Here is a 121896-nt window from a genome sequence, read left to right as displayed (position 1 = left end):
ATGTATTTTCAATAAAATGAGTTAAAAAAAAAAAAAAAAAGTAATATGTACAGAGATATTCACGCCTAGCACTGCCCAATGAAGCTTGTACAAGAGCACAGTGTGGCTATGTACTAAGGAGCCAAATGGCAGCCAATCAATGCCATACATGCACACGGCACGGAGGTTCAAAAGGGCTGGCAGTAATCATGCCTTTTGGCTTGTTTAATAATCAGCAGTTTACTTAACTAAAGTTGACTGTGAAAAAGTAATTGCCCTCCTAGTTACTCATAGGGCCAGTTGATATTGGATATATCTTTTCCTTCATTAAATTGAATATTTTGAAAGTTGTATTTTGTGCTTACTCAGGTTGTCTTTTGTTTGAAGTATAATGCATATACAATTAAAAAAAAAATCAAAATTACTTTTTCGCAGCACTGCCATTTGTACTAGAAGTTGCTGTGACAGCAAGTTAAAAGGTAAATCAATCAGGTGAGTACAGAGGACTGTGCGTCCATACAAACTGCCGTACAGTGGATTAGAAGGTTTTTCTATTCCACTGTTAAATGGCCATGGCCAAGTTTGCCGTGCCGCCAACCCTGCCCCCTGCTATAGATCATGCTGCCCACAGGTAGGTCTGCATATCCAATGTAACAGCCCTGCTTTAAAAGTAAATTGAGGAGATCAAGAAGATGTTTGAGAACATCAGAAAAATACCAAAAACTTAACATGGGAAAAAGTTTATTAACACATTCATTGGCAACCAGAAAACACATACATAAAGCGTACTTTATGGCATCCTCCGGTACCTAACAGGCATTAAAGTGCAAAAACGCAAATTAAAATTCCGTACATTAAAAAAAACAAAAAACATAACAAAACCCCCGCAGAGACAAATAAATATCATACAAAATCAAAATGTTTTTGCAAAAAACAAGTTTCAGTTTATGTATACATACAAGAAATCAATAAATAAGACAGACAGGTAAAGGCAATCTGAATTCTCATGCTGCGTTTATCAGGGAAATTGCTACTGCTTCCATCCAAGGGGTTTCCCCACTAAGTTACCAACATTCAAGTCATATTGAGAAGACATGTCATTAAAGTATGATCATTGAGGGTCCGACAACTAATACTCCTACTGATCGCTATAACAAAGGGGCTGCGGGGGCCCATTATAGCTTATGCCTCGTTCTTGTGTCTCCAGAGAACAGCCAAGAAATTGCCAACGGGAGCTGAAGGGGTATGGCACTCGAATGGCATATCCTATCAATATGCATGTAAGTGATGGGAAAACCCCTTTACGATGGATTCAAGCAACGTTGGCCATAAATACGAGAACTGGCTCCCAATCGGACTAGTGTTCCAATAAACGCTGGTTGTTAAAGGGGCATACACGGCAAGATATATGAAGCAAACCGCAATTTTTCAAGTGCATTTCTGAAAAAGTATTTTCCCTTCCAATTTTTAATCACAAATGAGTGATACAAAGGTAAAGCACTTCCCTTATCTGTTAGAATCAAGAGAACTCATTGCCTGGAACAAGTCATTTTTTAGTAACCTGGACATAGCAATTGTTAATTGTCAGATCGTTGACATTTATAGTGACGTCTATGGCGACCTTAAGATGATCTCATCAGAAAGTGGACGGTTTTAACTGGTGCCAGTGTATCTTTACCTGGAACACGAACAGCACTTTATCCTCCCTTTTAAAACCTACAGTTCCATAGGTTCTAAAGTAATGCACATTTCAGGCAACAAAGGTTGTACCTACATGATATGTACTACGGGTGCCACAAGATGGCTGCACATTCTTGCCACTGAAGGCCATCTGGTGTCTAGCAGACATGAGTCAGGTAGCCGGTTGACATATCAAGGCTTGTACATGAGAACGGAAGGTGTTGCCCCCTTAGGATCATTAATGGCAATGCTTTGGATTCACTAGAAAGAGAAGCTGGAAACCAAGCATCCTGTAGCCTTCATAAATAAACCCCTCCGGGCGTCTGTGTGAACTGTAGGCCAGACAGGAATAGATTTGGTTGTAGTTCCACATTTAATATGGAAACAGCGGAATGTGAAGAGATTTGTTTTCTTTTCCTTCTGGATTGTTATATAGTAATAATACCACTAGTTGTAGAAACAAATACTTGTAGTTGCTACATTGAGCAGGAGAATGAAATGGCACTAGGACCTTCGTAGAGAATAATACCTCTGACATGTGCATTGAAATAGGCGGAGAGGCTGTGTTTTTTTTGTTTGTTTTTTTAAATAGGTAGAGAAAAAGACAAAACACTAACAAGGAAAGAGGTGCACAGACAGCGCGAGCCAGAAATTGGACCCTCTCATCTTCAGATCTGACCATTTATCTTTAGCAGCACCCAGAAGAGCCTCTCCCTTCAGCCTGGTTTTGTCGTGCTCCCCCTAGTGGCTCAGATAATGATTGCTGGGGTCCTACCTTGATTCCATTAGCCTTTGGAGAAAAAAATAAAAAATAAAAATAAGTACACCAGGAACTAATATGTGACAATGACAATATTTTAACTCCTGGCGGCTTCATTTACCTCATTATTTACATCAAAGAGTCCAAGTTGAATTTTCTTGTATATTTCTTTGGCAGTACCAATAAAGGCCTTGTAAAGAGAAACCGCTATTTAGAATAGAAATAGGGAATTGAATCTCAATTAGCCAATTTGTCTTATTTGTACCTCTTCCACATTGGCTGCAGTTTTGGCAGAAGTTTCCATAAATATCAGTCCATGTTCACGGGCAAATGCTTCTCCTTCCTCCCTCGAAACATCTCTACGACCCTCCAGATCACTAAGGAAATGCAAGGATGGATATGTGATACACACGGTACTGAGGATTGGGTGAGTGAATCTTACGATCCCATACAACCAAATGCTTTAACAATATCATTTAAAGGGAACATGTTATTCTAGGATGACCCCACTAAATGGTTTACTAAAATGCTGAGCGGGGGCCACAAATTAGCATGAAACATTCTAATGGATGTGATCATGCCTTCCTCTGGGGTACTTCATGCATCAATTACATTTTAAAGGGGACCTCCAGCGGAAAGATAACTTATATTACCCCTCACCTGATTGTCTATCCAGCTCTGGACATCTTTTCTGTAAATATACTCCCTTCCCTGCAGTCCAGCTTTCTGTCCGCTTCTAAACAGACTCCATCTTGCATTTTAGATTTCACCATGCTTTCCCTTCCTCTGTGTTATGCTATTAATCCCATGATGCCTCAGTACCGCATCACACGGGCAGCTAGAGCCAGTACCATCTCTGCCTGCTAGGAGGACATTGTGATTATCCTTCCCTCAGAGAGTATAAGTATACAGCCAGTGAGGCTGAACTGTGATCTTCTACATTAGAACCGGTCTGTCTAATCGGCAGTAAACGTCAGAAGTTTGTGCCCCATCCCCCCCCCCCCCCCTTTTATATGAAGAGCCTGGGTGGTCAAGTCTATGCATTTTCATCACCGGAAGTTCTGGTGCATGTATAAGGGACAGTCTTATTTCTATTGACTCAGGAAGAAAAAGCTGGTCACCAAAGCCAAATTCAGACTGTCGCAATGCAACGGCCCATGTGATATTCAGTGATCGAAGCAGGAAAAAAAACAGACACACATGGAATTCCACATGGGACACTTTAGCTTTGGTTATAGTCTTTTTAAGTGTCCCATTGTATTTATGGAGCATGATATTGACAGGAATTACAGTAGTCTACGGTGGAAAAAACCACCATACACACAAATCCAATCATTTAAACACTGGGTTGCTTAAAAATATAATTATATATATATATATATATATATATATATATATATATATGAGAAAAAGAATAAGAATAAAGCAGCACAGTGACAGCAGTGGGTGCAGGCCTCCTAGGTTGAGGCTAGGAACCCTTGTTAATGAAATCCCAAAAAAATGAAGAAGCAGCACTCCAAGGAAATTGGTGAAAAAAAGTGGTGTTATATATATATATAACGACCCAGTTAACTTTTTTTTTTGTGGTCAGTTGGAATTTTTGGTTGCAGGGGAGTAGAGAGCAGTTGCACTGATCCGCTTTCAGAGTTCCAGACAGATGTTTCTTATGGTTTATTATTCTATACAGAGCGGATGAAAAAAAGCACCAATACAAGGTCACCTACGCACAGAATATTCTCTTGGGATTTGACAATGTCCCACACATTGCTTATGCATAAAAAGAGTGTCCTCCAAGGTCTGCCATAGCATATTTCATCCTGCCCTAAATTCCTATGAACAAAATTACTGCTTTAGGGTTCCCGTACACGTAGCAGTAGTGCACCACTCAACCGATTCCGGTCAGTGTTATACAGTACCGCTATGCCTACAGGCAGCCTTATCCTTCCAAGGAGCACAAACATGGTGATTTAAAATAAAACTTGAAAAAAATAAATATATATATATATATATATATATATATATATATATAGCACCTTTTGTTTCCAATCAGTATGATGACCATATTGCTGCTGGAGTGCTGTCGAGCATCTTCTAACCATGAGGTGAGGTGGCTAAATGTCTCCCGTCTGAAAGTTAAAAAAAAAAATTGCTGAGAATATCAAAGTCTAAGATCCTTAAAGAGGCAATACATAACTTAAAGAGGCTCTGTCACCAGATTCTCAAATCCCTATCTCCTATTGCATGTGATCGGCGCTGCAATGTAGATAACAGCAAAGTTTTTTTTTGTTGTTTTTTTTAAATGATCATTTTTGCCCAAGTTATGAGCAATTTTATATTTATGTAAATGAGCTTTTCAATGGACAACTGGGCGTGTTTTCTAGTTTTACCAACTGGGCGTTGTGAATAGAAGTGTATGACGCTGACAAATCAGCATCATACACTTCTCATCGTTCCCACCCAGCTTCTTTCACTGCAGACACACAGCGTGACGTCACCCACAGGTCCTTCAACCTGGTAGTCGGACAAAGAAGATACATCAGCTCCAGGCGTCCAAAAGGTTAATATGCTCATCTCTAGGGAGTTTACTATGCTTACCTGCACATGGTGATGCTGCTGCAAATTCAACTGTACTCTCTGACGCCTGGAGCTGATGTGTCTTCTTTCTTCCGACGCCAAGGTTGAAGGACCTGTGGGTGATGTCACGCTGTGTGTCTGCAGTGAAAGAGGCTAGTCGGGAACGATGAGGTCACCCACAGGTCCTTCAACCTTGACGTCGGAAGAGAGAAGACACATCAGCTCCAGGCGTACAGTTGAATTTGCAGCAGCATCACCATGTGCAGGTAAGCATAGTAAACTCCCTAGAGACGAGCATATTAACCTTTTGGACGCCTGGAGCCGATGTATCTTCTTTGTCCGACGACAAGGTTGAAGGACCTGTGGGTGACGTCACGCTGTGTGTCTGCAGTGAAAGAAGCTGGGTGGGAACGATGAGAAGTGTATCATGCTGATTTGTCAGCGTCATACACTTCTATTCACAACACCCAGTTGGTAAAAACACAATACACGCCCAGTTGTCCATTGAAAAGCTCATTTGCATAAATATAAAATTGCTAATAACTTGGGCAAAAATTATCGTTTTAAAAAAAAAACAAAAAAAAAACAACTTTGCTGTTATCTACATTGCAGCACCGATCACATTCAATAGGAGATAGGGGTTTGATAATCTGGTGACAGAGCCTCTTTAAATAGTTTGGCCTCCAAAATAAGAATCTTGGGAATCCATCCAAGTGCCATTCCATCTTTTGGATATTAAGATGGTATCACTGATCCTTGGGAGCATGATGGTGCCCAGTACATGGTAATGCCTACTTCAAACATGCCTTTAAAGGCTATGTTCACACGGAGTATTTTGGGGGAGGAATATCTGCCTCAAAGCTCCAAACGGAATTTTGAGGCAGATATTCCTCCCCCAAAATACTCCGTGTGAATAGCAATTATCGCGCCGTTTTTCGCCCGCGGCCATTGAGCGCCGCGGGCATAAAACACGCTTTCTCCTGCCTCCCATTGAAGTCAATGGGAGGTCGGACGCGGAAGCGCCCGAAGATAGGGCATGTCGCTTCTTTTTCCCGCGAGGCAGTTTTACTGCTCGCGGGAAAAAGACGCCGACGCCTCCCATTGAAATCAATGGGAGGCGTTCTCGGGCCGTTTCTGCCGAGTTTTGCGACGCGGTTTCCGCGTCAAAAAACTCGGCAAAAGACCCCGTGTGAACATAGCCAAAAAGGAGATTTTACAAGTCATTGATAAACAGGAAGCAAATTTTCAAGAATATAATTAGTCTAATTAAGGGTTTATTAACACGCGGCAGATTTGAAGAAATCTGGAAGGGACTTGCCAAAATCCATGCACATGCTGCAGAAACAACCCCATTTAGATGTATGAAGAGGTTTTCATTCACTGCTCAGGGAATATAGCACTCACCTAGTGATATCATATACAAGCAGTGCTCCTGCAGCACCTCTGTAATAAGACCGTGTTATAGATCGGAAACTTTCCTGCCCAGCCTAAGATCAAAAGCAAGCATAGAAAATCGTGAAGCAACTACAACATCAATAACAGCTACACAAGCCTACTTCATGGGTCTGACAGTTGACAGTTATCTGGAGACTAGTTGTTTGAGTTGAAATATAAAGGCTGTTACACTTGGACAAAATGGTAAAATCCAGTTATTCAGAAATGTAAAGTCTTCAGGATCTTATCAGAAAAATAAGAAATTTATACAGCAGGAGAAGGAAGCTCTGCGAGGGTATACTCTGGCCATAGTACAGCCTTTTATTTCCCCCCAGTCATTTCAGGTTAGGGTTGTTAAAACAGGTCCCGTAAAACCAAGCACGAAAAGAAAACCAATTCACTTTCCGTGGCATTGGTGGACCATCATTAACCGAGGATAAAAAAAACAAAAACACACACCAAATCCGTTTTTTCTTCTCTGTATGGTTCATATACTCTGTCCACACCGCATGCACGACTGATAAAACACATCTTGATCTTACCGTGTCCCATATTTGCAGTTTGATGGGTTTTCCATCAATATTGATCATTCGAGCCCCAAACTCAACTCCTAGTAAGAATAAAAGCAAAAAAAAATAAAAAAAATGCATTATGATCGGAACATATAAGTGGTTGTGACTAAAATGAGGTCTGGCAAATCTAACATCAGAGACAATGCATGCATTATTAATATTGTGGGGGTCCAAGCAGACAGACCGCAAAAGACCAGACTTTTATGGCTGATCTAAATGATATGCCATAAACATCCATCATAGCTAAAACCTTTTATCCCCTTAGCGACCACCCTTTTTTACACCCTAATGACCAAGCAATCTTTAGTTTTTCAATCGTCTCATCCAAAGAGCTGCAACTTTTTTTTTTTTTTCCAGTCAACCGAGGACTTATTTTTTGCGGGATTAGCTGTATTTTTCAATGGCCCCATTTTGGGGTACATATTTTTATAATTTTTTTTTTGGGGGGGGGGGGGGGGGAATAACAGAAAAAACAAGCAACTCTGCCACTGTTCTGTGCGTTTTAAACTTACGTCATTCACCGTGCGGTGTAAATAACATATCTATGTGTCGCTAAGGTTGCGGCTATACTAAATATGTATATATTTTTTTTTTTATGTTTTACTATGAACAATTATAAAAACATTTTTTAACTACAATTGTTTATGAATCGCTGCTTTCCAAGAGCCATAACTTTTTTTATATTTCCATCGCTGAAACCATACGAGTTCTTTGCGGGATGAGATGCAGTTTTCGTTGGTACATGGGACTTCTGGATTAACTTTTATTACTTTTTGGGGAGGGCAATGGAAAAAATAGAAAATAGTTTTTGTGTGTTTTTTTTACGCCGTTCACCTTGCGATTTAAACTACAAAGTTACTTTATTTTTCGGGTCATTACGAACACTGCGATTCCATATACCGTATTTTCCGGACTATAAGGCGCACCGGATTATAAGGCGCACTTTCTATGAGCGCCTTGTAAGCAATCATGTTTCATATATAAGGCGCACTGGATTATAAGGCGCAGCACATTACCGTTAAATAAACCATTGCTCAGACTGCAAGTCAAAATTTATTACACTTTTTAACAATAACTTGCAACTGGTTCAGCTGTAATTGCAAATCAAAACGTTAAGGGTATGTGCACACACACTAATTACGTCCGTAATTGACGGACGTATTTCGGCCGCAAGTCCCGGACCGAACAGTGCAAGGAGCCGGGCTCCTAGCATCATACTTATGTACGACGCTAGGAGTCCCTGCCTCGCTGCAGGACAACTGTCCCGTACTGTAAACATGATTATACTACGGGACAGTTGTCCTGCAGCAAGGCAGGGACTCCTAGCGTCGTACATAAGTATGATGCTAGGAGCCCGGCTCCTTGCACTGTGTTCGGTCCGGGACTTGCGGCCGAAATACGTCCGTCAATTACGGACGTAATTAGTGTGTGTGCACATACCCTTACCGTACTTTTTCAGTTCATTCCTCCACCAGAAATCCATCAAATCCGTCATCTTCAGTGTCGGAGTTGAACAGTTGGGCGATTTCGGCATCAAGCATGGGGTCCTCCTCTTCATTATCCGAGTCGGTTTCGTTGCTGCTGCTAGGCTCTTCAGTGGTGATTCCAGCCTTCCTGAAAGCTCGGATGACACTGGAGACTGATACATTCTTCCAGGCATCCACGATCCACTGGCACATAGTGGCATAACTCGCACGGCGTTGCCTCCCTGTTTTGGTGAATGTGTGGTCACCTTCTGTCATCCAATGCTCCCATGCAGCTCGCAATTTAACTTTAAATGACCTGTTGATGCTGATATCTAGCGGCTGGAGCTCTTTGGTTAATCCACCAGGGATGACAGCAAGCTCCGAATTAGTTTTCTTCACTTGGGCTTTGACAGTATCGGTCAAGTGGGCGCGCATCGAGTCACAGACCAATAGGGATGGGGATTTGTGAAAAAAGCCACCCGGTCTCTTGACGTAGACCTCCCTCAGCCACTCACTCATCTTCTCCTCATCCATCCAGCCCTTTGGGTTAGCCTTAATGATGACACCAGCAGGAAAATTTTCTTTAGGCAAAGTCTTCCTCTTGAAAATTACCATGGGTGGTAGTTTCTGGCCATTAGCCTGACAAGCGAGAACTACAGTGAAAGATGACTTCTCATTTCCTGTGGTACGTATAGATATCGTACTGGTCCCTGTTTTCTCAACAGTACGGTTTACGGGGATATCGAAAGTGAGGGGAACCTCATCCATGTTAATAATGTGTTCTGGCTGGATATTCTTTTCATTTATCTTGGTTATGCAGTAGGTGCGGAAAATGGCCAGCTTCTCTTCATAATCCTTTGGTAATTGCTGGCACACAGTAGTTCTGGTGCGAATGGAGAGATGACGCCTTTGCATGAAACGAAAGCACCATGAAGGACCTCCTCGAAAGTCCTTGATCTCCATGTCACGTGCTAAAGCAGTGGCTTTGAGTCTAATAGAGACAGTGGAGACGCTTCTACATGCGTTTCTCTGTTCCATAACCCACTGTTCTATTTTGTCCTCCAACTGTGGCCACCTTGCTTTGTTTCCTCGGAAACTCAGTTTGGTCTTCTTTACTTGGCGGAGGTCATCTTCTTGTTTTCTCCACTTACGCACCATGGATTCATTAATGTTGAATTCTCTTGCAGCTGCCCTATTTCCATGCTCTACTGCATAACTTATAGCTTTAAGCTTGAAACCTGCATCATAAGCATGTCTCTTAACAGGAGGCATTTTTTGGGGTAGTGGGTATAGTTAACGCTAAAGCAAAGATATATTGCAAGGATCCTACAGAGCTGTAAGTATCACTCAGTGTGGCTCCTGATTACGGTGGCCGTAATGCTCAATCCATTTATGGATACTGTAAAAACCCAAGTGAAGAATAAATTCATAGGCGCACGGGGGGGAGGAGCATGGTGTGTGCTGTGGTATGCCGCCGCCGACCCCTGCCGCCCACGATAGAGGTAAAGGATCCTGTATGAACCCCTCTCTTTACTGTCGGGTTCATATATAAGGCGCACCGGATTATAAGGCGCACTTTCTATTTCTGAGAAATTCTCAACATTTTATGTGCGCCTTATAGTCCGGAAAATACGGTATGTGTTTTTATTTATTTCTTTTACTAAATAAAACCAATTTTTATGGGAATTATATTTTTTACTGTTCACCTTTATAAATTTTTATTTCACATTACCTAATTTTTTTTTTTTAGTCCCACTAGGGGACTTCACTATGTGATCTTTTGATTGCTGATGTAATGCTTTGATAAACTTAGTATACCAAAGAATTATTGCCCGTCAGTGTAAAGGATACTCTGGTACAGCCTAATATGCATATAGCCAGGGCACTCTAGGGGGCCTTTGTTATGCCACCAGCTGCCAAGGCAACCCATCAGAGGCCTGTGATCGCATTCACAGACCGCCAATGGGTTATAGAGCCCTCATCCTCTGTAAACCACTTAGATGCCATGGTCGCTACTGACCGTGGTATCTAAGGGGTTAATCAGTCGCGATCGAAATAAACCGAGAACCCGCTCCAACCTGCACGAGACACCCATGCAGGACTCAGACTAGACGGCCTAGCTTAAGACTCGTTAATGACTGCTGTGAAAAGGCATATTGGTGGTTACTAACGGTTAGACACCTTTTTACAAAATCGGCCCTGGAATGCATATGTGTGACTTTATGCTTCCAATAAAGGAAGACTAAACCCACTGGAGTCAGAACTAATGTCAAATCATTATGTACATGTGTAGAAATTATATATATATATATATATTATATGACATACTCACACTATATGGACAAAGTATTGGCAGACACCTCTTAACCCCTTAAAGACCAATCCAGATTTCTCGAATCAGGTATGTCTGACTATATCGGGCTCATCCATACATAACGGAATTGCTGCGTATTTTCCGTCCGGAATTGGGGACGGAAAATACGCAGCAGAATATAGTAGCAGCAAAGTGGGTGATATTTAACAAATTGGGTAAAAATTCAGAGCAGAAATTGACCTGCGGTATTTTTCGGACCGCAACATGTTAATTCCCGCGTTTTTCAGAGGAGATGTCACCATCTCCCAGCACGGAGAAAAACGCAGCAAAATACGCACCATTTTCTGTAGTTAAAACCGCAGGAAATAGTGCGTTTTTGCTGCAGTGGAAAGTCTATTTTCAACGGAATTGCTGCAGAAATTTTCTGCTGCAATTCTGTTACGTGTGGACAAGCCCAAATAGTTTTGCATAGCCAAGTAAATCAGACATTGTTTTTTAGTCACATTGTACTTTATTTAGGTGGTAAAAGTTGACGGATACGATTTGCGTAAATTAAAAAAATACAAACAATAGATAAGATTTTGTAAAAAGGTTTCCCTATTTTGAACTGAAATATGTCACATATGTACATACATAACGTACACGTTTTTTTTTCAAATTAAATATATAACTCCATCTCTTCTCTATTTTGGCAGCACTTGTGGAAAAAATAAACACATTTTTGAGCAATTTAGGAGGCTTACAGATTTAGGCCTTATTCACATGAACGTGTAACACCTCCGTGATTTTCACGCGCGTCGCACGGACCTGTGTTAGTGAATTGGGCCGTTCAGACTGTCAGTGATTTTCACGGAGCGTATGTGTGCTGCGTAAAACAACGACATGTCCTATACTTGTGCGTTGTTTGAGCATCACGCACCCATTGAAGTAAATGGGTGCGTGTGCCACACGTGATTCGCGCTACAGTAGTAAAATAAATGAGTGAAACAAGAAAAGCACCTCCTGCTTTTATGTTTGTAAACATGAAAAGGAGTGTCATCACGCTGCCATATGCGCGGAAATCACGCAGGCACGCACCAAATACTGATGCCACACGTAACTTTTGCTCGCGCAAAACGCAGCGTCTTTTTGCGTGCGCAAAACGGACACGTTCGTGTGAATAAGGCCTTAATAATAATTTTATACATTTTGAAGTACATTTTGTTTTCCTGCACCGTGCCAAGTTTTCAGAGGCTCATAGGTGTCAGAATGATGGAAACCCCCACAAATGACCCCATTTAGAAAACGACACCCCTTAAGTTATTTATTAAGGAGAGTTGTAAATATTTTGTCCCCAGATTTTTTTGTAAGAATTCATGCAAAGCAGGTGAAAAGAAATTAAATGTTATTTTTTTTTTTTTTTTTTCTAAATGTGTCATTTTAGAGACAGTTTTTTTTGTAAAGCGCACATGAAAATGAAGAAACACACCCCAAAATCTATCACCCTGTTTCTCCTGTGTTCAAAAATATTCCCATTGTGGCTCCAATCTGCTTACTTGACACACATCTGGGCCTAAAATGAAGGGAGAACTCTGGCTTTTAGTATACAATTGAATGGATTCAAGGCCCTAATCCCAGGTTTGTAGGTGCATTATGCTTCCAGAGCGATAAAAACCCCCAAGAAATGACCCCTTTTTTAAAAATACACCCCTTAAGCTATTCATATAGGGGTGTAGGGAGCATGCTGAACACATGAAAAAAAATTATACTTGTAAACCTGCCATGGTGTTACAAAAATGTTGCATTCTTATCTTGGGGTGGGGGCCGTACAGAAGAAAAGTGACGCTATGTTCTCATAAGGGAGGCATGTGCTTAAAAATGCATTTGACTGTCTATATGACTGTCTTGCTAACAAAGAAGTTGTCCCACATTTGTATCATTCTGATGCCATTGTAAACCCGAATGTAATAAAGCCCGTAGTGTATGGATAAGGAACAGCTCGATTATTAATAATCCTCCAAATGAAAAAAAAAAAAGAAGACTATGATGATGCCCATATCAGTATACAGAAATATGAATAAAAATAACAGTTGTGTGGCGGGACAGTCATAGGAACAGTCAAAAGAAACAAAAATTATCAATATGAAAGGGGGTAGAATTTTTTTTCACTTTCTGAAAAAAATACCCTCTACCGACACTCCCAAAATAATTCCTCCCCACTTGGAAAGCCCACAAACTAAAATGAAAATCTAAATTTAAGTTAGACTTCCTAAAAAGACCCCTCTCCCCCATTTTGGCATTCCCTAAATAAAATAAATAATTGCAAACTGTGTGGTACGTTTCAAAACAGGGGTAGTTGCAGAGGTCTGATTGAGATGGGCACAGGGGGCAGTAAAATCGAATATCCCTCCATGCTTACTATAAAGCTGGCACCTTTTTTAGGGGATATCTTTGGGTCTCGGAAGGGATGGGGATAAAAAAAAAAAAAAAAAAGTGTCGCTCTGCAAGCCTTAGCACATCCTCAGACTCGTAGGGTTGTGCAGGGGAGGTGAAGTCAAATAGGAGACGCTCAATAACCTCCTCCTGGAACTGGAGGAAGGTGAGCGTTCCTTTAGATTATTTATTTTTTTTTTATAAAAGAACAAACCCATTATAGGTAGAAACCTGAATTAGGTAGATTGCCACCTTTTTGTACCAGGCCCTGGTCTTCCGCTTCACCAAATAAGGGTGAAGCAGCTGGTCCGAGAGTTCTACACCCCTGTGATGGATGGTTTATTTTCTTCTATTCTCTGTAGCAAATTAGATTATGAATTTTCAAGCGGAACGCCAGATTATGCAGAGATGTAATATCTATTCCAGATGCAGACCTTTTCAAGAAAAAAAAAAATAAATAAAATCACATTTTCACACACACACACACACACACATTATATATATATATATATACACACACACACACACACACACACACACACACACACACACACACACACACACACACCCCCTCCCCCCTTGTGTCTTAGAGAATCTGTTGCTTCAAGATAAGGATACTAATGCTGATTTTGGGTGTTTCTTAGTTAGCTATGTGTGTCCTTGGTCCTCATGTGAAGCTTGTTGCAAAATGCGTGGTGACTGAAGCTAAAACAGCTCTTTCATATTGAAAGCGGGGGAGTGAGATAAGAGTGCATTCTGGTCTGGACTTTTAGTGGGAGAGAACAAGCTCATAAAGCTAGTATTGTATTCTTTCCAGAGAATATGCAGGTGTTAAAGGGGTTATCCGGGCACCAAAAAATTATTAATGTAATTTTATGTAAAAATGAGTCACTTACTAATGTAGTTTAAAGGTTTATTCCCATCTTGCCACATTTTTTTTTTTGGCCAGCTCACATGTATGATAGAAAATAAGCCTATTGAACTTATCCATTCAGATTTCCTAACTGGATTTGATCCCCAATCTTCCTCTTTCCCTGCTGCTCGTTCCTCTGCTTGTGAAGATTTGTGGGGTACGTTGTGAGACACGTGCTGCAGAAGCGATCTCATACACAAAGTGCTTATTCTAAAACTAAACACGGTTATCTCTATATGTACATGTAGAGATAACAGTGTTTTGAAGAGAACAAAAAACCAGCCCTGATAAGGGCTCTACTGCTGCGTGAGGAGTTTAGAAAACTTTGAGGGCTCCAGGGCTACTGCGCATGCACGGGAGCCGTCCTATTCACTTTCATTAGAGCAGGAGTGAGATGGCCGGACTGAGAGCTACTGTGCGTGCTCAATGTGCACACCAGAGGACCCGGCCAGTGTATTCGGGAAATTCACAGTAGAAACTGTGCAAGCGCGGCCACCGTTGCAGGACCCTAGCAGTGGCCGTAACCCTTGGATACCATTTCCAAACAAACCAAAAAGACATGGGGTGGACCGGATGGATTATCTTCTGAATGCCACAAAATTTTGAAAAGTAGGTATTTACAAATATTCATATATTTATATATGCAACAACTTAAGCGATGATCATTGAGATGGGACTACCCCTTTAATTTAAAATTCTGTACTAAAATCGTGCAGTTCAAACCCGGTGAATTGTTCCCAGAAGTCCTGTAGCTTTTGGAATATTGATGACACATGCTTCCTGTGCTGTTCGTGTGGGCATGTCACATTACCTATCTCTGGAGTTCCCGAACAGAGCATCAGCTAGCCCTTTGTTCGGGAGTCAAGCACTGCTCCCGATGTCACTGTCCATATATGGACAGTGACGATGGCAGAAGTGCTGGAGTCCCCCGGGCAGAGCATCAGCTGATGCTCTGCTCGGGAACTCCAGCGATAGGGAACCCTTGAAGTCACTGACCAAATATTGACAGTGACGTCAGGAGCAGTGCTGGAGTCCCGAACAAAGTGCTAGCTAATGCTCTGCCCGGGGATTCCAGCACTGCTGCCAACGTCACTGTCCATATACATCTGTGTCTCTTACTTCTCTCCGATAAAACTATACAACCTAGGACTTAGAACTGGTTAAATTCCCGGAGTGAGAGTCAGTTAAAACACTGGTCTAAAATTTCAGTCTAATATATTTTGAGCAATGATTTCTTCAACACCCCCCATAAATATATTGCAATCTGTCACAGACAGGCTTACGCTTTACAGCGGTGGCCCCCCTTTCTCTAACCGCCACCGCAGTGTCCGTATGCAGAGTGGACAACATTATAGACGTCCTTGTCATTCCACTTCACTGCATGTAACTGCTCACTTGCCTAGGCGAATGACGCCCCCACCGTTTCATCACGTTTGGACGCTAACTGTTTTGGGAATCCCACCCTGTTTTTACGGACTGTCCCGCAGGCCCCTGTATTTGCAGCATGGAGGGATTTAAGGGGGACACCAATATAAAAATTATCCGTGTAGACGTGGTACACTTGGTGCAGGAATGGCACCATTAGGTCCCACACAATTTTGCCTGGTGTGACAATTGTCTCTGGGCAGCCTGGGGGATTAATTTGGCGGTCTTTACCTTCATAAACATTTTTTTTTTTAAAAACACAGGTGTACCCTGTTGTGCTCTCGCACCCCTTATATAGTTTAACACCATATTTGATGCGTTTGGAGGGAATGAACTGCCTGAATAAAAGACGGCTCTATAGCTCATCAGGGATTAATCCACTGGCCACTGATCTAGGGTATATGAATATAAAAAAAGTTAAATTAAAAATTCTTGTATGAGGAAAATTAAAGGTCTCAATTTACTAAGGCGATCTTCGCCTGTGTCATTTCTTTGGGGGACTTGAGTTATCCGTAAAATGCATGAAGCGCATTATGGATTCATATCGGTTTCGGGACATAACTGCTGCAAATACAGAGGTAGAATGGACAGCTCTTGATGCCCAGTAGGAGCGGATAGTTGGTTTTTTGACCAACCCCATATTAAGAGTCAGGACTAAAAAAGTTTTTAGCTCAGGGACACTAGTAGGGGTCCATGATGAGTAGAGGAATGTGTGTTTCTGTGCAATCAATTGCCTTCCATAAGTATTTGTTGGACAATCAACTCCAGGACTTGGTCACTGACAAATATGTGGAAGTCCTAAGGGAAACAATTAGCAACATCCACTTTTAAATTCCTGGGGTTGCTGACTGTTAGGCCTCATGCATACTTCCATCACAGTTTTAATCGGCCGTTTTTGACGGATGTGTGTCCGTTTTTGTTTCCATGTGAACTCCGTTTCCGTGTTTCCGTTTTACACGGACGTTGTGCTTCCGTTTAAAAAACGGAAGGTAAACTTCATTTGAACTTGTCACATGTCCCAGGACACACCCATAGAAAGTTTACAAGAAGTTTTTGGTGCTGTTTTCTGCAGCTTTCAGAGCGTAGAGAACAGTTTGAGATGACTCTGCTTGGCTTGCTTTGGTGTTTTTGGATTTTTGGAGGGAAAGGTTTGCATTTACTTTTTGTGATGCTGGGCACTAGTTCCCTGCTGCCATCTGTGCGTCAAAAGCTCCTTGGCAAGTTCCTCCCACGCAGCGTCCTTTTTATAGCGGTCGTGGTAGCATTCTGCCCGCGCATCCCACAGTTCTGGGTGATCATGCTTCAATGCTACGAATCTCTCCACATCCATCTTCAGGAATGAATGTGTACTGTAGTCTGAACTTTGGCTCACCCAGCCATTGCTATGGCAACGGATCCGTCAAAAACAGACGGCACACGGAAACCTTCCGTGTGCCATCCGTTTTTTTGACTGACCCATTGACTTCTAGGGGCCACCCGGTCACTGAATCACTGGCCAAAGTAGGACATGCTCTACTTTGACAGAACGGAACAACGGATCCGTTTAAATAACTGAAGTGTACATGGGCCCATTGAAATGAATGGGTCAGGGTGCTATCAGTGACAAAAACGGATAGCACCCTGAAGGAAAAGACTGAAGTGGGCATGAAGCCTTACAGTACTTGTGGGGGAAATAAAATTGCGGGATCCCACTTCGGAATTCTGTGCGGAAATTCCGCAACATTTACAGTAGCAGCAAAGTGGATGAGATTTTTAAAATCTCACGCCCGCGCTGCGAAAAACCCCCCCCAAAAAAACGCAGCGAAAAAGTTAATAAATTGACCTGCGTTGTGGTGTTTAAATCCGCAGCATGTCAATTTATGCTGCGTTTTCGTTGCCTTTCTGTTGTGGGATTTCCCCATTGAATTCAATGGGGTTGCAAAACCCGCAACAGAAAGCCAACTTTTGCGGCAGAATCACAGCAATTCCCCTGCAAAGATCACAACTCAGAACTAAAAAAAAATAAAACAAAATACATACTTACCCAGAACTCCCTGCTTCTTCCTCCAGTCCGGGCTCCTGGGATGACGTTTCATCCCATGTGACCGCTGCAGCGTTCACACATGGGCTTTAGCGTCATCAAGGGAGGCCGGATAGGACAGCCTCGGTGGGACGCGTCACCATGTCAACGTTTTTTTTTTCTATGCTGCTTGTCGCAGAGGAAATTCCGGACGAAAAACTGGTTTTTCGGACGGAACGTGCTGCGGGTTCCAGATCGGACATGCTGCGTGGTTTTTACGCAGCATATAGGCAAGGATTTGGATGTAGTGTCGCTCTCTCTCACAGATCATCTACAGTGAGGGGGAAAGGAGGACACAGCCCATGTCTTGGCTGTGTTTTCTAAACGTACTGACATAGATCACTGTGATACACCGGTCATCAGGGACCACGGAGATTGGTCCCTGACTTACTATTTGCCATATGCTGCCACAAGCAGAATTTGCAATGAATAGCAAATGCATGCGCCATTTTGCTTCATCATGGAAGAGGTGTGACTGTCTATTATGGGGTTCTGGCCAAAATTTTCACAATTTCTTTCGCCTCTCAGAATATATTCTGTGAGAGGAGAGAGAATTTATAAACCGCCGAGTGTTTTAGAGGTGATCACCATTATTCAGTGAATAACGGCGATCACGTGACTGGGGACCGGACAAAACAGTCCTCAGTCAGTAGTCGAGTTAAAGTGCCTCCCAGGGGCTGTATCTTATGCCAAAGTGTCAATGTCAACTGTATGGGCTATCATTAAGGGTTTAATCATTGAATTCAGGTGTTTCACTCAGTCGTATTGCCACAGCCATATAAAATCATCACCTAGCCATGCAGTCTGCCTTTACAAACATTTGTGAAAGAATGGGTCGTTATAAAGAGCTGACTGATGTCTAGCATGGTACTGTAATAGAATGCCACCATTGTAACAGGTAAGCTCGTGAAATTTCCACCCTCCTATATATTTCACGAGCAACAAATGGTCTTATTGCAAATTGGAAGCGTTTAAAAACCACAGCAACTCCGCCATGAAGTGGCAGACCACGTAAAGCTATATAGAGGGGTCACCGAGTGCTGAGGCTCATAGTGCATAAAAGTCGGCAACACTCCGCTTACTCAATAACTGCAGTTCTAAACCTCCTGTGACATTAACATCCACACAAAAACTGTGCCCCTAGAGCTTCATGGCATGGGTTTCCATGGCCGAGCAGCTGCATGCCAGCCTTACATCACAAAGCTCAGTGCCAAGCATTGAATGGAGTGATGTAAAGGACCTCCACTGGACTCTGGAGCAGTGTATACGTGTTCTGTGTAGTGACAAATCACACTTCTCTATCTGGCAGTCTGATGGACCAGTCTGGTTTCCGCAAATGCCAGGAGAACGTTACTGGTCTGACTGCATTGTTTGGTGGAGTAGGGATAATGCTATGGGGTTGTTTTTCAGGGGTTGGTCTAGGCCCCTTAGTTCCAGTAATGAGTAATGTTAATCCTTCAGCATACAAAGACATTTTGGACTATTGTATTCTTCCAACTTTGTGAGAACAGTTTGAGGTTCAGCCCTTTTCTGTTCTAGCATGACTCTGCCCCAGTACACAAAGAAAGGTCCACAAAGATATGGTTGGGCGAGTTTAGTATGGAAGAACTTGACTGTCCCGCACAGAGCCCTGACATCAACCCCATCGAACAGCTTTGGAATAAGTAGAATGGAGATTGTGAGCCAGGCCCTCTCGTCCAACATCAATGTCTGCCCTTACACAAATGTTCTTCTGGATGAACGGGCAAAGAATCCCACAGACCCACTGTAAAATCTTATAGAAAGCCTTCCCAGAAGAGTGGAAGAGGTCTTAGCTGCAAAGGAACGGACGAGGGGGGGGGGGGGGGGGGGGGACCGACGGACGACGACAACTACGTATTAATGCCTGTAAATTTAGAATGAGATGTCATGGAAGCTCTTGTAGTTGTAATGTGAACAACATTGATTATCTTGTTACGATGGCACCCATCAAGGGGTGGGATATATAAGGCAGCAAGTGAAGAGTCGGTTCTTGAAGTTGATGTGTTAGAAGTACGAAAAATGGGAAAGCATAAAGGATCCGAGCAACTTTGACAAGGGCAAAAATTGTGATGGCTAGAAAACTGGGTCAGAGAATCTCCCAAACAGCAGGTCTTGTGGGGTGTTGCCAGTATGCAGTGGTCAGTACCTTCCAAAAGTGGTCCAAGGAAAGGAAACCGGTGAGCAGGAAAACCTTTGGGCCCTGCGTTCATGTGGAGGTTACATTGACACGTACCACCTACCTAAACATTATTGCAGAACAAGTAAACCCCTTCATGTCAACAGTATTCTGGAATGGCAGTGATTTCTTTCAGCAGGATGATAATGTGTCCTGCCACACTCCAGAAGTTGTTCAGGAATGGTTTGAGGAACATGACAAAGAGTTCAAGGTGTTGACTTGGCCTCCAAATTTCCCAGATCTCAATCCATTCAAGCATCTGATCTGACCGATGCATGGAGGCCCCAGTTTGAAACAGACAGGAGTTAAAGTATCTTCTGCATTCATCTTGGTGGCAGATACCACAGCAGTCCATGCCTCGACGGGTCAGAGCTGTTTTAGCGACATGAGGGGGACCTACACAATATTAGGCAGATGTTTTTAATGTTATGGCTGATCGGTGTATAATTATATAGATTTAATATTTTACCTATAGTCAAATCATGAACAGGCTGAAATCTCTTATCTGTGAACTGCAGAAGTAGACAGGATTTTCCAACACCTGTAAAAAAAGAAAAAAGAAAAATGTTTCAATCATCAGCCATTGTTAATACATTAGATAGTTGACAAGCTAGTACATAGTGGACATCAGGTAAGGAGCACATGGCACTGTAGGTAAAATAATAGGACTTTCTGGGCTTTATTATGGGGCCGGCAGTGTGGCGAACACTTTTAGAAACACACATTTGAAAATATAAGGACGACAAAAACGTTGCTTTTGGGTCATAATGTGCAGTCCTGTCCTATATTCCCAATAACTCACCATATTTCCATCATATAGCATGTTATTATATGGATGTGGAGAGAAGACATGTAAAACTATCTAGCACACACCCCTCCTGGAAGAATGTTGAGGAGGATGGAGGTTGTGGAATGTGAAACATGAGCGGGGCTGGATGGTGGTATCAGGTGGCAGGAATCCAGGGAAGATAAGGAAGCAGTAATGTTTATACAAGCTATATCATCCGGCTAGGGCAATGCCACTGGAATACGGTTATACATAGAGCTCGCCATCTGAAATGGTGCAGGATCAGCCCAAAACACCACTGCCTACAATGACTGGAGGAATTCATTTCTAATATTTAGTCATTTCTCAAATGCACAAAAGGAAATACAATACAGGCTGCCAACCAACCTGAGGTTAAGGTGCCCTATGCCAGAGAAACTTTTACCACCGAAAGGGAGTCACTCCATGGAATTTTAATAATTCAGGTAAGCCTCAGAATGAGCTATTATAACAATGTGGGGGGGGGGGGGGGGCGGGGGGCAATGCCATCCTAATAGCAGCAAGCAGAATAAGTAATCATTGTCTGCATAAAATTAGCACACACAAGGTTAAACGTAAAACTAATGCACGGACTTGTTTTCCTAACAACCACATCACAGCATTTGTTTTCTAACTTACACCCCTATCCATTTTAGAAAAATGTAAATATAGCGCCCCAACAGTCTATTCTGATAAACTGAATTAAAGAAATAAATAAAATAGCTCCTCTAGACCTACTCTTAACCCCTTAGTGACCACCAATACGCCTTTTCACGTCGGTCACTAAGGGGCCTTAGGCTAGGCTGACGCCTTTTAACGTTCGCCTAGTCTAAGTCCTGCACGGGTCTCCCGTGCAGGCTGGAGTCGGCGCTCTGCTGTCTGATGACAGCGGAGCTCCTGCTCCAACGCCCGCGATCGAAGTTTACTTCGTTCACTGCCGTTTAACCCGTTAAATGCCGCCGTCAATAGCGACCGCAGCATTTAACTTTGTTTACAAAGGGAGTGAGCTCCCTCTGTCACCCATCGGCGGCCCGCGAATGCAATCGCGGGTCTCCGATGGGGTGTCATGGCAGCCGGGGGCTTGATAAAAGCCCCCAGGTCTGCCCTGGACATATGCCTGTTAGGACGCGCCGGAGGCACGTCCTAACAGATTGCCTGTCAGATTTACACTGACAGGCAATAATGCTCTGGTATACGAAGTACACCAAACCATTAAATCATCGATCTGAAGATCGCACTGTAAAGTCCCCTAGTGGGACTAATAAAATAAGTAATCAATGTGAAATAAAGATTAATAATAAAAGTTACAGTAAAAAAAAGAAATAAAACCATTTTTTTCCATAAAAAGTGGTTTTATTTAGTAAAAGTGTAAAAAATAAATAAAAGTACACATATATGGTATCGCCGCGACCGTAATGACTCCATTAATAAAGTTAATATGTCATTTAAACCGCAAGGTGAACACCGTAAAAAAAAACGCAAAAAACAATGGCGAAATAGCTATTTTTTTCCATTGCCCCCCAAAAAAGTCATAATAAAAATGAATCCATAAGTCCCATGCACCCCAAAACAGTACCAATCAAAACTGCGTCTCGTCCCGCAGAAAACAAGCCCAAAAAATCACTACATTGATGGAAAAATAAAAAAGTTACGGCTCTTGGAAAGCGACGATGCAAAAACAAATAATTTTAGTTCAAAAGTGTTTTTATTGTGCAAAAGTCGTAAAACTTAAAAAACCTCTACATATGTGGTATCGCCGTAATCGTACCGACCCATAGAATAAAGGTAACATGTTATTTACGCCGCACAGTGAACGGCGTCAATTTGAAAACGCATAGAACAATGGCGGAATTTCAGGTTTTTTTTATAATCCCCCCCAAAAAAGTTAATAAAAAAATTATATGTACCCAAAAATGGTGCTATTAAAAAGTACAACTAATCCCGCAAAAAACAAGTCCTCATACAGCTATGTAGACGAAAAAATAAAAACGTTATAGCTCTTTGAATGCGACTATAGAAAAACGAATCAAATAGCTTGTTCATTAGGGCCTAAAATGGGCTGGTCACTAAGGGGTTAAAACCCCATGGTTCTGTTCACATTACGTCAGAGCACTACGTAATGGCGCATGTGCTGGGAAAGCTCCCGCTGTATACGCCAAACGTATTCATAGGCCCCCATTCATCCGGCGTATGCCAAAAGTTTGCCCTATTGGCACAATGCTGGGCGGATATGCGTCAGCATACTTTTTTTTTGCAGTATGGAAAAGCGTAGTAGGCTAAGCTATTCCATACAACAGTAAACCGTAAAGAAAAACATACTGCAGGTATATGGTTGTTTTTTTTTTTTACAATAGGGTCCTTTTAATGGTAGGACAAAATTTGAAATATAGAAATAAAGAAATTATGACTATTAATATAGAGCATGGAATCTAGAAGCTTTAAAGGCTATGTACACCTTTGAAAGTGATTTTTTTTATTTTTTAAATAAAAATGTCAGTCAGTGGGTTTGGTGCAACTTTCAAATTAGTTAAAAATTATTTTGAGATACAGCTGCTCTGTATTCTGTATACAGAGCAGCTGTATCTTTCACGAAGACCTGAATCCGTCAGTTCTGCAGGACTGATGGGTTCAGTGTCAGCAGAGCCTTGATCCACCTGTGATCTATCACATCCAAGTTATGATGTCAGAGACTTGCAGAACCTGCTGACACCGAACCCGTCAGTCCCACGGACCTGACTAGTATAGGATTCAGCGACAGATACAGCAGCTCAGTATACAGGATACAAAGCAGCTGTATCTCTAAAAGATAAAATAATTTTTAATAAAACGGATTATAAGGTTACACTAGACACATTGACTGGCATTTATTATTATTATTTTTAAATAATCACTTTCAAAGCTTTACATAGCCTTTAATGATAGATTATTGATTTTCAGGTGTCATATGTTATCAAGTATCTTGAAGCAAATAAGTGGAAAACTTTAATCGGGTCATGCCGACCTGTTAGCTTATCAAAGCTCAATATACTTATCTGGGGTAAAGCTGACAGTATGTCCTGAGGCATTATTTTAAATAATAATAATAAAACACCCACATATAGTTGGTTGACTATTGCGTACCCTATAAAATCTGTCTCTAATGATGAAGACCCTTCTGAATTGAATTGTTCAGAGCTCTGCAGCTCCAAATAAATCTTCCCTAGTAAGAAGATGCTCTTGTCGGTGTCAGTCCTTGTGGAAATTGAGAAGTCATTGGGGAAAACAGCTTTTTCCATAGGCCTATCGAGTGGGATGTCTCACAGCTTTCCCTCAGAGGTGTACGTCGGGAAATCCTCTCCATGTAGGGCTCTGACATAATTAGAGTAGAGCCTAACCTACACATTATATAGAACAATATAAAACCTAAAACAAAGACAAATCTACTTTAGGATGCTATTTAAAGGGTTATTCTCATCTTTATAAACCTATTTATTTTGCTCAACCATATAAAGATATACATTTTTGTAATTACCTTTATTTTTCTAAATTATGTAATGAACAAGACTGAGAGGAAATCCCAGGAAAATTACATCTCTGTTTATTCCTCGTCTAGGGATCCGGCCACCACTGCTTTCCTCTAGCGGTGGCCGCGCTTACGCAATGATATCCTCTCCGTCCTTAGGAGAGGATGTCAGAGTTCTCGTGAACGCGCATGCGCCTTAGATGCCGGCCCGGCCACCTCTCAGGTGGACGCATCAGCGGTCGGTTCCAGGTCCTGCCTACAAGCTAGGTGTTCACACAGGGGGGAGTTGCCGCGAGGAGGGGGGTGTAGCTTATCGCAGTAGTTGCTGTTGGTGTCGAGGGGGGGGTTTGCAGGGAGGAGGGGCAGGGGTGCCGTGAAATACAAAGTGGCACTATAAAACTATATAAAAGGGGATGGAGGGGGGAAATCGCCTCAACCACGCTTCATGCCTGATTGAGACGATTGTTCTCCCGATGCTGCTAGAACTAGATCATCTAGCAACGTCAGGAACGCGCACTAGCAGAGCGGCTTGATTGACATCGAGCCGCTCACGTCGCCTTTTAGAAAAGATAACCAGCACTAGCTGCGTTATCTAGTTGAAAAAAAAGGTAGTTAGGGAAGGAATTTAAAAACACTAGATTTAGAATTTTATTTAAGCTGGGTTCACATAGTTTTTTGCAGGTAGAAAATCTGGCTCAAAATTCTATTTGGAATTTTGAGGCAGATTTTGCTCTGCCTGCACGTCGATTATCGTCCACCATTGAGCGCTGCAGGCAAAAACCGTCGCAAAATACGCTTTCTATGCATCACATAGATGTCAATGGGATGTCAGAAGCGTAAACGCCCGAAGATAGAAGGGACATGCACTTTTTCCCACGAGCCGGTTTTTCCACTCGCGGGAAAAAACCACCTCCCATTGAAATCAATGGGAGGCATATTCGGCAGTTTTTTGGCGCATTTTCCGACGTGTTTTCCGCGTCCAAAAAAACTCAGTGTGAACTGGCCCTTAGGATGCATTTAAAAAAAAAAATAAATATGACTCGATTTGTGTATGAACTGTCCCTTAAAAGGGGTTATTACCAAGTTAAGAGGGAAAAGTAGGACTTCATTTTTTGTGAACTATGAATGAATTCCTAAGAAAGGAAATAAAAAATAATGCCGATACAGATGAACAACACAAAAAACGGTCTGTCTTATGCCTCCATTTTATAGTCCGTTAATTGTGTGTCTATACAAGGGATTAATAATGTAGGTCTGTAAAAACGTCAACTCCAACTTTTTTTTTTGCGGATGGAAAATCCGCAGCGGAATACAGTAGCAGCAAAGTGGATGAGATTTGAGCAAATTACATCCATACGCTGCAGGAATTGACCAGCGGTGAGGCATGTCAATTCCTGTCACAGATTGATTGCAGACGTTCCCTATGGAGTTCAATTGAGAAGTCAAAATGCAACAAAACTCAATTGTGGATTTTGCTGCAGATTACCTGCAGATCCTGAGAAAAATTTGCAGATGCAGACAAAAAAAAGAAATAAATCTGTATAAGACACTTCCTAATCTTCTGCTTCTCCCATGGTAATGCCAGCCTAGTCCCCCACTGACTTCCGTATCCTGGTCCCCAGCGATGACCTTTCATGTCACAGGCTGGAGGCCAGGATACAGGGACTGGCAGGAGACAAGGCTGGCATTACCATGGGAGCAGTAGAAAATTCGGATCAGCTGTATCGTTCGCTAAATCATGTACCAGTCAGGTCAGCGGGACTGACTGGTTTAGTGTCAGCGGGTCCTGCAGGTCTCAGATTACAAGTGGATCCTACGTGTCAATCACATCTAAGTTATGAACGTCAGAGACACGCAGGACCTGCTGACACTAAACCGGTCAGTCCCACTGACCTGACTGGTACAGGATTCAGCAAACGATACAGCTGATCTGTATAAAGAATACAAAAGCAGCTGTATCTCAAAAAGTAAAAAAAATAAATAACATTTAAAAACTCATTTAAAAGTTGCAAACAGACTTTATTTTAGAAAAAAAAAAAAAAAAAGAAGGAAAAAAACCATTTCAGAATGTTTACATCGCCTTTAGGCTATGTTCACACGGAATATTTTGCAGTAGGAATATCTGCCTCAAAATTCCGTTTGGAAGTTTGAGGCAGATTTTCCTCTCCCTGCACGCTGATTTTCGCGGAGTTTTTCGCAGTGTTTTTCGCCCACAGCCATTGAGCGCCGCGGGCATAAAACACCGTGAAATACGCTTTCTCTGCCTCCCATTGAAGTCAATGGGAGGTCAGAGGCGGAAACGCCCGAAGATAGGGCATGTCTCTTTTTCCCGCGAGGCAGTTTTACTGCTCGCGGGAAAAAGACGCCGACGCCTGACATTGAAATCAATGGGAGGCATTTTCGGGCCGTTTTTGACGAATTTTGTGACCCGGTTTCCGCTTTAAAAAACTTGTCAAAATACTCCATGTGAACATAGCCTTTAAAGGGAACAGGTCACCAGCATTTCACCTATTAAACCAGCAATACCTGGTGGTAGCGGGTGAAAAATCATGTATATGTATCTTATAAATTATCTTCTAAGTCGGCTCTGTACATTTAACATTGTTTTTTTAGTGTTCCCGTGCCGTATGCTAATGAGCATAAAAGTCATATCTGTGTTTGAAAAGTCATATCTTCATTCCTCAAGCCTTTCCAAGCTAACCCCGCCTCCATACTTTTGATTGGCAGCATTCAGGGAGGGCCACTTTTCGGTGGTGGGCGGGCATAAGAAGAGGAACGAATGAGACTGCCGGATTATTACCATAGAAGGTGCAAAATGTTTGCAGAGTTATTTACAGTCGGAGGAGGAGTTGAGGAGCGGGGATAACGGCAATGAACTTTTTACAGCAGTGGCCAGTGAGGGGTAAGTAGTGTTCAATAGGTGAAATGCTGGTGACAGGTTCCCTTTAAGCGCCATTGATATGTCTAGCCACATATGGAAACGTACAAGTGTTCTTTTGATCACTTGGTTCCTCTTTTTTTTCGTTTTCTAACCATTTGTGCTCCATTGCCTGGTGCGGTCACTTTAAAGCTTCACTTAGATACTGTCGTATTAATATTCTGGCTTCCTGCTAGTACTTTACCCTGCGGGGAATCAATGCAGCAAGAGGTAAGACTAGTTCCTGCTTCTTCTTGTGTACATCATGAGACTATTGAATTTTAATATGGTATAATGAGGTTCCATGAAAACCCTCACAAATCGTACGTTAGAGACCAAACTAACAGGGCAGATCATCGTATGTCGTCTGACAGGGAAAAACGAATAGAACTTTTTGCTATTGTATCAATATGGAAACTTTTAGAAAAACAGGAACCAACAACTTATTGATTCTATTGTGTCAGTTAACAGACAGGAAGTGACAGGAAGTCCATGTGTTCAACGGACAGACCACTTTGTAGATAATAAATTAACCTGTTCCTTACCATGGTGTAATGTAAACAATTACTATGGTATTCTAATTCTCTCGGTCTCCTGGTGCACATGTGACACATACGTCATATTGGCTATATAAACTGCTGTAATGAATAATGAGGTTAGTTCTGAAGAGGAATACAGCGCTTGTGTACACACAATAAACCTTCTCTATCTGAAGGAAGCCGGCATCCATGTGAGCTCCTACTGGAGATTCAGCATTTACAACTGAAAGGTAAACCAAGAACTACTTCTCCACTACTACAAGCGTATCCGTTACTTTTAAATCACACATCACAGCGTTTTTTGTGTTCTCTTTGGAGGGTGTTTTTTATTTATTTTTTAAAGGTCAAAAACGTTTCGGCCAGATATTACTTGAACCACTTGCAGACCGCCCATTGACTATAAACGTCCGGGCCGTCTGCAATTAACTCTGCAGGGCCGTTCCAGAACATCTTGCAGATATGCACGGTTTGCCGCTCTGTAGCGGCATTTATCTCCGTGATACAGCCGTCTCTAGACAGCTGACATCACAGAGCTCTGCCCAGAGACCAATCAGCGAGGACTCTGGGCATGTGATCGTTGTGACAACGGTCATAACGATCACTATACTTTCCCCGTCAGCGGCGCTTCCCCCATCCTCGCAGCGCCCCCACACCACTCGCGACGATCCCCTGCCCCCTTCTCGGCAACTCCCGCCACCCTGTAACTTCTCCCTCTCCTGGTAGGCTGTCAGGGAGAGAGAAAAATGTACAATAAAACAATAAATACATTCCTATCTATATAAATCTCGCTCTCATATATTGATATATAGAATAGCTTTAGGGTCAAGGCACACGGTGTATTACGTGCAAATTTGCTGCGCGTATTTGTGTGCTGCAAAACCGCAGCGTAATACAGTACCAGCACGGACAATCATTTTTCGGGGCGTAAATTGACCCGCAGTGCGTATTTTCGAAACCGCAGATTGTCAATTAATCTTGCGTTTCCGCTTGAGAATTCTATAGAAATACACAGCAAAGCCTACAGCATGAAAACGCAGTGATTTCCGCTACAAAACGTGAAAACAAAAAAGCACTTTCAGGTGCATTTTTTTCCCTGCAAATTTCTTAGTGTCCTGCGGAATTGCAGCGTATTTTCTGCAGCAAAATCTGCAATATGTGCATGTGGCCTTAGGCTGGGGCTACACGGCGACTTTAGCCACGACACTGGTCGCATGCACAAAGATCGCTTTGGAAAATTTGCTCTCCAAAAGCCAGTTTGTGCCCAGCCTGTATGAAACGCGCACATATTTTGTATCGCTGAAGTCGGCAGAAATTGCCAAATATGTATTCAGTTGTGTTTACCAAGTGGCATGCACCAGATGTCAAACAAGGTCACCTGAATACACATTTGGAAAAAAAATGCCTATAGGGGTCTAATGTAAAAAGAAGAAAAAAAAAAATAATTTGATTTTAGGGGTTTGATAGGGTTATGGCATTTCACAACATCTGCACTAGTTGTATGGTCTCAGCAAACCAGCTTTGGAAAATTTGATCTCCAAAAGCCAGTCTGCACTGTAAGCTCCGACTTGTGCCGAGCGTGTAAAAAATGCACACATTTAGCATCGTTAGAGTCGGCATGCACCAGATGTAAAAAAAAAACATCACCTAAAATTACATATTCACTTTATTTTTATTTATTTCCCTTTTGATTTTTGAAAAAGTGAAAAAAAATATATATATAAAATACACACACACACACACACACACACACACACACACACTTTTTTCTTATACCACATGGAAGCCCAACATGTTCTGAGAAAAACAAGACCAAATACATGTAGATTGTTAGAGTAATAGAAGAACAATTTGCTTTTAAATCAGCACATGGCTAAAACGTAAAAGTGGGCCTGGTCAGGAAGGGGGGGGGGGATAAAGCCTCTGGTCAGGAAGGAGGGGGGGGGGGTGGTAAAGGCTCTGGTCAGGAAGGGGGGGGTGGTAAAGCCTCTCGTCAGGAAGGGGGGTAAAGTCTGTAGTGAATTATTGAAAATTCTACATACAAAGTATTTTAGGTCCCAAGGCGTATCTTAAAAACGCATCTTGCTCTAGGTATGACGTCCTTCTCGACCATTTTTCTTATAGACTTCACTATAGCACTTGAGAAATTTCAGAAAAAAAACTGCATGTTTAAAATGTTCCAAAATAAAAACCGCCACCAAAAAACGCAACGATGACATTAAAAAAAACTTGTTACATTTAAAAAAAAGCTTGTGTTTTTACGTGCAGTTTAAAAAAAGGCAGACAAAAACCCTTTGTGTCTTTTGCAAAAACGCAAGCACGCTTGTACGTTATCATGTTACCTTTACTGGCTATTATTTTCTCCATGTCCCTATGTTGGTACCTCTTCTTCCAAACATGGCACAGTTTCTTGCCATGCTTGCAAAAAAAAAAAAAAAAAAATATTGTTGTTTTTTTTTTGTTGCTGTCACGAAGGGCCTGTTCACATCGCCGTTCATTTCCGTTCCGGGGTTCCGTCGGGTGAACCCCGCAACGGAAAGTGAAACTGACAGCACAGCTTCCGTTTCAGTCACCATTGATCTCAATGGTGATGGAAACCTCACTAATGCTTTCAGTTCGTCACCGTTCCGGCGGGTTTCCGGTTTTCCAACGGAATCAATAGCGTAGTCGACCCCGGAACGGAAATGAACGGTGATGTGAACAGGTCCTTATATAAACTGTTTTTCAATTTGCCACATATGAACATAAGAGTAAAGCTAGCCATACAGTTGGGATTTTAGATGACAATTTTCTGAACGACTTGTCATTCACGGTGGGTCTGTGAAGGTTTTGTTTAGGGCGACAATGCCATAGGTTAGAAGGGCAAATCATCAATTGATATCTGCCAAAATCTGCGGCCCGGGCTTCTATTTAATACAATGCAGATCTGACGCTTGGCATGGACTATTTTCCGAGGACTGCATCAGATAACAATCAAAAACAATCTAGCATGGCAAAAGTATATACACACACAGAGATGTGCCCTTGGTCAGTATCTGTCTCGCTTGCTTGTGTCACAAAAAGGCGCCGACAGTCGGGAGAGAATGGTCTAAATAGGCCTTTTCAGCGACCCAAAATTTCTAGAGTATAGCAGCTTTAGGCCGGGTTCCCACGTAGCGTAAAAGCAGCAAAGTGGAGATTTTGAAAATCTCATGCCCACGCAGCAGGAAAAGCTTGCAGCGTAATAATTAATAAATTGACCTGTAGTGCGGAAATTAAATCTGCAGCAGGTCAATTTATGCTGCGTTTTCTCTACTTTTCTGTTCCAGGTTGTCCCCATTGAATTCAGTAAAGTATTGCGACAGAATAGAGGCGATTCTGCCGCGAGAAAAAAAAAAAAAAAAAAAAAAAGTTATACTTCGCCAGAATTCCCTGCTTCTTCTCCAGTCCGGCCTCCTGGGATGACGTTTCATCCTATGTGACCGCTACAGCCAATCACAGGCTGCAGCGGTTACATGGCCTGCAACATCATCTTAGAAGGCCGGACTACGTACAGAAGAGCGGGAGGGGACAAGTATCAAATATTTTTGGGTTTGTCCAGAGCTGCTTTCCGCAGCAGAGATTGTGCCCGAATAACCGCACCACAATGTCGGGTTGGAATTTGGAACCCGGCCTTAGGGTCATGTGGGTTGTTTTCCTTTCCTCTAGGTCAACACTGCAGGTTGAACTAAATGGTCTTTTTTAACCCATGTTACTGAGCACAGAAGCCTCATTGATCTGGGAGATTTGGGTACAAGATCGTGAAAGACCTAATACTACTACAGTGGTCCCTCAAGTTACAATATTTTCCAGCTTTATTTTCTTGGGCCCCTCAGAAAACATGTTCAAGGGTAGTCGGTGATCTGCTTTGCTTACTAGAATGCATAATTTAGTAAGTTTCATCATCTTTGTCCTTGAAACCTATGACTTTCCTTATGTGTTTGAGGAAATATTGTGCGTGCGTTCACATATATCATTTGCATCAGAATCAGTTATTTGTCTCATGTGATTACAACTGATGCAAAAATGTATCAGTTGCCATCAGGCTTTTTCACAATTTTTACTACAAAATCAGTTATCAGTTTTTACCACAATGTACTACCAAAAAGTTAGTCTAGGGTTTGAAAGTGTGCCAATTTTATCAGAGTGGTGCATAGTTTGTGATAGATTGGATACATGATAGATTAGATACTTGTGTAACATGTCAGGGCTCTCCTTCTCTGCTTCGGCCTTGGTGCTACACTGAATTCTGACACACACATTGTAATGTCACGTGCAGTGCAATTCAGTGCAGCGCCAAGAGAGCCCAGAAGGCAGCGGCTGTCCACTGACCTCAGATCAAATCTTAAAAGCAGCCATGGGAGCGTGCAAAGACTCCAAACACTTAGGTCCCATGCACACGACCGCAAAATCGCCAGGAATTACAGACCGATTCATTTCTATGGCCGATGGACACCTTCCCGTATGTAGGAACCTGCCCAAAAAAATAGGACATGTCCTATTTTTTAATTTTACGGACCGTGCTCCTATACTTTATAATGGGAGCACGGCTCGTAAAAACGGCCGGATGTCCGTGCCCGTAATTACGGATTGTAATTACGGGCACGGTCGTGTGCATGAAGCCTAACCCTAACTTCAGGGAGTAGCTAGTTTTTGGTGCTTTTACAGCTACCCAATCCCACCACACATCTCCTACCCACCCCACCCCACGCAGGGATGGCAGTGGTTTCTATTCACACAACAGGGTCCGGGTTTCGGCCGTTAAAAACGGCCATCTCGGTCCATTTTTGACGGGCATTTTGCATCTGTTCCACGTCTGGGTTTCCATTTTTACTGAAGTTTTAAAAACATATGTGTATATAATGAAACAGCAAGTAATGTAAAGAACTTTTCACTTTAAAGGGAATGTCTTAAGCATTTAACTGTAGTTTCATTAATTAGATATAAGAAATAAGGTATTTGTTCTTTTTTTAAATATGTAGCTATTTTTTACCTCCTCCTTGGGGACATTAAGGCTATGTTCACACAGAGTATTTTGCCGAATTTTTTGACGCGGAAACCGCGTCGCAAAACTCGGCAAAAGCGGCCCGAAAACGCCTCCCATTGATTTCAATGGGAGGCGTCGGCGTCTTTTTCCCGCGAGCAGTAAAACTGCCTCGCGGGAAAAAGAAGCGACATGCCCTATCTTCGGGCGTTTACGCCTCTGACCTCCCATTGACTTCAATGGGAGGCAGAGAAAGCGTATTTCACTGTTTTATGCCCGCGGCGCTCAATGGCCACGGGCAAAAAACGGCGCGAAAATCGCCGTGCAGGGAGAGGAACGGAATTTTGAGGCAGATATTCCTCCTGCAAAATACTCCGTGTGAACATAGCCTAATAGTGCAGGACACTTCTTGGGACGTTTTTGGAGCAGTTTTCTCATAGACTCCAATGAAAACAGCTCCAAAAACGGCCGTAAAAAAGGAGTTGCTCAAAAAATGGCTGAAAATCAGGGGCGGTTTTCCCTTGAAAACAGCTCCGTATTTTGAGATGTTTTTGACTCTGTGTGTGAACATACCCTTATACCACACGGTAAACGTCGTAAATTAAGGGCTCAAAAAAAAAAAAAAAAAAAGTGGCGAGATTGCTGGGGTTTCTTCTATTACCCCCCAAATAAAAATTAATCAATAAAATATATGTACCCTAAAATGGTGCTATTAAATAACAACTTGCCCCACACAAAAAAGCCCTTATGTCCTATGTCGACGCCAAAGTAAAAAAAAAGTTATAGCTCTTGGAATGCGACGATGGAAGAATGTACAAAATAGCTTGCTCATTAAGGTTTAAAATAGGCTGGTCATTACAGAGTTAATAATAATCATAATATGACTCCACTGATTATGTCTCAATCTATACAGCAAAGCATACAAGTGAGTTACAGAAAACTGGAAGTGTCAGTCTATTATGAGGTTTCAGAGACTAGTGAGAAGAGTGCAATATTTAACTCCTTCACAACTGTCATACGGCTATATACGTTCCAACTGCCGATGCCCTGTGCAGTTGCCACATGTATAAACGTTGACCGGGGTTTAATGAGTGCAGTGCTGGTTCGATGTGAGCAGTGCTGCACTCATGTCTGCCGGGGATTTAAGAGTCCCAGACTACACCCCCCACTGTAGATCACGCCACACAAAACCCCTTGCATCCCTGGTGTCAGATCGCTGTGTGCGGGATTCCGCTCTAGGAGTGGAATCACCGGCAGACATTCTGACCTCTGACCAGGGATTACACTACTGGAGAAGCCCCTGGCATCACTCTCCATATATGGACAGTGACATCAGGGGCTACTCCTGGAGCGGAATCCCCAGCCACAGCGCTGCCGATGCGGAGGCAGCGGATTCCGCTTTTAGAGTTAGCCCCTAACGTCACTGTCCATATATGGACAGAGATATCAGGGGCTCCCTCTAGGAGCGGAATCCCTGGCCAGATGGATTCCGCTCCTACAGGGAGCTACAGTGAGGCTATTTACAGGAAGGCGGTGCCAATTACAGGGGGAGGTGTTGACGCATACAGGGGGGGAGTGGCACTATCTAAGGAGGGGGTGCAGCACTATTTACATAGGCACTGAAATTATATATTAAGATATTATCTTTTAAAGACGTGCATATCAGAAATGGAAAATTTGACCTGGACACAGGGGTATCAATGACCATGTCACGAAAGGGTTAAAGAGGCTCTGTCACCAGATTTTGCAACCCCTATCTGCTATTGCAGCAGATCGGCGCTGCAATGTAGATTACAGTAACGTTTTTATTTTTAAAAAAACGAGCATTTTTGGCCAAGTTATGACCATTTTTGTATTTATGCAAATGAGGCTTGCAAAAGTACAACTGGGCGTGTATTATGTGCGTACATCGGGGCGTTTTTACTACTTTTACTAGCTGGGCGTTCAGACGAGAAGTATCATCCACTTCTCTTCACAACGCCCAGCTTCTGGCAGTGCAGACACAGAGCGTGTTCTCGAGAGATCACGCTGTGACGTCACTCACAGGTCCTGCATCGTGTCGGACGAGCGAGGACACATCGGCACCAGAGGCTACAGTTGATTCTGCAGCAGCATCGGTGTTTGCAGGTAAGTCGATGTAGCTGCTTACCTGCAAACGCTGATGCTGCTGCAGAATCAACTGTAGCCTCTGGTGCCGATGTGTCCGACACTATGCAGGTCCTGGGGCAGGAAGTGAGTGACGTCACAGCGTGATCTCTCGAGAACACGCTGTGTGTCTGCACTGCCAGAAGCTGGGCGTTCTGAAGAGAAGTGGATGATACTTCTCGTCAGAACGCCCAGCTAGTAAAAGTAGTAAAAACGCCCCGATGTACGCACATAATACACACCCACTTGGACTTGTACTTTTAAACACACCCACTTGGACTTTTGCAAGCCTCATTTGCATAAATACAAAAATGGTCATAACTTGGCCAAAAATGCTTGTTTTTTAAAAATAAAAACGTTACTGTAATCTACATTCCAGCGCCGATCTGCTGAAATAGCAGATAGGGGTTGCAAAATCTGGTGACAGAGCCTCTTTAAAGATTATTATTTTTTTTTTTTAAGAAGGATAGTCACATAAAATTATCCAAAAAAAATAAAAAAAAATCATCTGATGTTTTAAAAAAACCTGTTCTAACGCTTTCCTGCTGCAGCCATGTTTCCGAGTTTCTATTTAATTTTACCCTGCCCACCTTCCAAAGGCCATAACTTTTTTTATTTTTCCATCTACATTGTCCTATGAGGACTTGATTTTTGCGGGACGAGTTGTAGTTTTTCATAGCACCATTTATTGTACCATATACAATGTGACAAGGAAAAAAAATGTGTGGAGTAGAAAATGAAAAAAAACTGATTCCTCCATTGTTTTTTTGCGCTGTGTTTTTACGTAATTCACTGTGCAATTAAAACAACACGTTAAATTTATTCTGAGGGACAATAAGATTACGGCAATATCAAATTTATATTGTTTTTTTCTATATTTTACTACTTTTACAAAGAAAAAATTAACTGCGATAAGTCAAATTTGTTTTGTATCGCCAAATTCTTAGAGGCATACATTTTATTATCTATCCGTCGATTAAGCAAAATGAGGGCATATTTTTTGCGGGATAAGCTGTAGTTTTTAATGGTACAATTTTTGGCTACATGTGAGGTTTTGATCACTTTGTATTCTATTTTTTGTGGGAGATGAGGTAACCAAAAAATAATAAAAAATTCTGGAGTTTTAATTTCTTTTTTACACTGTTCACCGTGCGGGTTAAATGACATATTGTAATAGTTCAGTCTTCTACTGACGCGGCGATAATCAATGCTTTAGGGGGAAATGGGAAAAGGTTTTTTTTTTACTTTTAATATTTTTTTTGTACATAAAACAAAAAGTAAAAATCAGTTTGTTTTTTTTATTAGGACCCCTAGGGGACTTGAACCAGTGATCATTGGATTATTTGTACTATCAGGGTATGTTCACACGCAGTGGTTTCAGACGTAATTCGGGGGTCTTAAGTCTCGAATTACACCTGAAAAAACGGCTCCATTACGCCTACAAACATCTGCCCATTGCTTGCAATGGTACTTACGGTGTTCCCACAAAAAGACGCCCGCGAAAAAGAAGTGCAGGACACTTCTTAGGACGTTTTTGGAGGGGTTTTTCATTGACTCCATTGAAAAACAGCTCCAATAACGGCCGTAAAATACACATCAAAAGACGCGAGTTGTTACAAAAACGTCTGAAAATCAGGAGCGGTTTTCGCCTGAAAACAGCTCCGTATTTTCAGATGTTTTTAATCTAGCGTGTGATCATTCCCTTATGCCTTATTCACACGACAGGGTCCCGCCCGAGCCAGAGTGTCAGCCGATAAAATCGGCCGTTTTTCCCGGCCGGTTTGCATTAGTTTTGCATCCGTTCCGGGCCGGGCATATCTGGACAGTGACATCAGGGGCAACTCCTGAAGGGGAATCCCTATGTGGCCGGTGATTCCACTTCAGGAAAAGCTCCTGTCGTCTGTGTCCATTTATGGACACTGAACGTTACTGGCTTCTCCTGGTGTGTAATCCCCGGTCACAGAGTGTTCGGGGATTCCGCTTCAGGAGTTTCCCCTGATGTCACTATCCATATTATGGACAGAGACATCAAGCGCTCTGTCCAGGAGGATGTCCCCTCTTTCTAACAGCTTAGATGCTGTGGTCACTTGACCGCAGAATTTAAGGGGTTAAACGAGCAGGATCCCGCGCAAAAAACGCAACTCAGAAAAAATAAATCTAACATACCCAGAATTCTGTGCTTCTTCGTCCAGGCCGGCCTCCTGGGATGACATTTCATCCAATTTGATCGCTGCAGCCAATCACAGGCTGCAGCGAACACATGGGATGTAACATACCAGGAGGCCGGCCATCCAGCAGAGGGATGCGTCGCCATGGCTACACAAGTATGAAACTTGTTTTTACGTGCAGTTTTCTGCAGCGGTCAATCCGGACGAAAAACTGCACCACAATTTGGTGCTGTTTTTCGGACGGAATTCCCTTTGGCACCCTGGGCGAATATGTGGTGTGCTTTTATGCAGCATATTCGCCCTGTGTGAACATAGCCTTAGAAACTAGTGTCCTCCGCTTTCTGCAATCTTTCCTGGAGACTTTCCTACAAGAACTATTTCTAAGGCCGGGTTCCCGCGTAATTCTGTACAGAAATTCTGCAGCATTTACAGTAGCCGCAAAGTGAATGATATATTTAAAATCTCATGCCCATGCTGCGGAAAAATGCATTGAAATCGTTAATTGACCTGCGGTGTGGAATGTAAATCCGCAACATGTCAATCTATGATGCGTTTTCATTGCTTTCCTGTTGCAGATATTCCACCTTGAATTCAATGGGGATGCAAAACCCGCAACAGATAGCCAAGTGTTGAAATTCATACTTACCCAGAACTCCCTGCTTTTTCCTCCAGACCGGCCTCCTGGGATGACATTTCATCCCATGTGACCGCTGCAGCCAATCACAGGCTGCAGCGGTCACATGGACTTTAGCGTCATACAGGGAGGCTAGATCGGATGGCAAAGGAGGGTTCCAAGTCGGATATGCTGCGTAGTTTTTACTCAGCATATCTGACCCGTGTGAACCCGGCCTAAGGGTTCACACGTGATGTTTTGGTTGCCTTTTTTGCAAAGATTATAGTAACATAAGATATGGCCTGAAAAGAGCAAGTTGCTGACTGTGCACTTAACCAGTTGATGGTTTTATTAAATGTTTTTTTAACATTATCATTCTACGTTCTAATTAAAAGGGGTATTCCATCTTTTATCACAGAATATTCCATAAAGGTCTGATAGATGCGGGTCCCACCTCTGATAGATGTAGAGGTGGCTGGGAGTTACCGTCAAGCTCGCTGTGCTCTGCGGCTTCCATCACTTCCATTCACCTATATGGGGCACAATGTGTGTGTCTGCTAGTGTCTATGAGGCAGCACAGCTGTCATGGTCTAGCACTTGAAGGGGTTGACTGGTTTAAAAAAAAATGGATGTTATTTTTTTTTTTTGTATGATTAAAAGTTGTAACATTTTCCATTATACTTTCTGTATTAATTCCTCATGGTTTCCAATATCTCTGCTTGTTGTTATTCAATAGTACCATTCATTGTTTGTTTACTTTGTGGATGAAACGGTCCATGATCATGTGATGGACACAAAGCTGCGGGCATCATTTGAAGACACATCTCTGATACACATACTATGCAGTGCACCTGTCATATACCTACCAAATATCATATGGCCAAGTCTGATCAGAATTCCCCTTTAAAATTTTCCTCTTCTATCATAAAAAAAACAAACATTAAAAACCACTGTGTGAATCCAATAGATACACATTTTATTGAATACTCTGGGCAGCAGATAAATACTCATTTGTAGTTTGTTTAACACGTGTTTTACCCTATCCATTGGGAGAAATCTTATTGCTAAAAGGCAATATTCCTCCTGCTGGGATCTATTACCATTTCAATGTTGTAATTGTAAACCCTCTCCGCAATATATTTTATAAACACCACCATCCTGGTATTGTGTGGCTTAGGCCTCCCACACACGAGCATGTTTGGTCCGTCATATACGGTCCGTACGTTGGCCGCATTTCCCGGACTGAACACAGTGCAGGGAGCCGGGCTCCTGGCATCATAGTTATGTACGACGCTAGGAGTCCCTGCCTCTCCATGGAACTACTGTCCCGTACTGAAAACATGATTACAGTACGGGACAGTTGTCCTGCAGCAAGGCAGGGACTCCTAGCATTGTACATAACTATGATGCCAGGAGCCCGGCTCCCTGCAGTGTATTCAGTCCGGGAAATGCGGCCAACGTATGGACCGTATATGATGGACCAAACACGCTCGTGTGTGGGAGGCCTAAGCCACACAATACCAGGATGGTGGTGTTTATAAAATATATTGCGGAGAGGGTTTACAATTACAACGTTGAAATGGCAATAGGAGGACTATTTCCTTTTAGCAATAAGATTGTGAGGGGCTCCTAAGACTTTCATACTATTCAATAATGCTTCCGACAGATAACATCTATGTCATATTGATTTAAAGTGTCTGATCTGTAGGGGGTCTGACCACTAGGACCCTCAAAGACCCTGAGAATGGGGGTGCCCTGTCTCCTATTCCCAGCATACTCATTTAGCTATTACCGTATCTCCCATAGATCCCAATAGAAAGTGACTTCGCTCAGGGAAAAAGGACACACTCCTTCTCATTATCGGTGGGGATCCGAAGTTACAGCTGCATCCCCCGCCTCAACGACTGATATATCCCTCACTCTGATCTCGTGGGTACTGCCACTGTACCCACGAGATCAGCGGCAGGAACACGGCTGTTATACACAGCCTGGCTCCTGCCGCAACTGGAGAGTACTCAGATTGTAATTTAACCCCTTAGATGCTGCAGTCAATAGCGACCGCAGCATCTAATGAGTTTCACAGATGGGAGGGAGCTCCCTGTCACCCCATTGGCGCCCCCCGCAACGCGATCCAGAAGCATGGCCTAATAGATTGCCTGTCAGTTTTACACTGACAGGCAATAATGCTTTGGTATACTAAATGGGGTTTTACACTGGGCGATCAGGGAAACGATTGTTCAGGGCAGCGATCAGCAGATGCACAAGCAAACGCTGGATCAACTGCTGGCCGTATAGTTAAAAAAAAGTAAAATATTATCTTTGTCAGCAACACATCTCCCTGTATAAACAAGGAGACGCGCTGCCGACATGATAATAACGTATGGGGACGAGCGATCGGAGTAACGACCGCATGTCCTCATCCATAGCTCCTTGTGATAGTCTCGTTGATTGGCGCTTGCTGCAGCAGCCAAAATCGGCCGGTGTAAAAGGGGCTTTAGTGTACCAAAGCATTATATCTGCGATCAGAATATCAAAAATTGAAGTCCCCTGGAGGGACTTAAAAAAAAAAAAAAAAAAGTAAAACAGTTAAATATAGTTTATGAAATAAAAAAATTTTTTTTTACAGTAAAAATAAAAACTTTGTATGTAAAGAAAAAAAAAAAAACACATATGGTATCACCGCGATCCGAACAATGAAGATGACACAAACTGCGTCCAACATGAAAAAACAGCAAAATTACTTTTTTTTTTACCATTCACCTCAAAAACTAAATCAATAAGTCCCATGTACCCCAAAATATTACCAATGAAAACTACATCTTGTCCTGCAAAAAACAAGCCGACATAGGGCTATATCGACGGACAAAATAAAAAAAGTTACGGCTCTTGGAATGCAGCGAATACAGTATGCAGTGTATACACACACACACACACAATTTTTATTTTTTTTTTAAAGGGTTTATATTGTGCAAACGTAGTAAAACATAAAAAAAAATTTGCATATTTGGTAACCCCATAATTGAGCCAACCCATAGAATAAAGTTTACTTGTTATTTACATCGCATAGTGAAAGACAATGCTGGAGTAGCGGTTTATTTTCATTAAATAAATGTTAACCCCTTCCCGACACTTGTCGTATGAATAAGTCATGGAAAGGCAGTGCTTCCCGCATTTTGCCGTATCCATACGACAAGTGGCGGACACCGGCTCAGAAGCGGAGTCGGTGCCACCAATCCCCAGGTGTTGGCTGTATGTTACAGCCGACACCCTGGGGTAATGGCGGGGACCGAAGTTTGCTCCGATCCCCACCATTAACCCCTTCAGCAGTCAAAAGTGATTGTTGCATTTAAGGGGTTTGCAGCTCATTGGCACCCCAGCAATGCAATTGCCAGGGTGCCGGTGGCTGCAAAGGCCTAGTAGCCGCCGGCAAGATGGCGCCAGCTCAGCATAAGCAGTGGATGCCAGCTGTATGTTACAGCTGATATCCACCTGTAAAGGCAAGAACCAGAGCTAGCTCCGACCCCTGCCATTAACCCCTTAGATGCATTGACTGAAAGCAATTGCTGCATCATAGAGGTTGGTAGCAGATCGGCAGCCCTGCCATGCAATCAGGGCTGACGATTGCTGCTATGGCAACAGGAGGCCTAACAATGGCCTCCTGCTCTGCCATTACGGAAGCAGATTAGGCCTCGCCCGGAGGCGAAGCCTAACTGGCTTGCTGTCAATGAATGAATGACAGATATAATACAATGTATAGAACAAAAATCTGACAGTTTGAACCTTCAAGTCCCCTAGTGAGACTAAAGAAAAGTGTAAAAAAAAAAAGTTAATAAAATAAAAACACAAATCGCCCTTTTTCCCTTATCAAGTCCTTTATTATTGAACCATAAATAAACCATACATATTTGGTATCTCTCACAGTCTTTTACTCATTAGGGATATTGTTATTCCCGGTTACCATATAACCATTGATATTTGGTTCATTCAATATATCAGCATGAACTGAATGATGATACAAACCTATCAGTAATCATTTGTCTGGTGCTTTCGCACTTCACATTGACACTTGTTAAGTTTAAGTAATTTGGTAGACAGTATTATGTGTGTTCCACAACAATTAACAAAATCTACATATCTAACATTTGTTATTTTTGTATCATTTGATAGATTTCTTTTTAATAAAAGTTTTTATATATATGTAATGGTAGATATTTTCCTTTGCAGTATTAGTTTTACAAGTAGAGATCTATGACCCCACTTCTGAATGCACAAGCACTGGGCTGTTTCTATAAACTCTGCAATCCTGATCACCTGCACCAGGTACAGAGTAAGGCCTCATGCACATGAACTTATTTTTTTCCTCCGTAAACACTGGCGTAAATACGGGTCCTTGGTCACAAGTATTCAACCGGTATTGCACCAATATTTACGGACCCGTGCCACCATTATTCCACCCGTATTTACGGGCACTTTTCGCTGCAAAATTGCACTGCAGTAATCGGCAGCCCCTTCTCTCTATCAGTGCAGGATAGAGAGAAGGGACAGCCCTTTCGGCAGTAAAAGTAAAAGAAATTCATAATTACCCGGCCGTTGTCTTGGTGATGCATCCCTCTTTCGACATCCAGCCCGACCTCCCTGGATGACGCGGCAGTCCATGTGACCGCTGCAGCCTGTGATTGGCCTGTGATTGGCTGCAGCGGTCACATGGGCTGAAACGTCATCCCGGGAGGCCGGACTGGAGGAAGAAGCAGGGAGTTCTGGGTAAGTATGAACTTTGATCTATATTGTGATCGGCAGTCACTCTCCCTGGTGCTGAAAGTTACTGCCGATCAGTTAACTCTTTCAGCACCCTGGACAGTGACTATCCACTGACGTCGCCTAGCAACGCTCTCGTAATTACGGGTGCACACACGTAGTCACCCGTAATTACGGAAGCCCCATAGACTTCTATGGGCTGCCCGTGCCGTAATTACGGCCTAAAATAGGACATGTTCTATATTTTTCAACGCCACGGGCACCTTCCCGTAAGCATACGGGGAGATACCCGTGGCCAATAGAAGTCTATGGGCCCGTAATTACGGCCCGTTTTTTTATTCGTGTGCATGGAGCCTAAGCAATTCCAGCGCTATTGGAGCACACTTGTCGGTATGGCTACCGAGTACCAGCCCTATGCGTCTCTTTGCTTTATATATCTGCCATAAATCTCCAGGGGCCTGCAGAATTTAACTATAAGGGTATGTTCACACGGCTTATTTTCGGCCATTTTTCGGGCCGTAAACAGCCGAGAAACGGCCAAAAAAATCGGCAGCAGAATGCCTCCAAACATCTGCCCAGTGATTTCAATGGGAAAACTGGGTTCTGTTCCGACGGGCCGTTTTTTTTACGCGTCCGTTTTTAAAAACGGCTGCGAAAAAGAAGTGCATGTCACTCCTTGTGCCGTTTTTGGAGCAGTTTTTCATGGACTATAGAAAAACAGCTCCAAAAACGGGCGTAAAAAATGCGAGTTACTCAATCAACGACGGAAAATCAGGAGCGGCTTTCCCTTGAAAACAGCTCCGTATTTTCAGAAGTTTTTTATTTTGTGTGTGCACATACCCTTAGATCTTCTAGCATTCTAGAAGTCCGAGTGCACAATGTACTAAGAGCATCGATTCATGCGTGGCGTGGACATAGATTGCTAGCCGCGGTTGGCAGCAGAACACTCCGTCTTAAAAGGCGAAGTGCATACCCCCCTATATTACAAATGTTGGTTCTTTTTTTCCCTTTATTTGTTGAGAAAATGAAAAAATTTGAGCTAAAACTACGTCTTATTGAGGAAAAGGAATTTTTTTTTCTTTTCACTGCCCAATTCTGATAAAATCTAGGAGACACCGGTGGGGTCAAAATGCTCACTACACCCCTAGATTATTTCTTCAAGGGGTGCAGTTTCGTTAATGGAGTCACTCTGGGTAGTTTCCACTGTACTGACACCTTAGGAGCTTTGTAAAAGTGACATGGTGTCAAGAAACCAATCCAACAAAATCTGTGCTCCAAAGGCCAAATGGCACTCCTCCTCTTCTGATCCTTGCTGTGTGCTCAAACAACTGTTTATGACCATAAGTGGGGTATTGCCGTACTCCAGAGAAGTTGCTTTACAAATGTTGGGGTGCTTTTTTTCCCTTTACTTGTGGAGAAAATGAAAAATTTGGAGCTAAAGCCTACTCTTATTGAAGAAAAAGGATTGTTTTTATTTTCACTGCCCAATTCTAATAAAATCTATGAAACACCTGTGGGGTCAAATTGATCACTACACCCCTAGATGAATTCTTCAAGGGGTGTAGTTTCCAACTTGTAGGGGGTTACACGCTAGAGTCACATGTGGGATATTTCCTAAAACTGCAGAACCTGGGCAATAAATATTGAGTTCCATTTCTCTGGTAAAACTTTCTGTTACAAAAAAATTTATTACAAATGAATTTCTGCAGAAAAAAAAAAATGAAATCTGTACATTTCACCTCTACTTTGCTTTAATTCTTGTGAAATACCTATAGGGTTAAGAAACTTTCTAAATGCTGTTTTGAATACTTTGAGGGGTGAAGTTTTTAAAATGGGGTGACTTATTGGGGGTTTCTAATATATAAGGCCCTCAAAGCCAGTTCACATCTGAACTGGTCTCAGAAAATAGGCTGTTGAAATTTTCTTGAAAATGTGAGTACTAAAGTAGACATTTTGCCAGTAACATAAAGTCCAATGTGTCACGAGAAAACAATCTCAGAGTCGCTTGGATAGGTAAAAGCATTCTGAAGTTATTACCACATAAAGTGACACGTCAGATTTGAAAAATGAGGCTCTGTCAGGAGGGTCAAAAGTGGCCAAAGCGGAAAGGGGTTAATCAATATATTATATGCATCCAAATATGGTTCAAAAAAACAACAAACCTCACATCCGAAAAAACTGCAACCACATTGAAGTACGCATCAAATCGCAGTAACACATAAAAAATTTGAAAGTGATTTTAACCCAACCGCGATGCAGCCTGTTTTTTTTTTTTACCATTACCACATCCCGAGAGCCATAACTTTTTTATTTTCCGTCTATGTAGCCATGTGAAGGCTTGTTTTTTTGCGGGATTTGTTGTATTTTGCAATGGCACCATTAAAATGGCCAACAATTCCAAACTAGATATTAGGATTTTTACATTATAATCGCTCCAGGTCATTCTCCGCCGGGCTCACGCAGTTTGTGTGTGACCATGTGATCACCATGACTTACAAGTACGTCAGTGTGCCTTAACTAATGGGGTTAAAAGTGATGAAATTACATATATATATTATATACACATATTCAGGAATCTGGATGACCACAATGAAGACAAGTCTCAGATGATTTTAGACGTAAACGCTCGCTTAGCTTTGTAGAGTACGTATTCTCTGGGGTCAATGACCATATTGTAGCACCGAGGACAATGTCACGATAACAGTAAACGCAGGACATATAGAGAGTGGAGACTGCCCCTATAGCATACGTGGTAGTGCAGGAGCAGAGCCCCCAGCAGCGCTCTGGGATGGGTCTTTGTTACTGGCCATGCACTACATTACACTGCACCTGTACTACTCGGAAGCATAGCGCCGACAACACGCACCTGTGTCCCCGATGATTATGTATTTGAACAGATACGCGTATGACATGACTGCAGCCCAGCAGATAATCACGGAGGGGACGAGACGTTCTATCCGCTGGATGTCTGCTCTATGCTGCAGGTGGGAGCGTTCTGTCCGCAGTTCAGTCTCCAGGAAGTGTCATCCCATTGGTCGGTTGTGCAGGGGTAGACACAGCTTCATTACAAGCACGCCCCTCTGTTCTGACGTTATACGACACTTTCCGCATTCGATTTCATGAGGTAAAGTAACCCCCCTCCCCGTATATCGCATGATGACATCCCGTGCATCACCGGAAGCGGATGTGCCGCCATCTTGGTGGAGGCGGAGAAGTGTAGTTATAAAAAAGAAGGGGAGCCCTCGGCCCTGAAGATGGAGGTGAGGCACCTTATCGTTGTACGATAGAGTAGGGAAGGCGTGTGTGGCAGTGGTAGAGAGGTCTCCGCTACCAGTCACATGTGCGGTGTGGAAACCCAGGTGCAGGGAAGACAATAAGGCAGGGGTGACGGTCTGCATGATGCACCCTCATGTAGTGGACAGGGCTCCCGCAGATGAGTGGGTTAATACCTGTGGGTCGGTTATTTGCAGGGTGGTGATCGCTTTGCTGTAGCCTGGTGTCCCTGTGGTGATTCAGCACGAAGCCCGCCAGCATTGTAACCCCCAGCTTCATTCTAAGTGGGGACTTGTAACTGGGACTGCACAGTAGCTGCGATCATATGCGTCGTCCCGATCAGCCCTTCAGCTGTCCTATTATGTCAGTCGTTTTTCTATTCTTTTAACTGGAAAGCTAGGTGACCGCTTTGTCCTAAATAGCCAATCTGACTATTTTGGCCTCATTCAGATGGGCGTATAGGACCCGTGTTTAAGAGTCCGTATTCTGGTACCCCTCGACTCTCCTAAACGTACTGCAGTGTAGAATCACGTGTTATATCTAGACTACAGAACCTGTCATTAAAACTACTGAGAGTGATATAGTGGGGGAGAGGGGCGTTTCAAACGTACCTTTTTCTTTCTTTTTTTTTTCTCCATGGCTGAGAAAGGGATATTTAATTGTTCCTGACAGGTTCCCTTTAAAGAGGCTCTGTCACCACATTATAGGTTCCCTATCTTCTACATAATGTGATTGACGCTGTAGTGTAGATCACAACTGTGGTTTATTTAGAAAAATGATAATTTTTTACCTATTTTAGATTTATGCTAATGACTTTCTTAATGACCAACTGGGCAATTTTTAGCTTTTGACCAAGTGGGCGTTGTGGAGAGAAGTGTATGACGCTGACCAATCAGTGACCAGTCAGCGTCATACACTTCTCTCCATTCATTTACACTGCACATAGTGATCTCGCGAGGTCACGCTTTCTGTCACTTACACTCACATTAACGTTACTGAAGTGTCTTGAGAGTAAATAGACATTCCTTCCAGCCAGGACGCGATGTCTATTCACACTTCCGACACTTCGGTGAAGTTTGTGTGGGATTTACTCACACAGCACGGCATGAATCCGTGAGATCACGCTGTGCTGTAAGTCCCACACAAATGTTACCGTAGTGTCCGGATTCTGAATAGACATCGCGTCCTGGCTGGAGGTAATGTATATTCATTGTCAGGACACAGCAGTAACGTGTGTGTGTGTATATAATGAGGCTGCACATAGTGATTTTACTAGATCACTATGTGCTGTGTAAATGAATAGGGAGAAGTGTATGACGCTGATTGGTCAGTGATTGGTCAGCGTCATACACTTCTCTCCACAACGCCAACTTGGTCATATAGTAAAACACGCCCAGTTGTCCATTAAGAAACTCATTAGCATAAAGCTAAAATAGGTCATAACTCCGTCAAAAATGATCTTCTGATGTGGTGAGAGCCTCTTTAAAGATGGGCACATTAGGGCCGTCTCCATGCATCACCCATTGCTTTATCACTGCACCGCTTATCCGAGTGTTCGTGATCGCCCCTTTGCGAGCTGTAAGGCTGTTCACGCTGTGGAATTTCTGCAATGGAATTCTGTGCGGAAATTTTTCAGCATTTACAGTAGCAGCAAAGTGGATGAGATTTAGCAAATCTCAAACCTACTCTGCAGAATAGTCGCGTGGAAAGTGTTCTGCCGTGGGACTTCCAATTATGCAGCATCTGTGTGTTCTGTGCGGAAGTGCGGGTTTGGTCCGTAGACTTCAATAGGGAGCAGAAATTCTTCAAAAGATTCGTTGTGTTACGGTTTTTACAGCGTTTACACCGTAAAAAAGCCACAGTAAATCAGTAGGCGCACATGTACTTTGCTATAATCAATGTTTGACTCTAAATCTGCAGGTAAAGCCGCCGCAGAAAAACTGCAGCGTTTCCCAAGCAAAAACGCACTATTTGTTGCTGATTTCTGTGGCCGCTTTATTTGCAAATCGGCAGCAAAATCTGCATGTATAACGGTATATCACCCCTCTATTTCAAAGAGAAACTTTCAGTAAAATTCGCAACAAATTGACAGGCTGCAGATTTTAAATTCCGCACCACACGTTCATTTCCGACCAGACAAAATCTGCAACATTTCTTCTACGTGTGCACGAAGGGCATTCGTACGCAGTACGGGCAAAAAAATGCGGTGTTCGGTGGGTGACCTGTATAGGTGAAGCGCATTAAAACCATGTTCTTCCTGTTCAGGCCGCGTGGTTGAAAAACCATTGCAATTTGCAAGTGATGTTCTCATCAACACTGGGCGCATTTCCCGAAATTTGCACGCAACGGCTGGAGATGCAGACAGGATGGTTGGTTGCTAACGCAACCAAATGATGCCCGAAGTTGCCCCAGCAGAGCGGTACCTGTTTTAGATTTTGCTGCAAAAAAGTCCTAGATAGCACATGGAGTTCCCTTGTGTGCCGCATACAGGACCCAAGAACACCGCTTTGCCGTGAGCATGAAATCTAGAGGTATTTTTTCCTATCTCTAAGGTCCCTAGTTTTAGCCACAATTTCATGAGATTTTGGCATTTATATCGTAGCTATACAAGAAGATAATATTGTTTTGAGAAATGTTGGAGCAAACAACCCCCCCCCCTTCTTAATAATAGTGCTCTCTGTAAGGCCTCATGCACACGACAGTATTTTTTCCCACCCGTAAATACTGGCGTAAATACGGGTCCGGTGTCACACGTATTCCACCCGTTTTGCACCAGTATTTACGAACCCGTGCCCGTAAATATGGGTCCGGTGTCACCCGTATTCCACCCGTATTTACGGGCACGTTTTTGGCGGCAAAATAGCACTGCACTAATCGGCAGCCCCTTCTCTCTATCAGTGCAGGATAGAGAGAAGGGACAGCCTTTTCTGTAATAAAAGTTAAAGAAATTCATACTTACCCGGCCGTTGTCTTGGTGACGCGTCCCTCTCTTCACATCCAGCCCGACATCCCTGGATGACGCGGCAGTCCATGTGACCGCTGCAGCCTGTTATTGACCTGTGATTGGCTGCAGCGGTCACATGGCCTGAAACGTCATCCAGGACGTCGGGCCGGATGTCGAGAGGGACGCGTCACCAAGGCAACGGGCGGGAAACCGGACTGGAGGAAGCAGGAAGTTGTCGGTAAGTATGAACGTCTTTTATTTTTATTTTTTACAGGTTTATTCTGATCGGTAGTCACTGTCCAGGGTGCTGAAAGAGTTACTGCCGATCAGTTAACTCTTTCAGCTCCCTGGACAGTGACTATTTACTGACGTCGCTTAGCAACGCTGCCGTAATGACGGGTGCACACATGTAGCCACCCGTCATTACGAGAGCTCCATAGACTTCTATGGACTGTCCGTGCCGTTATTACGGCCTGAAATAGGACATGTTCTATCTTTTTCAACGGCACGGGCACCTTCCCGTGAGAAAACGGGAAGGCACCCGTCGCCAATAGAAGTCTATGAGCCCGTTATTATGGGTCGTAATTACGACCCGTAATAACGGGAGTTTTTACGGTCGTGTGCATGAGGCCTAAGGCTATTGTTCATACTAGCACTTAGGTTCAGGCTTCTTTTGCGTTTTGATGGGTGGAATTGCTGTGGCCTTTAGCCTGGTGAGAAAAATGATTCCGTAAAGCTGATGTATCTGAGAACGGGCTCCGATACATTGATTTCCGGAAAAAGCAGAACAGAAACTAAGTGGCTGAGAGCTCACACGAGCGCTTCTGCCGCTTAGTTTTAGCGATTGGTGGGAGTCTCGGTGCTCGGACCCCCACCAATCAAAACGTCTGACGTGTCCGAAGTGTGTCGAAAGTTTAGTTAGGTTATGTTCACACGCAGTGAGCAAAAACGTCTGAAAATACGGAGCTGTTTTCAAGAGAAAACAGCTCCTGATTTTCAGACGTTTTTTGTGCCACACGCGATTTTCGTGGCGTTTTTTGAGCTTTTTTCACTAGTCTATGGAAAACTGCTCCAAAAACGTCCGAAGAAATGTCCTGCACCTCTTTTTCTCGGCCGATTTTTTTTTTTTTTTACGCGTAAAAAAACCGCAGCGAAAAACGCTCCGGCGGAACAGAACCCCGTTTTCCCATTGAAATCAACGGGCAGATGTTTAGAGGCGTTTTGCTTCTGATTTTTCGACCGTGTGAACATACCCTTATCCTTTAAAAAAAAAAAAAAAAAAAAAACACAGCAAAAAAAGTTTAGTGTGAACCTTTAACCTAGTCCAAAGGGCATATTTTAAAGAGGCACCAACTCAAGGACACAGAGCCTCTGTTCACATTGCTGCATCGTTTGGTCGGATTCATTACAAAACGGTAGTACGGAGGGTGCTCTCATATGTCACCGTATTAGAGGTAGTCTGTATTGAAAGCAATACAGCATCTGGTACGATTTTTTTTAATTTATGTTCTTTATGAATCTGGCAGAAAGTCTATGCATGAAATCTGAGTCATACAGTGGTACAGTGTGGCGTAGTACGGCTCTGTACAACTAGAGCTGGCCAGCACTGTTAGACACTTCAGTAAAGTTTGTGTGGGACTTAATCACAGCGTGATCTTGCGAGATCACGCTGTGCTGTGTGAGTAACGCTGGATTCACACGAGCATGTTCGGTCTGTAAAGGACGAAACGTATTTTGGCCGCAAGTCCCGGACCGAGCACACTGCAGGGAGCCGGGCTCCTAGCATCATAGTTATGTACGACGCTAGGAGTCCCTGCCTCGCTGCAGGACAACTGTCCCGTACCTTTGGTAAAAAGGTAAAAAAAACGCCCAGTTATCTATTAAGAAACTAATTAGCATAAATCTAAAATTGTTCATAACTTGCTCAAAAATGATAGTTTTTCAAAATAAAAACCACCATTCTCTACATTACAGCGCAGATCAGATTATGTAGGAGATAGAGCCTCTTCAAGCCACTGCCTGGAGGAGTTGAATGGAGGGCAGGTCAGGCTGCTCCATTCAGGCGCTGACGGAAACTGCAGCTGGGGGGAATGTGGGACATGGGGCCCCCGTTCTGGCAATTGGTGGGGGTCTTAGCAGTAGGATCCCCACTGATCTAACCGTCATCCCATATCCATGTGCTTTTAAGTGCGCCTTTCAGTGCAGTCAATGGGAGAAAAGATGCAGACAAAATTGCAAGAAATAGGGCATGGCTTTGTTTTTTTGTTTTTAAAAAAAATCTCATTGACCTTTCAAGCTGCAATAAAAGGCAGCTTCCAAACTAGAGTAAGGCCCCATGCACACGACCGTAGATTTCCTCCGTAATTACAGACACATTCACTTCTATGACTAATGGACGCCTTCCCGTATATATATATATATATATATACGGGAAGGCGTCTATACCGTAGAAACCTTCTGTAAAAAATAGGACGTCCTATTTTTTTATTTTTACGGACCGTGCTCCCATACTTTATAATGGGAGAACGGCCCGCAAATGCCAACGGCTGTCAGCGGCCGTTCATTCCTGTAATCATGGAACGTGATTATGGGCACGGTCGTGTGCATGGGGCCTAAGAGCAAAATCTGAATCCAGTCTCAGACAGCACTATATATAATATAGGGCAGAAATCACCCCTATACGTAATGATAAAGCACATATTTCTACGCTTTGCTATATGTTGTGACGGTAGGTGATAGATTGTGAAGGCTTAGACCCCATCCACATGACAGTTTTTTGCCTACGTTTATAGTTTACGTCATAAAAAGCTCCCAATGTTTGTTAAACGTAGACACTGATGGATGACCAAGGCCTCGTGCACATGACGGACCATGTACACATTGATTTCAATGAGCCCGTATCGCAAATGCAGCCGGTATAAGGACTTGTCCTATTTGTTTCGTGGTACGGGCTCGTGGCCAATGCACGGACCGTAGAAATGAATTGCAGACGCAAAAACACATTCATGTGCATGAGGCCTTACAGTGGCATCCGTCACCCATAGACTATAATAATATTCGTTTAATTTATACGCCATTAATTATCACAACCCTTTTCATGACACCCCCTTTAACTGGTGCCATTGTAGCCTATAGGGGACGGATGCCACTGTTAGGTATCCATCACCCATAGACTATTATGATGTGTTTATCATATACGTCATGAAAAGCTATTGATATCCCCATGAAATATGTTTATCGGATGCCTGTGATGTCTTCCATATGGTGGTATATGCCACCTATAGGTTTCTAAAATGTATACCGCATGGTATACAGGATGAAATGGCATATTCTACTACGCTATTCCATACTTTTTATTTTTTTTATTTTTTTAATTGTACAAAAAAGTATTCTGATATATACCAGCCCCGACAGAGCACAAAAGGATACCCTTTTGACTGGCTAATGGAGCTCTTTGGATGTTTTAAGGGTGTACATTGGGATCTTTCCTGGCCTACTGTAGACACTAAGGGTATGTTCACACGGCTTATTTTCGGCCGATTTTTGGGTCGAAAAATCGGAGGCAGAACGTCTCCAAAAATGTGTCCATTGATTTCAATGGCAAAATTGCCGCGGAAAAAAATGGCCGCGAAAAAACTGCATGTCTCTTCTTGAGCCATTTTTCATTGACTCTATTGAAAAACCGCTCCAAAAACGTCAGCGAAAAACACGAGTTGCTTAAAAAAAAAAAAGGCTGAAAATCAGGAGCCGGTTTCCCTTGAAAACCGCTCCGTATTTTCAGATGGTTTTTAGTTTGTGTGTGCACATACCCTAAGGCCTCATGCACATGGCCATGAGGGTTTTTACTATCCACAAATATGGATCCAACGGCTACCGTAGCTGTCCGTAATTGCGAAAGTGCCCACAGACTTCTATGGGTGAGTTTGTGACACAATTGCGGACGAGTATAGGACATATATTGTGGGCCAATTCTACAGCACGGACACACATCCGTAAATATACGGAAAGGTGTCCGTGGCCAATAGAAATGAATGGGTCCGCAATCTCATCCGTAATTGCGGATGAAAACTACGGTCGTGTGCATGGGGCCTAAACATGGGGCAAAAACAAACTGTGAGCAGGCTGTACAAAGACTTTATCGTCCTCCACCTCACCTCATACAGTGCCTGCCATATGCCTCCTTTACCACTATGTTCGGGCTTAGGTCTCCTCTGAGTGACACTGCCAACCTGTCAGGTCCCTGTTACCTCAGGGGGACAGTTGGACTGTCCCTAAACATCAGATTGTCTATGGATCTCATTGAAATTTGTGGGATCAACAATCATGTCTGTAACCAGCCCAAAGGGTTGTCCACGAAGGGCATCTTTGAAGGGGCACAATCTGTACCACCCTGTAAATGGATATGGTGTAATATAAACATGGCTCAGTTCACTTTATGGTGCAATTGCCTAGAGAGGGGGTGTCCTCAGAGATCACCTCCATGCTGTAATGTCTTTCTCATTATCGTTTTGTTTGCTGTAATAATCGTTGGTAAGTCTCGGCTATTTAGGAAAAACAACAACAATTGTCATCCGAAGGTTACTAATAAAAAGGCTTCATGTTCATTGTTTTCTTGCCATGTATGTTTAGTCGCGGGAGCTGTCACGTGACGTGGTTAAGGACCTCTCATTGGATCGGCGGCTTGTCAAGTAGTAAGCGGCTATATAAGTCCGGGAGCGCGGGCAGTAGCTGCCGGCGGTGTTATGGATACGCGTGTTAGTGAGGCGGTTCCTTGGCGCATTTTTAGCTGTCCTGTGAGGGGACTTTATAACGGTGGACACATGTGAGAGCCGCAGAAACACCGTGTCACTAATGAATGTGTATGGTGGCAGCCACGCTTTAGGCAGAATGCGCTGAGGGGAGGGCTGGCCGCTTTCAGAAAAGTTATTGTTGTGGTAGGTTTGACCATGCTGTATTATGTCTGTTTCGGTGGTGACAATATTAGTAGTTGGAGTTAACCCCATATGTTTCTGTAGACTGTGGGATTACTAAGAAATTAATGGACCTCCATTTCTTTACGAGTTTGGATGCTGACAGTGCTGATGGGGGCGCTGTATTTCCTGGCCAGCATTTGTTCTTGTCAGAGGAGGATCCATCCTCCACTCTGGACTCTTCAGCTCTGGTGCCCGCGCAGCATATGTTTGGCATGTATGGGCAAAGCAAGGTGAGATCTGGGGACATGGGTTTAGTAATACTGTTATTCTGCCATGAAGCTCGACCAGATCTAAAGGCTGAATCATTGCAGTGCTGAGTAAATACTGTATAACAATACACGTCACAGAAAAGGCAACACTTTACAGTACTCTGGCCTTCAAACCACTTTTTGTTGTTGACCGCACTTTCCTGTGTTTTTAAAAAAACGTCTGCAGAAATCCGCTCCGATTTCTGCCGCGGGTGTGCCGACGGATCAGCACGAGCATTAGCCTAAGGGGGGATTCACACGAGCGTGTATTCGGTCCGTGCGGGCCGCGTGGTTTTCACGCGGCACGCATGGACCAATACAAGTCTATGGGGCAGTACAGACAGTCCGTGCTTTTTGCGCAGCGTTTGTCTGCTGCGCAAAAAGCGCGACAGGTTCAATAACTCTGCGTATTTCGCGCATCACGCACCCATTGAAGTCAATGGGTGCGTGAAAATCACGCGCACCACACGGAAGCACTTCCGTGGGACGAGCGTGATTCGCGCAACAGCAGTGAAAAGGATGAATGAAAACCGAAAAGCACCACGTGCTTTTCTGTTTCCGAACATCCAAACGGAGTGTCTTTGCGATGAGCGAAGCCGGACAAGCGTACCGAACTTCACCGGGTTCGGCCAAACTCGTTTTGGCCGATCCCGGCAAAAAAATTATCGGTACGCGACGTCAGGAGATAGTCACTGTCCATGGTGCTGAAAGAGTTAAACTGTTTCAGCACCATGGACAGTGACTTGCGATCCCAAAATACATTAACCTGTAAAAAAAAAACGAAGTTCTAACTTACCGATTACTCCTGTCTCCTTCCTGCAGTCCGACCTCCCGGGATGACACTTCAGTTCAAGTGACAGCTCCAGCCAATCACAGGCCAAGCACAGGCTGCAGCCAATCACAGGCAGCAGCGGTCACTTGGACTGCTGCGTCATCCAGGGAGGTGGGGCCCGATGTCAAGAGAGGCGCGTCACCAAGGACGCGTCACCAAGGCAACGGCCGGGAAGTTCTCGGTAAGTAGGAACTTTATCTTTTTTTTTTACAGGTTTTTCGCTGTTGTGTTCGGCATTCACTGTCGAGGGTGCTGAAAGATTTAGCTCTTTCAGCACCTTGGACAGTGACGGGCGTCGACAAGCCTCATCTCTATGATGCCGGCTGCGCGAAAAGCACGCAGCCGCGCATCAGACACGGATGACACACGCAGCTGTCAAATGGTTTTTGCGCTCGCAAAACGCTGCGTTGTTTGCGCGCGCAAAAACGCAACGTTCGTGTGAATCTCCCCTAAATGTCGTTCAATGAGGCTAATCCGCGGCTTCTCCATGCAGAGTTACGCGAGAATAATAAGCTTGCTCCTTCCTTATTATTGTGGAGGATTTTTTTCTGCTGCGTGAAAAAAAATCAGCGCTGTTTTTTTCCGGAGTATTTAAATGAGGTATAAAATATCCCATTTACTTGCATTAGATGTGGAATGTTAATGGATTTGATGAAGATTTAAGCACGGAATCCGCGCCTAAATCCTCATCAAATCCTAAATGTGTGAACGTAGCCTAACAGAAAAACGGGCCTTATTTCCCATAGCAACCAGTCACAGTGCAGCTTTTATTTTTCCACGAACGTTTAAGGCCTTGTTCACACAACTTCTTTCTGCTGATGGACAGTGGTCGGACCCCACCAATCAGACATTGATGATCTAACAATGTTTTTCTCATCTAAAGGCCGGATACGCGCATAACATGTGTATTACGCTGTTCAACCAGCCTAGAAATCCACGTGTTCCAAAACAAATTTAGCCGTGAGTTTTGCCAATTTCATTGCAATGGATGAACTCCGTTATAAAAACACATTGCGTTTCCACAACCGATAAAGATGAACATGGAGTCCTCAGTAGTTGATACCTTTTAACCCCTTTCCGCTGCAGCCGTTTCAAGTACTTCTGTGTTAGTTTTTTCCGCCCAGCATTCACTTTTTTATTTGAGGGTTTTTAATGGCCTCATGTAATGTGCCATATATTGTACTGAAATATGTCGAAAAATTATTTTGTGGGTAGGATGGAAATAAAAAGTAAGCTCTGCCATAGGTTTTGTTTTTGCAGCATTCATCCTGCTGTAAAAATGACATGGTAACTCTTTTCTGCGGATCAGTACGACTCCGGCAATAGAAAATGTGTGTATATATATATTTATTTATTTATTTTTATGTTTTACTACTTTTATAAATTAAGAGCTATTTTCTGGAAAAAAATAATTGTTTTGTGGCCATATTCTGAGAGCCATAACTTTTTTTTATTTCTTTATTTTTCCATTAATGGAGATTTGTGAGGGCTTGTTTATTTCAGGGCGAGCTGTAATGTTTTTTTTCTGTTTTTTTTAAGGGGTTATCCAATGTGATTTTTTTTTTTTTTATTAGGGGCTCAAACTAAACTGGAAAAGCAATACTTACCTATCCTTGCCCCGGTGATCCACCACTGTCGCTCCGGCGGCACTCCCGTGTTTGTTTACGTGCACGTAGCTTGTGACCACTGCAGCCAAGTTGTACTTCTGCATTATTACAGAAATCCGATTCGTCACCAGTAAGCCCCACTGAGCTCTCTGATTGACTGCTGCGGTCACGGGCTACGAGTATGTAAACAACCACGGGGAGTGCCGCCCGAGCAACAGAGCTGGATTGCTGCCAGCAAGGATAGGTAAGTATTCTTTCTTGGTTTATTTATTATATTTCCGGCCCCTAATAGAAAAATGTCACATCTCGGTTAACCCCTTTAAATAAATGTTTTGGTACGTGCGACTTTCTGGTCATTTTTTATTTCCACTTTTTTGGGAGATCAAAAAATAGAATTTTTTTTTATTTTTTTTTTAACGGTGTTCACCGTGAGGGTTTAACTGGTTCCCGACTGCTGGCTGTGTATATACATCCAGCAGTCAGAGTCCTTTAAACCCACGCCATAGACTATTTACGGCGCAAGTTTTAGTTTGCTACCCAAGCGATCGGGCAGCTGAATGTCGCGTCTCTGACTGCCGGGGACCCTGAGGAGAGGATAGAAGCAGCTTTCGCTGCTTCTGTCCTCTCTGATCACTTGTACACAGCGCTCAATGAACGCTGTGTATAGGAATAGAGGCAGCGGCAGAGCCACATCCTCTATTGGTCCGGGTGATCATGTGACTGGTCTCATGATTGCCGGGATGCCGTTAGTGGCAGACTGCTGCGGGGTCTTACTACACCCAGCACAGCCCTATTAGTGACAATCGTCCCTATGAGTCGGAAAACCGGAAACCTGCCGGAGTGGTGACGAACGGAAACCGTTAGCGATGTTTCCGTCACCATTGATATCAATGATGACTGAAACGGAAGCTGTGATTTCACTTTCCGTTGCGGGGTTCACCCGACGGAAACCCGGAACGGAAAGTGAACGGTGATGTGAACAGGCCCTAAGATACAGAACAGTTCAGTTTTTTACAGATGATTTTCAGTTAACCCTTTGAAGGTATCAACTACTGAGGACTCTTATTTTTTATCTTTTCTATCTATTGGCTAGCACTGTAGGAATATATATATTTTTTTCTTTGTACTGAACAGATAGAACTTCTGATTTGAAAAGCTATAGAATGTCTACAATCCGCTGCAAATGTTTTACTTTGACGTGAAAAGGGTTTGTTAAAATCCCCCTCACTTACATTGTACTGTATTTTTATGTGGAACTTTGGTGCAGATTCGGCAACAGCAATTCCGCAACAGATACGCGGTGTTGGAACCTAGCATTAAAATAAAAAAATACATTCTTGATGTCCAAAAAAAAAAATGTTTTTTTCACATAAAACCTAAAATTGAATTTTATATTTGTTTCCGCTCCAGCTTTAGATATGTTTGATGGGAGTCGGTTATTTTTTTTTTATACTTATTTATTCATTGTTTATTATTATTCCCATAGTTAATTTTTTTTTTAACTATTTCAAGCTAGTCCCCCAAAAAGTCAGAAAATATTTTATTTGCTTTTTTTTTTTCATTGCCAGCAACCCCAGTTAAAAGGAAAACATCCCTGATAATGTGACCGTTGTCCCAATCGGAGCTGTATTCGGTTTAGCTCTAGTCTTTGCAAATAGTTTTGAATAAAAATCCTACTGTTTGTGCGCAGACATATAACATACACCAAACACGTCCTCCGTAGTCTAATCCTGCAGTCCTATCCCCTGCTATCTACTTCTTGTCAAGCTACCGAATGTTTACCATCCCTTCTGTATTTCTAATATAATTGTGAATTTCTAATTTGCAGTTTCCCGGGGGTAATGACAGCTACCTGACCATCACAGGATCTGGGCACCCCTTCTTGACTGGGACAGAGGTGAGTGCACAAAGCATTTTAAAAACATTTAATTTTCTTTCAATTTTATGCCCCTAAATGAGTTGCCACGTGTAACAAACATCATATTAGAGGCGATCTAACTATGGATATTTTGCTCTAGGACTTCTAGGTCGTAATACAATTGAGTTAACCACTACATTACAGAATTAGCTGCAGATTTATGTTTGACGTTTCCACATTCAAATATATACATATATGGCTGTATGAAATATTCTCAACCTGATGGCAACGTGCCCTGCTTGGAGTTAGACAGCACTACTTAAAGGGTATCTGTCGTCACGTTTTTGCCTCCCAATCGGCTAATGTCGCTATGTAGGGAAGGATGATCGTTTTGCCAACATACCTATGTTGCGCAAGTCATCCCTTTGTGAACCATAAAAAAAGTGCTTTTATTCCTGCAGGCGTCGTATGCAAATGAGCACTGAAGAGTCCTGCAATCCGGGAAGTGTCCTTCATTCTACGTGGTTACTGCTTAATATGCACTCTGCGCTGCTCATTTGCATACGATGCCCAGAGGAATAAAAGCACTTTTTTTTTTTTTTTTTTTTTTTTTTTTAAGGCTTAAGATGGGCTGAGTTGGGCATCATAAAAAAAAAAAACTCCATCCTTCCCTATATAGCGGTATTAGTGGTTTGGAAGGTCAAAATGTAACGACAAACTCCCTTTAATGAAGTTGAAAAACAAGGATTTATAAAAACTGCTACTCTTACATGAAAACTGTTACACTGCTGATCTATACATTTATAGAGCGGTAGGTTTATCTGATGGTTTAGGTAATAAAATCGAACTTGTCGCTAAATGTGGATTTGCTTGCTCAGGAGGCTGGAGAAGGCCGGTCAGAAGGTAAGCCTGCAAGACAAGCTATGTGATGTGCGCTATACTGCGCATGCTGAGAGCCTGCGTCACGTAGACCTAGCGCGAAAGAAAGATGCTGAATCTATCCTTGTTGTGATAGGACTGTTTGTCACACAGACTAAGCTGCCATGGATGTACTGACAGGGTGGGTGATTGACCAGATGGATAAAGTATTCCCCCAATTCCGAGCACCCACCCGTGTTGACATGGGGCTTGGAGAGACGCTAGCTAATTTTGTCCCCGGGTGTCGTATGGTAGCCACAGCAACTGTACTACCCAGCGTGCAATAGTGTGTCTGATCGGGCGAGGAATTGGAGGGACACTTTAAGGAATGTCCTTTTGCATAAAGGAATAGTGTTAATGCAAATTCTGCTTAAAGGGGTTCTCCGGGAATTTTATATTGATGGCCTATCTTTAGGGATAGGCCATCAATATCAGATCGGTGGGGGGCCGACTCCCACCGGTCAGCTGATTGATAGGCTGCAGCGTTTGTCGCAGTTTATAGGCACATTGCCGTACCATTGAGATTGCCCTTCTTGTCCCATTCAAGTGAATAGGACTGAGCTGCAATGCCAGGCACAGCCGCAACGAATGTGTACGCTGCTGTGCCTAGTAAACACTGGAGAGGCCGCAATGACGAACGCCGCGGCCCCTTCAGTCAGTTGATTGGCGGGAGTCGGACCCCCTCCCGACTTGATATTGATAGACTATCTAAGGATAGGCCATCAATATAAAAGGACTAGAGAAGCCCTTTAATAACAAATGTGCAGTATGGCTTCAGAGGTCTTTTAGTTTAAATATAGTGCAATATGTGCTGCAGAATACGAAGTAATATGGACCTCCGTGCAGTTCTGTTCTTGCAGTGCTGATCATTCACCTGTCTGTCACCTTGGAAGGATCGGGCAGATACACTGTCAGCCCATTCTATTTAATTGCAGGGCGCAATATGTGATTAAAGTTAACATGATAGATTTGCAATCCCAGCACATCGGCTTTTAGGACTTAGATCTACAGATCGGAGGTGGCAAGGGGTTAAATGTAATTTTGTTATACCTGAATAGGAATTCTGCTTAAATACACGCAAATGTACAAATGAATCGCAACTTCTGTTCTGAGAAACTGATGGGCCAATATTCCTTTCGATCAGTTGCAATATTTTGTCTAGAGAAACTAGTGTCGACAATACTGCTTATCAGGTGGGAGAACATTTCTTTGCTGCTACTTAAAGGGGCTGTCCGGTTTTTATTTGTTTGGTTTATTTATAGAATATAAAATTGTATGGTCTTCTAATATACATGTACTAGGCTGTGTTCACGTCTGCATCGCAGATCCCAATGTTCTTGCTAGACAAAATAACACTGCATGCGGCGCTATTTTGTCCAGAAAAACGACAAATATAGAAACCAAACGGAACCCATTAAAGTGAACGGATATGGCGTTTCCGGTCTTTTCGTTGTTCTGCCCCTATGACTGAGCAGAACAATAGAAAACTTAACGCAGATGTGAACAGACCCTTAGAAATTCTGCTCACATACCTTTCTTATAACTGCCTCTGTTTAAAAAAAAATAACGGTTAGGGTATGTTCACACGTAGTGTTTTTCAGGCCAAAAAGTCTGAGGCGGGGCATTTTCTAACTGTTTTTCAAAACGGCTGTGAAAAAGAAGTGCATGTCACTTCTTCGGCCGTTAAAAAACACACCGAAAAACGCGACTTTGATTAAAAAACATCTGCAAATCAGGAGCTGTTTTCCCTTGAAAACCGCTCCGTATTTTCAGACGTTTTTTATTTTGTGTGCGCACATACTCTAACATAGGTTGAAAAAAGACACAGGTCCAAGTTCAACCTTTCTCAATAAATTACACACGTCATTCATTGCTTGATTATTTATAACCAATTTATTTATAATGCCATTTGTCCGTTTATAATCATCTAGCCTTTTCATTCCAATCCTGACCGCAGCATTTAAATTGTTAGAATCAGGGGGGCCCCCCCTCCAAAACTCCATCGCACCCCCTGTATGGCACAATCGGCCGTTTACAATGGTTGTTATGGCAGCCGGGGGCCTAATAAAGGCCCCCAGGGCTGCCATCTTTGTACTCCTTTAAAGCTCTGCCTCTGGCAGGGCTTCAGAGGAGACTGTCTGTATCACGACATACTGCAATACATTAGTATTGCAGTATATCATGCAAACGATGGAACGATCGCTGGTTCAAGTCTCTTAGGCGGACTAATAAAAAAAAAAGTAAAAATAGTTAAATTATGTTTTTTTGAAACCTAACAAAAGAAAAAGCTTAAGTTGACATAACTGGTATCGCCGCATCCGTAAAATTCCGAACTATGACAATATAGTGTTTAACCCCCTCGGTGAACGCCGAAAAAAAAATAAATTCTAAAACACGCAAATTGTTGTTTTTTGGTCTCCTTAGCTCTCCAAAATAAAGGAATAAAAAGTGAACAAAAAGTTGCATGTACCCCAAAATGGTATCGGTGAAAACTACAGCTCGCCTTGCAAAATTTAAGCCCTCACATCGCTAAATTGATGGAAAATTAAAAAGTTATGGCTCTCAGAATATGGCGACACAAAACATTTTATTTTCTTTGGCTAATAAGTGGTAAAACATAAAACAAAACCAATACATTTGGCATCGCTGTAATCGTATCAACCTGTAGAATAAGGTGAACATGTAGTTTTTACTGCCTGATGGATGCCGTAAACCCCCCCCCCCCCCCCAAAAAAAATGTCGTAATCGCAGGTTTTTTCCCATTTCACCCCACAAATAACTTTCTCCAGCTTCCTAGTACATTATGAGGTACAATAAGTGGTGCCATGAAAAACTACAACTTGTACTGCAAAAAACAAGCCCTCATATAGATATGTCGACAAAACTAAAGTTATGGCTTTTGGAAGGCGGGAAGGAAAAAACTGAAATTGGCCGTGTCTCCAAGGGGTTCAAAAGAATTGGGCAGATTCTAAATAATTGGTATAGCCCACATATTCGTCGATAGTGATGCATCCATAGGATCGCTGAATGGAGTCAAGCTGGTATCTGTCATGTGACCCACATCATGTGACCACTGGCTTTCAGTTAACACTGTCCAGGTATCTTAAAGGTTAATAGTAGTTTATACTCCTCATGAAAATATAGTCGCGCATCATACAGGGCTGACACACGGAGCTGCTAAGTGCCTTTTGCGCACGCAAAACGCACACGCTCGTGTAAACCCGGCCTTAGAGTCCAATGCAATCTGATGCTGAGTGGTCAGTACGTTTGAGTTGACTAAAAACTACTCCAGTGTTTGTCAAGTAGCCACACTGAGTGCTGTCTGAATTAGCGACTCATTAGACCCAATACCCCTGAGGACGCCAGGAATATGGCAGAAGGGCTTCCTAGCAATTTTTAAATCAATGCCTCAATATGTTCGTTATATTGACTACCATGTAGTGAACTGCAGTCGCTAATTCAGATACCACTCAGCGGGGCTACTTAACAGACACAGTCCCGTGTGAAGGGGCCTTTAGTCAGTCTTTCTCTCTTTTCTCCTCTCGCCTCTCTCGCCTCTTTCTTTTCTCTTTCTTTCTTTTTCTTTCTTTCTTTCTTTCTTTCTCTTTTTCTTTCCTCTCTCTCTCTTCTCTTTATTTCTTTTTCTTTCTTTCTTTCTCTTTCTTTCTCTTTCTTTCTCTCTCTCTCTTTTTTTCTTTCTTTCTTTTTCTTTCTTTCTTTTTCTTTCTTCTTTCTTTCTTTCTTTCTTTCTTTCTTTCTTTCTTTCTTTCCTTCTTTCTTTCCTTTCTTTCCTTTCTTTCCTTTCTTTCCTTTCTTTCCTTTCTTTCCTTTCTTTCCTTTCTTTCCTTCTTTCCTTTCTTTCCTTTCTTTCCTTTCTTTCCTTTCTTTCCTTTCTTTCCTTTCTTTCCTTTCTTTCCTTTCTTTCCTTTCTTTCCTTTCTTTCCTTTCTTTCCTTTCTTTCCTTTCTTTCCTTTCTTTCCTTTCTTTCCTTTCTTTCCTTTCTTTCCTTTCTTTCCTTTCTTTCCTTTCTTTCCTTTCTTTCCTTTCTTTCCTTTCTTTCCTTTCTTTCCTTTCTTTCCTTTCTTTCCTTTCTTTCCTTTCTTTCCTTTCTTTCCTTTCTTTCCTTTCTTTCCTTTCTTTCCTTTCTTTCTCTTTTTCTCTTTCTCTTTCTCTTTTTCTCTCTCTTTTTCTCTTTCTCTTTTTCTCTCGCTCTCTGTTTCTCTCCAATTAGTTTGTGTATATTGAGTGACTTTAAAACATGTTTTTTATATCTATATACAGACATTTCATACGCCGAACCTAGGGGATGAGGAGTTTGAGATTCCACCTATTTCTCTAGATTCTGACCCAACTTTGGCAGTCTCTGATGTGGTTGGACACTTTGATGACCTTGGGGATCCTGCAGAAGTCCAAGATGCAGGTTTTTCAGCACAATATGGAGTACAGACTCTGGATATGCCAGTGGAGATGACTCATGAGGTTATGGAGCAAACAGGAGGATTGCTTGGATCTGGATTAACCATGGTAAGGGTATGTTCACACAGCGTATGTTCAGGCTTTTTTTGAAGTGACAATGGGAAATGTGAAAAATCCGCTTGTAAAATGCTTCAAGAAGTGACGTGTTTTTTTTTTTGTTTTTTTTATGAGGCTTTTTTTAGTTTTACAGTGTAAAATACTCCTCGTTTGAGCTACTGTGTATTTACCATTTACATCAAAGGGAAGCTGTTTGCAAGTGTTTTTCAACTGTATTTCAGAGCGTAATATGATCGTTTTATTCTCTGAAATACGCCTGACCGTAAGCCTTGTGCACATGGCCTAAAGAGGTTTTCTTTTTTTCCTGTTTACAAAGCATGGTAAAAATAAATAGTGCTATTTTTTATTTATTTTTTAGGTCTGTATAATATTGCACTGCTAACTGGTAACTATTATTGTTCATACAGGATTTGGATCACCCTATTGTTACCGCCTACAGTGCCAATCCCCCAGTCACCATAGACGTTTCAATGACAGACATGTCACCTGGTCTTCTGGCTCATAGTCAGCTCACTACTATTGACCAGTCCGAGCTAAGCTCCCAGCTTGGCTTGAGTCTTGGCGGTGGTACCATTCTACCTCCAGTTCAGTCCCCTGAGGATAATTTTTCTCCTACCCCCTCTCCAACAAGTTCTCTGCATGATGAGGACATGGAAGACTTTAGAAGGGTGAGTTTGCTTTTTATCCTATTCCTCAAATGTTTAGGTTGCATATTGTTTGCTTGGTTTGACATCATTAAGTTTACACAATGTTATTACGACCACATTTGTCATTCATTTTCAGTGTTGATGAACAATCAATATTTGAAATACAAATAGTACTGAACAAAAGTCATAATTTAGGCTATATCTATTTTGGTAGTTTCATACTGCCTTGACGCATTCCTATTTAGCGATCTGCAGATTCCGTTTTTTTCACATTGCTGTGTCTGCAATTTCACTTACAGATAACTGCTCCTAAGAACATTGTTGTTGAGCAAGCAAAGAAGCAGAAAACTCCAAAAAAAAGGAAGAAGAAAGATCCCAATGAGCCTCAAAAACCACTGTCTGCATATGCTTTATTCTTCCGTGACACTCAAGCCGCCATCAAGGGACAAAACCCCAATGCCACTTTTGGTGAGGTATCCAAAATTGTGGCTTCTATGTGGGACAGCCTTGGAGAAGAGCAGAAGCAGGTAACATTGTGGATACAATATCGCTGCGACAGCCTATGAAGTTATTGTATTATGTCTATGCCCAATAACACTAGAATCTGTTTTACACCACACCTGGCAACGTTGCTCTGCCACTTTATTGCCGATATGGCCTTTAGAACTTGATCAGAAGAGACTTTCTCAGGACCTATTTCTTCTCAGGTTTACAAAAGGAAAACAGAAGCTGCAAAAAAAGAATATCTGAAGGCTTTAGCTTTGTACAAGGAAAACCAGATGTCACAGGTAATATTGGAGTGATTTCATCTGTCTATCTAAAATGTATAAAATAAATGTCAAAGCAGATGAAATGTTGTTTAAGTTGACTAATCCATTCTTTCCTATAGGCATTCTTTAAGAGCTCTTTAAAAAGTTTGTTAATAATGGGATTTTGGAAGCATTGTGGGGAAAATAATACCTATTACACCTCATTAAGGAAACCTTGTGGATTTTCCACTAGAAACAGCCTGGTCAGTTTATTTTCTGTGATTTGTTGGTTTCTATGGGAGTTCATTAATGCTTTTCTATTTCATTGATTTAGGTTGTTGAGACATTGGATTTGGACCCTCCTGCTGCGCCAGCTGTACTTTCAGAATCCCCAGTAGCATCCCCCTCTGTTGTGACCGCTTCTAGTGTTCCGCAGTGTGTTTCTTCACCAACTACGCCTACTAGTACCCAAGCTCCAACTCCACCCCCTGCCCCTGCACCACCACTCCAATCAGCTGCCCCTCCTCAGCCAAGCATTGCTAAAATAATTATTTCAAAGCAAATGCTGCAGGCAGGACAGATTCCAACATCTATTTCCATGTCTCAAGGCATGGTGACCGTCATCCCAGCCACTATGGTAACGTCCAGAGGCCTTCCTCTTCATCAGTTACAGCCCAGCCCACAAGCGCGAATTACACGTTCTGTACTTCAGGCAGCAATGCAGCTCCCCCCACGCTTACAGCCGCCACCGTTACAGCAGATGCAGCAGCCCCCACGTCTGCAGCAGATGGCCCCCGCACAGCAGCCATCCATCACTATCCTACAGTCACCACCACCTTTGCAGTCTATGCAGAAAGTGCGGCTCAGTGTGCATCAGCCTCCTCCATTGCAGATCAAGATCATACCCCCTCCGCTACAACCCCAACCACAGACTGTTCAAGTCCAAGCACAAACCATACCAATTATCAATGTACCCACCTCACCAGAGCCCTCTGTCTCACCGGAGCATGTGGAAGTGTTAACAGAAGTAGTTCAAGAAGTAAGTTTCAATTACTGCCTTATTCAGTTTCAACATTCCGATAAAGATATTTTGACAGCCATTGCATGTTTATGACCAGTTTAAGGCCGTAAGCATGCACGTCTGTCCGATCTGAGCAAGCATGTTTATGTGGGGGGGGGGGGAGTGGGGCAAGGTGGCCAAACAGCTACTTTTATTTGTATAGTCTTAACTTGCTTACACCTTCTTTAAAAAGTAAAAGCCGGACACTTTTTAAATAAATTAATTTAATAAGCCTGTTGGTTGTAACCCAGAACAGTAGCATGCTCTTTAACACCTTAACGACATGCCACATACATGTATATGGCAGCCGTTAAGGGAAAGTATAAAGCGGGCTGAGCGTGAACCATACTTAGCGAGTGTCGGCTGTGTAATATGGCCGACACTTCACTGCAACGGTCTGAGTCAAACATCACTGATTACGCCCATTTAACCCCTTAAATGCCACGGTCAATCGCAAATTAGGGGGCAGCCCCCTCTGACATGCCGTCAGCCACCGTGCGACGCAATCGTGTGGTGCCGATGGTCGTCATGGCTGCCTTCGGGCCTAATGACGGCCCTCAGGTCTTCATCTTTGTACACCTATTAAGCTCTGCCTGCACATGTCAAATACTGCAATACGTTATATATGGTGCAAGTGATCGTTGGTTTAAGTCCCCTAGCGGGACTTAAAGAAAATAGAAATGAAATACAGTTAAAGGTTTTTTTAATTTTTAAAATTTCCCAAAAAGTTAACATAACTGGTATCCCCGCGTCAGTAAAAGCCTGAACTCTTACAATTTAGTGTTATTTAAAGAGGCTCTGTCACCAGATTTTGCAACCCCTATATGCTATTGCAGCAGATAGGCGCTGCAATGTAGATTACAGTAACGTTTTTATTTTAAAAAAACGAGCATTTTTGGCCAAGTTATGACCATTTTTGTAGTTATGCAAATGAGGCTTGCAAAAGTCCAAGTGGGCGTGTTTAAAGTAAAAGTCCAAGTGGGCGTGTATTATGTGCGTACATCGGGGCGTGTTTACTACTTTTACTAGCTGGGCGTTCTGATGAGAAGTATCATCCACTTCTCTTCAGAACGCCCAGCTTCTGCCAGATCACGCTGTGACGTCACTCACAGGTCCTGCATCGTGACGGCCACATCGGCACCAGAGGCTACAGTTGATTCTGCAGCAGCAGATAAGCAGGTAAGCAGGTAAGTCGATCTTACCTGCAAACGCTGATGCTGCTGCAGAATCAACTGTAGCCTCTGCTGCCGATGTGGCCGTCACGATGCAGGACCTGTGAGTGACGTCACAGATCTGCACTGTCACAAGCTGGGCGTTCTGAAGAGAAGAGGATGTTACTTCTCTTCAGAGCGCCCAGCTAGTAAAAGTATTAAAAACGCCCCGATGTACGCACATAATACACGCCCACTTGGACTTTTACTTTAAAACACACCCACTTGGACTTTTGCAAGCCTCATTTGCATAATTACAAAAATGGTCATAACTTGGCCAAAAATGCTCGTTTTTTAAAAATAAAAGCGTTACTGTAATCTACATTGCAGCGCCTATCTGCTGCAATAGCAGATAGTGGTTGCAAAATCTGGTGACAGAGCCTCTTTAACCCGCTCGGTGAACGCCGTAAAAGAAAAACTAAAACCGCAAAAAGTCGCATGTACCAATAAAAACCACAGCGCGCCCTGCAAAAAATGCCACCACACTGCTAAATCCTCAGAAAAATAAAACCGTTATGGCTCTCAGAATATGGCGACATAAAACATTTTTTTTGTTTTCCTAGCAAATATTTTTTTCTTTTTATAAAAGTGGTAAAACATAAAAAAAAAATATAAATTTGGTATCGCTGTGATCATATCAACCCATAGAATAAAAGTGATCATGCAGTTATTGAAGCAACATGAACACCATTAAAACAAAACCCCAACAAAATGGCACAATCACTGTTTGCTCATTTAGCCCCACAAATCATTTGACAGTTTTCCTAGTACATTATATGGTACAATAAATGATGCCATGAAACACTACAACTTGTCCCACAAAAAACAAGCCGGCATACGGCACATGTCGACAAAAAATTAAAGTTATGGCTTTTGGAAAGTGGGGAGGAAAAAATTAAAATTGTCCGTGTCATTAAGGGGTTCGATACAGTATTGGCAATCCTATCGTGAACTTGAATAGCCTGATAGTATAGTGGTTGCTATTAGCACCTCTTTGGGCCTTGTTACCCAAAATAGTAATAATAAATGTAAAACTACATTGTACTAGATTACCTATTGTTGCGGCACAATTCTGCCCTAAATTGCGCCTTTTTTTGGGCGCAAATCCTTTTAAACAAATTTATAATAGATTTGCCTCAAAATGAACAGATGTTTGTGCCTCACTAGGTACTTTTCAAAATTTGGATGCAAAAACTGACGAAAACAATGCCAACCAAAATGTGTTATCAGAAAGATAAGTGTCTAACATCTCTAGCAAGATGCACCAAATTTATCATACACCGTGTGCCACTTTGATAAATTAGACCCATCTTCTGAATGCCTGGTCTACGATTACACCGTCTAAATCCTAGACCGTATTAGTAATTCTGCCCCATTATGTTGTGGTGATTCTTCTCCATTAAAGTGAATGGAAGAAGCAGCCTGCAATAACTGTGAATCGCCGCTACATGTGTGTTGACTGTTCACAGTGAGCAAGAAGAAATGAAAGGGAAACGGCGCTCGTACGAGTGCTGCACCTCCTTCAAAACAGCTGATGGGCGGGGTCCCAGGAGTCGGACCCCGGCCTATCCTGAGGATAGGCCATCAATTTTTAGTGACTGGAAAACCTCTTTAACGCCTTGGCGACTTTTCACGTACTATTACGTTGCTGTCGCCAAGGTCTTAAGGCAAAGCAACGTAATAGTACCAGATGATGATGGTGCGAGCTCAGAAACTGAGCCCGCACCACCTCCAGCAGGTGTCGGCTGCATATTGCCGCTGACACCCTGCAGCATGGCCAGGACCGGAGCTAGTCTCCGATCCGGCCGATTAACCCCTAAAATGCAGCGCTCAAAAGCGAGAGCTGCATCTATGCACTGTAAAAAGCCGCACACTTTAAATAAATTAATTTAATAAGCCCAAGTGAATATATTATAGTCTACTGTTTAGGCACTCAATATATTATAGGCACTCAAAAGCGAGCGCTGCATCTATGGGGTTTTACCAGCAGATCGGAACCCAGTGATGTAATCGCGAGGTTCCGACGACAGCTCCGGCAGACCGGGGGCCTAACAATGGCCTCCTGTCTGCCAAGTACAGCAGCCTGTTAGGTCCTGCTCGGAGGCGGGGTCTAAACTTGCTTACACCTGCCGGTGTCAGCTGTATGTTACAACTGACACCGTGCTGTAATGGCAGGGAACAAAGCTAGCTCCGATTTCTGCCATTAACCCCTTAGATGCCGCGATCACCGCATCTTAGTGGTTTTTAGCCGATCGGCATCACTGCGATGCACAGTGTTGCCGATCGTTGCTATGGCACCCGGAGGCCTAACAATGGCCTCCTGGTCTCCCACGTATGGAAGCCGATTAGGAAATGGGGACACATTTTGGGGGCTTCCACTGTACTCTGGTACCTCCCAGGGTTTTGCAAATGCAACATGGCGCCCAAAAACCAAATCCGCAAAATCTGCTAGCCAAATGGCGCTCCTGCCTTTCTGAGCCCTGCCGTGTGTCCAAACAGCCGTTTATGACCACATGTGGGGTATTGGGGAGAAATTGCTTTACAAATGTTGGGGGTTCTTTTTCTCCTTTATCCCTTGTGGAAATGAAAAAATTCAACATTTTAGTGTAAAAAATGTTGATATTCATTTTCACTGCCTAATTCCACTAAGTTCAGCAAAAAACCTGTGGGGTCTGAATTCTCACTATAGCCCTCAATAAATTCCTTGAGGGCTTTAGTTTCCAAAACGGGGTCACTTTTGGGGGGTTTTCACTGTTTTGGGGGCTTTGCAAATGTGACATGACACCCGAAAACCATTTCAGCAAAACTTGAGCTCCAAAAGCCAAATAACGCTCCTTCCATTCTAAGCCATGCTGTGGGTACGAACAGCAATTTATGTCCACGTATGGGCTATTGCCGTGCCCTGGAGAAATTGCTTTAAAATATTGGGGTGCTTTTTCTCCTTTTAACCCTTATGAAAAAATCTGAGCTAAAACTACATTTTATGGGAAAAAAATAGATTAGAAAAATAGATTTTCATTTTCAAGGCCTATTTCGAATTAATTCTGCAAATAATCTGTGGGGTCAAAATGCTCACTATACCCCTAGATAAATTCCCTAAGTGGAGTAGTTTCCAAAATGGGGTCACTTTTGGGGGGTTTCCACTGTTTTTGTCCCTCAGGGGCTTTGCAAATTCGACATAGCACCGGATACCTTTATAGCAAAAATTGAGCTCCAAAAGCCAAATGGCGCTCCTTCCATTCTGAGGGCTGCTGTGTGTTCAAACATAAGTTTATGACCACATATGGGGTATTTCCGTAATCGCGAGGAATTGTTTTACAAATGTTGGGGTGCTTTTTCTCCTTGATTCCTTGTAAAAAAAAATTGCTTAATTCAAAGAAATTAAAGTGTAGTTAAACGTTCGACAAACTTCTGACATGTCATAGTGACATGTCAGAAGTTTTGATTGGTGGGGGTCCGAGCACTGAGACCCCCACCAATCGCTAGAACGAAGCACCTAAAGCACTCGTGTGAGCGCTCAGCTGCTTCGTGTCTGTTCGGCTTTTTCCAGAAATAAATGTATCGTGTACGGACTCAATAGAAAGTCTATGAGCCAGTACTCTGCTACATCGGCTTTCCGGAAAAAGCCGAACAGACACGAAGCGGCTGAGCGCTCACATGAACGCTTTAGGTTCTTCGTTCTAGCGATTGGTGGGGGTCTCCGTTCTCGGACCACCACCAATCCAAACTTCTGACATGTCACTATGACATGTCAGAAGTTCGTCGAATGTTTAGCTACACTTTAAGCAAAAAAACTGTGGGATCAAATTGCCCACTATACCCCTAGATTAATTCCTTGTGGGTGTAGTTTCCAAAATGGGGTATTTTTGAGGGTTTTCCCTATGTTTTGGCACCACAAGACCTTTTCAAACCTGACATGGTACCTAAAATATTTTCTAATAGAAAGGAGGCCTGAAAATCCACTAGGTGCTCCTTTGCTTCTGAGGCTGGTGCTTCAGTCCAGTAGGACACACGGACCAGATGTAGGATATTTCTAAAAACTTCAGTATCTGGGCAATAAATATTAAGTTGCATTTCTCTGGTAAAACCTTCTATGGTACAATTTATTTTTTTTATTACAAATGAATTTCGGCAAAAAAAATGGAATTTGTAAATTTCACATCTACTTTGCCTTAATTCCTGTGAAACGCCTAAAGGGTTAAGACACTTTCTTAATGCTGTTTTTAATTCTTTGAGGGGTGCAGTTTTTAAAATTGGGTGACTTATTGGGGGTTTCTAATATACAAGGCCCTAAAAGCCACTTCACAACTGAACTGGCCCCTGTAAAAATAGCCTTTTGAAATTTTCTTGAAAATGTGAGAAATTGCTGCTAAAGTTCTAAGCCTTGTAACGTCCTAGAAAAATAAAAAGAATGTTCAAAAAACGATGCCAATCTAAAGTAGACATATGGAGGATGATAACTAGTGACTATTTTTAACTAGTGACTATTTTGGGTGGAATAACTATCTGTCTTACAAGCAGATAGGGAAAAATTTGCATTTTTCTAAATTTAAATGTAAGTGTTGGTGTTTTTCACAAATAAATATTGAATTTATCGATCAAATTTTTTCACTTTCAAAGTACAATATGTCACGGGAAAACCATCTCCGAATCGCTTGGATACATAAAAGCATTCCGACGTGATTACCACATAAATGACACGTGTCAGATTTGAAAAAATAGGCTGTGTCCTTGAGGGGTTAAGGATTCTGTAGATGTATTTTGTAACGGTCAGTGTTTTTGTGTGGGTCACTGTGTAAATGCTTTCTCTAGGAGTCTCCCCCTTCGCAGATGGATGTTGAACTAGTTCGAGGTTCTCCCCCTGACATCCCATCACCCCAGCCTCGGTGCATGCGTTCTGGATGTGAGAATCCCCCTGTAGATAGTAAAGATTGGGATAATGAGTATTGCAGCAACGAGTGTGTGGTGAAACATTGCAGGTGAGTAACGCACATGTTGTGTACAAATCGCTGTCAAATGTCAACTGTATTTATCAAGAAGTTGTTCCTTCCGTATAGCTAATCCACATATGTGAAACTCTCTCATCTTGATATTGGATATTAGACCACAAGCTTTTTACCTCTGTGCTTTATTCATTTTAGTAGTCTTGTTTCTGCTAATAAGTTTTCTGTCTTACAGAGACACCTTTACAGCATGGATTGCAACCAGAAATCAAGGGACACTTGCTTCGGTAAAATAACGCTGGTTACCCTTGGTGGGAGCCTGTTAAGAGGTCCATAGCTCACATGAATAACGCCAATATGTAAGAAAGCAAAACAAAAAAGCTTTTTTTTTTTATTGACTTTTCTGTATATATGCTCTGAGCAAAGCGACGACTTCACGGTGCGGAGTAAATTTTGTCCACTTCTGTGCTATGGGTCAACAAGAAAAGAACTGTGGGGTACCTGTGTTTCTTGGATACAAACTTAGTTGCCCCCTCTCCATTGCATAACAGTGAAGTGTTCTATGGATTTATACAACTTGAAGAAAGACGGCTACATAAACCGTTTGTTGTCCCTCTGTGAGGAAGCGTATGACTTGATTTACAACTTACGACAACCGTGCAAGAATCATTAGTAGAGGATATACGCCGCCTATCTCCGTGTCGGCTTATGTTTGGGAGCCTTTTACAGATGCAGTCTCATAACAAACTGAACGGTTTATCATTTAGTGGAAGTAATGGCATAAATGAAGCAGTGTGTATTTTAAATCGTATATTGAATGTTTCTCCAGATATTTTGGAGATGTGGCATTTTTGTCCTCCTGTCTGAAGTAGCCTTTTTAATGCCTAATTCACAAGAGGCCTAGTGAGCGTCGTCAAACTATTAGAAAAGTTGTATTTTTCGGTTCATATGTACGTTGGAGAACAGGGAAGGGGCTCGGTATTTTGTAGTTTTACTTTTGAACTTTTGTTTCAACACCAACAGTTGAGTTAGAAAGCCACCAGGTTAAATGTGGGACTGCATCATTTCCACACGTAAAAGGTCCAATCACTCGTTCTGTACAAGGGCTTTATCATCACTTTCATATCCAATAAATTGCTTTACTAGACAATTCCAATTATCACTGGAGTGTTTACAATACTGTGTATTAAACAAAGAGGCCGGGACCAGAACGTTACAATTTGTACATCTCTACAAGGCAGCATTTATTACGGAGTTGGAACACCGTTGGGTTCATACATCTTTCTAGCTGTATTTCCCAGTTTCACAGTGAGAAGAAAAAATATATATTTCTAATATTTCCTAATCTACTTGATACGGCCGTAGTGATGGCAAGAAGAAGCAGTACACACAGACCCTAGTGGTATCGGGGATGTAAGGAAGAGATTCCAAATCATTTATACTGGTGGTAAGGGTTGCTAGACTTTAGAGAGGATCTGTCACCAGATTTAACTATATAAGCTGCGTACATTACTAAATAGATCTTAGACCTGATGTACTTAGGATTATACAGCCATTCTCACATGGATGACAAGGAAGTAACTACATCAGGTTTAAGAGCTCGATTTAATAAATTATGCATTTTGTAGTGTGAAATCTGGTGACGGATCTTCTTTAAACTGGTATTCCCATCTTGGACATTAATGGCATATGCACAGTGCTATAAACGTCCAATTGATGCGGTTCCCGCACCAGGGGCGTTGCACCCTTTTCTAGAAATGACTCCCGTCCTAATTTCTGTCGCTGGGCTCCGGCCACTAAGTTACGATTTGGCTGGGTTTTCCGGAAACAGCCAAGACTGTGTGCTACGATGTTTCCGGAACTCCCATAGAAGTAAATGGAAGTTCCAGAAACAGCATAGCACAGCGAGCTATGCTGTTTCCGGGAACTTGGAAACTACCTCTATAGGAGTCCCAGAAACAGTGTAGCAAAACGTTACTTGACTGTTTCCGGAAAACCCAGCCACCTCGTAAGTCAGTGGCCGGAGCCCAGCGCCAGCAGCAGAAGGCAGTATGGGGATCAGGGGGCCCATTTTATAGATGTTTCGGTCCCAGAAATGGGACTCGTCTATCAGACGTTTGTGATATCCTTAGGAATACCCCTTTATGGCATATCCAATCTCAGACATTTAAGTAATTTTGAATGCCTTCTGAATTTTCTGAATAATATTGTAAACACAAGATTTCAATTTGTAAAGCTGTAGAACAAGTAAATGTTTTGAAAAAAATAACTTGTCTCATGCTATTTTAAACAAATATTTTACATCACACTAGATAGGTGGATATAAAAGGTATGTCTACCTTTTGCAATAATTTTTATTGGCCCAATACATCTGAGTAAAAAAATAAAAATAATAAAAAAAATTACCCACTTTGCAATAAGCTTGATTAAAAAAATCTTCTATTGTTTTGTGTCTCCAGCAGATCTACATGTCTCCAGAGTTAAACAACAAATCCTGATCCTACACTCGCTCCCTTTCATCTGTCCCCCAATGTAAATTCGGTAAAAAGAGTTGGGGACAGATAGAAGGGGTATGATTTGGTTTGTTTATAGTGTGCAGTCATGGTGACACATAGGTCTGCGCAGGAGCTGTGGACACAAACGGTAGCATATTTTTTTTTTAACAAAGCTATTTGGAAAGTTAAGGAAACAATAAAAAAAAAATGGTTGCAAAGGTGTGTATAGCCTTTAAAATTCTGTAATCTTGGAGGTAGTATAAGGATTTATGGAGCGGAGCGTTGAGGTTTGACTTGTATTTAGTTATGAAAAACGAGTTTGTTCGCAAAATTAGGAACCGATGCCATATATAAGGTTCTGTTTAGTTGCCTCCATCCAATCCAAATACACAACAGAAATAAAGCGGTTCAAAACTTCAGAAGTTTTGGCATATGTTGAATATAAACATTTTGAAAACCTGCCTTGTAGAGATTTTTCACTCTTATTTGTTTTACAACCTATGTAAACATTGAGTATTAAAAAGAAAAAAGTTATGAAATGTTTAGGCAACAATAAATTATTTTGGAAAACTGTTTTATTGATTTTTGTATAGTGCGTTTTTTTTTATTCTTGGTGAAATACAAGTGGTAAGTGTCCATATGGTGACACCAAACTGCCAGAGCACAGGATAGGAAGTGTTGTCATGGGGATACTGCAGCAGGGAAGTCGCAGGCTTCAATTTCTCCACACAGGAAGGTAATGAAGTTATAGTACTACTTTAACTCTTTCCTGCAAATGGACCTATAGTTACCTATAGCTGTGCCCTTACCTTCTGCATTGGGTGTGTCTGTAATATACAGGCAACATCCTGCTGCAACAGCTGGGATCGAAGCTAGCGATGTATTAAATATGACTTGTCCTGCAAAAAACAAGCCCAGGTCTGGCTTGATCGACGGAAATAAAGTTATGGCTCTTAGAAGGCGACAATGTTAAAACTTATAATTTTTCCATTAAATGTGCTATTATCGAGCAAAAGTAGTAACACATATAAAACACTACTACTACAACTACTAACTACTCCTCACAGCAATACGCAGGAAAGTCGCAGGTAAAAACCGCACCTAATGATGTGTTTTTTTTAATGCGGTTTTTATGTCTTGATTTTTTTTTTTTGGTGCATTTTCCTCTGCACTAGGCAGATAGAATTCGCAAGTGGAAACGCAAGATAAATTGACATGCTGCGGATTCTAAAAAACGCGCTGCAGGTCCAATTTCCATTGCAAAAAATCTTGCAGTGTGTACATGAGGTTTACTGGAAACTCATTGACTATGCTGGTACTGTACTACGCTGTGGGTTTGCTGCATGCAAATCCGCACGTGACACGCATCCGGTGCATTGAGCCTTAGGGCGTTGCACATCTCTGTGTGAAGAACGGGTGGTTTTCATGTCCGAGGTGCCTCTGTGCTTTGCGGGATGCGATATCACGCATCCCCCGTACTCTTGAGTCTATGGAGGGATGCATGGGGAAAAAAAAGACATCTTATTTTCTCACGAACCCTTCACATGGTCCATTGAAACAACGGCCGTGTGAACAGCCACGTTGAATTATATAGGTCCGTGTGATGGCTGTTGTTTCAACGGTTGTCAGCCTTAGGCTGAATGCACACGTTGCCTATTATGTGTTGATTTGCTGCTGTATTTTCATGTGGCAAATCTGCAGAGTAATGCAGTACCAGCAAAGTAAATGAAATTTCAAAAAATCTATAGCGCCCCCCCTCCTGTAGATAGCACCATATAGCAACCCCAAAACAAAAAAAGTAGTCATACTCACCTAGGCCCTGTTCCCACTCCGAATGGAACAAAACAAATCAACGTCATCATGCTGGCCTGCGCAGCGATCACATCCCTCTGCATGATCGGCTTTGGCCTGTAGCCTAGTAAATGGAGTAGAGAGATACCTCCCTGCTCTGCCATAGTTAGTGGTCAATAGTATCTGTGTCCAAAGGACAGATACTATTAAAAGTGGCATCGCTGTAGCAGCCACAGCGGCGGTACAGAGTATGGGGGAGATTGTGATGACGGGCGGCATGGGGCCCCCGTCATGCTGTGGGCCCCGTAGCGGCTGCTACAGCGGTGGTTACGCCGCCTCCTAGACGGGCTCCCTCTAGAAGCAGAATCCTCAGCAAGAGCTCTGGCCGGGGATTCCACTCCTGGAGGATCCATGACGGCAGTGTCCGCAAGCGGCAGCCGAGTGGACCCTTGCCTGGATTTGCTGGGTGCTGACGCCGGCCCTGCTATGTAGTGCAAAGTCTATGCCCTAGAACAGGGGTCTCAAACACGTGCGCCGCCATCTGCGGCCCGTGGGGCACTGTAGCTCCATCGGGAGAAGAGCGAGCAGTCTGAAGGAGAAGTGCGCCGACTCTCCATGACATCATGAAGGAGCGCAGTCCGTTGGTGGTAGGTGAGCAATGGCCACAGCACCTTGTAGATAGTATAACCCCCCCCCCCTGTAGATATCGCCCCACACCCTCCTGCCTGTAGATAGCTCTACATTCCCCCTGGGTCATACCTCCCAACTGTCCTGAATTTAACGGGACAGTCCTGAATTCTGGGCTGTGTCTCGCTGTGCTTGGCCAGGGGTATGTCCCGCTGTCGACTGTAACTGCATCCTCAGGACGCAGATACAGTTGAACCCAATGCTGAAGCAAGGAACCGTCCACACCCTGCTTCAGCATTAGTTCAGAGCAGAGGGAGCTTCTCGGCTCGCCGAGGACTCCCCGGGCACAGCGCTACTTTAAGTGCTGTGCCCGGGGAAGACCTTGACATCACTGTCCATATATGGACAATGTCGTCAGTGGCTACTCCTGGAGCGGAATCTCTGTTGCCAACACTCTGGCAGGGGATTCCGCTCCAGGAGTAGCCCCTGACGTCACTGTCCATATATGGACTGTGACATCAGTGTTCCCTCTATGAGCGGATTTCCCGGCATATGCTCTGGCTGGGGATTCCACACCTAGAAGGAGTCTCAATGGTGTTATCAACAGGAGGGTGGTGCTAACTTCAAAGGGGTGTGGCATTATCTACAGAGGGCAGTGTGGCAATATCTAGAGGGCAGTGTGGCACTATCTAAGAAGGGGCTGCCCAATCTTGACATTCTTGTGTCTGCCAAATGCTGCCAACTGAGCCGCCAGACTGCATTTGCGACACTTAAACTGGGAAACTGGATTGTTAAAATAAGCCTGTGGAGTAAACACATTTCAGGTAAATTTAAAGGGAAGGTGTTATAATTTTTTTTTTTATTATTATTATTTTACGTGTTTTGATTTATTTTAATATATATAATCTTTTTTTTTTTTTAGATTACATTTTTATTAACACTTTTTTTTTAATGGGGGCTGCCATTTATTATTGCTTCTGTGTATGTGTCTCTTCACGACACCTGCACAGAGGCAATACGGCAGCTACAGGGTCCCGCCCCTATCTACTTCTGGTGTTTTAACCCCTTAAGGACACGGCCAATTTTGGCCTTGAGGACAGAGCAATTTTTTTTACATTTCCATCTTTGCATCCCGACGCTCATAACGCTTTTATTTTTTGTACGACGTAGTTGTATGAGACTTTGTTTTTTGCGGGACGAGTTGTACTTTATGTACGTACCATTTTTTGGTACATGTACATTATCGTTTAATTTCTATAAATTTTTAATTAGATTAAAATGCAGAAAAAAAGCAGTTGCGCAGCAGTTTTTATATTTTTTTTTTTTTACACCATACACCGATCATCATAAATAATGTTATACATTTGTTGTACAGGTTGTTACGGTCGTGGCGATACCAAATATGTCTATATTATTTCATGTTTTGGGACTTATATTTTAAAAAGTTTATTTATTATAAAAAATGTGTATTTCTGTGTATTTTATTTACTTTTTATTTATTTACCATTATTTTTTTTTTACATTCATTTAACTTTTTTTTTTAATCCCATTGATTTTGTAACTGCAATGTACTGGCATAGATCTATATGCCAGTACATTAGCCTGTGTACTGATTGTACACAGGCAGTTGTTAGGGCATACCTCAGTATGCCCTAACAGGAAATATGTTCAGACAGCCCTGGGGTCCTTCACTGGACCCTTGGCTGTCTGGCGATCCGAGTTGTGGGCTTTGATCGCGTCACAGTTATTTTCTGTGACGCGATCAAAGTGCAGTCCCCCCTCTTTGAACGCCGCGATCAGCTTTCATCGCGGCGTTCAAAGGGTTAACAGCGGAGAGAAGATGTTTCTCTCCTCTCCGCTGTGGGAGCGGGGCCGTGGCTGTGTATTACAGCCGTTGCCCCGCTCTCGATCGCACACACAGAGACGGCAGACATAGGACGAGTATGCTCGTCCTAATTCGCGAAGTGCTCGCCGCTCAGGACGAGCATACTCGTCCTGTGTCGGCAACCAGTTAACCCTGAACTGCACATTCTCTGTGACCTGCGCAGTTCACAGTGACCAGCGTAGAAGCTGTTTTGAAGGGGGAAAGGCGGCACCATCTTGTAGAAGCCCGGCAGCATAGCAGGTAAGGCGTGCGTGTGGGGGGACAACAACATCCATTACTAAGGCGGGGCTTAGTGTTAGCCAGTTAAAAGGCTAGCACTAACCCCCATTATTGCCCCAGTACCCACCGCCACCAGGGGTGACTGGAAGAGGCGGGTACGATCCAGTACCCGACCATCTGTTGTGATTGCCAGGCACTGGGGTGGCCGCAGGCTGGTGTTATGAGGCTGGGAACCGTGGCCCTTCCCACCCTGCTAATGCTAGGCTGCTGCTATGTTGTATCTGGCTGTTTATGAAAAGTGGGGGGGACCCCACGTCATTTTTCTTTTTAAATAACCCCATTTTTATTAACCAGCCAGATGCAACACAGAGGCAGCAGCCTAGCATTACCAGGGTGAGAAGGGCCACGGTTTTTGGCCCTTGCCAGCCTCATAATACTAGCCTGCAGCTGCCCCAGTGACTGTCCATCATTACAGATGGTCCAGTACTGGATTGTACCCGACTCTCCCCAATACCCCTGGGGTAATAATGGGGTGTTAGTGCTAGCTTTTTACTGGCTCACGCTAAGCCCCGCCTTAGCAATGGATGTCGTCAAACAGACAACTGCCATTATCCAGGCACTAATAAAGTATTAAAAAAACAGAGACATAATAAAATATTTTTATTGAAATAAAAGCCCCCACACAATCCTCGCTAATCATTTTATTTAAACAAAAATTGTAGATCATCGCAGTAGTCCACCGAATCTATGACTTAGGCCCCATGCACACGACCGTATTTTTGTCCCCCCCCCCGTAAATACTGGCGTAAATACGGGTACTTGGTCACACGTATTCGACCCGTATTGCACCAGTATTTACGGACCCGTGCCCGTAAATACGGGTCCGGTGTCACACGTATTCCACCCATATTTATGGCCACGTTTTCGTTGCAAAATTGCACTGCAGTAATCGGCAGCCCTTCTCTCTATCAGTGCAGGATAGAGAGAAGGGACAGCCCTTTCCGCAGAAAAAGTAAAAGAAATTCATACATGCAGTTAGTGGGTTAGAACTGAAGGGTGAAGACATGGGTGAGCAGGATCAGGTAAGTAGCTGGGTTAATGTAGTTAGGGGCAGTAGAAAGGGGTCAAAGAAAAGGAAGGCCGATCCGGTTTCTAACATTCCAGGCAAAATTGCCAAGTTGGGTGATGATGCGAGGGTGTCAGTCTCAGAAATGGCAGCCCTAGTGGATACTGATCTCCCTAACAGCCGGGAGAACAGCCCAGCTAGTAGTCGGCGGGATGGTAATGCAGGTAAGCCAAGACAATTGATAGTCGTAGGGGATTCTATAATCAGGAAGACGGATAGAATAATTTGTCGCCAAGACCACCTCAACCGAATGGTTTGCTGTCTCCCTGGTGCCAGGGTTCGGCATGTGCTGGAACGGGTGGACAAATTGCTGGGAGGGGCTGGTGATGATCCAGCTGTCGTGATCCATGTCGGTACCAACGACAGAATAAATGGTAGGTGGAGGAGCCTTAAGAATAATTTTAAAGAACTAGGCTACAAGCTGAAGGGAAGGACCTCCAAAGTAGTATTCTCAGGAATACTGCCTGTGCCATGCGCATCACAGGAAAGACAGTGGGAGCTCAGGGAGTTAAATGCATGGCTGAAGTCTTGGTGTAGAGGAGAAGGATTTGGGTTCCTAGAGCACTGGGCTGACTTTTCATTGGGGTACAAACTGTATTCTGCAGATTTGCACCTAAATGGAAGGGGGTCCGCTGTGCTGGGGGAGAGAATTCTAGCTGGGGTGGCGGAGTATTTAAACTAGGGCTGAGGAGGGAGGTCAATGTAGAAAAAAAAGGGGTAGTCAGGTTACAGAGGGGTCAGACTATCTTGGTGGGGGGAGAAACAGAATGTGGGGAGAGGACTAGGCAACAAGATAAGGAGATCCTTTCGTTACAAAACATCAGTGTAAATAAAAAGGCCCAATTAATGTCAATAAAAGTGAAAAACTGACAGGCAAGTTAAAGTGTATGTTCACAAATGCCAGAAGTCTAGCAAGCAAAATGGGGGAGCTGGAGGCCTTGATACTGGAAGAAAATATAGCTATAGTTGGTGTTGCTGAAACATGGCTGGACTCTTCACATGACTGGGCTGTAAATCTACAGGGTTTTACACTTTTTCGGAAAGACAGGACAAATAGGAAAGGTGGTGGTGTATGTCTGTATGTGAGAAGTGATATGAAGGAGAGTCTGAAAGAGACAATAGTGGGTGAATACTGTGAGGAGGTTGAAACCTTGTGGGTGGAACTAGAAAGGGAGGTAAACACTGAAAAAATTACTTTTGGTGTAATCTATAGACCCCCCAATATAACTGAGGAGATGGAAGTTCAGCTATATAAACAGATGGAGCGGGCTGCACAGGCGGGTACTGTAGTGATAATGGGAGATTTTAATTTCCGGGATATTAATTGGTGTCATGGTTCAGCTTCAACTGCAAAGGGGAGACATTTCCTCAACCTGTTGCAGGAAAATTTTATGGGCCAGTTTGTGCAAGACCCGACTAGAGGTGAAGCTCTGTTGGATCTGGTCATTTCTAATAATGCAGATCTTGTTGGGAATGTCAATGTTCGTGAAAACCTCGGTAACAGTGATCATAATATAGTTACATTTTACCTATACTGTAAAAAACAAACGCAGGCTGGGAGGGCAAAAACATTTAATTTTAAGAAAGCCAAATTCCCCAGGATGAGGGCTGCAATTCAGGATATGGACTGGGAAGAACTAATGTCAAATAATGGAACAAATGATAAATGGGAGATTTTCAAATCTACTTTGAGTTATTATAGTGCAAAATGTATTCCTATAGGTAACAAGTATAAACGACTCAAATTAAACCCCACATGGCTTACACCTTCTGTGAAAGGGGCAATACATGACAAAAAAAGGGCATTTTAAAAATACAAATCTGAGGGTACATCTGCAGCCTTTGTAAAATATAAAGAGCTTAATAAAATCTGTAAAAATGTAATAAAATTAGCAAAAATACAAAATAAAAGGCAGGTGGCCAAGGATAGTAAAACAAATCCCAAAAAATTCTTCAAGTATATAAATGCTAAAAAGCCAAGGTCTGAACATGTAGGACCCCTAGATAATGGTAATGGGGAGTTGATCACAGGGGATCAAGAGAAGGCAGAGTTACTAAATGGGTTCTTTAGCTCTGTATATACAACAGAAGAAAGAGCAGCTGATGTAGCCGGTGCCAGTGCTGTTAATATATCAGTTGATATACTGAATTGGATGAATGTAGAGATGGTCCAAGCTAAATTAAATAAAATAAATGTGCACAAGGCCCCGGGACCAGATGGGTTACACCCTAGAATTCTTAAAGAGCTTAGTTCAGTTATTTCTGTCCCCCTTTTCATAATATTCAGAGAATCTCTAGTGACTGGTATAGTGCCAAGGGACTGGCGCAGCGCAAATGTGGTGCCGATTTTCAAAAAGGGCTCTAGGTCTTCCCCGGGTAATTATAGACCAGTAAGCCTAACATCCATCGTGGGGAAAATGTTTGAGGGGCTATTGAGGGACTATATACAGGATTATGTGACAATAAATAGCATTATAAGTGACATCCAGCACGGTTTTACTAAGGACAGAAGTTGTCAAACTAACCTAATCTGTTTTTATGAAGAGGTGAGCAGAAGCCTAGACAGAGGGGCCGCTGTGGATTTAGTGTTTTTGGACTTTGCTAAGGCATTTGACACTGTCCCCCATAGACGCCTAATGGGTAAATTAAGGACTATAGGTTTAGAAAATATAGTTTGTAATTGGATTGAGAATTGGCTCAAGGACCGTATCCAGAGAGTTGTGGTCAATGATTCCTACTCTGAATGGTCCCCGGTAATAAGCGGTGTACCCCAGGGTTCAGTGCTGGGATCACTATTATTCAACTTATTTATTAATGATATAGAAGATAGGATTAATAGCACTATTTCTATTTTTGCAGATGACACCAAGCTATGTAATATAGTTCAGTCTATGGAAGATGTTCATGAATTGCAGGCAGATTTAAACAAACTAAGTGTTTGGGCGTACACTTGGCAGATGAAGTTTAATGTAGATAAATGTAAAGTTATGCATCTGGGTACCAACAACCTGCATGCATCATATGTCCTAGGGGGAGCTACACTGGCGGATTCACTTGTTGAGAAGGATCTGGGTGTTCTTGTAAATCATAAACTCAATAACAGCATGCAGTGTCAATCAGCTGCTTCAAAGGCCAGCAGGATATTGTCGTGTATTAAAAGAGGCATGGACTCACGGGACAGGGATGTAATATTGCCACTTTACAAAGCATTAGTGAGGCCTCATCTAGAATATGCAGTTCAGTTCTGGGCTCCAGTTCATAAAAAGGATGCCCTGGAGTTGGAAAAAATACAAAGAAGAGCAACGAAGCTAATTAGGGGCATGGAGAATCTAAGTTATGAGGAAAGATTGAAAGAATTAAACCTATTTAGCCTTGAAAAAAACACGACTAAGGGGGGACATGATTAACTTATATAAATATATTAATGGCACATACAAAAAATATGGTGAAATCCTGTTCCTTGTAAAACCCCCTCAAAAAACAAGGGGGCACTCCCTCCGTCTGGAGAAAAAAAGGTTCAAGCTGCAGAGGCGACAAGGCTTCTTTACAGTGAGAACTGTGAATCTATGGAATAGTCTACCGCAGGAGCTGGTCACAGCAGGGACAGTAGATGGCTTTAAAAAAGGGTTAGATAATTTCCTAGAACAAAAAAATATTAGCTCCTATGTGTAGAAATTTTTTCCTTCCCTTTTCCCGTCCCTTGGTTGAACTTGATGGACATGTGTCTTTTTTCAGCCGTACTAACTATGTAACACTTACCGGGCCGCTGTCTTGGTGACGCGTCCCTCTCTTGACATCCAGTCCGACCTCCCTGGATGACGTGGCAGTCCTTGTGACCGCTGCAGCCTGTGATTGGCTGCAGCGGTCACATGGGCTGAAACGTCATCCCAGGAGTCCGGACTGGAGGAAGAAGCAGGGAGTTCTGGGTAAGTATGAACGTCTTTTTTTTTTTTCTTTTTTTTACAGGTTGATCTATATTGTGATCGGAAGTCACTGTCCAGGGTGCTGAAACCGTTACTGCCGATCGTTTAACTCTTTCAGCACCCTAGACAGTGACTATTTACTGACGTCGCCTAGCAACGCTCCCGTAATTACGGGTGCACACACGTAGTCACCCGTAATTACGGGAGCCCCATAGACAAGCATACGGGGAGGTATCCGTGGCCAATAGAAGTCCATGGGCCCGTAAAAACGTGCCGTAATTACAGCCAGTAATTACGGGCATTTTTACGTTCGTGTGCATGGGGCCTTAGTCAAATAGGTCCAGTGGAACCTGCAAAACAAAAGAAATAAAGTTAGGCCTCAAACACACTTCAGTTATATTCTTCAGTGTGCTATCTGTTTTTTTTAATAGATATCACACTGACCCATTCATTTCTATGGGGCCATGCACACTTCCGTTTATTTTTACGTAACCGTGTGGCCGTTCCGACAAAATTAGAACAGGTCCTATTCCTGTCCGTTTTTTTGCGGAACAGTCTCGGCCATTCCATTAATTTGGTCCGTGGAAACAAGTGTTTCACGGCCGTATGACGAACAATGGATGTGTGCATGAATACTTAATAATATAGAAAGAAAAAATACTTGTGTACGGCGACTACGGTCTTCTACCTACACCGTAATGTAAACACTAGAGGAAAAAAAGAGTCCATAACTATCGAGTATGAAAAATATCTTTATTAAATTACAAAAAATGAGAATCTAAAATACATCTTTAACTGGATCAGCATTTATATGTACAGATAGAAGTTATATGCACACACAATGTATATAGCATGGGAAGTCACGTAGATATTGTATCCCAAATCAGGGATACATTCACACAGGTAGATAAATATCAGGTATGGGTCAGGACAGAAGGAGCAATGTGGAAAGCTCAAAGTAAAGGCTTACACCTGATAGAAGCAGGTGCAATAGCTGTATGTAAGGCCCGACGAAGCCTCGATAGTGCGCTTACCCATGTTCAGATAACGTGATAGTTTGACCCAGAGAGTAAGGTAGCGCCCTCACTAACGGGCCTTATTCCGATGCCATAGACTTTTTACGTTGCGGCATCGGAATAAGTAAACAGAGCAGGGAGCTGTCAAATCTCCCTGCTCTCAGCTGCCAGAGGTAGCTGGGGGCGTCCCTGCTCTGCCGGGTGAGATCGATATTAGTATCGATCTCACCAGTTTAACCCCTCAGATGCGGTGCTCAATAGCGTGCACCGCATCTGAGTGGTTTTGGAGAAAGGAAGGGAGCTCCCTCTCTCCCCCACCGACATCCGGCGATAAGATCACCGCGTGTCTGTGTCTCTAATGGCAGCCGGGGGTCTAATAAAGGTATTGCAGTGTATTATAATAGCGATCGCACAATCGCATATTATAGTCCCCTAGTGGGACTAGTAAAAAAGTAAAAAAAAAAGTTTAATAAAGTTAATGTGTTAAAATGTGAAAGAAAAATGAAAAACCCACTTTTTCCCCTTACAAAATGCTTTACTATTAAAAAACCAAAATAAAGTTAAAAAGTTACACATATTTGGTATCGCCGCGTCCGTAACGACCCTGCCTATAAATCTATTACATTACTTAACCGGCACGGTGAACGCCGTAAAAAATTCAATAAAAAACTACGGAAAAATTGCTGTTTTCTGTGAAACCTGACTTTAAAATAATGTGATTAAAAAGTGATCAAAAAGTCGCATCTACTCCAAAATGGTACCAATAAAAACTACAAGTCTTCCCGCAAAAAAAAAGCCTTCATACAACCGCATCGGCGAAAAAATAAAAACGTTACGGCTCTTCAAATACGGAGACACAAAAACAAATCATTTTGAAAAAAAAGCGTTTTTACGGTGTAAAAGTAGTAAAACATACAAAAACTATACAAATTTGGTATCGTTGCAATCATAACAACCCGCTGAATAAAGTTATTGTGTTATTTATACCACACGGTAAACGGCGTAGATTTAGAATGCAAAAAAAAATGGCGAAATTTCAGATTTTTTTCTATCCCCCCCCCCCCCAAAAAAAAGTTAATCAATAAATAATATGTACCTCAAAATGGTGCTATTAAAAAATACAACTTGTTCCGCAAAAAACAAGACCTTATACAGCTATGTCGACGCAAAAATAAAAAGGTTATAGCTCTTGGAATGCGACGATGGAAAAACGTAAAAAATAGCTTGGTCATTAAGGTCTAAAATAGGCTGGTCATTAAGGGGTTAACCATGATGTTGGAGTAATGTATTTCATTTTATGTATACATTATTTATTGACATTTTTCTGTCATCCTCTAACCTTTGCATTGGTTATTTTCCTTCATTATTATTTTTCTCTTGCTGTATTCTAACACTTCCACAAGAGGGCATTTATACACCGTGTATTATATTCTACACATTTCACTACACACTCACATACATTAATTACATTGTGTATATTCAATTAGACTAAGTTTTAATCAATAATATTTACTTACGCTTTGTATCTGCGCTGGGGCTGCGCGTGAGAGTGATGCGGGATGCGGACTCCCCCCGCCGGCTGTCAGCTATCGCTCCACGCGCCTGCGCTGTTTCCCTGGTGACGCGTCCCGGGATTCGCGCATGCGCTGTTGGGCGATGGCACCCGGCTGCGGTAGTCTCGCGTGCCTATGCAAATCACTCTCCTGCGTTAGCACGACCAGCGAGGATTGGCCACAATTAGACCACATGACCACCATGGTGTAGGATTTAAACGGGCTATCGACATGGAGACTGCACCCCTTGATAAAGCTACAAGCGAAACGCGCGTCGGGCGCTACCTTACTCTCTGGGTCAAACTATCACGTTATCTGAACATGGGTAAGCGCACTATCGAGGCTTCGTCGGGCCTTACATACAGCTATTGCACCTGCTTCTATCAGGTGTAAGCCTTTACTTTGAGCTTTCCACATTGCTCCTTCTGTCCTGACCCATACCTGATATTTATCTACCTGTGTGAATGTATCCCTGATTTGGGATACAATATCTACGTGACTTCCCATGCTATATACATTGTGTGTGCATATAACTTCTATCTGTACATATAAATGCTGATCCAGTTAAAGATGTATTTTAGATTCTCATTTTTTGTAATTTAAAGATATTTTTCATACTCGATAGTTATGGACTCTTTTTTTCCTCTAGTGTTTATATACCATTTTGGAGTCCCTATCTCTAATAAATGTAGTAGGTGGTTGAGACTTCTGCTTCCCACCTTGATGCTTATGTGTCCTGTGAGACTTCTTTGTCTAATAAAACTACTCCGTAATGTAAAGTAGGGGACAATGAAAAATAATTCCCTTAGGGCACGTTCACACGGCACTAAGGGTATGTGCACACACACTAATTACGTCCGTATTATACGGACGTATTTCGGCCGCAAGTACCGGACCGAACACAGTGCAGGGAGCCGGGCTCCTAGCATCATACTTATGTACGATGCTAGGAGTCCCTGCCTCGCTGCAGGACAACTGTCACGTACTGAAAACATGATTACAGTATGGGACAATTGTCCGGCAGCGAGGCAGGGACTCCTAGCGTCGTACATAACTATGATGCTAGGAGCCCGGCTCCCTACACTGCCTACACTCCCTGCACTGAGTTCGGTCCGGAACTTGCGGCCGAAATACGTCCGTATGTAACGGACGTAATTAGTGTGTGTGCACATACCCTAAGACAAAATGACGCGTGAACGTGTCTAATACTATGCATTTCTTGTGAAGTGGTTTTTAAAATACAGGGATTTTGATGCAGTTTTTTGCGTGTTTCTTTTTGCGTGTTTTTTAACTTTTTAATACTTCCCACCTTGTGGAAGAAAAAAAAAACACAAAAAAACCTAAAAAAAATATAATCAAAATATTACAAATTAAGTAACTTACTTAAAAAAACATTTCGACACACACTTTAAAGGGAATGTGTCGCTAGAAATTATTACTTTTTTTTCAGTTAAACAGTTAGTGTATAAATGATTAAACATTGTTCTAATTTTTTCACGAGTCAGGAAATATTATAAATGAGATTCTAATTTATAACATTTCCCAGTGCTGGTCACTAGATGGAGCAATTCCCAAAATTGCAGCATTGGCATGTGGTAAAGCAACCACATTGCTTTATGCTGCAAAATTTGAGAATACACACTCGCTCTAGTGAGTTCACAGAATCCCCCCTCCTTTATCCTGGCTAGTGCCAGGAGAAAGGAGGGGATTGAACAGTCAAACCTCCTACACTGTGTGTCGCCATTTTTTGAGCTAACACACAGTGTAGTAGGTTTACATACAGTAGTAAACACACAGTAAAACACGTACATATACAGACCTAACTTACCTGCTCCTGCCGCCGCCGCTCCCTCCGCTCCAAGTGCTTGCATTAGAACACAATTCCGGAAGCCGCGACCGTAAGTAGTAATCTTACTGTCCGGCCGCGGCTTCCGGTCCACAAGAAATTGGCGCCGGACGTCGCTCGGCCGAAGACCTTCCATTTGGACTGTGTGGGAGCGGCGCATGCGCCGTTCCCACACAGACGGCGTACAGCATAGTGAATGGAACGGGTCCCGTTCGCATTCTCTATGGGGCTGTATGTGCCGTATTCCATGTCTGTATGTGTCGTTAATCGACACATACAGAGATGAAAAAAAAAATGGCAGCCCCCATAGACAAGAAAAAGTGCAAAAATAAAAAAATGTAAAACACAAACACACAAATAAATAAAACATTTTTAAATAAAACACTATGAAATGTTAAATACTTTTGTGTCAAAAAAGACACGATGTCTTTTTTGACACAAAAGTATTTAACATTGCATATTGTCTCTGGCTAACACGGTACTACACTAATTTTTACTGTACTAAATAAAACACTAAAAGCAAATTGATATAAAAAAAAAAAATTCCGCGACACCCGTCCTTTAAAACTAGCAGTATTATTATAATAATGTAGTATTATAGAATTTTGTATTGTTATGGTAATGTGGTATTGTTATAGTAGTTCAAATAACTTAATTGATTAACAATAATTTTGTATTGTATCAAATTTTAAAGTAATGCAGCCCGTCAACTACATTTTTTCTATGTGTGGCCCACTTACCCAGCCGAGTTTGAGATCCCTGCCCTAGAAAAAGCAACTAAGGGTATTTTCGGCCGTTTTTTGGGCCATAAACAGACGAAAAACGGCTGAAAAATCGGAAGCAGAACGCCTCCAAACATTTGCCCATTGATTTCAATGGGAAAAAACGGCGTTCTGTTCAGACGGGGCGTTTTTTTACGCGGCCGTTTTGAAAAACGCCTGTGAAAAAGAAGTGCATGTCACTTCTTGAGCCGTTTTTGAAGCCGTTTTTCATTGACTATAGAAAAATGGCCGGGAAAAACGCCAGTGGCTTAAAAAAAATTCTGAAAATCAGGAGCTGTTTTCCCTTGAAAACAGCTCCATATTTTCAGACGTTTTTTAGTAAGTGTTTGCACATACCCTAAAACTACCAGAGAAAGTAGGGCAAAAAATTGACATGCAACTCCAAAATCAGACCTGCCGGACACAAATAGCTCTAATAAAGATCCCACTTCAATACAGTAATTCCTCATCATGAATAAATGTGACATACCTAAAACATCGTAAGAATAAGGCAATAAGACAAAGATGCGTAACCCCTGAGGAAGCTAGGTTTCTTCTGGATACACGTGGGGCTGGTCTTTGTTTTTTAAGGGTACGCCCCTCTGCCTGGCTTGTATCTATTGTCTTAGGCCCCATGCACACGAACGTACTTTTGCGGCCGCAATTCCCCCGAAAATCCACGGGAGAATTGTGGCTCCATTCATTCCTATGGGGCCATGCACATGACCGTGGGTTCCACGGTCTGTGCATGGCCCAGGAGCCTGGACCGCAGAAAGAACGGGCATGTCTTATTACAGCCGTGTTCTGCGGTCCAGGCTCATAGGAAATGATGGATGCGGCCATGTGCACGGCCTGCGATTTGCGGGCGGCTCGCGGGTGACACTCCGCTGCCGGCCGACCCGAAAATCACGGCCGTGCACATGGCTACGGTCGTGTGCATGAAGCCTAATTCTTATGATGTTTTAGGTATGTGCCTTTTTGCACTGTATGTCACATTTATTCATGATTTTATCCTATTTTAGGAATTACCACATTGAAGTGGGATCCTTATTAGGGCCGTTTATGTGTCTTTCTCTGGTAGTTTTAGATGGTACCAAGTATCTCTGCAAAGCTTCCATGGATGCGGCCCGCCTTGTGGCTTGCACAACCTTTTCCCTGGTTGTTGAAAGGTGTAGCTAAAGTGCTGGTCTGCCAACAAAGCTTCAAAACGTTCCTTGACTGCCCTTTCCTTCTGGCTCCTGTCTCTTTGGAGCCCATCTGGATGAGATTGTCTCAGAAGCAACAGGCAGAAGAGCACTAACCTGCCTCAAACTAAGGCTCGTCATACTTCTAACCCCAGGAAACCATGCCTTTGTTTTTGTCCCTTTTGCAAATTCCTCAAGCTTAGGACTCCAATAACAGACCTTCCTTCAAGCCCCATTCCTCTCGACACCCCAGACCTCTAAGCCTGGAGTAGGCAGGACAACTTCTGCCTGAAGCTGTGCCCTCACTCGAGTCACGGGTGGGGGGTAGACTTCAGCATTTCAAGGACATCTAGTCCTCTCCCCCGCCGTTGCCTTCCGGGGCAGCCGTCTCTTTCGCAGTCAACAGACTCACTCCTGAGTCGAGGAGTTATTGTCCATGTTCCTCCAGAACAAGAATTTCACAGATTTTATTTCAATCTTTGTTGTTCCCTAGGACAGATCAGTCCGCCCTATCCTGGACCTCAAACAGTTGAATGCCTTTGTCAAAGTTTGTAATTTCTGCATGTAGTCCCTCAGGTCAGTGATCGCCTCCATGGAACATGGGACTTCCTCTCCTCAGTGGACATCAAGGACTAGTACCTACACATCCCCATTTGCCCGTCCAGCCAGCGCTTTCTGCACTTTGCAGCCCTCCCTCATCGCTACTAATTTGTCATTGGCCCCACAGGTGTTCATGAAGATCCTCTCTGTGGTGATGGCACTTTTTTGTTCCAGGTTGATCTCAGCTGTCCCGTACCTGAATTACATCCTAGTCAAATCCTGGTCTCGAGAGGACAATTTAACCACCTACTATTGGGTTGAGGACTCTCTCAGTCGCGAATGGGTCGATCCTGGCGAGTGGGCCCTTTATCATGAGGTGTTAGAAGAAATCTGTTCCAGATGGGAGCACCGGACAAGTACTTGCTGAGGTCTCATCTCTATTGCCAGGTTCCCTTTTTCATATCCCGGTCTCGAGATCCTCAAACATACGCGGTCGAAGCTTTCGTGGCATCGCTTGAGCCTGATTTATACGTGCCCCCCCCCCCACTGTCTCTTCTCCCAAGCTCCTCTGGAGGATCACGACCGAGGGAATTTAGACAATTCGTGTTGGATTGTCCGTGCCGTTGTTGGTGCACCAATGTGGTGGCTCTACTAGCAGACTTTACCTGGCACTTACCTCTTCAGCACAATCTACTCTCTCAAGATCCTATCTTCCATCCGAGTTTACAGTCGCTACCGTTAACGGCGTAGCTGTTGAAGTTGCAGTGCTGAAGGCTCAAAGCTTAATCGCAGCAAGTGATCCGAACCATGTTGAAGGTCCGGAAGCCTTCTTCGGCCCACATTAACCCCTTCCCGCATTATCACGTACATGCACGTCGGGGAATGAGGCTGGTTAGCGCATTCCCACGTGCATGTACGTGATGCAGTTAAACTGTCACAGCGCCGCGGGGCGAGGTGACAGTTCAATGCAAACAGCTGTCCGAGACAGCTTAGCAACAGAGGTAGCCGACAGGGGACCAATGAAAGTGGTCCCCTGTCGGCGATCGCTGTGATAGGTCTGTCAGTGCAGACAGACCAATCACAGTTAGTGTGACTTGTTTTTCTACAGTCTCCGTCTCTGAGCTCCTCTGTTGGTTTTGAGAGGAGATCAGAGACGGATCTAATTTTACTTGTGCATGAAATATACCCCCCACAGCCTGATCAGTCACCCCCACAGCCTAATCAGTCACCCCCAGTGCTGACCTGTCACCCCCAGTGCTAACCTGTCACCCCCTGTGCTGACCTGTCACCCCCTGTGCTGACCTGTCACCCCCTGTGCTGACCAGTCACCCCCTGTGCGGACCAGTCTCCCCCACAGCCTGATCAGTCTCCCCCACAGCCTGATCAGTCACCCCCTGTGCTGACCAGTCACCCCCACAGCCTGATCAGTCACCCCCTGTGCTGACCAGTCACCCCCTGTGCAGACCAGTCACCCCCTGTGCAGACCAGTCACCCCCACAGCCTGATCAGTCACCCCCACAGCCTGATCAGTCACCCCCACAGCCTGATCAGTCACCCCCTGTGCTGACCAGTCACTCCCACAGCTAGTCAGTCACCTCCTGTGCTCCATCAGCACATCCCTGTGCCCCATCAGCAAATCCTTTTGCCTCATCAGCACCCCAGTGTGCCACATCACCCAATCAGTATAGTCTGTTGCCTAGTGACAGGCATCACTGAATCAGTTCAGTCTTTTTGTACTAAAAAAAATACTAAAAAAATATATATAAAAAAAACCTATAAAAAAAGTTTGTTAGTGAGCGACAGGGATAGTAAATTAGTTAGGGATAGTATCAGACTAGATTGTTAGAGTGTACGTGGTGTAAGGTTAGGTAGTCAGGGCTAGTTAAAAATAATTTAGGGTAGGGCTAATTAGGGTTAGAGGTTCAGGGAGTTAAAAACTATTATAATGACAAAGCGGGTGTTCACTGCTGAAGAGGCGTACGCCTTATTCTTTGCAGAGTCAGAGTCTGACAGTGGAGATGAGGTGACATTTTTGATGTCGTCATCCTCAAGTGACACATCTAGTGATGAACCCCCCCCGTAGACGTTCTAGGGCTAGTGTGCAAGCACAACCAAATTCAGATGCCCCTGCGTGGATTGCCCCTGATAATTATATGCCCCAGGTGCCTGAATTTACTGCCACCCCAGGCACCAACGTGGACACTACTGGATTCAGAGAGATAGTTTTTTTTTAAATTATATTTCTCTGATGAACTAATTTGTCTTATGGTACAGCAGACAAATATTTATGCGGCACAATTTATTGCCCGCAATCCCAACAGTTACTATGCCAGGCCCCAAAAATGGACCCCTACCAATGCAAATGAAATACTGAAATTTTGGGGCTATTACTTAACATGGGCATTACAAAAAAGCCCTCTATTCGCTCCTATTGGAGCACTGATATGCTACACCATTCCCCACTTTACCGCCTCACCATGCCTAGGGCTCGTTTCGAGATCCTGCTACGGTTCCTGCATTATAACAATAATGAGGAATGCCCACCCACAAATGACCCCAGTTTTGACAGACTGTTCAAAATTAGACCTGTAGTGAACCACTATAATTCAAAATGTAAAGAGATTTACACCCCACAAAAATGCATTGCAGTGGACGAATCCTTGGTTCATTTCAAAGGCAGGCTACACTTCCGCCAGTACCTGCCCAACAAAAGGTCTAGGTATGGCGTGAAGCTGTATAAAGTGTGTGAAAGCACGTCTGGATACACTTTTAAATTCAGAATCTATGAGGGAAAAGATTCTGCAATAGAGCCCCCGGACTGTCCCCCTGTCCTAGGAATAAGTGGGAAGATAGTATGGGATTTGCTGCACCCCATACTAGACCAGGGATACCATCTATATATTGATAATTTTTACAATAGTGTCCCCCTTTTGAAGTGCCTTGCTGTTAGAGGAACCGCAGCATGCGGCACAATCAGGAGAAACCAAAAGGGTCTCCCCAAGGACTTTGTAGATCATACAGTGCGCCGAGGGGAAAGCAGAGCTGTTTGCAGTGACAATTTGCTCCTGGTCAAATACAAGGACAAGCGTGATGTCCTTGTATTGACCACTCTCCATGCAGACCGATCCAGCCCTGTCCCAGTGCGAGGAACCACAGAGCACACCATCAAGCCTGTGTGTATCCAGGATTACAACCAGTTCATGGGAGGGGTGGATCTTTCGGACCAGGTTCTGCAACCCTACAATGCCGTCAGAAAAACAAGAACCTGGTATAAAAAATTGGCCGTATACCTGACACAAGTGGCACTATATAATTCCTTTGTTTTGTATAAAAGTGCAGGCCACAGGGGGACTTTTCTTGATTTCAAGAAAAAATTATTAAAACTTTGATTTTTGGAGACCAGGAAGGGGAGAGCGGCAGTGGAAGCAGCAGTGCTTCTGGAATAGTGGGCTCAAGAATTGTTCATGGGCAGCATTTCCCTGGCGTACTTCCCCCCCACTGAAAAGAAAAGGAGGCCCCAAAGAAGGTGTCGAGTGTGCTCGATGAGGGGCATTAGGAAAGACACCACTCACTGCTGTGAGACCTGCCCCTCTAAACCGGGCCTCTGCATTGGAGAGTGCTTTCGAGTATACCACACCTCTGTTGATTTAAATTAAAGAGGCTCTGTCACCAGATTTTGCAACCCCTATCTGCTATTGCAGCAGATCGGCGCTGCAATGTAGATTACAGTAACGTTTTTATTTTTAAAAAACGAGCATTTTTGGCCAAGTTATGACAATTTTTGTAGTTATGCAAATGAGGCTTGCAAAAGTCCAAGTGGGTGTGTTTAAAAGTAAAAGTCCAAGTGGGCGTGTATTATGTGCGTACATCGGGGCGTTTTTAATACTTTTACTAGCTGGGCGTTCTGATGAGAAGTATCATCCACTTCTCTTCAGAACGCCCAGCTTCTGCCAGATCACGCTGTGACGTCACTCACAGGTCCTGCATCGTGTCAGACGAGCGAGGACACATCGGCACCAGAGGCTACAGTTGATTCTGCAGCAGCATCAGCGTTTGCAGGTAAGTAGCTACATCGACTTACCTGCAAACGCCGATGCTGCTGCAGAATCATCTGTAGCCTCTGGTGCCGATGTGTCCTCGCTCGTCTGACACGATGCAGGACCTGTGAGTGACGTCACAGCGTGATCTCTCGAGAACACGGCTGTGTCTGCACTGCCAGAAGCTGGGCGTTCTGAAGAGAAGTGGATGATACTTCTCATCAGAACGCCCAGCTAGTAAAAGTATTAAAAACGCCCCGATGTACGCACATAATACACGCCCACTTGGACTTTTACTTTTAAACACACCCACTTGGACTTTTGCAAGCCTCATTTGCATAACTACAAAAATGGTCATAACTTGGCCAAAAATGCTCGTTTTTTTAAAATAAAACCGTTACTGTAATCTACATTGCAGCGCCTATCTGCTGCAATAGCAGATAGGGGTTGCAAAATCTGGTGACAGAGCCTCTTTAAGTCCCTTTTCTTCCTGACTTCTCCTATTGCCTGGGTATTTACTTTCTAAAACTTATTTTATTTCCCATTTTGTCCCAATTGACATTTAAAAAAAAAACTAAAACTACCAAATAAAACTAAAAATTCCCATTATACCCCTAGATGAATACCTTGAAAGTTTCAATTTTATTCAAGGAGGCATTTTATGAATTTTCTAAATGTTCTGACACCCGTGTTGCATAAAATCTTACGAGTAAAAAGTGGGCCCTAAAAACCTCCTTGCACTCCTTCAATTCTGAGTTCTGATGTGCAATCCTGACATCCCAGTAAAACCACTAAATAGAACTAAAAATTTCCATTATACCTCTAGATGAATATCTTGAAGCACAGGAGAAAAGGCACGCTAAATATTAAGGCCTCAATATTTGCAGGGTCTAAATACTCACTACACACCTAGATAAAAAGCATAAGGGTTATAGCTTTCAAAATGTGACCCTATGTTGTCACTGAAATGGCATATCTTTTTTTTTTTCAAAATGTAAGATGACTTGTAATGACTATGTCCTGCCGCACAAAGCTCAATTTGTTTTACTGTATCGTGAAATGGGCATATTTTTTTTATTTGGAGGATCTCTAATAATCGAGCTGTTCCATATCAATACGCAATGGGCTTTACTACAGTTTTCTTCGGGTTTTTACTGGATATCTTACACCACGACAATACTTCTGGCAATACTGACATTATTTTGGCGACTAGTGATCCATTACTGTTCCTATATATGGTTTTGGACACTGTCCCTTTATATATTCTGTAGGTGATTGGTTGTTTGTGCGCATAGCGGTTCCTACCTTGCCAGGCAGGGGTCTGTTATGGTGTACCGCGTCGCTTGGTACGTTCGTCCCTTATATAGGGATTGAAGAGGCTAAAGAGACGTTGTATGACCTGTCACTATAAAAAACAAGATGTCATCATAGCCCTTCAGGTGTTTTTATCTCGTGAACAAACTCCAGTTTGCCACATAGTTGGATACGTTTTCCTCCATTTTTTTATAAATATATTGCTGTTCACTCCAGAACAGTTGATTTTTCCCACTATAATTTTTTATATATCAGACTAGAATGCTGTTCACAACGGCATCAGAATGACACAAATGTGGGACAATTGCTTTGTTAGCAAGACATAGTCAAACAGGCAAATAAATTTTTCAGGACATGCCTCCTTTATGAGAACATAGTGGTCAGCATGCTCACTACACTCCTGAATAGCTTAAGGTGTGTAGTTTTAAGAATGGGTCATTTCTTGGGGGTTTCTATCATTGTCAGTTCAAAGCCTCTCCAAATGTGCATTGGGGCCTAAAACATTTTCAAGCAAAATTGGTGCCCTAAAAGCCTCCGTGTACTCCCTTCCTTTTGGGCCCTGCCGTGTGTCCAGGCAACGCATTAGGGCCACAATGTGGGTATTTTTGAAAACAGGAGAAACAGGGTGATAGATTTTGTGGTGTGATTCTTCACTTTCATGTTTGCATCAGGCCCCATGCACACGACCGTGCCCGCAATCACGGCCCGAGATTGCGGGCACGGCCGGCCGCTGACTGACAGCCGCATTTTCGGGCCGTGCTCCCATACAAAGTATGGGAGCACGGCCCGCAAAATGCGAAAAAACGGACATGTTCCATAATTCCCGGAACATTTCCACGGCACTGACACCCTTCCGTAGTGCTACGGAAAGGTGTCAGTGTTCAATGAAAGTGAATGGCTCCGTTTTTGCGGACCGCAATTGCGGTCCGCAAAAACGGAGGTTTTTTGCTGTCGTGTGCATGGGGCCTTACAAAGAAATTGGTCTTCAAACTGATACTTTTATGGAAAAAGTTATTTTTTTTATTTTTTTCACCTGCTATGCATTAAATTTAGCAAAAAACTGTGGGGTCAAAATACTTACTATACCCCTAGATAAATACCTTAAGGGGTCTAGTTTTCTAAATGGGGTCGTTTATGGGGAGTTTCTATCGTTCTGACCGCTCAAAGCTTCTCCAAATGTACAGTGGGGCCTAAAACATTTTCAAGCAAAATGAGTCCTGAAAGCCTCCAGGTGCTCCCTTCCTTTTGGGCCTTGCCATGTGTCCGGGCAACTCATTAGGGCCACAATGTGGGTATTTTTGAAAACAGGAGAAACAGGGTGATAGATTTTGTGGTGTGATTCTTCATTTTCATGTTCGCTTTACAAAGAAATCGGTCTTCAAACTGATACTTTTAGGAAAAAAGTGAAATTTAATTTATTTTCACCTGCTATGCATTAAATTTAGAAAAAAAACTGTGGGGTCAAAATGATTACTATACCCCATAGATTAATACCTTATGGGGTCTAGTTTTCTAAATGGGGTCATTTGTGGGGGTTTCCATCACTCAGACCTATGAGCCTCTGAAAACCTGGCTTGGTGCAGGAAAACAAAATGTACTTCAAAACGTAAAAAATTATTATTCAATTTGTAAGTCTTCTAAATTGCTGAAAATGTATTTATTTTTTTCAAAAGTGCATTTATTTTTTTCAAAAGTGCTGCCAAAATAGAGTAAAGAGATGGAAATATATATTTAATAAAAAAAATTGTACAGTATGTATGTACATATGTGACATATTGCAGTTAAAAATAGGAAAAAAAATTCTTCAATTTTTCTATTTTTTTATTAATTTCCGCAAATCGTATCAGTCTACTTTTACCACTAAAATAAAGTACAACATGTGACGAAAAAACAATGTCAGAATTACTTGGATATTCAAAACTTTCGCAGAGTTATTCTCTGATAAAGTCAGACATACCAGATTTGAAAAATATGGCTTGGTCATTAAGGTCCAAACTAGCTTGGTCATTAAGGGGTTAACCACTGTACTTGGAAGACGTACGGTGCAAAAGTTTTAGCCTGTTGTGGAAAAATGCTGCAAAGTAGGAAAGCTTTAAAAAAATAGAAGTGTTAATAGTTTTTTTGTTTTTTTTTAAATCAATCAAAATTTTGGTGTGACCACCCTTTGCCTTCAAAACAGCATCAATTCTTCTAGGTACACTTGCACACAGTTTTTATAGTAACTCGCCAGGGAGGTTGTTCCAAACATCTTGAAGAACGAACCACAGATCTTCTGTAGATGTAGACTTTCTCACATCCTTCTGTCTCTTCATGCAATCAGAGAAAAACTGGATGATGTTGAGATCAGGGCTCAGTGGGGGCCATATCTCCACTTCCAGTGCTCCTTGTGCCTTTTTTTTTTTACGCTGGAGATAGTTCCTAATTACATTGTCTGTATGTTTTGGACTGTTGTCTTACTGCAGAATAAATTTGGAGCCAGTAAGACACTTCTATGATGGTATTGTATGATGGATAAGTATCTGCCTGTATTTCTCAGCATTGAGGACACCATTAATCCTGACCAAATCCCCAACTCCATTTTCTGAAATGCATCCCCAAACTTGCAAGGGACCTCCACCATGCTTTACTGTTGCCTGCAGACACTCATTCTTGTACCGCTCTCCGGCGGAAAAACTCATCAGTACAGAGCCCCTGCTGCCATTTTTGCACCTAATTTCCTATGTTTCCGTGCATAGTTCAGTCGCTTTGTCTTGTTTTAACATCGAATGTATGGCTTTTTAGCTGCAATTCTTCCACGAAGACCACTTTAATATGTGCCAGTGCTTCACTAAACTTTTATATTCTATTGGTACTTTTTAAAAAGGTCTGGGTCTTGACTTTTCCTTCTTCCTAATAAATAGTAAGATCTAGGAGGTTGAGAAAGGGATTTTACTGGTAAGTACAAAAATCCTGTCTTCTCGTTAAAGTATTCACTGGGAGACACAGTACCATGGGACATCCTACAGCAGTCCCCTAGGGTGGGGGAAAAAAAAAAAAGAATCATAGCCATGCGAGCAGCCTAAACCACGGCTGCTTGCAACGCCATCCGACCCAAACTGGCATTGGCAGAAGCCAAAGAATGGATCCGGTAAAACCTCTAAAAAGTATGTAACGAGGACCAGGTGGCGGCTTTACAGACCTGAAGGGTAGAATGAACAGTGACCCGGAAGGGAAGTTTCCTAACCTTAGGAGAGTAGACCGTTTAACGGCCAACCGTATCCAGCTAGCAATTGTAGCCTTTGAAGCTGGGCTACCCTTACGAGGGCCCTCTGGAACAACAAATAGGGAGTCCGACTTCCGGAACGACTTCGTAGCTGCAATGTAGATCCGAAGGGCTCTAACGACATTCAAGCAATGTAAGGCATGTTCACGTGGATGAGAAGGTTTAGGACAAAACGAAGGAAGGACAATGTCCTCATTAAGGTAAAAGGAGGAAACTACCTTCGGAAGGATGGCACCGGACATAGAACCACATTGTCCCTATGAAAAACCGTAAACAGAGGTTTGCAGAACAAGGCTGCCAGCTGAGAAACTCTACAGATAGAAGTGATTGCCACAAGGAAAACTACCTTCCAGGATAAGATCCGGAGAGAAACTTCCCACATAGGTTAGAAGGGTGCAGCCTGGAGAGCATTAAGGACCAGATAGAGTTTCAAGAGGGGACAGATAAATGAGGAGCAATGTGCGACTTCCTGCAGAAAAAAAAAAAGTCTTAACCAGATCGCAGAAAGCCAAATTGCATTGGAAAATAATCTTTTCAGAAGAATCTGCAACCAGTAAGGTAGTATTTTAATAAAGCCAGGCCATGGGAGCATCTACCTTGGGGTGAGCTGACCATTTGGCAATACACATCAGATAAAAGCAAACATAGTCCGCACTCTTGGACACGCGTATAGACCGGTCAGGGTGTTTTCACGCATCAGAATTTATTGTTCCCAAACCCTTATGATCTGGAAAGACTACAGGGGGTTGCCTGTGGCTATGCAATAACTCATTCTGAGGGGATTCAGCAGGATCATCTGCAATCTTATGTATATCTTTCACTGCCTGAATGAGGTCCTTCACAGGAGAAGTGGATTCGCTTCTATTACACTCAAACTCCGAATCAGAGAGAGAAACGTCCTCTAAAGAAGCTGGTTCAGATATATCTCTTAGGCCTCATTTACACGAGCGTAATATACGCACGTGCGACGCGCGTGCTTTTCACGCGTGTCGTACGCACCTATATTACTCTATGGGGCAGTGCAGACTATGCGTGAATTTTGCGCAGCGCGAGTGCGTTGCGTAAAACTCACGACATGTTCTATAATCGTGCGTTTTTTGCGCATCACGCACCCATTGAAGTCAATGGGTGCGTGAAAACCACGAAGGTCGCACGGAAGCACTTCCGTGCGAACTGCGTGATTCGCGCAAGAGCTGTCAAACTGAATGTAAACAGAAAAGCACCACGTGCTTTTCTGTTTACAAACATCCGAACGGAGTGTCTTAGACATGAGCGAACCGAACTTTACCGGGTTCGGCCGAACTCGTTTTGACCGAACCCGGCAGTAGACAGTCACTGTGCAGGGTGCTGAAAGAGTTAAGCTGTTTCAGCACCCTGGACAGTGACTTCCGATTCCAATATACGTGAACGTGTAAAAAAAAAAAAAGTTTTGACTTACCGATAACTCCCGGCTTCTTCCTCCAGTCTGACCTCCCGGGATGACAATTCAGTCCAAGTGACAGCTGCAGCCAATCACAAGCCAAGCACAGGCTGCAGCGGTCACATGGACTGCCGCGTCATCCAGGGAGGTGGGGCCAGATGTCAAGAGAGGCGCGTCACCAAGGACGCATCACCAAGGCAACGGCCGGGAAGTTCTTGGTAAGTACGAACCTCTTTTTTTTTAAACAGGTTACTCGATATGGTGATCGGAATGCACTGTCGAGGGTGCTGAAAGAGTTACTGCCGATCAGTTAACTCTTTCAGCACCATGGACAGTGACTGACGTCGACTAGCCTCATCTCTATGATGGCGGCTGCGCGAAAATCACACAGCCGCGCATCATACACGGATGACACACGGATCTGTCAAGTGCCTTTTGTGCACGCAAAACGCTGCGTTTTTTGCGCGCGCAAAACGCACACGCTCGTGTAAATGAGGCCTTAAAAGAAGAACGCCTGCAGCATTTTTGTCAAAAGAGTAATCAGGGGAAGAATGATATCTTCTTCATTTCCTGGCCTGCTTGCGGGATGTACTGGGGGAACTAGAATGAGTGCAATCCAGGGAAGAATGTCTGGGGCCGCTGAATGGATTGTAATACCTGAGAGGGGTCAGACAATTGGGACGCTACCTGCTGAGGAAGGCGTCCATTAGGGGGTAATATGCTCACTAACCGTGGGAGCTGGGGAATCCTCTGGTTGTTTAGGCAGAGGGCATTGAACACAGACTGGGTCAGACTGCCCACATGGAGACTTAGTGCTGCACTGCGCAAAGTGCGTTATAATGGAGGGGGCTGTTGGGGTCTTAGGAGCTTTTCCCTTTGAAGACATATTATGAGCCTTTTACGAAACAACACTATAGACAATGGCTATCCTACCAGACCCCCTAGGTGCTGTGTCCCCTGTGAAGCAGGAACGTTTTCAGCGCTGTATGACTTCAGTACTCAGTGTACTGTGACGTTCACTAACGGTGATAGGGGGAAAGCGTCTGAGGAGAACAGAATAACCCCTCCCTTCCAGCCAAAAAAACTCAGCTCTGTGCTGGTTGGACAGGGCGGGCATAGTACTCAGGTCCCACCTGGTGACCAATCGGAACACGAAAACGGCAGGGCAGGGAGAATGGGTGGGAGCGCAAGGGGGAGTGGTCAGCTTGCGGCCTAGCAGAGAACCGAAGCCAGGCCTAAATAAATGGCGCCGCTGGCAAAACACTGCGGCTTGTAGTAAAAAACAAGATAATGCTGAAGTATGTCTGGCGGCACATAAGTGTTAGAAAAACCATTAGTAAGGACACAACACCTTAGAATAAAAAAAACCCTGTATATATAAATGCCGCAAAGCCTGCTGACACAGTTGGAATGCTCCACCACAACAGCTCCCAATGGCAGGGGGGGGGGGCACAACTTACCTGTCAGCCATCTTCAGGCGCAGCCTGTCACTTCTTCGGAGTGCGGTAAGAATAATGGACTGAGTGACCAAGGCAGGGAACATCCATCAGAGAGGAGGGCATCCACTGAGTTGGGAAGAGCATCCACAAAAATGGCAGGCATCCACTGAAAAAGTGGGCATTCCTTACACCTAGTGCACCATTCACCAAGTGGAACACACGAGGGACTCGCACTGTGCACCGAAAAAAAAACAACTAGCAGAATTGCCTTCAGTGCAAGACATGTCTGCCTCCTACGGACACTAGGCTAAAACTGAGGAGCCGAGTGATCAATAGCCCACTAGGCGGAACCACACATTTTTTTTTTTGTATTTACCTAGTGTCAGCCTCCTAGTGACAGCAGCCTATACCCATGGTACTGCGTCCCCCAGTAAATAGTTTAACGAGAAACAAGACTTAAGTAAAAAAAAAATGAAACAATTTCATAAATTTGATATCGCTGTGAACCATACTGACTCACAGAATAAAGTTAACATATAATTTATATATACTGCACAGTCAATGCTGTAAAAACGAAAGACAAAATGTCAGGTTTGCGTTTTTTGTTTTTTTCCGTGGTCTCTCCCAAAATGAATAAATGTTTTACAATACATTATATGCACCCCAAAATGGTGCCATTAAAACATACAACTCGTCCCAGAAAAAAACAAAAAACATCACATAGCTACGTGGATCAAAAAAATAAAATAAAAAGAAATGCGTCCCTAAGGCCCAAAATAGCGACATTAAGGGGTTGGAATGGGTGGGCCATAACTACTATGATGTTCTCCACGCTCAGCAGCACTGCACCCCTCCCCTCAATACAGTCCACAATTCTGTCCCTGCTTCTAATTAACTAGCATAGGATTCTGGCCTGTTTCCCGTGTAAACTACCAATGTTCTCCCTCAATACCGCGATCAATCATCTGCTTCTCCATGAGAACTGGGAGTGTACACACACACACACACACACACAGACACACACACACAGACACACACACACAGACACACACACACACACGTTTATGCTGCAGATTTTCCGTGTGGATTTGGGCAGGGAGAATCCACAGCGGATTACCCTCCTAGCAGTGTGTATGTCACCCACATGCTGGGAACAGTTTCCGCACAGATCAAAGCACGCTGTGGACTTTCAAATCTACAGCATGCTCTCCTGTTACAAATGTTCACAGGCGAATTCGCCCCTTTCAACTTAGAGGAGTAAAATCCACTTGAAAATCATCTACGTGTGTGGGTAACCCTTAGGGTATGTGCACACGCTAGCTGGCTTTTACGTCTGAAATGACAGACTGTTTTCAGGAGAAAACAGCTGCCTCGTTTCAGACGTAAATGCTCCTCCTCGCATTTTGCGATGCTTCTCTGACAGCCGTAAATTTTGAGCTGCTCTTCATTCAGTTCAATGAAGAACGGCTCAAATTACGTCTGAAAGAAGTGTCCTGCACTTCTTTTGACGAGGCTGTATTTTTACGCGTCGTCGTTTGACAGCTGTCAAACGACGACGCGTAAATGACAGGTTGTCTGCACAGTACGTCGGCAAACCCATTCAAATGAATGGGCAGATGTTTGCCGACGTATTGTAGCCCTATTTTCAGATGTAAAACGAGGCATAATACGCCTCGTTTACGCCTGAAAATAGGTCGTGTGAACCCAGCCTCAGGGTATGTTCACACGCTTAGCAAAAAACGTCTGAAAATACGGAGGGAAGGGAAAACAGCTTTTGATTTTCAGGTGTTTTTTTAAGCCACTCGCGATTTTCGCGGCGGCCGTTTTTGGTGCGGTTTTCAATAGAGTCTATGAAAACGGCTCCAAAAACGTCCCAAGAAGTAACCTGCACTTCTTTTTCGCAGCCGTTTTTTTACGCGGCCATTTTTCAAAACGGCCACGTAAAAAAACGGCCCGTCGGAACAGAACACCGTTTTTCCCGTTGAAATCAATGGGCAGCTGTTTGGAGGCATTTTGCTTCCGATTTTACGGCCCGAAAAACGGCCGAAAATAGGCCGAGTGAACATACTCTTAGGGTATGTTCACACAGCTTAGCAAAATACGTCTGAAAATACGGAGCTGAAAAACAGCTCCTGATTTTCAGACGTTTTTGTAGCAACTCGCGTTTTTCACGGCCTATTTTACGGCCATTTTTGGAGCGGTTTTTCAATGGAGTCAGTGAAAAACGGCTCCAAAAACATCCCAAGAAATGACCTGCACTTCTTTTTACGCGCCGTATTTTGAAAACAACGCGTAAAATTACGCCTCGTGGGAACAGAACACCGTAAATCCCATTGCAAGCAGTGGACAGATGTTTTTTTGAGACGTAATGGTGCAGTTTTTTCAAGCGTAATTCGAGGTGTAAACGGCCCAAATTACGTCTGAAAACACATCGTGTGAACATACCTTTAGGGTTAGTTCACCTGACGTTTATTGACGCTAATTTTGATGCGGAACCTGCGTCAGAATTCGCACCAAAATAGCGGCCCAAATCGCACACCATTGATTTCATTGGGAGGCATTCTTCTTTCCTGGGCAGCTTTTGGTCGCTCGTGGGAAAAAATTTAATAATAATAAGTGTCACTCTTTTCCTCCGAGCGGTTTCTGCCTCTGACCACCCATTGAAATAAACGGTCAGCAGAAATAACCTGCGGAGCTCGGTTTGATCGCTTTTTGCATTAGATTCAATAGCCGTGGACATAAAATGAAAATTTCTGAAGTCATTTTACCCCTTTCCCGCATTTTCACGTACAGTTACGGGATGGGAACTGGTGTTTTAACGCAATTCCACGTAACTGTACGTGAAGGAGATGGAGCTGAGCCAGCGACATCACCGCCGGGTGACAGCTGTATGTTACAGCTGGCACCCTGAGGTATCGGCCAGGACCGGAGCTAGCCTCCGATCCGGCCGGTTAACCCCTCACATGCTGCGTTCAATAGAGATCGCAGCATGTGAGGAGTTTATAGCCACCAGCACCCCAGCAACGTGATCGCTGGGTTGCCGGTGGCTGCAAAGGCGATCGGAGGCCTAATACTTACCTCCCGGTCTGCCAGCAACGAAATCCTCCTATGCCCCGCTCGTTGGCGGGGCCCAAAAGGCTTCCGGTACCATCGGCAAGATGGCGCCGGCTCAGCTGCTGAGAAGCTGAGCCGGCGTCATCAGCAGTGGGTGTCTGCTGTATGTTACAGCGGACACCCCGCTGTATCGGCAGGAACCAGAGCTAGCTCCGATTCCTGCCATTAACCCCTTCAATGCAGCGATCCAATGTGATCGCTGCATCAAAGTGGTTTGTATCAAATCGTCAGCCTGCCATGCGAGGCCTAAAAATGGCTTCCTATCTGCCATTACAGAAGCCAATTAGGCCCCGTCCGGAGGCGGAGCCTTATCGGCTTGCTGTCAGTGAACAACTGACAGTTCTAATACATTGCACTACATAGATAGTGCAATTTATTAGAACATCAAACAAACAGTTGGACCTTCAAGTTCCCTAGTGAGACTAAAGAAAAGGGTAAAAAAAAGTGAAAATAAAAGTTGTAAAAAATACAATAAAAGTTTCAAGTAATAACATAAAACACAATCACCCTTTTTCCCTTATCAAGTCATTTATTATTCAAAAAAATAATAAAGCCATACATATTTGGTATCGCTGCGACCGTAACGACTTGAACTATAAAAATATTATGTTATTTATTCCGCACAGTGAATGCCATAAAAAAAAACAACAAAAAAATATTGACATAATTGCTATTTTTTGGTCACTTTGTCTTCCAAAAATTGAAATAAAAAGTGATCAAAAAGTTGCATTTACCCAAAAATGGTACCTATAAAAACTATAACTCGTCTCGCAAAAAACAAGTCCTCATACAGCTCCGTAGACTAAAAAATTAAAAAGCTATGGCTCTCTCACAACATGGCGACACAAAAAATACATTCTCTTTCCAAAAGTAATTTTATTGTGCAAAAAGTTGTAAAACATAAAAAAGTGCTATAAATTAGGTATCGCCGGAATCGAACTGACCCGCAGATTAAAGGTAACATCTAATTTATAACGCATGGTGAACGCTGTATAAAAAGAACTAAAAAAATATGCCAGTATTGCTGTTTTTTGGTCACCTTGCCTCCCAAAAAAAAAAGGATAAGAAGTGATCAAAAAGTTGCATGTACCCCAAAATGGTACCAATAAAAACTACAGCTCGTCCCGCAAAAAAAACAGCCCTCATACCACTACGTCTATGAAAAAATAAAATTAGTTAAAGAGGCTCTGTCACCAGATTTTGCAACCCCTATCTGCTATTGCAGCAGATAGGCGCTGCAATGTAGATTACAGTAACGTTTTTATTTTTAAAAAACGAGCATTTTTGGCCAAGTTATGACCATTTTTGTATTTATGCAAATGAGGCTTGCAAAAGTACAACTGGGCGTGTTGAAAAGTAAAAGTACAACTGGGCGTGTATTATGTGCGTACATCGGGGCGTGTTTACTACTTTTACTAGCTGGGCTTTCTGACGAGAAGTATCATCCACTTCTCTTCAGAACGCCCAGCTTCTGGCAGTGCAGACACAGCCGTGTTCTCGAGAGATCACGCTGTGACGTCACTTCCCCAGGTCCTGCATCGTGTCAGACGAGCGAGGACACATCGGCACCAGAGGCTACAGATGATTCTGCAGCAGCATCGGCGTTTGCAGGTAAATCGATGTAGCTACTTACCTGCAAACGCTGATGCTGCTGCAGAATCAACTGTAGCCTCTGGTGCCGATGTGGCCGACACGATGCAGGACCTGTGAGTGACGTCACAGATCTGCACTGCCAGAAGCTGGGCGTTCTGAAGAGAAGTGGATGATACTTCTCATCAGAGCGCCCAGCTAGTAAAAGTAGTAAACACGCCCCGATGTACGCACATAATACACGCCCAGTTGTACTTTTACTTTTCAACACGCCCAGTTGTACTTTTGCAAGCCTCATTTGCATAAATACAAAAATGGCCATAACTTGGCCAAAAATGCTTGTTTTTTAAAAATAAAAACGTTACTGTAATCTACATTGCAGCGCCTATCTGCTGCAATAGCAGATAGGGGTTGCAAAATCTGGTGACAGAGCCTCTTTAAGGCTTCAATAAGTCAGGAAAGAAAAAATATGCAGTTGTGCCGACCAGAGGGGAACATTTCTTCTGTTTCAAGTGGCGAATTATCAAGGCCCCTAAAATTAAAATTAGGGAACCAGGAAGGGGAGGGCCCAAACATATCTGCTAGAAGCGAGGGCGCCCGTATTATACCAGGACAATACTTTCCCAGCAAAATTCCCCAAACTGCAAAGATGCCGAGTGTGGACAAAAAGGGGGATAAGAAAGGACATTTATCTGTGTGACACCGGCCTGTGCATAAAGGATTGTGTCACAGCGTAACAAATATCTATGGATTATTTTTATTGTTTGTTTTTTTACCCCATTATTATACCACCTGACTATGCCCCTTATATACTTTGCCAGGCTTACATGTACCCCCACATTATAAACGGAAACACCAGTAAGACTCCAAACAAAAACTACTACCAAGCAAAATCCACGCTCCAAAAGCCAAATGGCGCTACCCCCCTTCTGAACCCTACAGTTTGCCCATACAGCAGTTTACTGCCACATATATGGCATCGCCATACCTGGGAGAACCCTTTTAACAATTTTTGGGGTGTGTGTCTCCAGTGGCACAAGCTGGGCACGACATATTTGCCACTGAAATAGCATATCTAGGGAAAAATTGAAATTTGTACTTTGCACCTTCCGCAGCGCAATTATTCATGGAAAAGACCTGTGGGGTGAAAATACTCACTACACCCCTTAATAAATGCCTTGAGGGGTGCAGTTTCCAAAATGGGGTCACTTCTCAGGGGTTTCTTTTATTATTTCACATCAGAGCCTCTGCAATTGTGATCCAATACTTTGTAAATTGCCAAATTAGGCCTTAATTTTACATGGTACGGTTTCACTCCTGAGCCTGGTTGAATGTCCAGGCAAAAGATTGGGGCCACACGTAGGCTGATTCTAAAACCGGGAAACACAGCATAATAATAATAATAATAATAATAAGAGAGTGGTCTTGTTATGGTGGCACAAGCTGGGCACCACATATTGGCATATCTATGGAAAAAAAATCAAATTTTCACTCTGCAACATCGAGTGCACACCAATTTCTGCCAATCACCTGTGGGGTTAATATGTTTACTACACCCCTAGGTGAATACCTTGAGGGGTGTAGTTTCAAAAATGGGGTCACTTCTGGGGGGGATCCACTGTTTTGGTCCCACAGGAACTTTGCAAATGCAACATATCACCCAGAAAATCTGTACTCCAAAAGCAAATGGTGCTCCTTCCCTTCTGAGCCCTACTCTGTGCCCAAACAGCAGTTTATGACCACATATGAGATATTGCCGTACTCAGGAGAAATTGCTTTACAAGTGTTGGGGTGCTTTTTTTCATTTATTTGTTGAGAAAATGAAAAATTTTCAGCTAAAACGACGTCTTATTGAAGAAAAAGGATTTTTTTTTTAATCTCCACTGCCCAATTCTAATAAAATCTATGAAACACCTGTGGGGTCAAAATGCTCACTACACTCCTAGATGAATTCCTCAATGGGTGTAATTTTGTGAATCTACTAACTTTTGGGGAGTTTCCACTGCACTGGTACCTTAGGAGCTTTGCAAAAGTGACATGGTGTCAAGAAACCAATCCAGTCAAATCTGCGCTCCAAAAGCCAAATGGTGCTACTTCCCTTCCGATCCTTGCCGTGTGCCCAAACAGCAGTTTATGTCCACAAATGGGGTATTGCCATACTCCAGAGAAGTTGCTTTACAAATGTTGGGGGTTCTTTTATTCCTTTATTTGTTGAGAAAATTAAACATTTTTAGCTAAAGCTACATCTTATTGGGAAAAAAATGATTTTTTTTTAATGTCCAATGCCCAATTCTAATAAACGCTATGAAACCCCTGTTGCGTCAAAATGCTCACTACACCCCTAGATGGATTCTTCAAGGGGTGTAGTTTCCTAAATGGAGTAACTTTTTTGTCGTTTTCACTGTTTTGGTCCCTTGCAAACCATTCCTGCTAAATTTGAGCTCCAAAAGCCAAATGGCGCTCTTTCCCTTCTAAGCTCCGCCGTGTGTCCAAACAGCCTTTTAGGACCACATGTGGGGTATTGTTTTACTTGGGAGAAATTGCTTTACAAATGTAGTGGTGCATTTTCTCCTTTAGTCCTTGTGGAAATTTTTTCTAATTAGCTAAAACTACATTTTCTTTGTACGCGGATGACATGCTACTGTTTTTGGAGGATGATGCTGCCTCCTTGGATGCAGCTATGTCTGCTATTAGGGAGTTTGGCCGATTCTCGGGATTGACAATTAACTGGTCCATGTCGGTCCTGATGAAGGTAGATGATACACACTCACAGGTTCCCTATACTGATCTCCCTATGAAGTGTGTTACCTCCTTTAAATATCTAGGAGCTGAAATCTCCATGAAACTGGAGGAATTTGAACGATTGAATTTGACCCCCTTACTGGCCCGATTTAAACTCAAGCTGGATGTCTGGCGTAAATTGTATCTTTCAGTCATTGGAAGATGTAATTTAATCAAAATGATCTGGATGCCCCAGCTGCTGTATCTCTTACATAATGCACCTATATGGTTGCCTCAGCGGTTCTTCTACAAGGTTAACAGGCTGTTTCGGTCTCTTATATGGGGCACAGGACATGCACGCATTAAACTGGAAACTTTGCAGAGAGATAAGACAGACGGAGGACTGGTGGTTCCTAACCCCCGCTTGTATTATCTGGCTTCTCAGTTGCAACATCTCAGAGGGTGGGATGTGGATGATCCAGCGGATTCCACTAGGCTGCTCTTACAGCATTTCCTATGTTCAGACTCTTTATTGGAGGCGCATAAGTTTAAACGACATACTAAACACTATCCAACGTTGTATCTGATACACAAGGTCTGGTGGAGTATTCGTAATATTCAGGGTATTACTGGTTGTACACAATATATCAATCTGGGCTATCTGGGTTACGCCGTGGTTACCCCATATGAGCTCTCTGACAGATTTTGCTTTATGGAAAGACCACAGGGTTCGTAGAATAGGTCAGTTGTTGGATGGTCAGGAGTTAAAATTATTCTCAGGTTTACAGGCGGAGTTCAGTCTCTCATATACCCAATTTTACAAATATCTGCAGGTTCGACATGCGTATGGTATGGAGCATAGGAGTAAAGCGGTCACATTGATGGAAAATGTAATGATAGGAGTTATTAGTAAGACAAGTCACACATCTGGCCTTGTCTCCCTTTTATATAAAAGTCTTCTGATAAGATTCCTTGATGACTCCCCTTCCCTGCTGCGAAGTAAATGGGAAAGGGATATTGGACTTGTAGAAGAGGGTCAGTGGAGCGATATATTGTCGCGGATCCCGAAACTATCTCTGAATGAGGCGCACCGGATTTCTCATCTGTTTCTGGTGCATCGGGTGTACAGAACGCCGGAAATTTCTAAATAAAATTGGGGCCAGAGACTCCTCCGAGTGTCCTAGGTGTGGTAGGGAACCTGGCACGTTGATGCACATGATGTGGCAATGTGTGCGGCTACGGCAGTTCTGGTCAGAGGTAGTGGACACTATCTCTTCTGTGTATCGGGTGTCGGTAGATTTCACTCCTTTTGTATGTGTCCTGGGGTATGTGGAGGATATTTCGGTCTCTGAACATGTTAACGTGGCCGTTGCTCGTATGCTGTATATGGCAAGGAAACTTATTGCGCAGCATTGGTTGGACGATGAACCGCCTACGTTATCGGAATGTTGTAATAAAGTTACGTGGCTGACACGCATGGATAGACTTGTATACACGGCTAGGAACGTTACACAGGCCTTTGACAAAATATGGTCTCCATGGGTGGACAGTAGGTGCCTGAATATATCAGTGGGGGTTGCAGCTGGGATGCAGTCTAGGGTAAGATAGTTGGGAGGATAATAGACGCTGCTTAGAGGAATCTGGTCAATCTTGGGGGGGGGGGGGGATTATGTGAAATCATTTGTGCATATGTCCTGGATTTATATATAGTATTATGTATATTTGACAATGTTTTTTGTAATGATCATTATGTATACATGAACAAGCATACTTTGGAAGGTGGGGGGTGGGATATTTGTGTTGCGTCACTGCGACGCAAATGTTGTGTTTTTGTTGAAAATAAATAAAAAATTACTTGATTCAAAAAAAAGTAAAAATAAAAATAAATTTTCTTTGAAAGAATGTAGATTTTCATTTTCACGGCCTACTTCCAATAATTTCTGCAAAAAACCTGCGGGGTCAAAATGCTCAGTATACCTCTAGATAATTTCCTCAAGGGGTATAGTTTCCAAAATGGGGTTACTTTTGGGGGATTTCCACTGTTTTGGCACCGCAAGAGCCTTTCAGACCTGACATGGTGCCTAAAATATTTTCTAATAAAAAGGAAGCCCCAAAATCCACTAGGTGCTCCTTTGCTTCTGAGGCCGGTGCTTCAGTCCATTAGGACACTAGGGCCACATGTGGGGTATTTCTAAAAACTGCAGAATCTGGGCAATAAATATTGAGTTGCATTTCTCTGGTAAAACTTTGTGTTACAAAAAAATAGATAAAAAATTAATTTCTGCAACAAAAAAAAAAAAGAAATTTGAAAATGTCACATCTACTTTGCCTTAATTCCTGTGAAACGTCTAAAGGGTTAAGAAGCTTTCGAAATGCTGTTTTGAATACTTTGAGGGGTGCAGTTTTTAAAATGGGGTGACTTATCGGGGGTTTCTAATAAGGCCCTAAAATCTGCTTCACAACTGAACTGGCCCCTGTAAAAATTGCCTTTTGAAATGTTCTTGAAAACGTGAGAAATTGCTGCTAAAGTTCTAAGCCTTGTGACGTCATAGAAAAATAAAAGGATGTTCAAAAAACGATGCCAAACTAAAGCAGATATATGGGGGATGTTAATTAGCAACATTTTTGTGTGGTATAACTGCCTGTCTTACCAGCAGATACATTTAAATGAAGAAAAATTCACATTTTTCGCTAAATTTTGGTGTTTTTCACAATACTTAATGTATCGAGCAAAATTTTGCCAGTAACAAAGTCCAATGTGTCACGAGAAAGCAATCTCAGAATCGCTTGCATAGGTAAAAGCATTCCGAAGTTATTACCACATAAAGTGAAACATGTCAGATTTGAAAAAATTTGTCTGCGTCCTGAAGGCCAAAACAGGCTGTGTCCTAAAGGGGTTAAGGAGTAAGGCTGGGTACACACGACCTATTTTCAGGCGTAAACGAGGCGTATTATGCCTCGATTTACGCCTGAAAATACGGCTCCAATACGTTGGCAAACATCTGCCCATTCATTTGAATGGGTTTGCCGACGTACTGTGCCGACGACCTGTCATTTACGCGTCGCTGTCAAACGACGACGCGTAAAAAAGACGGCTCGTCAAAAGTGCAGGACACTTCTTGAGACGTAAATTTGAGCCGTTTTTCATTGATTCCAATGAAGAACAGCTCCAAATTACGGCTGTAATTGACGCCTCGCAAAACGCGAGTACATGCAATTACATCTGAAATTACGGAGCTGTTTTCTCCTGAAAACAGCTCCGTAATTTCAGACGTAAATGCAGTTATCGTGTGCACATACCCTTGAAGGCAGATTTTTCTGCCTGCAAAAGACTGTGTGCATGCAGTCCTTCCTTTCCTCTGCAGTTCTGCTCTGTGTAATACAATCCATTAGTGAAACAAAGCTCCAATAACTCTCGTGCCTGAGGGTATGCTCACATAGCTTATTTCCGGCCTTTTTTCGGGCCGTAAATGTCCCGAAAAATCGGAAGCAGAACGCCTACAAACATCTTCTCATTGATTTCAAATGGGAAAGACAGCGTTCTGGGCCGACGGGGACGTTATTTTACTCCTCATTTTCAAATAACGGCTCGAAAAAAAGACGCCCCTTAAAAAGAAGTGCATGTCACTTCTTGAGCCGTTTTTGGAGCAGTTTTTCATGGACTATAGAAAAACAGCTTACAAAACAGAGCAATAGGGGGGAGAGGCAATTTTCTTAAGATATATAACAAGGTTTATTATCTTTGCATAACACTAACTACTTAAGGAAAACATTTAAACGAGAAGACATTTTTCCTTTGTTTTCAAGCCACGTTGCTTTTAAGATTCAATGTCATCATCAATGAATGTCTTGTTGGGTATACTCACATAACCATCACATAAGGTTGTCTTAAAGTGTAACTAAACTTCTGACATGTCAGAAGTTTTTATTGGTGGGGGTCCAATCACGGAGACCACCATAGATCGCTAAAACGAAGCTGCAGAAGCGCTCGAGTGAGCGCTGTGCCGCTTCGTTTCTGGGAGAGACGTCCCATCCGCTGGACAGGAAACCTGAGGATATAAAATGGACACACCTCTCCACACACCCAGTCTTTAGGAAGAACTCAGGATGAGAAGTAGTTTAGTTTGTGTGTGTGTTTTTTTTTTTTTTTTTGGTGAAAGTTTCTCACACCTTAATATGTACAATATTTACAGGGACGCTCAAATTAAGGGTAGCGATCCAGTTTATGAGAGTCATGTACTACAGACAAGGGAGGGTAACAGCGGGGTGCTGTCATAGGTTCTTGAAAAACAGATTACCGGTAAGTAATCGATCTTTTACCTATTCACCTATGACAGCACCCCTGGAGATGTAAAATAGAAATTATTTCTAGGGTGGGACCACAGCTTGTAGTACCTTTCTACCAAAGGCCAAGTCAGAGGCTGTATGTAGTTGTAATCTGTAGTGTTTAAAGAAGGTGCGAGGAGAACTCCATGTGGCAGCCTTACATATTTGGTCTAGGGATGCATCTGCTCTTTCTGCCCATGAAGTGGATACGGCCCTAGTGGAGTGTGCCCCGTAGAATTCTGGGGGTTTTTTGGTTTATGTAGGCTAGCCGTATGGCCTGCTTGATCCACCTTGCTATGGTAGCTTTGCTGGCTGCTGAACCCTTATTGTGACCCTGAAACTGGATAAACAAATTTTGTGATGATCTCAGATCTTGGGTAACCTTTAGGTACTGGACTAGACATCTTCTTACGTCTAGGCAGTTAAACTGTTGTTCCCTCCGATTCTTTGGGGAGTCACAAAAGGAGGGAAAGACAATGTCTTGGTTTAGGTGAAAGGGTGAAACCACTTTAGGAAGGAATTCTGGCAGGGTTTTTAAGATGACTCTATCGTCTAGCAGTAGGGTATGTGGAGGAAAGGCAGAGAGGGCCTGGATCTCGCTCACTCTACGGGCTGATGTAATGGCTAATAGAAAGGTCATTTTGAGTGTTAGCATCTTCCAGGAAATAGAGTCTATGGGTTCAAAGGGTGGTTTTATCAAAGCCTGGAGAACGAGGTTTAAGTCCCAGGGGGGAAACAGGGGACCTTATCTGGGGTTTAAGTCTGCAGGCGACCGCTAGGAATCTTTTGATCCAGGGGTGTTCTGCTAATTTAAAATTGAAAAAGGAACTTAAAGCCGAAATCTGAACCTTTAATGTAGTAGGCCTAAGGTTCTTTTTTAGTCCCGCCTGGAGAAAATCCAATATTAGGGGAATATCTGGATTGGTTAAAGGATTAACCTCCCTGCCTGCGAAGTTTAAGAATGCGTTCCATGACCTCAGGTATATCTTTGAGGTAATCGGTTTCCTACTAGCTAGTAGGGTGGAGATGACGGATTCTGAAAATCCTCTCTGCCTAAGGATTATCCTTTCAGTTTCCATGCTGTCAAGTGGAGCTTCTGAATATCTGGGTGTAATACTGGGCCCTGATATAGAAGATCTGGCCTGTCTGGAAGAACCCATGGTTGGTGTGACGACATTTTTCTTAGCCACGTGAACCATGGTCTCTTTGGCCAGAAGGGGGCTATCAGTATCACGCTGGCCCTGTCTTCTCTGATCTTTTTTAAGACTCTTGAGAGTAGGTTCGGGGGGGGGGGGGGGGGGAGGCGTAGCCTCTCTCTAGACTCCAGCACTGGGAGAGTGCGTCTATTGCGGTTGGGTGATCTGAGGGATTTAGGGAGAAGAACCTCTGGGTTTTTCTGTTTCTTTTGGATGCGAACAGATCTATGGATGGGGTTCCCCATCTGAGAATGATCTCCTGAAATACTGTGGTGTTCAGGCACCATTCTGATTGGTGAAGCCTTTTCCGACTTAGGAAATCTGCCACCAGGTTGTCCTTCCCTCTGAGATGAACAGCTGATAGAGTCAACAGGTGGTGTTCTGATAGAGAAAATATCTGTGTGGCTAGCCCCATCAGTGAGGCCGATCTCGTACCCCCTTGTCGGTTTATATAGGATACTGTAGTTGTGTTGTCCGAATAGATCTTTAGGTGCTGACCTGAGATTGCCTGTATGGATCCCTTCAGGGCCTGAAGAACTGCTGCTAGTTCCCTGAAGTCAGAGGATCTGAGGAGCGGTCTGCTGGTCCCACTGACCCTGAAGAAAAGTCGTAATGGGCTCCCCACCCCCAGGGACTCGCATCTGTGGTCATATTGAGAGTAGGGGTTAACCTCCATGGAATACCCTTTGTGAGATTTGCCCTGTTTAACCACCATCTGAGGGACAGCCTTGCTGTGGAAGAGATGTGAAAGCGTTGGTCCAGGGAGAAACTGCTCCTGTCCCATTGGTCTAGGATGTCCCACTGCAGTGGTCTGGACCTGAAGTGAGCCCATAGTACGGCTGGGATGCATGATGTCATGAGACCTAAGACTGACATAGCTTCCCTGAAAGATGTCGTATGGTTCAGGTAGATCTCTGATATCCTGTTCATCAGGGGCCCGATTTTTTCTTCTGGGAGGAAGGTCATCTGTTTGGAGGAATCCAGAAGGGTTCCTAAGAATATACATCTTTTCGATGGATTTAAATTTGATTTCTTTAAATTTATGTTCCATCCTAATCTTGTCAGTATATCCCGGACTATCTGTATGTGTAGGGTCAGAGTTGGAACCATTTCTGCTACCACCAGGAAGTCGTCTAGATATGGAATCAGGAGAATGTCGTTCATCCTGATGTATGAGGTCATTTCCGCTATCCGTTCGGAAAATACCCTTGGGGCTTGAGAGATGCCGAAGGGAAGGGCTCTGTATTGTAGGTGGCATACAGACCCGTTGCGTGTTACTGCTACCCTTAGATACTTTTGATGACGGTGACATATAGGTACGTGACAATAGGCATCCTCTAGGTCTATTGAGGCCATCACGCAGTCTTTGGAGAGGAGTTTTATAGTTGACGTGATACTCTCCATGCAGAATTTTTTGGAGGTCAGATAGCAGTTCAGTTTTCTTAGGTTTATAATGACCCTGTGTTTTCCTCCTGGTTTGTTCACTAGGAAGAGGGGGGGGAATAAAAGCCCTGACCTATCTCTGTGTCTGGAACCTGTATTAGGACCTCTTTTTTTTTTTTATAAGTGACAGAACTTCTACTTCTAGGATCTTTTGTTGGACTGGGTTCCTTAGGATCCCTGTGGGAAGGAATCTGTCTGGGGGGGGGGGGGGGGGGTTGTGAACTCTAGTATGTATCCTGTTTTTATGATTCCCAGAATCCAAGGATTCGATGAAATCTTCCGCCAATGTTTGAGGAACAGGGAAAGGCGACCCCCCACTGCCCCCTTGGCGTCATTGTTGGTCCCTATTTTTAGGGTCCTTCTGGGGCCTGAAAAGAAAGGACTCGAGGGTCTAAATTCCTGTGCTCTAGGGTTAGCGTACCCCCCTCTTTTGTTACTTGGCCCTCTGGGACGAAAGGACTCTCTTGTTGGCCTTGTTTGTGCTGGGAACCCCTTTTTACTGTCTGATGCCTTTTCTAGCATGTCATCAAGTGGGGGCCCGAAAAGGTAATCTCCTGAACAGGGGATAGCGCACAGCTTCCCTTTGGATCCGATGTCCCCTTTCCAGGTCTTTAGCCAGATAGCTCGTCTAGCTGAATTCACCAGGGCCGCTGATCTGGCGGAAAGGCATACTGCGTCTACTGAGGCATCTGCCAAGAAGTCTGCTGCTTTAGAAAGTGTTGGGAGGGAGGCTAAGATTTGATCCTGAGGGGTCTTGTCTTTCAGATGTACCTCCAGTTGTGCGAGCCACACTTTCAGAGATCTGGCGGCGATGGCTGGTTTGAAACCCCCCGTAGAGACTTCCCAGATTCTCTTAAGGTAGAATTCGGCCTTTCTATCCATAGGGTCGGACAGGGAGCCTAGGTCTTCAAAAGGAAGGGAGTGTTTCCTTGAGATCTTGGCTACTGGAGCGCCGAGCCTGGGGATGTTATCCCAGTCCCTGCATGCGTCTTCCTCAAAGGGATACTTCCTTTTGAGAAACTTGGGAATGCTTGTCTTTTTATCAGGAGTTTCCCATTCCTTTTTAATAAGGTTAGATCTGTTCCTATGGATGGGGAAGGTTCTATTCTTTCTAGGTCCTAGCCCTTGCCCTTGCCCCCAGCCCTTGAAACATAATGTCCTGGATGGACCGTGGTTCTTTGGGGTCGTCTATATTCAAAGTCGCCCTGACCGTTTTTAGGAGTAGGTCAACATCCTCCGTTGGGAATAGATTTCTCACTCCCTCCTCCTCACCTGATAACAGCTTCACCAGATAACTTTGAACTATTTATGGATCTCAATAGGTTCATAAGGAAACTCACCCTAATTAGACATTTTGCCATAGAGAAACCCACCATACCACCCACAATAATAACGGATCAATATACAATCAACCCCAGTGTAACTGCTATTTCAGTGGACGTTCACTCTAAGTCTGAGTTTTATCCAGCTCATCATCAAGGCTCCCTTGTAGAAACCTTCTCAACCTTAGACAGTAACGAGTTTAGGTCATTAGAGTATCCACACAATCACCCAGACAATCTCACTACACACTAAAGAAGGGCCATTAAATCCCTTCAAAATAATGGGGACATCGTCATCCGCCCCGCAGACAAAGGGGGGTGGCATTGTAATCCAAGACAGAAACAAATACTTCGAAGAAACAATGAGAATCTTAAAGGGAATGTGTTGCCAGCAAAACATGTTTTTTTTTTTTTAGTTAAACAATTAGTGTGTAGGTGATTAAACATTGTTCTAATTTTTTTTATTTTTTCCACGAGTCAGGAAATATTATAAATTGGATTAAATTTATAATATTTCCCAGCACTGGTCACTAGATGGAGCAATTCCCAAAATTGCAGCATTGCATGTGGTAAAGCAACCACATTGCTTTATGCTGCAAAATTGGGAAAAAAATCCCTCGCTCTAGTGAGGTCTCAGAATCCCCCCCCTCCTTTATCCTGGCTAGTGCCGGGAGAAACGAGGGGTTTGAACGGTCTAACCTCCTATACTGTGTGTCGCCATTTTTTGAGCTAACACACAGTGTAGAAGGTTTACATACACTAGTAAAACACACTGAAACACGAACATACATAGAAATCACTTACCTGCTCCAGTCGCCGCCGCTCCCTCCGGTCCGTCCGCTCCGTCTGCTGCCGCTGCTCCATGTGCACAAGTCCGGAAGCAGCGACCGGAAGTAGTAATCTTACTGCCCGGCCGCGACTTCCGGTCCACAGGAAAATGGCGCCGGACGGCGCGCATTTCAAAATCGGATTGTGTGGGAGCGGCGCATGCGCCGTTCCCACACACACGGCGTACACCAAAGTGGATGGAACGGGCCCCGTTCGCAGTCCCTATGGGACTGGAGCTGCCGTATTCCATGTCTGTATGTGTCGTTAATCGACACATACAGAAATGGAAAAAAAAAATGGCAGCCCCCATAGGGAAGAAAAAGTGTAAAAATAGAAAAAAGTAACACACAAATAAATATAAACGTTTTTAATAAAACCCTAACATAAAACTGATATAAAAAAAAATAATTTGGTGACACTGTTCCTTTAAGTGACAATACCTTTTACTGTAAATTGGCTACGAACCCACTCCCCATACACACATATATATATATATATATATATATATATATATATATATATATATATATATATATATATATAAATACAAAGCCCTGATAGAGACAGCTGCCCAGGATGGATTACTTACGAAACAAGAAAAGCGTTTTTTACAGGTTCCCTTTCCCAATATGCCCTTCATCTATCACCTCCCCAAAATCCATAAGACACTTACAGATCCCCCTGGACGTCCCATTATTTCGGGAATAGGTTCACTCACCAGCAACCTTTCCCATTTTGTGGACCTGCACCTCCAACCCTTCGTACTCACTTTGCCATCACATTTAAAAGATTCTACTCAATTAATTAAAGATTTGATTTAAAAATTGATCCATCCATATCTCAAATACACTTTCTGACAGCCGATGTGACTGCACTCTACAGTAACATCCCACATGACAGAGGCTTACAAGTAGCAAATTCATTCCTATCATCAAGTATTTTAATTCCCGATAGGCAGGTTTTATTTTTAATTAATTGTATTGAATTTATCCTCCAACACAACACATTCGGTTTTAACCATAGCTTTTACAATCAAATTAAAGGCTGTGCAATGGGCACCTGCCTATGCGAACCTTTATATGGGAGCCTTTGAGGAGGAACATATCTATGGAGAACATCTTTTTAAAAATAATATTTTATTATATAAACGTTATATTGATGACCTGTTCTTTGTGTGGAATGGAACTGAGAATGAAGCTTCTAGTTTTATTGAAATTTTAAATAACAATAATTACGATCTATCTTTTACATATAATTTCTCCACAATCTTTATAGACTTTTTGGACTTGACAAATAGCTACGACACTAATATTAATCAATTTATCACTAAAACCCATTTTAAGTCTGTAGATGTCAACAGCTATATTGATTTTAAGAGCACACATTATCGCCCCTGGCTAAAAAATGTACCCTTCGGGCAGTTTAGGAGGGTCAGAAAAAATTGTAGCACTGATGAAAATGTCAAAAAAGAATGTAACATCTTCGAAAAAAGGTTCAAGGAGAAGAATTTCCCTTTGAATCTTATTAAAGGTGCACGTCTCAAAGCCATAGAGTTGTCCCAAGACTCCTGTATAAATTCAACACATAAAAAACTAGAATCTAAGGAACACAACACGAATTTTATCACCACTTTCAATCAAGGGAATAAAGCGGTTAGGGCCATCCTGCACAAACATTGGCATATTATAAAAAATGATCCATATCTGAAGGATGTAATACCGGCCCAACAGAGTATCACATTTAGACGGTCTTTGACTTTGAAAAACATCTTAGCCCCCAGTAGGGTTCGGATACCGAAAATGCCCCAAACGAATTTTCTGTCTAAATTAAATGGCTCCTTTAAATGTGGTCACTCACGGTGTCTCTGTTGCAATAGCAATACCCACAAGAAGTATACATACACATCCACTGTTACAAAATAATCATTTCCCATTAAGTCATTTCTCAACTGCAGTAGCTCTTATGTGATCTATCTAATGGAATGCACTTGCCAATTACAATATATAGGGAGAACCACACAATGCTTGCGTTCCAGATTAAATAAACACCGATTTAACGTTAATACGGGTTTTCTAAAACATAGCGTTTCCCGTCATTGCTCCCAGGTACACAACTGCCAATTCAATAAAATCAATATCACACCAATTGATGACATCCATCCAGATGTTCCCAATAGATTCAGCAAACTCAAACAGAGGGAAAACTACTGGATATTCAGATTACAAACATTACATCCAGGGGGTCTTAACGACATCTCTGAGTCCACATTAGACTAATGTATCCCAATTTCAGGCAATGAAACAACAAAAGCCATTGATAATATTTTCCGTTCATAACATCTAGAATAAAATTATTTCTAATGGGTACTTGTTCTGGCATATTCACTATCATATATCAAGATCGATTTAAACCATTTGATGTGATATCTAAAGCCTTTTACTATTCCATTACCATTTACTATTCCACACACGGCATAAGTCAAATACGTACACATACAAGTATCTCTACTTCTTCGCAACTTACCTGCAGTTAGTTTCGTCCATCACGTCTCGTTCCCTCTGATGTTATGACCATCCTCGGCCTCCGTAGTGCCACTGGTTGTATAGGTCACGGAGACGCGTCTCAGCGTTCTCTGTGTAACCTAGCAACCCGATACAACTACGTTCATCACAAAGTTAATTCATTTTAAACCCATTAGCAACATTGAAAGTTCTATTAATCATTTATATTAAAATGTCAGTTCTAAGTTTGTTTTAATGAGTTTTATATGAGAATACATTCCCGGTTTTTTAAAGACCATTATTTTATGTAATTTATGCATTTCATGCACTACCCTACTGTATCCCTATTATCAAGGGTCTATGTCTCTAAACAAAACAATGTATTTATTTTAA

The 121896-nt window shown here is 43.0% G+C and overlaps 2 protein-coding genes across 4 annotated transcripts; one reads left to right on the top strand and one right to left on the bottom strand.

Moving 5' to 3' along the window:
- Positions 1 to 703: 703 nt before the first annotated feature.
- RAB2B (RAB2B, member RAS oncogene family) lies at positions 704 to 45361 on the bottom strand. Its single transcript, XM_075828957.1, has 8 exons — positions 45095 to 45361; positions 20255 to 20326; positions 6970 to 7037; positions 6398 to 6480; positions 4453 to 4545; positions 2685 to 2796; positions 2541 to 2609; positions 704 to 2449 (listed from the first exon to the last, which is right to left on the bottom strand). Exons 1-8 carry the CDS (start codon positions 45138 to 45140, stop codon positions 2348 to 2350), a joined length of 645 nt encoding a protein of 214 aa, XP_075685072.1. The 5' UTR covers positions 45141 to 45361; the 3' UTR covers positions 704 to 2347.
- An 18-nt stretch (positions 45362 to 45379) lies between these two features.
- Positions 45380 to 75092, top strand: TOX4 (TOX high mobility group box family member 4). 3 transcript variants are annotated; one of them, XM_075828956.1, is made up of 9 exons: positions 45380 to 45488; positions 57934 to 58002; positions 63163 to 63411; positions 63822 to 64082; positions 64361 to 64588; positions 64769 to 64849; positions 65145 to 65849; positions 71894 to 72060; positions 72260 to 75092. In XM_075828956.1, exons 1-9 carry the CDS (start codon positions 45483 to 45485, stop codon positions 72318 to 72320), a joined length of 1827 nt encoding a protein of 608 aa, XP_075685071.1. In that variant the 5' UTR covers positions 45380 to 45482; the 3' UTR covers positions 72321 to 75092. The 3 variants fall into 3 exon arrangements, with proteins under 3 accessions (XP_075685071.1, XP_075685070.1, XP_075685069.1); XM_075828955.1 differs by lacking the exon at positions 45380 to 45488 and adding an exon at positions 53467 to 53648 and having other exon boundaries at positions 63163 to 63405; XM_075828954.1 differs by lacking the exon at positions 45380 to 45488 and adding an exon at positions 53467 to 53648.
- Positions 75093 to 121896: the final 46804 nt, after the last annotated feature.

This window comes from Rhinoderma darwinii, chromosome 1 (assembly GCF_050947455.1).
Source record: "Rhinoderma darwinii isolate aRhiDar2 chromosome 1, aRhiDar2.hap1, whole genome shotgun sequence".
Classification (NCBI taxonomy): domain Eukaryota; kingdom Metazoa; phylum Chordata; class Amphibia; order Anura; family Rhinodermatidae; genus Rhinoderma; species Rhinoderma darwinii.
The sequence above is the reverse complement of the archived record's forward strand: the minus strand, read 5'-3'. Positions and strand labels throughout refer to the sequence as shown.

Bases quoted from the DNA above. Each gene is read 5' to 3' on its own strand.
- TOX4 (XM_075828954.1), top strand. From the start codon at position 53,484: ATGGACCTCCATTTCTTTACGAGTTTGGATGCTGACAGTGCTGATGGG. The intron at 53,649-57,933 runs GTGAGATCTGGG...TCTAATTTGCAG, and splicing joins GCATGTATGGGCAAAGCAAG to TTTCCCGGGGGTAATGACAG. The intron at 58,003-63,162 runs GTGAGTGCACAA...ATCTATATACAG, and splicing joins CCTTCTTGACTGGGACAGAG to ACATTTCATACGCCGAACCT.
- RAB2B (XM_075828957.1), bottom strand. From the start codon at position 45,140: ATGTCATACGCGTATCTGTTCAAATACATAATCATCGGGGACACAG. The intron at 4,546-6,397 runs GTGAGTGCTATA...TTTAACTTTCAG, and splicing joins CTTGTATATGATATCACTAG to ACGGGAGACATTTAGCCACC. The intron at 2,610-2,684 runs GTACAAATAAGA...TCTCTTTACAAG, and splicing joins CTGCAGCCAATGTGGAAGAG to GCCTTTATTGGTACTGCCAA.